We start from the raw sequence: 141,260 nt of genomic DNA on the forward strand, positions 1-141,260 counted from the left end.
AACAGGGATGAAGTGGGCAGAGAGAAGGAGGAGATGGTTCTGCATGACGTGGTCCAGAACCTCAGCTGTGGTCAGGGTTGTGGAGGGCACAGGTTGGGGACCAGGCGCAGGGCATAGAGCCAGGAGAATGGAATTATATTCCAAGACCATCCATGCTCAGTGCTGGACAAATCAGCACATGGACATAGCTGAGTTGTCTGGGACTGTGTGGAATTTTTTTAGCTGCTTTTCAGAAAGCATTCTGAGCTTTCTGGGGAAGGACTGCGGGAGGTGGCAGAGCGTGAAGGAGTAACCTGGCTATGTCTGGCTTGGTTTTATTTTATTTTTTTTTATATTTTTTTTACAGTGAGGGGCAAAGTGCATTTATTTTGAGGAGGATAGGTGCAGAAATGTTAAAAATTCAGATGTTAAAAATCAGAATCTTGAGCGCTTTAGTGGGCGTAGAGCTGATAAAATGGCGGCGCGGCGAGAGCTGAGGTGGTGGCAATGTCCAGCCTTGGGACCTCTGTTTTTCATGGTACCGATTTCTGAGCAATTTTGACGTGTCCTTCAAGGGCGGGAGTTCACACTCCAGGTTAAGAAACCCATTTGTACCTTTATTCCAGGAAAACAGTGTCTGTGTGCCTGAGCTCATGGGGAGGAGCAGAGACACCCAAAGCTTTCGCTGAGGCGGTTTCGGTGGCCTGCAAATATTTCACCCTCTTTTCCCCTGTCCAAGAGAAGGGGGAAGCACAGGCTGATTTTTCTGAACAAACTGAAATAGCCTTTCCTAAAGGAAATCTCTGTGTCCGTACAGAGGGGTGGCACAGCTCTCAGTCCTGCTGCTGTAAACGCTGCAAGTTTGCGTGCAGACAAGGCCCAGGAGAGTTATGGTGGAGCTATTAGGAGGGGGAAGCGATTTTTTCTTAGACTGATTAAAATTCTTTGGGCTTTCTGTTTGTTTGTTTTTAAACACCTATTTAGCTTTTAATTAACATTTAAGAGAAGGGAAGCTGGTTAAATATTCAATACCTCCTCCCTTTCAATTAAGGTGGAACAGTACACAACGCGTGATGAGGCCTCTGGGAAGTACGGAAAAATGGAGAAGAGCAGGCTCTTGATTATCATTTTCAGGGGGACAGGAAAGGTGAAACCCATCTGATTATTACTGCTGTTAACAATAATAATGTTGAGTTTTTTTGGTTTTTTTTTAAAACACCAGAAAGCAGTTTAGAAATGCAATTATTCTTTAAAACCGTACATCCTGTCTTTGGGCTGTAAATACCTCCATTTTTCCACTCCCGTTCTTTACTTATTTCAGGTGGAAGCATGGAGGATTTTCTAATAGGCCTTTTCGGTAGCTTAGCAGGGAGGCTGCAGATGCTGGGGAAGTTACTCTTCATGCTACGTGCCCTTGTCTTCATTTTGATGCAGTTTTTTTCTGTCCCAGCGAGTCAGCAGCCGCAAACCATACAGCCCTGGGAGCTCGACCGAGCAAGTGAGAAAGAGCTGTATCGTCAGCATACCTGTCTCTTCCCCTTCCTTCTGGATTGAAAAATCCAGCTGCCTTCTGTCTGTGAGCCTGTTATTTCTCAAAATAGCACATAAAACACACAGAAAAGGGCACATCAACGGAAGAAGTGGGCTGGGAAGATGCTAGTATTTGTAATTCAACAAATACACCCTCCCTAAACTTCAATTCCTCCCTTTTGATGTAGTGTACCCTAATTTATCTGACAAAATACTTGGTTTTGCTGGCCATCCAGTTTAAAAAAGAATTATGCTAGCTAAAAAAAAAACCAAACAACTAACCAACAAACCCATTTTATGTTGTGGCAACTCCTCAAATCACTGCCCAAAAGGTGATATATTTTTAAGCCTGCTACAGCTTCTACTGTGGTGTGACAACTTACCTGCAGTAAGTACTTATTTTTACCAAATATCCCACAATTTTATTTTATTTTTTTAGGTGCCAGGTTACATTAACAAGTTTTTTAAATGGAATTGCTGGCACCAGATACCAGTTGTGTAAATGTACATGCCTGAACGAGTGGTTGCTTTTCGGCTTCTTTTTAAGGAATGAAGAGAGAGGAGATGCTAAAATGCAGAGCTATTGGATAGGTTTCATACGCTATAACTTCAAGGTTTACTGGATATAGGATTGAATCAATTTTTAAAAACAGAAACAAATGTTTTGCAAAAAGATTTCTGACTGTGTCTATTAGAAGACTTTCCAATTCAACTTTAAAATTAGCCCATTGTGATGACACAATAATTTTTAAAGTTACTGTTGTATGTTGTCTGATGACAACAGTGGTATGGCTTTTTATTTAAAAAAAAAGCAAAACCAAACAAAACATCAAAACCTCAAGATACTTTTTCTACGGTCCTCTCTTCCCGCTACATAAACACATGAATATATTTATATATATGTCTCCTATGATTACTTATCAGTAGAGTTAATGTTGTGTGTTTACTGGCTGGACTAAAACAAGAATTAATCCACTTAGTTCAATAATTGGTTATTTACCAAATATTTTTTTAATTGTTGAGGGTCCATTTCTACTTCAGCTGTAAATAACAGAAAATCTCCCTTCAATTTCAGCTAAAGGGGTATTTTTTAAACTAAAAAAAAAAAAGTTTTCCATAGCTTTTATAGAAGCAATTCATAGAAGTCACAGGAAAAATTGGGCAGTTGCAGAGGATAATGAAAGTAATACCTTTTGTCAGAAGGTTCAGTTTTTAAGTCAAAATCAAACCGTCACTCAGGTGAACTTCACAATTTGTGATTTTTATTTTTTTTTTAAATTAAATTCAATTTGTAGACAAAGGAAAAAGGCTGAAGGAAGTAGCATGTGCCTGGATATAGCCAAATTCTGTTTCATAGGAAATTGTGTGCTATAATATCATTAAAAGTTGATGTGAGCAACCCTAAGACAGGAGCCCCTCAACTGTCTGACCCCATAGCTGTATCCTTTGGATGAAAATACCACTAATGTCAATTTTATCTCAGCTGGATATAAATTATATCCAGTTGCAACACACCCATGCCATGGAGCTCTGGAAGATGATAAAGCTGAAGGGAAAAAGGCATTTTTCCTGCAGATTTTGGAACAGGGTCCTGCCCAGGTGGAGAGCACGGGCTTCCTGTTGAGAAGAGATGAGACTGTAGAGAAAGATCTTCCCTTTTCTCTGCCTGCTCCCAGTTATTTTCTGATGAGGGTATCTTCAGGAGGGCTTCGAGGCAAAGGAGGAATCAGGTCAGCAAGAAGAGTGTCAAGGAGACATCAGCTATTGTCTGCTAGAGGCCATGCTGTAGTCAGATACTTCACTACAACTAGAGAAAATGTGAATTCACAAATATTTGTGTGATTCACCCAGAAATTTGTAGATAAAGCTCAATCTCACTCTTTTTTTTATATTTTTGCCCCTTTTTTCTCCTCTCCAGATTCTCTGAAGCAGATGCCTAGTAAGGACAGCGCTGACAAAAAGCGCTATCAGTAAATCAATAACTTTTTTTCTTTCTCTTTTTTTAAGGAGAGCACACACAAGAAACCAATTCACCTCATTCTCTGAAGAAGGATGTGGAAAATATGGGGAAAGGTAAAATAAATAACAGCCTCTTACATTATAAAACTGCTCTTTGTTTTAATAGAATATGAGGATAATAGGGGGCACTTTTGTTCTGCACCATATTTTAAGCTTGTCAAGTAACATATGAATAATATATGGACCTTTGGGTGGATATAATTGAGATTAATGCATATATATCAATCAATACATGACACTGTAATATAATACTTTAAAATAATATATTACATTGATTTATATTCATGGCTTTCTGCACAAAATCTATGGTAGGTCTATGCAACACTTTTTTTTTTTTTTTTAATAAGCGCTAAAATATTTTGTCTTAGAGTAATGAATTGCTCTGCAGCCGTTCTTTCAAGAATTATTTATACAGATTATCAAAACCACTTTTTCTCTTCGTTAGAGGAACTCCAGAAGGTTCTGTTTGAGCAGATCGACCTGCGGAGGAGGCTGGAACAGGAATTCCAGGTGTTGAAAGGGAACACGTCTTTCCCAGTCTTCAGTAAGACACAAAAATCTTGTGGTTTTGGTGTTGTGTGTGTATGTGGTTGGTTGTTGCCTGGCTGATAAAATGAGAGAGGTTCTCAGTTGTGCTGCTGGGGTCTTGGGCTTAGTTCTGCTGAGGCCAGGTTGGGTGAGGCTTGGAGCAAGCTGGGATAGTGGGAGGTGTCCCCGGGGTTGGAATGAGGAGATTTTTAAGGTCCCTTCCAACCCAGACCATTCAGTGATTCTACGCTGACCCTTCTGCTATGGCTTTGCGGCTGGCCAGGCAGGTCTTTTGTGGAGAAAATACAAAGGTGGATGTTTGTTTTGGGGTGCATTCTACTATTTTTGATAGCGTTGAAAACGGTGAGTAGACAGAAACACATCTGGGCCCTCGCGGGGTACAGTGAGGTTGGTGTCTTGGCCAAAACCTCAGGGGCTTTTGAAGAAGATAAGATACTTAATCCTCATTTTCAAGAGGTTCTTAATACTCACTTTCAGGAGGTTCCAGATGATGCTGGAGAATTGTTCTGGCCCATTAAAGAGGAGAAAGTTTGGATTTTTCCCGTTGAGAGAGGCCATTTGAGATGGCACTTTCACCACGGCTGCTGAGCCAGGGCACTGCTGCCCCAGGCGAGGGAATGTGCGGGGGCACATCTCAAATAAAACGAAACGGGCACTTAGCAGGGGTTTTTGTGAAGCTGCCAGAAGGTTGGGCTGATTGTACAGGGACGTGCAAAAGACACGTTGGCTGGGATCTCTCGAATGACGCTGGAGCAATGGCGGAAAGATGCTTCCAGGAGAAATCCCATCTAGATCAGGATGATCCCACCAGAAAAGGTGGGAACACAGCATTTTTTTCTGTTGTTCAAAGAAAATATAATTGTCCCCTTTCTGTAGTATCATATAGGTAGGTTCAGGTAAGTTCAGGAATTGTGAGGACTCTGGGAATGACTCCATCTTTAGCCCAAATATTGAGACATGTAGACAGCTCCATAAATAAAGGGGAGGCACTTGACATGATACAGGTATTAGTGAAAGGAGCATAACCTCATCCTTCAGAATAAATCCAGTCATTACTTGGGTTTGGGAGTGAGGTAATTTTCAAATAACTTGTGGAGATCAAAATGCTGCTGTGTGGTATTGGCGAAATGGCATCTTGGACTTTTGCCATTCAGGTCTCTTATTCATCCTTTTGTTCTTCTGCAGTAAAATTAATGCTCCGTCTTTGCCATGTAAATAAACCCTGCAATTAAACCACATGAAATACAATTCAAATAAAAGAAAAGAACAAGTACGGCCAACCAAGGAAGTGGTGACTGCTGTATGCTGGCTTGAAAAATATGTGGTTTCAATGTACCACAAAGTAGTGGTCAATTTTCTTCAGGATTAAAATAGAAAACGGATAATGTGCTATAAACCATACCTACAAGTGACCGTAAAGCCTATTTACAGATTTAGATTTACCAAAAAAACCCACCCCTCCTCTGCAAGTAATAAAACAAGAAAAAAGGGTCTTTGTGAAGCAAATTAGTATAAATCCATGTTAAGGGTGTTTTGTCCTCTTGGTGCAGTGTATGTTCTAGCACAAGAGAGGGGGGCTGTTCCAGGCTCTTGCTGCTGGACGGGGCTGTTGCTTCAGGTTGGGTATTAGAATGGTATTGGGCAGGCAGGAGCCAGGGAGAGAAGTGGAGATCCAGCTAAAGAAAAGTTGAGCTAAAGTTTAAATTGTATTGAAAACTCATCCCTGTTTCACCTGGGAGGCAAGATGCGAGATGTGGAAGGCAGTTCACTATTCCTCTCTGGTAAATGCTTCTGTCAGGTTACCTGGAGTTAACTCTAGTCACCTCTTTTGGGTCCTCCACTTGGAACTGAGCATATTTGGGGTGTTAGACCTTCATAGCATCTAGCCACGACTCACAACAGGCCTGTGCAGTCGATTGTGTTTGGTTTCAGAGTCATCTTCTCATTTAAATCACTATTAAATTGAGAACTGAGCTTATTTGCAAGCTCTCTTAGCAGTGCTATGCTGCAGTCTTCTCTGTGGCCTCTTGTACCTGCTTGAAACGCGGACTGTGATAATTTATAAAACAGCAAGACCTCGTCTTCTGCTGTATTTTTCCTGTTGCTGTTGGGCTTGAAAGCTGCAGGTGAAATTTCCCCTTGCCTTTAAGATCTCTCAATGCAGAGATCACTTGAATGAAGTAAACAATTAAAAAAAAAAAAAAAAGAAGACCTGATCACATGAAGAAGGTCAAAGTTTTTGCTGTCCTGATAAAAATAAAAGTACTTCTGCATGGTGAGAGTGGAGCCCTGCTCTGGTTTTTACTCTGCTTGTTGGCTGCTCCCCGTTCTGTCCGTCTGCATTTTAAACAATGTGGCAATAAAATGGCGGAGACGCAGTCTGGGTACTTAAGGTATTTAATTTTTGTGTTAAGAAAGCTATTTAAATATTCATATCTTTTCTCCTGGGTACTGCTTATGGCTGTGTCTGTGAGCGTTTGGGCTCGGATAAGTGCCGCCAGAAAAAAAATCGCTGTCCCTACCATTAACACCCCATTTCCACTGTGAGCTTGGACATTTTCTGTGCAGGGCTGAGCAAGGTCCCTGAGCTGTTTATTTGGAGAGGTGATGAGCTCATGAAGAGGCAGCTGGGAGGAAAGTGTTGAGGAAAAAAAAGAGAATTCCTCCTTAAAGCCTACTCAGCGTGAAGCTGGAGGACCTCAGTTGTAAATATCAGACTTCAGTGACCAGGACAGGAGGCAGTTACCTCTTCATACTGCAAGGTTTTTTTGGGGGAGGGGGCTAGGAAAAGAGGAACTGTAAATCTGCTTTACTTTTGTTGGCTGATTTTTTCTGATCAAGTCGGAGTAGAGGGAATAGGCTTAAAAGTTCTGTGAGAGTTGACTGGAAATCTGAAGAACTTCATTGAGATAATGCCACCATGTCCTCTTCAGCGTGGTTGTGCTGGGACTCCTGAGAGCTTCAGCTTGCCAAAATTTCTCGCTCTTTCCCTTTTGCATTGCTCTTTTCCTACCTCCTTTTCTTTTGAAAAACAACTTCAGATCATCATTCAGAGAGGACAGAGTTCATTTTTGATAGGAGGACAGAGCTCTGCCCCCTCATTCTTTCATCCAGCACAGGCTTGTTACTTGAATCAAAACGGTAGTGGCTGGGGTAGGTTTTCCTTCTTCTGCCATTTAACAGTCCATCCTTGCACCCTGACTTCCATCAGGCAGCTCTTTCGAGTTACTTGGTTCTCGTCAGTAGTCTTGTTTATATTTCTCTTTTCCCCACCCACCAACAGGAATGTTACAGAACACAGAGCATCAGGTGATCTTCTAACAGAGTTTTTTCCTGGCCTGGTTATTTAGGAGGAGAATCAGGGAAGGAGGATCTACCGAGCAGGAAGGCCGGCCTGTGCTGTAACCCAGCTGCCCAGGATCTCTCTTTCAAAGACTTTTTTTGCTTCCAGATTTCACGTCACTCTTTATGAAGCTTCATTTTGCTCAAAGCTGTCAGCACAGTGCTACAAACCACAAATCAAACCCTGCATCCTTGAGCACTTTCTCCTCTCACGTGTTGGACATTGCTGTTGATGTCAACAGATTTATGCCAAAGCAGAGAAGAGCAGTTTTTGCTCTTCTCTTCTCTGCAAAAGTTTGACTAATGACTGCAGAGCCTTGCCCATGCAGGAAAATAGCTGGGAATAAAAGCTAGCAACATAAATTTAGCATCCTATATTTTCTGATGGGGGAAGTAGTGAAATCTAATTTTTCCACATTTTTTCCGTTGTCAGTGGTGTCTCCTATTAGATAGGTATTTGTTAGGCCTATGTTTTAATTGAGTGAAGGACTTTCGTAATGCTTTGGGGTTCCTCAGTAGTGACTGGGTTGGATTTAGATTGATTTATGTCAGTTCTGCCCTGCAATCTCTGTTCTCATTATTGCACCCACTTTTTTTTCCCCCCCTGTTTTGCAGATAATTTCCAAGATCAGATGAAGCGGGAACTGGCGTACAGAGAAGAAATGGTGCAGCAGCTACAAATCGTAAGTTTTACTTTCCCTGACTAAAACATCTTGAGCTGCTGCTTTGTGTTTTTTAAGCGCACGCCTCGAATCTTTCCTTCGCGAGCCAATGCAGATGCAACATTACCAAGCTCCTATTGCCTTATATTTAGCAAGAGGTAAACACGCCGTTCTCTCAGCTGGTTTGGAGCCTAATTACCTGGAGATTTACTTCTGTGCAGTAACCAGATGTGTCTTCATGTTTCGGCTAAACAAAATGTGTTGACTCAACACGGAGAGGTGCTTCCGCAGGGAGGAGTGGGGAGGAGTGAATCAGTAAACCTTGAGCCGTTAAATGTTTCTACCTCGTGTGAGTTGCCAAGAGGTGCATTTCAGCCCGCAGTAGGGAGTCCGCTCAATCCCTGCTTCTCACCAGAAAATAAACCTTAGAATGTGTCTTTTTCTCATTTCAGACACTAGAAGAAGTGCTTAACTCAGCAGTAAAGGATCAGGTTGCCAAAAGCACAGTTCAGTGCAGGCACGCATTACTGTTGGGTCTCTTGCTTGTTATTTTAAAACCAAGAGGGATTTTGCCTGTGTGCTAGTGCAGCTCTAGATCATCACATTCAGCTGTGTTGTTTTGAAAAGTTGACGTTCTTAATCCAGTGCAAGCAAAGGAGCTGGAGCATGGGAAGTTTTTCCACGCTCATGTAGTGCTTAATGTGGTTTCAAGAGCAGGGCATGGTGAGGCTGTCAGCTGATGCCTGCTTTGCTGGTGCTTTCTCTGTGGTCAGTCTGGCATGGCTCAGCAGGGTTTTGTTTTTGAGGCAAGTTTGGTAAATATCCCCGCTTCCCTGAATCAGCCCTGTGCTCCCCCATTTACATTTTCCTTCTGCTTGTCACGGGGCCCTGGTGCGGAGAAGGCATTGCCCAGCCTCCTGGTACTGTCATTTTCTAGCTGATGGGTTAGGACATAAAAGTAAAGCTGAAGGCCAGGACTGTCAAACTCGCGCTCCGATGTTCGGAAGCATTTAGGACCGGCCTTATTTTTAGAGCTGCCGAACGTCGCGTGCCCCGTTCCTGCTGACTTCAGAGATTTCAATGAGAGATGGAGGATGTTTGAAAAGAGGTTGTTTGTGGAGGAAACTCAAGTCCAGAACACCTCTGGGTGTTCTTCTGCAGCTGATCTCCTCTCTTTTCCTTTAATGTTGCCCAGTTGTTACTGTGTCTGCCTTTGTGTCCCGATGCCAGGCAGGAAGTTTGACTCGACCTGTGAATTTCGTTGTCACAGAAAATTCTAACTAGGTTGCCATCCTGAAAAGCACTCTCCCTACTGCTTTGGACTTGAGGCAGGCGACCAGTTGGATTTCCTGCTGCAAAGCACTTCTGAGCACAAAGTTGATGGGCCCAGCCCAGTCTTTATCTCTTGTGTCAGCTGAACTTGGAGGTAACTAACTCTGCCACTCAGGGAAAGAATGGATCACCTCTGCCTTTAACCTTGTGGTCCAGTCATGGAGTTGCTTCTGGAACTGGATATCCCAGACCCCCAGCAAGCCAGCTGTGGTGGTTTCCCTGATTTTCTTGGGCAGGAAAAGAAACGTGATCAAGTAATTCACCCCCTTTTCACTTACTGGCGTGTGCTATGGACAGACAGAGAGTCATTTAAGCATTAGACAGAGCTGTCTGAAGGTACTTAGAGAGAATAGTTTCAGCATTTTATGTGCTGCGCCAACAGCTCAGGACCTCTTCACTCGCTGCAGATGCCCAAGTTTAATTATTACTAACAGAAATGTCGTGGAATCACTAGTTAGTCCTCATGCTCATGTTTGTGGGGCAGGTTGTGATCGGGGATACCAATAAAAAGATGTTTGTATGAAAAACTGAGCGACTGCTGCAAATCACAAGTGTGTTTGCTTAAGATGGGTGCAGAGATATTCAGAGATGTCTTGGCTGATAATGGAAATGGAGTCAGCACTTTTGAGGTGATAATCCCAGCAGTTGCTTTAATTCATTCCTGGGAATATATCTTGTATGTTTATATCTAGAATTAAGATTAATGAGCTGAATGTGGTAACGATAGAATTACTTTGGCCTTCCAGGGTTATTGCATGGATGAATTGGTGCAGAATACACAGAAAACGTAGCTGCTTTTGATTTTTTTGTTTAATTGATGTTGTTTCGTTTTTAACTGGGGCAGTTAGGTTTTGTTTTGTGGTGGTTTTTTTTGTACCTGAGTTGCTGCACTACTACTTTAACAGGGCTTTAACCCAATTTTCTTGTTAATGTAGAAGGACAAAGAGAAAAGCAGAAGCATTTCCTACATACTGAAATCACAGTTTTATACAGTTTTATTTAGTGGGTGTGTGCCTTTGTAGTACTAAACTCAAAAATTACTGATGTGACGAGCCACAGATCTTGGCTCAGCTGCCTTTAAAAATTATTTTACAAACACTATAGATGCCTGGAGTCAAGGGTTTTTCTGGTTCTTCTCACTGCTGAAGATACTCAGATTAGTCGTTCCTGAGCATGCCTGGGAAGATGAAAGAGCCATGTGGATGTGGCGCTTGGCGACATGGGTTAGTGTGGGCTGGGCAGCGTGGGGGAAATGGTTGGATTTGAGTATTTCGGAGGGCTTCTCCAACCTCAGTGATTCTATGATTCCCCGATCCCATGGGTACCAGAGGCAGGTTTTGCCAGAACGATCGTTTCACTCACCCTGAGCAGAGCAGTCATACTTTAAAATAAACTGACCCGGCGCGTTTGCTGTTTCGGAAATGTGTTGAACGACGAGCTGAAAGCAATCACGGGGGAAAAAACCCTAAAAAAAAAACTGGGGGGAAAAAAAAAAAAAGAAAGAAAAAAAAAAGGCTGCACCCTAGTGAAAAAAAAAACCACAAAAAAAAAAAAAAACCCACCAAAAAAACCACCACCCCCAAAAAAAACAAACCAAAAAAAAAAAAAACCCACCCCCAAAAAACCCCCCAAAAAACACCTTAAAAAAAAAAATCAACCAAATATGACTGCATTTGAAAACCTTCCCGCGCCAGCCCCCACTGCAGCCTGACGTGAAGCTCGTGCCCTGTGCGCGGGCGGTGGTGAACGCTGGCCGTGACGCTTTTTGTCCCCTTTTTTTGTTGTTGTTTTTTTTTCGTTGTTTTTTTTTTTGCGGGGGAGATTCTTCCCCGTTTTGGGAGCGATCCGTCGCAGCGCGGCCCGCGGGCGCCCTCTGCCGCCCACCGGCCGATACTGCAGCGGTAAGGCCGCGCTCAAAGCCTCGGCTAAAGCGGGGCTTTAATTTAATCAGTGGCCCCCCATTGCTGCTGCTGCTGTTCTGCCCGCCCCGGAGTTGGAAGATAATAATATTTCATGGCTTCCTGAAAGCCAAGAGTAAGGCTCGGGTCACTGGGAAAACGGCGCGGGTCCTGTTCTCTTATGTTCTCCCCGGTGGATGTCGGGTTCTTTGCAGGCGGCTCGGCTTAGTGGGTTGCTGGAGCAGAGGGATGTGGTGTGGCCGCTAGTTTTGATGAGGATCACAGAAGGAGTAAGGCTGCGAGCTGCCGCTGGAGGTCATCTAGTTCAGCTTCCCTGCTCGAGCAGAGTCCCCCAGAGCACATTGTTCAGAACAGTTTTCCAGGCAGGTTTTGAACATCTCCTGTGAGGAAGGCTCCATAACCTATCCACGCAGACTGTTCCAGTAAGGAATTTCTTCCTATTGTCCAGGTGGGACTTTCTGTGTTTCAATTTTCAGACTTTTCAGAGTGTCTGAAGCAGCTGCCAGGAAGTTTAGCAATCTGTTTGTGCCAGGCTCTTGGCTGAGAGCTAAGGAAAAAAACCAATCATCATATTTCACAAGAAAATTTATCTTAGACCCCTAAATGCATTTTTCTCTTTCTCCTCTTGCAAAGTGCTGTGTCCCAGATTGGCTGAGTACAGAACGTGTACGTGGGCATCATATATAAACAGGGATTTTGCACGGGGATCCTGTCGTGCTAGGGGAGGTTTAAACTGGATATTAGGAAAAATTTCTTCATTGTCAAGCACTGAGTTAAGCTGTTCAGGGCAGAGGTGGAGTTCCCCACCCCCGGAGGGGTTTAAAGGCTGTGAGGATGTGGCACTTGGGGACGTGGGTTAGTGGTGAGCTGAGCACTTGGTGGCATGGGTTAGTGCTGGGGGAATGGTTGGACTCAATGATCTTAGGGACGTTTTGGAACCCAGAAGATTCTGAGATTCTGAGGATCATCTGGTTTTTGTTACTGAGTTGTATGGAAAGGGCCAGTGAGGAGGAATGGCTGCCCAGCAGGATGGGGGAATTCTGACGTGACAACATGGTACAGCCTTAGAAGAGCTCACCTGCCTTTAGAGTTTTTGGTTTCTGTCAGTGAGACCGGAGCTCATCTGCTGGGACAGCCCAGAACCGTAAGCAAGTGTCAAGTCACCTCCTGCCTGAGACTCTGCATCTGTCTGATGTTTTTCTTCTGAGCAACTGTGTTAGTGGAGCAGATTTTGAAAGCATGAAGTTTTCTCCTAGCTGCCTGGTGAGAGAAGGAAATCAGAAGCAGCATTGCCAGCAGTGATGATGGTCATCCTTTAATGTTTCCACAATTCCACAAACCCCTCTCAAACATGGCCACGGGGAAGTAGAACACTGAGCAGGAAATTTAAGCCTCCTGCAAACGGAGGAGCTTTTCTTAATTTTCTCTCAGAGGTGCCTTATAAGTAGTTTGTGGGTTCTCAGGGAGTGTTGGCCAGAGTGGTGACCTGTCCATCAGGAAAAGCTCAGGTGGTGTTCGTCACCCATTGTGGCTTAGATCGTCGGGTGACGAACAATCCCACTGATTTTACATTGGGGTTAAAGGTGACAGGTTTTTGAGGTGTGTTAGAAATGTGAAACACTGAGGCATGCCTTTGTCTTTCCAGATTAGGTAAAAAATGATGATTTGGTTTGGGTTTGTTTGGGATGTTTTAATTAGGTTATGCTCCCGTGAACTGACTTCCTCCTTACCAGCCTCACTTCAGGCTTATAATAATGTTCTGAGCTCAGAACTGGATCCATCTGGAGCTCTTCTGTGTTTTATGGCTTTCTGCTCTCAGTGCTCCTTTAAATCAACTCCGTTCTTCACTGTCAGGCAATAAAATAAATCAGGAGCTATCTCTCTGCAAAACTGATTTCCATCTCTGCATCATCTTTCACTCTGATCCTTAAAGATTGACAAAAAGCATTTAAAAGAAGAAGAATTAAAAAAAAAGAAATCTACCACGTGGTTGACGTTGGTGAAATCTTCAGAGGCATGAGACCCTGTTCCTCTGGGTCACATTAATTCAGAAGAGCATGAGTAGTTTTTATTCCTAGTTTACTTTGTTTACAGAGAGCTGGTGCTTTTGTACAACTAATGTATTCATTATCCAAACAAGAAGCACCCACATTTCTGTGTGTGGAGATCTCGGTCTCCGCGTGCCTGTCTCCGTTCTCAAAAAACAGGAAATGGGAAATGGCAGTACTTCAGTGCCATTTGTGATTTCTGTGCTTGGCCTGAAGTGGTGCAGCTCAGATGATTGACCTTGGCGAGAGTACAAACAGTTTTTCAGCAGAATGGCTCTTGGATTTCTTGAGTGGCATCTTGTGCTGAAGTGCCTGCTTGCAGGCACACACATAATGACAGGTAAAAGGACATTTCTGGAACGCTATGTCCTGTGTCCTCAAAAGGCTCATCCCTGATTGTGTACAGAAAAGTGATCTGTTTGCGCCAGAATTATATTTTCTGATGTTTTTCTTTTTGTTTGTTTGTTTGTTTTGGGGTTTTTTGTTCCTTTTTTTTTTTCTCTTTTTTTCAGACCAGGTGAGCAAAACTTGTATCTTGACAACACATCTGGATATGCCTTGGGTTGATAGGATGGAGCCGTGCCTCTTTCTCCTGTAAATTAAAATGTTAAAGAAAAGAATGCCTTGTAGGAATTTAAGCATAAAGCTTCCTTTCCTTTAGAATCTGCAGAAATTCTGATCAAAAAGGGGTGTGGATGTACAGGGAGCCACAAGCCAGCCTCTGCTGCTGCACAGATGCAAAATATTTGTTCTAGACAACAGAAGGCAGGGTGATGTATCATGGTGTACCTCACCAGAGATGGGGTGCAGAGGTGAAGCCTCTGAAGGAAGACGGTGTGCTGAATCTTCTTTGATATCTGATAACAGGGATCAGACAGGAAATTCAGAAATGACTCCCCAGTTCTGTCCATTATCTGTGCTTTGGTTTGGGTTGTGGAGCAGGCTCTGGGCTTGCTGACTGGGTTCCTTCCAGGTGGAATAAACGGGGATGTGTTCCAGGAATGCACACAGGAGTGCGCTCCAGTTCCTGATGGGTACCAGGACCAGACTGGAGTCAGCCTGTAGGAAAAAGGACTCAGTGTCCATATTGCATTTTCTTGGAGTTTCAGATCTGCTCTCATTGCATTTCGTACTAATGTGGATTCAGTCATGAGAAACACATGGGGTTTTTTTGCTGCCTAAGACCAAACTGCCTTCACTTTTGTTATTTCTGTGCACCCTTTGAAAAGGGCCACCCTGTGCATCTCCGTGCCCTTTTGAATACTGATCCTGCCCTCATCACAGCAGCCCCCATGGATGCACAGACAGGGACTGTTCAGCCTTGAAGAGCCCTAAATCCTATTCCACAACTCCACCATCGGAGTTACTGAATTCTCTGACAACAGGAGAAATAGAAGATGACATTGTAGGTGATTTAACTCGTGGAGAAAGTAGTCATTTCCCTGTTGAGCACCCACCTCTCCCACTGTCATCTATTAGCAGGAGACCAGGTGAAACAACACGCATTAGAAAGACACCGCTGTGCCAAATATAGCAGAGAAGTGGATTAAGAACAGTTAATTTCTGACAGAATGTACCCCGTTGTATTATCTAGGTCAGTACAGCTTGGGAGATGTCCTATATAATTTGTGGCCATGCAAACCCAAGTTGGCCTTCGTGAGTAGGAGAGAGGCAGGAATCAGCTGGTGAGGCACCACAGGTCCCAGCTGGAATGTGCTGCTTTTTTTCCTTGCAGTTTGTTTGTGGCTCCCTTTGGCATATGAGCTGTGGCTGTAGGTGATCAGGGAAGTGGCTTTTCTGCTGCAGCTTGGGAGGGAGCTGTGCAGCCTTTGCAAGCACCCTGTCCTGAGGGCAGCTGTGTTTGGGGACGTGGTGGAGGGGACAGCTCTGTTTCTCATGGGGGATCTGGTATCCCCAGCTTCCTGATATCTGTTATCTTCTGTCAAGGGAAAGGATCATAAGAGCAGTGAGACAAAACACCTGGAATATTGATGTTTTCTGGTCGTCAGTGGTTCATGCGCGTGCATTTCCCCTTTTCCAGGGCTGCGTAGGGGTCAGGCAGCGTGCCCCTGTGAAAGGATTCTGCTTTCATTCAGCCACAGACACTGCTCCTTCCTGGTGCTGCTGCTTTCTGTCAGGTTGACCTCTTCCCCAGTAAATTGAAAGGGTTAGCTCTTGAGCTTCAAAAGCCCCTCTCTTTCCCCTCACCCTGATCCTTCCCTCCTCTTTTCCTTACTAAGGCAGGCAGGGATGGGTAAATCTCTCTGTCTTTGCAGAAATGATGCTTTACCCCAGCCCAGAGGCATGCTGGGCACAATTCACATAAACATCCTCCGTGGGCATAATTGTATTTAAAATCAAAACAGGGATTTTAGGAATTTGCATCCCTATCCACTGACCCCACACGTTCTTTGCAGGAACATGGTGGGGTCAGTGGATAAGGGTGCAAGTTCACTGTCTCTAGGTGTGTGGGGCAGCTTGCTTGAACTCTCTGCGTTTGCCCATCTGTTCCTTCTGCTGTTTGTGCAGTTTAAGGCCTTGATCCTGACTTTGGCTGACAGAACTGTCAGCTTGCAGTGACACATTTGACATTATTTGTGAGCATACTCTGTTGTGCCTGGCAGCAGAAGCAGGTCAGCTCACCGTGCAGCAGCGCCTGGGAGTGCAGGGACACAGAATTTTTTGGTCTCCCAGCCTGAATTCCTCCAGCGGTCCCTCAAAAAGTCATCATCGAAGAATTTGTAGCCGCTTGGATTCCCAGCTATGGGGAAATCTCAGAGCAATTTAGTTTTGTTGCATTCTAAAGGCCCAGCACTGAAGAAGAGCAGCCCTGTAATGTATTCCCAGTGGCCAATGGGCACATCATCCCACTTTGTTTCTAAATATAACTGTGTTCCCTAATATGCCCATGTTCTCTGTTTTTCTTTAATTATTTGTTCCACTTCAGTGGCTTCCCTTCAGATTGGTGCGAGTTGGAGATAACTATTATGAACTTCCTAATTACAGGGATATAAATACACCATGTCTCACGCTCCCAACCTGCTGTATTTTGGCTGTGCAGGGATCAGTGTGCATTGCCTGATCTGTCACAGACAGCTGATTTTTTAGGATCCCACAGGTGGCTTTACCCTTTGTCAGCCTCTGGTATAAACAAAGCATCACAATGCATCTTTTACACTGAATTTTAAGATTCTATCTGCTGTTTTAATTCTGACCGTTTTTATTTTATTTCTGCTTCAACCTCCCTGCGGTTTCATAAAGAGCTGAACCTCTGTATTTAAGATGCTGTTTCCTACAATTCCTCCCCATTTTCAGGACGGGAAACAAAACCTTTCATTTCCAGGGACTTCCCGCCTGGGTGTTTCTTTAGCCTTGGCTTGAGCAGCGTCTCTGTTTCTGTGTCATTCCAGATTCCCTATGCAGCAAGCTTGATCAGGAAAGAAAAGCTCGGTGCACACCTCAGCAAAAGCTAAAGGTGAGCTTGTGAAAAAGAGATTTCATTCCACTTGACCTGCCTGCCCGTGTTCCTTTGCAGCCACTGCAAGAGCTAAGAGGATCATTTTGTTGTTTGGTTGTGGCTGGTTCTGGTCCCAAAGCCCTCTCTGTGCAGCTGTTGTGCTACAGTCTAAAGCTGATAAACTACATGTGGCACGAATTGTGAGGCTTCACTGGGGTGGGGTTTCGTGTTGGGAGCTAACCCATGGATCCTGCAGTGGCCGGACAAAGGGCAATGGCTTCAAACTGAAAGAGAGTAGCTTTAAATCAAATATTACGAAAAAATTCTTCTCTGTGAGGGTGGTGGGGCCCTCACACAGGTTGCCCAGAGCAGCTGTGGCTGCCCCTGGATCCCTGGAAGTGTCCAAGGCCACGATGGATGGGGTTTGAGCCTCGTGGGGTAGTGGAAGGTTTCCTGCCCTTGGCAAGGGTAGGATGAGTGGGTCTTTTGGGTTCTTTTCAACCAAAACCATTCCATGACTCTTAACTGCCTGAGCATGTGCTTTTCCCTGACACTGAAAAGTGTCATCAAGGTCAACGTACCTTCAGTACAAGGAGGGAAATACCTTGGCATTCAGAGTGCAAAAAAAAAAAGTTCACACTCCATGTAGCAAGGAGTTTTTCTGCCTTTAACGGAGCTCCTTTAGCTCCAGGAAAAAGCAGTACATCAGCATCCTCTGGGAGTCTCACAGAACCCCACTGAGTGTGGTTCTGCAGCTCCGTGTCCTACAGAAGGTGATTATCCTGCTGCTCACGTGCAAGCCCATCCTAAACCAAACATCACGTTCTTCAGGCCCGTGTATTAGAAGAGTACATTTAGTAGAAATGCCACTTCCATCATCAGTGGCCTGGGATATTCCAGTTTTGGGTGCTGAAGCCTTAACATTTAAATGACATTATCTTAATTTATTTTTTTTTTCCTGGTAAAACAAGAAGATTAGAGATTGGAGACACATGCCAAAATACGGTAGCCCCGCTACTGTGTTATACCGCAAAATCTGGCTTGTGGGTTGGCTAAAAAATTCCCTGAGGAGAAGTAGGGGGATTAGAAAAATAAAAGCTACTCATACACAGACATGTAATGCACAAAATAGAGGTATTCAAGAGACTCTGGGACATCTGAGTAGGGCTTGATAGTGGGGATGATGGAGGTTCGCCTGAGCTGTAGAAGGAGCAGATTCTTAGCAATAAAAGGCGTAAGTGCACGGTAACCAGATAACCACTATCTCTGGCCCTGAGCTCTGCCCGCTGAGATAAGATTACTCTAAGCGCCGAGCTGGTCTCTTTTTCCCTCTTGTGCACACTTTTCTTACTGGCTGCCAGCCTTTTCCCGCCGATCCCAGAGCCACCTGAGCGCCGATTTAAAACAAATTTCGGCGGCGTTAACAAACCCCGAACAAAGCCAGCACGCCAGATCAAACAGCAGCGGCAGGTCGCGATGAAAGCCTGCCTGAGGATCGGAGGAGAGCAGCAGTTCGCTGCCGTCGCCGGGCTTCCATCAGCTCCCGGTCCCTGGGAAGTTCGGCGCTGGCATCGCAGCAGCCAGCATTCCACGCCCGCTCGGCGGGAGCGGGGAAGGAGGGATGCGCTCCACACGCTGCTTCTGTTTTCCAGCGGGGATTTCTCTGAGCAGCCCCGGCAGCTTTTGGAAGGTTACTTGTTGCTTCACTGCGTCGTTCAGAAGCAGTTTCGTGTCCTTGATGTGCCGAGAAGGAAAAACCTCCTCGGGAGGAGAGGTGTTTGCGCATCCCTGCCCAGGCAGTGCTCCCAGGGGCTGGAAATCCTCTGTTTCGCAGGGCAACCCCTCAGTTCCTGCCCTGCGCCCTTCAGCTGCCCTTGCTGGGCCCCGTGCTGCTTCGCACAGCAGATCTGGCCGAGTTTAATCGCGCTGCAGTCGGTGAAAGTCTGCACTTCGTCTTTATTTCGAGTATTTCCACGTGGCCCCACAGAGTCTCACTGTCAAAGTCTCGGGGTGCTGCTAGAGCAGGTGGCCTGTGTGTGTCCCTTTCTCAAGGGCTGTAAATAAATGTCGTAATTCTGTGACTCCCTCAAACTTCGGCTTAACACTGATAACACTTTCTCTCTCTCTCTTTCTCCTTTTTTTTTTTTTTTCTTTTTTTTTTTACATTCCCAGAAGCACAGGAGCTTTTGCAGCTGTTACCTTATAAGTTATAACCCAGTCAGAAGCCTGACTTGTATATAGACTGTGAAATGGAAGTGTTTGGGGATCTAAATAAAAAAAAAAAAAAAAATCAGGTTCCTCTGAACCTAAGGACAAGTGACCTCATAGTATCATGGACAACCATGTCAAATAGAATGTAGCAGCCATTTATTAGTAAACACAAAACAACAAAAAAAAATGCCTGTCCTTGATATTTCTTTTTTTTTTTTTTTGGTGGTACCAAAGTTTAAGTCTTTGTGTTTTTAGAAGGACTATGGAGCTTGGTAGAAAAAAAAAAAAAAAAAAGCTTTTGAATCGTGCAGATCAGCTGTGAAAGGAACTGCTGGTCCTTTCAATGCCACAGACACTGACAACATCTGCCAGTTCACCTTTTGCTTTGGCACAGTGATTGTTTTATGGAAGGAAATGAACGTCTCACCAGATGGGCCAGAACCACATTTGGATGGACAGGCGGACGGTTGGATGGACGGATAGAGCAGCGTTAGCCATACACAGTGCTTTTTAAAAGCAGTCTGGAGATTCTCACACCCCTCTCCCTCGGCCCTTTCCCCCTCTGGTATTTTGCCTGCTGTAAGAATTACGATTGTACTCCTCTGGAAATATTTTACAATTTAATATTGAGTGTAATTAAGAATATAATCACTGTTATCAAAAAGAGGTATTTAACTCTGTTGTAGTTTCTTTATCATTCATGTGGATAAAAAGTCTATAATAAAAAAAAAAAAAAAAGAAAAGTATGAGATAATAGTTGAGCCTCCCTGTAATTTAATGCCACGCTTAGTCCACTGAAGAAAACAACGGTAATTTACCCCTGAGAATACCTTGTTAGAAGTATTTTAGTTCACAAATAATATGCTGAAGAGTTTCATGGCAGAAATTTCTGCCTCTGGCTATTTTGAAAGCGCTCAGAAGATGTAGAATAAGTACAATTTCAGGAGGTGACTTGTGCATCCACAGAAATAAAGGCGGTCAGGTGATTTTGAAGACTGCAGCCGTGTTCCCCCAGGTCTTTTCCTTGGTGACCTGCAGCACCTTGATTGTCAGGGCGTTCCTGAGTGAATCCATCTCCTTGCTAAAGGTCTCGGTCCCAAACACAAAGGATCTCCCGCACCAGTACAGCACCACCAGCATCCACAAGTGGTTTTAGCCATGCCCGTGGCTCTCTCAATGTTCCCCTCATTCCCAGCGAATTCCTGTGAGATTAAATCATCGGGCCGTACAGTTCCTCGGTGCAGCTGGCAGAGCTGGCAGGCAGGGGAGGAAGGGCACAGCCTGTTTTCACGCCCTGCCCTGCACAGTTTTCTCTAGTGGTAGGTGAGCTGACAAGAATCACAGAACCAGCAGAATTACGGCTTTTGTGGCGTGGGGGGGAAAAAAAAGCAGCAAACTCCAGAAAAGCTGGGCCAGGTCAGACCAAAAATCTCACCTGTACCAGTAGCCTGCTCCCAGTAACAGGAGAAATCAGATACTTTGTGAAAGCACACCAGCAATTAGAGACATGTTCCCAGAATGTTGTTTTAGCTACTAACGATTTACTGCTTACGGGTTTTCTGACCTAGACACGATGTCTTGCTTTTAATAACCCTAAATGGATTTCTTCCATGAACACAACCAGCGACTTTTTAAGGCTTAGGCACGCTTTTAGCAGATTACAGCATCTTGTGGCAATAAATGCCACAGTTTAAATACAGCTTGTGGGGGAAAAAAAAACCCAGAAAACCAGCTTCTGATGATTGGAGCTGCCAAATTTAGCTTCGTTTTAGACCCTGGGCTTCTTGTCCTGGATGAGACAAATTGCCTGTTGACTACTGGCCATCCCCATCCACTTTCTCCATGATTTCATAGGCATCTGTCAAGCCCCTTTGCCTATCATTTTTCCAGATTAAGTTGTAGCCATCCCTCCAACATGAGCAGCCCCACAGCTCTGTAGTCTTCATGTAGTACCTTTTTCCAGTCAGGCATATTCTCTCTGTGAGATGCAGAACTGGCTGCACAGAATACTCAGGATACAGGATGCTCTGCAGGTTATTGCACAGCGTGACACTGCACTGCTCTCTGTGATGGATGGACCCTGCTGCAGGGTGGTGGTAAAACCTCTTACCACTATAGATCAAAAATTTTGCCCAGACATAAACTAATCCTGTTGCTCAGTAAGAAATTACCGCCCTAATGGCTTCTGAGTGCCAGAGCTCCTGGATGTGGTCAGGCGTGCAGAGCTGCCCTCGTTTGTCCCTCACCACTTGAGAACCGGCCCATTCAGGCCCAGGAGCAGACACAAGGCACCCTAAAGCAGATTTATTTGTTTTCTGCTCCCAGCTCAGCGGTGTTCAGACCGTCGTGTTCCCCAGGGACTTCCCAGAGCACAGCCGCGTGTGCTGGTGGAGTTGTGGAACCGTGCGTTAAATGCACAGCTCACACGAATGACAGATTGAATAAGCAGCAAATGTGCTTCAAATTGAACACTCAGACTCGAAATGTCCAATTTCCACTTGGTTGTTTGTGCCCACTCAGGAAATGGAAGCACCATTTGCCTGGTTCGTAGGTGATTCACAGACCACAACGGCAAAGGCTGTGATGGAACATGCATCTCAGAACTAAGCATGAATGAGGTGTTTTGAATTAAAAAATAATTCCTCATCCTGATAAAGGTCAGGAACGTGATTCTAGAAAACAAATTAGGAGAGGCCTCCACCTAAACAAATCACTTGGATAAATATCCAGGGAAGCTTCTTATCACCGGTCGCTTTTTGTTTGCTTTCCTCTTGTGCCAAAGCCTGTACACATTAAAGTGAAAAGGATCCCATTAAACACTTTTGTGTCTCACCAAATCAACCTTTCCAACAGCTGGTATCACAAATAAAAGTTAAAAAAAAAAAAAAAAAGAGACACAGGAAGATTTTCCCAGCAGCTGGCACGGTTGTGTCGGCAGCACACATACCCTGTGTCTACACAAATTGACTTGAACTCCGCTAACTCATTGCAGTGGCCTTGGCAGGGTGGTGGTTGAGCCCACTGGGGAGCACTTCAGCACGGCTGGGGAGTCACCCCAGACCTGCAGCCTCTCCTGATGGCAGTCTGGACGTGGCCACCCTCAGCTGGAAGGTGACAGTGGCGTGGTGTGCCTGCAGCTCCCCAGCGCCACGTGGGAACAGCCCCAGGCACTGTTAATTTGCTCACACAGCACTGCTGCTGCTGCTGCCCTTAGCACAGAATGGGTGACGTGTTGGTGTGGAAAATAAACACCCAGCTTTTCTAACATCTGACGTGCAGCTTGTCGACACCTTGAAGGAACCTGCGTAAGTGACCAAATACCTCCTCTGCAGCTGTTATCACGAGAGAGGCAAAGGGCAATAGCAGCCTCACAGGCCTTAGTTTTAGCCTTCTGGACACCAAAATCCCCTGAGAATGGCAAAACCCAGGGCAGAGGCTACACACTGAGGTGCGATTTGAATTTCCAGATGGACTGACAGTATTACTTTTTACCCGCACGGGGCTGTTTCCATGAACTGCCCACAACACCTCCCAGGTGGGCTGTGTCCTCGAGTTGTGGTGCTGCTTCTCCAGGACCTAGGGCTTGCATTGTTTGCTCCTGAGATACTTTAGCACAGCTGTTTGTGTTGGTGAAGAAGTGCACCAAGAAAAAGCCTGAAGATCTGTGCTTTCCTTTAATCCAGGAAATGGGAACAGGCCGCCTTTCAGGACCAGAATTTCATGTCCCCTCAAGCTTTCTCCCTCTAAGACCCTTTCTACCTTTTGCTTACCTTGGTCTAAAATGGAAGGTGCAATCCACACAGTTCTGGAATGGTTTGGGTTGCAAGGGGTCTTAAAGCTCATCCAGTTCCACCCCCTGCCAAGAGCAGGGATGTTTTCCAGTAGCTCATGTTGCTCCAAGCCACATCCAGTCTGGCCTTCTGCCTTATGAACAAGTTATTTGAAGCAGACAGCATAACTGAGAATTTACTGCTTTTGAGATTTGATCACATTGATGAATAATTCACCTTGGAATAAATGCCTTGATGGTTTTAGAAAAGGTATCTCTGCCAGAATAGGTTTCTTCAAGGTGTTACAGTAAAGATCAAGAAGTTTTGTCTGAGCTGGGTATGGCAGGCAGGGTAAGGCCCTGCTTATTAGTAGCAAGAAAAAAATCATTATGCTTTTTTTTTAAAAAAAAATACTGGTCAAGTAAGCTCCTGTGCCTTTCAAAGTTCAGATTTCCTCAGGGTTATTTTTCCTATTCCATATTTTTTATGTGGTGTAAAATACTGAGGCAGCTGTGCCAAAGGTTTGGTATAAATTTCTCAGTGTACAAAAAATAACTCCTCCTCAGAAAACCTGTGTTTTTCAGGCTGTATCAGGAATTAACAGAAACAAAGTGAAGTGTTTTCTCTGACCCTCTTTGATAAAAACTGTCACCCTGCTGGCTTTTAAAGCAGAGTCACTCTGCTAAGAAAAGCTGTTGGGAGAGCCACTATTTTCCTATGATCTCCTGTAGCTTTTCCTTCCTCCAGGAGGTTTGTCCATGGAGTTTATGCCCAGATGAGCATGGCAGGGGGTTGGAATATGGTCTTTAAGGTCCCTTCCATCCCATACGATTCCGTGATTCTAAGTGTATTTTGACAATGTTTTGCCCGACTGCTTTGGATTATTCAGTGCAATTTTGAGAGGGCTTTTTTTTCTTTTCATTATAGTGATATTATCCTTGATACCTGCCCTCATATATGAAACTTTTGATCTCCAAAGTGCTAGCCAAGTGTTCAGTAGTAAGTCCCAGAGCAGGTAAAAATCCTACGGTGGTGCTGAGAAGCTCACATCCTCGCTACCTGTGATGTGTGCCCCTGTGGCCTTATGCACGCTTGGCTGCCTGCCCTGCTCTCTCTGGGACTGCTGTTATCTGTGCTGGCAGTTTCCAGTGGTGGAACTGCACCCAAACCACGTGAGATAAGGTGTTCCTGCAGGAAAGAGCTGCCTCCTCCTCGTCCACCACAGCTCCCCACACTCTGATCTCAAGCTTCTCCACAAAACTGAGTTTGGGGCGAGGTGAGACCAGGATAAAAAAAGAAAAAATTCTCACACACACACACACACACACACACATTTATTTATTTATTTATTTATTTATTTATTTATTTATTTATTTATTTATTTTAATAAGTCTATTTGCCTTCAGGAATATTAAGAGCATCCATTGTTTTTTTGGGTTTTTTTTCCCTTACTGTCTCTGAAAGTTCAATAAAATGGAATTCCCATTCACAAGAGAAGAACACGTCCCAGTTGCTTCCAGCACACCCTCACGCTGGGTATGCACAAGACACATAGATCCACCATTTAGATGGTCAGTGCCTTTCACGGGTGAGGTCTGCTGTGTATTTAGCAGCCCTTTCTTTAGAAGCATGGTCTAGAAATCAGCAGAGATTCCCATTAACTTCGGTGACCTTTGGATCAGACTCAAAATTCACAAACGGGTTTCACAAAGCAATCTCAGCTTTGATTTGAGCTTTCCTTTTGTTTGATGAAGAAGGAAGGTGCTGGCACCTGCCTGAACGCAAAGTCCTCCCTGCTCAGGAACTCTTTCGTGGCATGTACAACACAGGAACTATCCTAACAGTGGTCTTGTTCAGGCTCAAAGCCAAACACAAGTCCAGCAATACCCTGCAGGAGGGAAAGAAGGTTCACACAGACCAAGTGTCCTCCTCTATGGATGACACAAAAATGAAGAGTGGATGCGTGGCTTTAACAGAAAAAATACCTGCATATGACTGCAGGCCTGCTCTTTGCTGCTCATCTCTCTGTAAAATCTATTTAATTTAGTTAATTTGCTATTTTCTTGAGCCACAGAGGAAAATTTCACAGTTGAGGTAATTCTCTAGACTGTCGAGGCCTGAAACCCTTCCAAACAATCTCCAGGGGACTCGGAGAGGTGCTTGGGTCCTGTTTGTTACTGTGACGTAAGAGGAGCTGGAATTGTTGGGCACCTGTTTGTCTAGGCACAGCAGGAAAAAACTGTCAATCTCTATTGTTTTGGAACACCTGCCAATCTGGATGTTACTAATGTTTTCTTAGTGCCTGCATTAACGGAGAAAGGGTCTCCACCCTGGAGCGCCACTCCTTCTCTGACCACAGAGCACAGGCGGCTGCAGCCTTTCGTGAGATAACTCTGTGCTGCTGCCAGCTCAGCCCCAGTCTGGCAGAGGGAATGGGGGCTTCTGCAGAGCAGAGCGAGGTCCAGAGCTGTGCAGGTGTGACCTCCCTAGCAAAGGCGCGGGGACGGGTGGGTGCTTTGGAGACAAAGTCATGTCGTCGTGCTGCCCGTGGTGCAGTGAAGCCAGGCTGCAAGGAACACCAAAACGCAGCACTTCTGAAGCCCTGAACTGGCCCTCTCCGTTTGACAGCTCAGCAACAGCTCCTTAAACTCCTGCCTGGCTCCTTTCAGTGCAGGGAGCCAGGTCAGGCCGTGAGACACCCAGACAGCAAGAGAAGGGCTCAGACTCGTCGCAGCTGGGGGGCTTCCCTTGCCTGGAGGGCACCCAGCCCTGCCCTCTGCACCCAGCCCTCTGGGAAGACCCAAAGGCACCCTTCCTGGGACACAGCGTGTTTCTGCAGCAAGTCCTGGGCGCCAGCTACAGAGATAGTGTTACTGGAGGAGTTCATGCTCATCAGAGGGGCTCCCGTGCCCTGTGGGAGCCCCGTCAGGCTCCTGGGTGGAGTCCGGCTGTGCCTCCTGCTCCACAAGAAAAAATAATTGCTTATCCGAAGGATGGTGAGTAAAGCCCCTGTTTGATCCACCTCCACACTTTATTGATTGTCTACACACGGAAGAGATTACCCTGCCCTATAAAAACCACGGAGAGAAGGAAGCAATCAACAGAAGCAAATGAAGTGAGCAATTAGTCTGAAGCTCTTTGGGCCAGCCTTACTTTCAGGCAAGGTTTGAGCGGTGCGATGCTGACACAAGGATCTTCAGCAGCCACGAGGTAATCTGCAAATCCGTAATCTAATTCTGCTTTATATTTTCATTTCCATGGTTTATTTTCTTGACTTCTTTTTAAGCACAAGGGTTGATGCTGAGGTTTTCCTTAGGATATCTCACAGATGGGACAAAAAGATTTGGTGTCTTGGGGAGGGGATTGGAGGACTTTCTAGTAAGCAAGTTGATTTTCCACTCTCAGTAACTCTCAGCCCAGCTCTGCTTGGGGAGAGGGAGAATTTCTCCAGGGTAAATTTCACAGGACATCCTGGAGCAGGTTCTGGGCTGACATTTCATTTTATTCGCATGCCCTCATGGACAAGTGGCAAAGCCTGGACAGTTCATGTAGCTACCACTTCTGGAGGCAGTAAAAGAAAAGGCTCTGTGTCCTGGGGGAAATTGGCCGGGATAAGTGAAAAGTATCTGCTAGGTATGTCAGGGCGTGTTGTCAGTGTTGTTGGGTTGTTAGTCCATGCCGAAATCCCAGCCCTAGAAGTGTTCTAGGTCAGGTTGGATGGGGCTTGGAGCAGCCTGGGACAGTGGAAGGTGTCCCTTCCCGTGGCAGGGGGTGGCACTGGATGGGTTTTGAGGTCCCTTCCAACCCAAACCATCCTGGGATTCTGGATTCTATAAAGATTAGATGCCATGGATAAACATAAAGTCAAACTCAAGACAGTGGAAGCTCTTTGTCTTAACAGAAGCATTCAGGTTTTTTGTGTTGGAATAACTTCTCTCTTTTGGATCTGTCCCTCGACACGTCTTGCATTAATCTCCAGTCAGAGAGAATTCACGTTAGAAATAGTGAAATACTCATTTGTCATAAAGGAATCTGACCTGAGTCTGCTGGTTTTGAATGTTAGACTCGGATCTGATTGTCTCTTTGCTTAATTTTTCAGGATGGCCCATGCTGGTGGTGAAGATTTGTACGACTCTCTGGTTTTCCAGGAAGAAGGTGTTTTACTCTTCTCTTTGTTTCCATCAGCATTTTAAGTCAGTTTTGCAGTGTTTATCTCTGAGCATGTTACCGAGTCTGTCAGGTTACAGATACGGGGTGTTGAGTGGGCTCAAAAGGAGTGGATGAACCAGGCAGAGCAGACATGCTTCTGTTGGGGGTTGGGGTATAAAGATCGCTGGAATTAAAAGGAGGGGTTGCAGCAGAGAGGAGTGGGAGCTTTGGAGGCAGGGATGTAAGCCAGTCTTCATTCCTTTGAGTTTGGAATTATATACAAGAGTAAAAAATGGATGGAAACAGATTGAAAAGTGGAAGTGGATGGGAAGTGCTGGCTAGGCAGGCAGTAAGATTCAGGACCCTGCTTTTCTATAAATGGGTGGGTAATATGTGAAAGGACTTTGTGGTCTAACAGTGCAGGGCAGACTTTCCCGCTCCGAGATCCACAGGGGGCTGCATTTCAGTCTCAGTCCTGAAAAGCAGTTTTGCCTTGTTCTTTGGTAGGTAAAGACTCACAAGTTATTTAACTGAGCCGTGAGATTTTTGAAGAAAAAACAGTTCCAGGAACACCCTTCTGACGCAGAGCTGGTCAGCCCCTTCCACTCATGGTTTGAGCAGAAGGGCTGTCAGTACTTTTCAGCCTGTAGCAACCTGTAATTTCACAAAAGGCTGTGTTTCCTGAAGCTGTTCGTTGGCAAAACTCACCTGTGATTTCTCTTGAAGGCTCACCACCCTCCACCTATGCCATTGTCATGGTGTCTCTCAGCGGAAGCCTCCTGCTGCTGGTTGCCATCTGCATGGCAATAAGTGTTCTCCGGAGGTGAGTGTCAGGGCAGAAGAGAGGAACCAGGGTTGTCATGGGAATGTGTGCAGGGATGAATTCCTGCTCGAGCCAAGAGTGATCAGGCAGCCCACTGGAACAGCCTGACAAGCCCTAGTGGGGCTTCTTGGGGTCTTCCCAGGCTTCTCCATCAGCCTGGAGCTGAATGGGATAACAGTGGCTGGAGAATCGCTAGGGTGGGTGCTGGGGTCAGAGTAATTTAGGGCAATGTGTTTGTTTTATATCTGGTCCAAATTCTTCTCCCCACCTCTAGATTTTTAAAATATCTATATCTATATCCATATCTATATCCATATCCATATCCATATCTATATCCATATCCATATCCATATCCATATCCATATCCATATCCATATCCATATCCATATCTGTATATATAGATATATACATATATAGATGTATACATATATAGATAAAATGATCTAGATATGTATTTAAATGTTGTAGAGGATAATTAAGACACCCAAGCCCCCGATTCCTCAATAATGCCAACGTTTTCATTGTTTTCAATGACCCGAAGTCACAAAAAGAGGGACTTTCCTTGTGGTGTCCATTTCTATAAAGAGAGGTAAAATTATATGTTTTGTGGAGCTGCTTCAGGATATATATATATATATATATATATATATATATATATATAGAGTTCAGTTTTAGTTTGAATGTACCTAGCCTAATGAGGGAGGGTGATGAGGTTTTTTAAAGGGCAGAAGAATAAGGGAGAAAGGAATATGTTACCTCCATAATTAATTAAATCATCTCTATCCCAGCAATCAGTTCTGTACTGATGTAAATTACATTCTGTTATTGATTGACTTGGCTTCAAGACACCAACAGCTCCTCATGCTGCTCAGACACCCAGTTATTTGTTTTTCTCCATTTCTGTTGTGCCAGGCGTTGCACATCGAATTATTCCTCCAAAGACCTCAGAACACACGTGGTGGTGGAAAAAGTTACAGTGGCAAACTGCAGCTCTGACAAGATTTCGACAGTGGATTTGGCTGGCCCGATGTGCATAAATTACATTTCTTACAAGCAGAATGTGTGCCCGGCCAGAGTTTGCCATCCCTGAAGAGACAATTCCCACGTCTGATGCTTCTCCTTTGACAACACCCCCCAGTTCAGCGCCAGAGCAATGACAGCCCGCAGCTTCTTCCATTTGCAGCTTTCTTATGGAGAGAAAAGGGGATAAAGCACTAAGGGGACGCGTGCTAGTGAGTGGATGGACTGACATGTTGTGCTTCATTTTCTCCACCAAAGTGCTGGACTGTGAACTCATACCACAAAAGTATTAAAAAATGCAGGGAAATGGAGGGTTTTTTTTTAATGGGAGCGCAGAAAAACTGTAGATACACGCACCTTTTCTCTGTGACGTGTTGTGTTAAAATTCACTGCAGAGATTTACGTCTTTTTCATGTTGCCTCTTTTCTGCGGGGTGAGTCATGGGGAAAAAAAGAAAAAACAAACCCCCAGGAGGGGGAATTCTGGTTATTTTTACAAATATTTCCCAATCCCTCTGACTCACTGAGAATCCCAGACTTTATCCTGAGACCTAACCTGCTGTGCGTGATTTCCTATTATCTGCATGACTCCAACTTGCTCATGCTAACATCATTGGTCAGGCTGCAGCCTCCAGAACCACCAGGCCTGTGGTTTGGTTTTTACCCACCCACTTTTACAGCCTGGAGAAAGAGACCATCTATTAATCTTTAAACTGAGTACTGCGACTTTCCTGGCACTGATGGCCTCTGGCGTGACACCAGCTCACCTGGCTGTCCTTCTCGTCAGAGGTGGCGGTTCCAGGGGTCAGGCTGGGCTGGGATCTGGCTCCAGGAGGGATCAGTGTGATCCCTGGATATGGCCAGCCTGATCCAGCTTCATGCCCTTTGCTAACTGCTGCTGGGAGCCCCTAGGCTGCAGCCTGTGTGTTTCCTCCTTCTCCAGGCTTAGATGGGGCCACTGTCCCCTGGGGAAGCTGCTGATGGAATCCCTGGCCCCACTGGGACACACTGGGACACCAAAACCACTCCAAATGTTTTTCACCTCCTCTGTATGGCACCTATCAAAAGAGAGACTTGGGGCAGGCATGGGAAGGTGAGGCTGCCCCACACAGATCCACATCTCATGAGGCAAAATCTGTGCTACAAAGGCAGTCGGGCTTTGGTCACCACTGCAGCTCCTCGTGTTTGTCCCCAGAAGGGCTCTTTGAGTGACTTTTTTGATAGCAGGGGTGGAAGCCAGATCTGATTCCAAAGCTGTGGGCACATATCAGCCATCCCTGGTCCTTTGATGTTAGCTGTATAATATTTCTGCTGGGAATATTTCTACTCAGAGTATTTCTACTGGCACCATTTTCCCCGGTCCAACAGAAACACATCCGCGCAAGTCCATGGTGGCAAACACCAGCTTTGTGCCTGGATGGGTTTCTGTCCCTCGGGTCTCACTCCCTCTTTCCACACCTGTGTGTAGTGAGCTGCTCCTGCCTGTCCTCTGCTGCAGCAGCAGCCTCAGACACCCTTTTCTTCGCACTCCTTTATACCCCTGCCTTTTCTTCATGCTGCTCACTGTGCAGAGACTAAATCCCCCACCTTTCAAAATTCATGGAGCTGTTTCACCCTTCCTCCAAATCCCTCCCTAAGACTCTCTGCTGCCTCCACGCCTGAAAATCCTGCCTGTCTGTCAGCAGTGAGGCAGGGCTATGCAGAGACTTGTAATTCCCTGAAAATACCCATTTGTTTCCTTGCTGCCCCGCTCCCCACGTTGGCCTGCTTTTGATATCCACTGTCTTGCGGTTGAGACGTTGTGGTGGTTTCACGTTCACTAAATTCTGGTCTTAGTACTCACTTTTTTTCTGTGGGAAAGAGACTAGGAGAAAAACAAAGCAGGCTCAACCTTAAAAATGAACAGATAGTTTTATTAACACACACTAAAAGAATAGAAAAAAAGAAAGTTGGAAAAAAAAAGGAAACAGAATGAAACTCCAAAAACACTCTTCCCTCCCCTTACAAACTGTTCACTTTTTAACAAAACAACATAAAGAAACAAAACTTGTAATTTTCAGTCAGTTTCACTATCTGACAATAGTCTTTCATCAATTCTTTAGGGGATGAGTATCTCTTGGAGTCATGGATCCCACTGACAACCTAGAACAGTTCTCTTGTGGGTTTTAAACTGTTACAAAAACAACTGCCTGGAGAAACCTGCCTTTGTGACCCTCCCAGGAGCAGGTTCCCAAGCTGCTTGTGGGTCATGGGTCTTAGACTTTTGCATACTGGGCTGTCACTTTTTAAAGATGAATAACTCCAAAGCAAAGGATTCTTCACCTCAAAGTACAGAGATATCTTCTCCCTTCTTCACTGGCGCAGGGGGCTTCTCATCTTTATCTCTGTTCAAGCACCTTATAGGATTAATATTACTTAGTCCATCACAAACACCTTTGCTCAAATCCACACACAAATTAAAACAATCATCTCCCCAAATGCATATCTTTCCCATGATTTAAAGGAATGATCTAAATAGAGAGTTCTTTTCCATGGCTCAAGTAAGAATGGAACAACCAACTCTTCAACCCTCTGTCCCAACAGTCTTTTCACTCTTGCTACTGACTTCATGCTGTTGTTCTTTATGTTCACTCTGTCCTTTCTTACTCTCTTAGAGAAAGGCCAAGCTCCGGAAGCTTCATGTTGGTAAGGAAGAGTTAAATCTGCTCGGAGTCTTTGTCTCTCCCTCTCTCTGTAGCTCGTGGTGTTAGATGTTCAGGCTGCGCTGGTGAGGGAGGAGGAACTCACAGAAACATCAGAGATCGGAGCACTCAGGCAGTCCAGAATCACAAAAAACAACAGGCAGGATCATAAACGCCTTCTCAGCCCACCCCTCTGTGTAAATCGGGGTGCCTTTGGCCCAAATGGTGTCCATAGCTCTTATCAGGGGCCCAGCAGAGATCTCTCCCTGCTCCAGGGAAGTCTGAAGAAAGCAGCTGTTACAAAACAGCAACCTCTCCTTCCCCCCCTTCACCTGGGAGCCGATGGAATCTGGCCAGGCCTCAGGCCAGCTCCCCCCAAAAAGGGGGGAGCAGCAGGCCCAGCCAGAACAGATGCCAATATTCCAACTAACCCTCTGACAGGTCCCTGTCCTTTCTAAAGCAATTCCCAGGTCCTGTTCTGGAGAATTATTCTGCATTTTTCTATAACTAAAAAAACCAAACTGTACTAAACCATGACAGATGTGGATTGGAAAATCCTTATGCCTGCCTCTGAAAAGTATCTGCATGGCACTGAGCATGACAGGATTTGGTTCTGGACTGGTGCGTCCCAGTGCAAACGCAACACAAACAGTGCCAAAAATAACAGGGCAGTGTCACATCACAGAGATGATCTTTAGGCTCCCTACCACCTCAAACCGTTCCCTGAATCTGTGACAATTCTGTATTCTAGTTGGCGGCAAGATGAGCAACAGCATTTGTGTGTCTGTGTCTGTTTCTGTGTCTGTGAGAGAGAGAACCAAGCAACAAATGACATTTAAAGGCTGTTATGGTTACGGAGTCAAGTAACTTAGGAAAACAGCACCGATAAATTTAGGTGTAAATTCAAAATTGTGTATGGTTTTTCATTTTGTTCCTCAGTCCCCAGGCAGTCCTTTTGTGTGTGAAGCCCTATTAATGTCCTCTCAAATCTCAGGAAGGCTGTCAGGCTGTGTTTTTGGAGGGATGGCTGTTCGCTTCTTAAATAAGCAAGGGCAGAGGTGACCCATGAGTCATGGACAAGGCAAGGGGTTTTCTGTACGCAGCTGCTGACAGGTAAGGGCCAGACACTCATTCTCCCAAATGTACAAAATCTCATTGCATTCCCAGCTTTGGCGGTTTAAAACAAACAAACAAACAAACAAACAAACAAAAAACAGTCTGGACATTAAACCAGTCACTCAATTTGTGCTTACCAGGGACGCGTTACATCCGTCGGATGCACCATTAACTTTACAGCTCTTCAACAGTGCTATAGGTGTGATGAGTGAGGGATGACAAAGGCTTTAGCCTAACTGTGAAATTTAGCTGTGGGATTTATTTATAGCACCTGGCTGAGACACAGAGCCCAATTCTTTTCACATACACAAAGTTTTTCACAGAATGAAGTTGCTGATGGTAGGATTCGGTAAAAGGGCTGCCACCAACAAAATGCATTTCTTCACTTCCAGCTTGGGATTGTTGGGCCCAATTTCCAGACTGTTCTGTGTCCCTAAAATTTTCTCACTGATACGTGTGTATCTGGGTATGTACAATGTCTAAAGAAAGAAGCGGTTAAAGCTAGTTCAGAAAATAAAGTCAGAAGATGGTGGTGGCAAGTGAGGTGAAGGGTATAGAGGCTGAAGTTACAACAGGTCTTCCTTTGTCCTGGTATGTTCTCCTCAGGATTAAACTCAGTTAACCCCAAAATCACCCATGCAACAAGCTTGGTTCTCTTTAAGTGTAGGGGACAGTGAGACACAGGGAGATGTGCTCTGAAAATACTGAACGAGAAACTGAGAGTGAAAAACACCGTTGCCTTCACACAATACTTCACCAGCCTGAAGTTTAATCCTTTGGCATCTGTAGGGTGGTTTAAAACTCTCCTTTATGGTGATAGACTGCACCCTACAGATGACACCACGGGAATTTACTGTACTGAAACACAACATCTTAATGAAGCAAAAAAGAAAAGAAGAAAAGGAAAAAAAAAAAAAAAGGAAAAAAAAAGAAAAAAAGAAAGCCCCTTTCCTTCTAATGCAAGCAACTTTATCTGGTTTTCCATTCAACCACATAACAGGATTCAGAGATAAGACTCCTGTGGTTGCTAAGTTGCCGTGATGGATTTCACTAAGGGGAAAATCATGTCAAGTTTATGTCAGCTCGATGGCAGCAGCTCTTTGGAAATACATCTTAATTATGGATAAAAATACTATGCCATAACTTGTATACTTATTGCAAAAACCTCGGGTTTTTTTTTTTCAGGGCCATAACTCTAAGCATTAGCTCTTCACTGAGGTTAGAATTTATTTATTTATAGGTTGGATACTGTAAGGAGATAGCCCAGGAAATACTTCTTGATAATGGTGGTTATTGGATATCTATGTTAGTGACCCCCATATTCATCTGTGTTTAATTATAGAATCACTGCCAGAACACCCTAAGTTATGTCTGAGGACTAAAGGCAGCTCTGTTTGTGAGACCATCATATGTCACCTCTCAGAACTTCTTAAAAATTAGTAGTGACTTTTGGCATGAAGTTTTTCAGGCCAATACTGACTTTCTCTGCCTGTATGGAGTTTGGTAAACTCAAGATAAACTTTTTTGGGGGGAGGGCAAAAAAAATTTCAGGGGCAGGGTGCCCTGGGCAACTAGAAATGGCTCCATTTTAAAATGTAAAATGGTGAGGTTTAGGAGGTTTTCAGTCATAGCAAATTTAAAAAACTAGACGAGAAATAAACAAGCTATGTTCGAGCTCCTGAGCCTTCAAGTACATGTTCACATGTACCACTACACTGGAGTGTTCCCACTAACTGCTGACTTACAAAGTTAATCATACACATAAGAGTTTTCAGAACCAAAGCCAGCATTTGGGAAAAAAACAATGGGTTTTCATGTAAGTAAACACTTCAGCACAGGCTCCAAAGATACTGAGCTCACTGGAACTGCAATAGATGTTTTAGTCACTAGCCTGAACTGAGACTGTATTCCTTTTTGAGGCTGAAATGACAAATGCTTTTGACCAGATGACAGAACTCTGATGAATATGCTTGATTCTCTATCTCCCTTGTATAACACAATTTTGAGAGTAATTTTGAGGGTAGATTATAAGGAGGACATGCTGTGGTTCTGCCGGCGGGTTGCTTTATCTTTATTCCAGTATTAAAATGTAATGTTATTTAATAGTAATGATTATTAAGATGCACAATATTGTGGCACTGACTGTACCGAAGTGGGTGTTTTGGAAAGGAAAGCTGAACACAGGAAGAAGCTGAGGTGTGGGTTTCTTCACAGCTGATTCATGTGGTGTCTGAGCTTCTATTGATTATATACTCCTGATATTTAATTAATTGAAGTATCAGATCACCCCTTGCTGGTGGGGGGATCTTTGCAAAGAGCATGGGAACACAATATTGATAAGCAGTGAATAATTTGTCCAGGTTGTGTCAGAAGTCTGTGGCAGGGCAGAGAATGGGATCTCTCCAGTCCACCACACTGAGCACAAAATTATCGCCTCTATTGCAGCGGACAGATCTAATAATCATCACCACACACTGATTATGCAAATCATTGTGCCCCTGATTGAGTAATAAAAGTTACCAACCATCCAAAGTTAATGGGCTTGTGTAACTGTGTGATTACTGGGAAATAAAATCGGGGGGATTATGCAAATCACTCCCTTCAGCCAATCGCACTGAAAGAGGCAAAGTGGGGAAAAAAAGTCTATTTGTGCGTCAAGAACTACACTGGGATAACAGTGTAACTACAATAGAGGGATAACTGTATAACCACAGTAGCTATAACAGGGATACAGTATCCCTGAGCCCCAGTTGTGATTCTTTTGTTATCTGAGTGCAGAACCGCCCAGAATCAATCCAGTATGAAAGGTAATTGTTTTCTTTTGGATTCTGCTTTGTGTTCTGCAGCATTACGTGTTGGAAAACGGCATCTGGGATCTGGGCTGACTTCCTGCTAGAGATCCCAGTCAGGATAGAAGGAAAACCAGTGTATTGAGAAAACACACGGGAAAACCCCGGTGTCCGTAAGACGAAATATAAGTATAAACTCATGTATTTTTGCACATGCAGTGTTTATGGGTGTTTTTTTTATTAATTCTGCTAGTATGGGGTTGCTGATGACGGATGGCCACGGGGGCTGGCCCCACGCCGGGCGATGTCTCCCTGCCAGTTCCCACCACCGGGAGACGCCACTTTACCACGTTACCGACGGAGGAGGATGAGGATGAGCCTTACTCCCGCTTCAAATCCAAAGGCCACTTGCTACACGGCGAACAGAGCTTCCCACGTCACAGCCTACGCTGTGAGCTCCATGGGGCCCCGAGAGATCCACGGACCTGGGAAATCCACGGGGCTCCGAAGGACCCACGGACCTGAGAAAACCATGGGGCTCCGAGGGATCCATGGACATGAGGGATCCATGGATCCGAGGGACCCAAGGGGCTCCTGGGAACCCATGGGGATCCGAGGGATCCATGGACCCGAGGGATCCACAGGGCTCCACGGGCTCCATGGAGGCGAGGGATCCATGGACCCAATGAACCCAAGATGCTCTGACAGATCAATGGGCCCAAGGAATCCAAAGGTCTCTGCACGACCAGCGGACCCGAGGGACCCACGGGGTTCCAAGGGATCCATGGACCGAGGGGATTCACTGATCCGATGGCCCCGAGGGGTTCTGATGGAACCATGGGGCTCCGAGGGATCCATGAACCCGAGGGCTCCATGGACCCCACAGACCCAAGGAGCTCCGAGGGACCCACGGGGTTCTGAGAGATCCACGGATTCGAGGGCTCCACGGGGCTCCAAAGGATCCATGGGCGTGAGGGATCCAGGGATCCAAAGGACCCAAGGGGCTCCATGGGACCCACGGGGTTCCGAGGGATCCACGGAGTCGAGGGATCCACAGGCATCCAAGTGATCCATTGACCAGAGGGATCCATAGATCCAACGGACCCAAGTGGCTCCAAGGAATCCCAGGGGCACCGAGGGATCCACGGAGCTCTGCGAGACCCGCCGGTGTCCACAGGGTTCCGCCGGACCCGAGGGGCTCCGAGAGATTCGGCGTCCCGAGGGATCCGCGGGCAAAGCCAAGAGTCGGACGCGGCTGCCGGGAGCCGGAGGCCACGCCCCCAGGCCTCGCTCCAGTCAGGCCACGCCCCGAAAGGCGGCACGGCGCCGCGGCGACGCCACGCCCCCAAACCCACGCCCCATAGGGCCGGACGCCCCATTTTAGCCCCGCCCCATAAAGCCCCGCCCCCTCCGTGCGCACCCAACGCGCGGCAGCAGCGGAGACGCCGCGCCCCCAGGAAGCCCCGCCCCGCCCTTTAAAAAGGAAGGAGCCGCCCCATTGGGCCACGCCCCTTCCCGGCCCCTGAGGGGGAGGCTCCGCTCCCAGCCCCGCCACGTCTCTCGCGGGCGCCGCTCCCGATCCTGCTCCCGGTGCCGCTCCCGGTCCCGCCCCGCTCCGCCCCGCCGGGCCATGGCGTTCACGCTCTACTCGCTGCTGCAGGCCTCGCTCCTCATCGTCAATGCCGTGGCCGTGCTGCACGAGGAGCGCTTCCTCCGCCACGGTGAGCTGGGAGGGCCGCCGGGCCTGGGAGGGTGGCCGCGGTGGCCGCGGTCCCCGCCGCCGCTCCGTGCCGGTGGGAGCAGCGGCGGGCGGGGGAGGGGTTTGGGCTTCGGGCTGGGTTTGGGCTTTGGGGATGAATTCCCAGCCGCTTCCGTCGTACCTTTGTCTCGCTCTCTTCCCCCCCCACCCCCCCCCACCCCCAATAATTGTCCTTTTTTTTCCTGTCCATTTTAAACGCCCCTTCGTGCCGCGCCTCGGAGTGTTTGGTGTCGTGCAAAGGTTTCCTTTTTTCTTGTCGTGCCTGGTTCTTGATGAGATGGCGCCTCTCGGTCCGTGGGATTCCCAGGGCTGGGCATCCTTGTCCTTCGAAAGAAGCCAAAGCCCTGCGAAACAGAGAAATTCCACCACCAGAAATTCCACCAGACAAAGATCTGCAAAGCCGTGGGGAAAAAAATGGCCAGTAATCCACGGTTTCCCAGTTTATTGGCGTGGAGAATCCTCCACGTCAGGCTGAGCCAGGATTGTTGGCAGCAGTGCAGAAAGGCATCCCTTTCTCCTGCTCCCCGGTTATATTTGCTTCAGGGATCTGCTCCGTTTGGGTTTGGGCTTTTCTTCTGCCCTCCTGACGAGCAGCTGGAATTAAAAAGGAGATGTGGGGACTAGTGGGACGGGTGACTTGTCAGCCTCGTGAGAGTTGGGAATATAGCTCCAGGCTCATCCCAGTGGGAAGCAGCAGCTGGCAAGGCTGGTGAGGGAGTGGACTCGCCCACCACCCTCAGCCTGGTGTCAGGGAGATGAGAAAGAGAGAGCAAAAATCATTCAAAAGTGGTCTCTGGAGAAAGAAACGCTCAGCTCGGGAAGTGGAGCTTGGGGTGTTGAGAGCTGCTCCTCCCAAAAATGGTAGGGGCTGCAGCCAGCAGCTCTTAGAAATCCCTGGACATTATGCTGTGTCTGGGCATCATGAAACTTCAGGACTTGTGTTATGGTCAGAAAAGTTCCCAATTTTTTTTTCCTTAAACTTTCTAATTTTTTTTCTTTTTTTAAACAGCAGTTGCAAAAATCATCACCCCTATTTTGGAATCTGTGCTGGCCATTTTTCTCTCATGTGGCCCCTTTCTCAGTGCTGAAGCATCATCACTTCACACCCAGCAATTATTTGCTATTTTATTTCCAGCACTGTGAACAGTTTGCAGTTGGTCCAGAGTTTATTTTGACAGCTATTTTTGGGGTTTTTTTTAAGCCCAGATAAACTCACGTGTAACTCTGGGCACGCAGGGGACAGTGGTGTATTAAAAACCTGAGGGTTTTCTTTACAGAAACACGTATTTGTCATCGCTTAATGTGAAGTTTAACAGCTTTTGGCCTACTGTATTAAAATATGTCCGTGAAATAAGGCTAATTGGGCTGTCTGTCTGTGTTGGTATAAACTGCACTCAGGATAGGTTGCTCGTTAAAGTTGCAGCATTTGTTGTGTGGTTTTGGGGTTTTTTTTCCTAACGTGTGTGTCTGTTTTTATGTGACCCAGTTGGCTGGGGAAGCGATCAAGGGATTGGAGGATTTGGAGAGGAACCAGGGATTAAAGCACAGCTGACAAACCTCATTCGATCGATACGAACCGTTATGAGAGGTATGGGCACAATATTTTCTGCTATTTTCTATTATTGTTATCATTATTACAATCTGTAATGTCTTGTTTCTGCACTAGTCTATACTTCCTCTGGGCCTGGACCCTCAGCAAGAGGGTGCAGGCCTCACCTAAGGCGCCCTAATTCTGGTGAAAGTGCAAAAACGTTCCCTGACTCTGGCTTGTGGTTCTCCTGCTGAGCTTTTGCCTTCCCTTGGAAACTGGCAGCTGGGAGGAAGCTTGGTGTCAATCACCTCGTCTAAATCCAGTTTTATGGGAAGTACCTGTGAGGGAAATGTAATCCCTGGGTTTCTGAAAGGCAAGCCAGGCTAATGTGCCTCAGAAGAAGGCGGGGAGAAGAATGTACTTAATTTGGAAGTTACTGATAGTTCTTCATTGTGAAGGACACCAAAAATTCATTTTGTAGATGATGATAGAGAGGGAGTAACAACTCTTAAACCTGTCTTGCCTGTCACTGAGTAAAACCCAAAACATTTATTCCAAAGCACATTCTAAAGTCAAGGGGAGAAGCTGAATTTTAGATGGTTCCGTTTCATTTGGAGAAAGAGTTATTTGTGTTAAAGTTAAAACAGAACTAAAGGCTCTGGGTTAGTTAAAACAGGCTGTTGAAAAATATTTCTGCAGTTGCTTTCTACTAATCCTAGTATCCTAGCATTTGAGCCTGGCTTCTTCCACTGGTCACAACTTTGCAGAGGAAAATTAAGTTAAGTGTATTTTTAAAATTTTGACTAGTTCTGCTCCTTCTCCCAAGGTTATATGAATCTCTGTCATTTTGTGATGTGGAAAGGAAAATTTTTACTATTAATTTCTTTTTCTTCTCCCCCTCTGCAGTGCCATTAATAGCCCTGAACTCCATCACAATCGTTCTCCTCCTGTTGTTCGGTTGAGGACACCCAGCAGAAATCCTTCGGACATCCAAAGAAACCAGTCGCTGACCACCACTGCTTTGAGTTCCCTGGGATCCAGCACCCGTTTAGCTGTCAATCTGACATTCAACTTAAAATAATAAAAAGACACTGTTTCTATTTATCCCATTTCCTTATGTTCCCTTGCAGTTTCATTAAGCAGGATCACGGGATCAATGCAACAACGCTGCGAACACGTTGGACTGTGACCAGTTCTGTTGCTGCCTGATCATTGTGTTGATTAATTATTAGAGTAAACGTCATAGGATGTTGCAGTGACTGGCAACGGGATGCAGCTTTTAAATGCCTCGTTACTCAGGGATGAATTTCCTTCAGTACGCTCTCCAATTTGTTTTTAAATTGAGGAAAATAACAAGGCATTTGTTTTCGTTTCAATTACTACCACGGAACTGTTTAAGAGAATATGAATTGGGCTCTGGAAACATGTTGTAAAGGATACTTGTTAGAAAGGATTGAAGTCCAGCTGTGATATGGAGGGAGATAAAACCAGCTGGGTAAAGTCCTGATTCAGTCCTGATTCAACATTGAAAGCTGAATCTTCCTGCTTTGATTGGGGATTTTTGTGTTCAAATCAGTAGTTCATACTCATGGTAAAGTCAGTTGAAAATGCAAGTGCAATTGCAGTGCAAAATTAAAAAAAAAAAATTAGAAAAAAAAGCTGTATCTAAAGCTGGGTAACTGTGTTAACTTTGGGGATATTAGTGATTAACATTTGTTACTCTTCTGTCAAGGATTGTTATTATACTTTTTAAAATATGTATTAAACTTTTGCGTGGTGATTACTGTGATCGAAGTGGGGGAACCATTTGTATTCTGAGCTTCCTGGGAGACGTGGGAGGGGAATACCCTGCGCTTTTCAAATGCATTACTCTGTGAAAAACCTGCGAATTTGCAGCCTCTTCTGTTACTGCTCCTTCCCCTGCCCTCCATCATCATCATCGTTTGTTAAATTTGAAAGTGCAGCTGTGTGTGTAACTTTGCAGTTCTGTCGCAGAGAATGCTTCCAAGTTGCTTTGGTACCAGTCTGAATTCAAGACTGCTGAGTTCGGTCTGAATTGGAAAAGGTGATTTTCATGTAGCTTTTTAGAGAAGATGGAGTTCTTTGTCTGTTTCTCTGCTGAAGTGTTTAATTTTAAAGAGGGGAGGCCAAGGAAAACTTGGCAGTTTCATTATTTTAAAGCAGCTTAGTCAATCGTCTCTTCTCCAAACATCTTGATGACTAAAGCGTACACACTGTTGTATATGAAGAAGAATCTGTAAAACATGTAAATGCACTCAATGATCTTCAATCACAGTTTTTTGCAGAGTAACGTACATCCAGGAGGAAAGTTTTATGTTGTTTCCTTTTCTTCTTAGTGATTTTTGTAAATAAATCCTGAATTTCCATGTTAAGCACTCTCTCTCTCCTAGCTCTCTCTCTGTGTACAGTGGGGATATCTCAAAACTCTGCTTCATCCTCTTCCAGATACCAGAGTTACTGCTCTTACATGAAATACCTAATTCTTCCCTCGTCCCTGTGGCACCTGGCAGTGTCACCTCTCTGCTGTGGAGCTGTATTCTGGTTTTTGTAGCAAGCCCAATGAGACGTGGCAGCGTGGCTGTCCGGAGGCAGAACGGCATCTTCAGGATCTTTAAATTTCAAAACGTGCGGATCTGTTAGAAGTAATTTCTTTATGACGATCTCTGTGTCAGTCGGAGGTGACGAGGGTACAGCCTGGCTCGGCTGTTTTCACAGATCTGTCTTTCGTGGAAACGGGGCTCTCTGTGTGTGTGTGTAACATTTTGTATTCCTGTGAAATTTTTTTTTTTTTTTTGGAAAGAAAAGCGGCGGTCGATGTTCCCGCGGCTCCGGGAGCGAGTTCCGCACGCTTTGAGTCGCGGCGTGTCTGTAACCCGCTGGCTGTCAAAACTTCATTCGTTCTTACTGAAATAAAAGCCCGTACTACAGATTGCAAGCTGCAGCTTCAAAATAAAACGGGTGAAAAGTGATTTTTCCTCCTCCTTGCTGTGCTTCCAGAGGGGCTGCAGGCACACGGGCAGAGCCGGATGGGCACGTGCAGGGAGAAGGAGCAGCGGGAATCCCGCGCTGGAGGCAAAACCGGGACGAGTTTCACCTGGCAGGTGAAAAATAGCGAGTCAAAGTGGGGCAGCAGCTGAGGATCAGGTAACGAGCAGGGAGAGGGCCAGGGAAGTGCAGGGTCAGCCGGGGAATAACCACGCTGCTGCTGTCCCCTCACGCGGCTTCCAGCACTTCTGGGACGGCTCTGCGGCTAAAACGGCAAAAAAACCAAGGAGCATGCAAAATAAAGTTATTACACACACATATATATATATTTTAATATATACACACACCCACACCTTAGTAATAGCTTATAAAACATATAAAATTAGTATGTCTATAGATTAAAATTCTTATTACAAGGATACATACACACATATAAATGTAGAATTATAAGTATAAAAATATATATATTCATATATGGATATAAGTGGATTATTCAGTATGGAACATATTATGGATGTAATTTAAAATATTTAATTGTGTATATATATAATGAGAAAAATTTCTTCCCAATATCCTATATGTATATATCTATATAAAAATATATACTAGTTATTATGGATACATTATATGTATAATATATCCATATATGGATATTACAACGTATTTTGTATGTAACGTGTATATATAATGTATAAATATATATGTGTAAAATTAATATCGTTATATGGATACATTATTATATATAATACCCATACAGCGCATAACATACCCATGATATACATATTAGTGATATAGTATTGATAAATCGTTTACGGATATCTATCGTGTATGGCTACAGATATAAACATGTCCATATAGGATATACGGGATATAATTTACACGATTTATGATCAAATCCACAAAGGATGTGATTATACATTGTATGTATAGGATAAAGAGGCTGTAGCAGGTACAGTAATAGGGATATCATGGACAGAACGGGAGTAATTTATTCACTATCTTCCCATACCCATGTCGCGATGCGCCCCGTGCCCTCAGGGCCCCGCGGGCTGCCCCCCGCGCTGCCTGTCGCGACTGCCGGACGCCGATGGGCCGCAGGCCGGCTGAGGGCCGAGGTCGCTATTTATTTATGACAATAATCGTTACATTCTCTTTTTTATTTGCCGCGCTGGCGCTGGGCGGGGCCGGGCGGGCTCGGCTCCGCCAGGACCCGCGGGCTGCGGACAGAGCGCAGCGGCAGCGGCGGCCGGAACGGCTCAGTGCCGGGGGAGCCTCGCTGGCTGCTCCCCCCTCTCCTCCGCGTGGGCGCGTCCGCCGCCTTCGGCCGCGAACGGGCGGGCGGAACCATCCGCGTCACGGAAAGGGGAGCGCTGCGCCGTCGGGCCTCCCCCGGAAGGGAATGGGCCAGCCCGCGTGCCTGTGGTCAGCTGGCGGGAAGGGGTGGTACCATCCGTGCGAGACGGGGGTTTTGCAGGACGGGGGGGCAGACGCTGTGCCTTCGGAATCCTTCCATCGAAGGACATATATAGCCATATATATATTTATAGAATATATCCCTCTTTCCCTTAGGTTGTGTCTTGTTGTGTTCCTCGTGTCCTTGTCCCAGAGACCGGGGCTGGGGGGGTCCCTTTGTCCTGACAAGGTGAGTTTTCGTTGTGATGTGATTATGAAAACCCTGGTGCTGGGGGCCTTTTAGGACTTCCTTGGCAGCTTTTTCCTTAAAATAAGGCTGTGCTGGAAACTGACTCTGCAGATAACTTCCGTACTTCCCAGGTAAATACACAGTGAACAGGAGGACCGGTGGAAATGCAGGGTAAAAATTAAATAACGGTAACAGTAGTAGATGTGGTTATAATAATAGTAATTTCCGTTGAACTTGATGAAGCTGCTTTAGGAGTTCTGTTTTCAAGCTGTGTGTCATTAACATTTAACTTTGGCTTTCGTATCAACAGATGTACAGTAAAAGAAGCATTTTTATTTATTATTGCAGAGAACCAGCAGGAATAGTGGTAGTGGAATATCAAAGTTTCCTGTTGTGTGTGTGTGTGTTGTGTGCATGGGACACCAGGCTCACATGACCATTTATAAAAGCATCTGCAAAGATAAAACTGACAGAAATTTATTAGGGCAGGTTCCTAGGTCACGGTGTTGACTACTCTGTGTGCTTTTTTTTGAAGTACAAACTTGCTGCATGTTGTCTATAACCAAAACCAGCTGAACACAAAATTGTGGTCACTTGTAGGGCTGGCAGATCCCAGAGTGGTTTGGGTACAAGGGACCTTAAAGTGCCACGGGCAGGGACACCTCCCACTGTCCCAGGCTGCTCCAAGCCCCGTCCAGCCTGGCCTTGGACACTGCCAGGGATCCAGGGGCAGCCACAACTGCTCTGGGCACCCTGTGCCAGGGCCTCAACACCCTCCCAGCCACCAATTCCTTCCCAAGATCCCAGCTGTGCCTGCCCTCTGGCACTGTGCTGTCCCTCCATCGCTTGGAAATAGTCTCTGCCTTTCCTGTCAGCTCCCTCAGGTACCTGAAGGCCAAAATCAGATGACTCCAAAGCTTCCCTTGTATAATCTCAGCTCTCTCAGCCTTTTCAGACAATTGTTGTTTAACGAACAGCAGAAAGTCTTGCTGTATTGGAGCAGTATTGGGCATTTTCTGAGAAACAGCTCCTCAGGCTTGTTCACCTAGCAGAACGCAGCGCTTGCAGCACGCATGAGGGGAAGTGTTTGATTCTGGAGACAGATCTTTAGCCAGGTGACCCAAACATCACCTCTCTGTTCCTTCCCTGGTGCCTTTACCCTTCAAGTGCTGGCTTTTACTTTGGGCTGAGTCCGTGGAACCCTAGGAAAACTGCCTGGCTGTCCCTTTTGCGAGAGCATAGAATGACCCTTCGAGGTGCTGGATATCCATGAGCCCTGACAGCTTCCAGGCTAAAAATCTGGAAGTCCTGCCGTGACCGAGCAGCCTCAGCGTGGCTGTGGCGTGGGCTGCATCACCCTAGGTCTCTCTTACAAAAGTAAAATTAACAATATGCACTTTGGCAGAGCATTTTGAGCTTTACAGCCAGAGCACTGCATCTTTATTTTCACTGTTGGTGTTGGTGGGACTTGCTGAAATATTCTTGCTGAGGCTTTGAACCAGCAATCCCAGACCCAATGGCCCTCTCCCCAGCACCCCTGAGTCGTTCAGAGAACTTTATTCTGTTTTGTTTTGATGCACTTGAGGAACAAACAGCACCTGATTTCCACAGAGCCTTTGGGGAAAAAAAAAAAACAACCCACCCAACCACCCCATCAGTTATGTTTTTTGTTTTTTTTTTTTTAAATCCAGCCTTTTATCCCCCAGTCCAGAGGGGCCCATTTCATACTGTCAGCGGTGCTGGCAGCAGTGAGGTGCTTGTGGAACCCCTGGGTGCTGTCTGTGAAAAAACGAGGTTCACTTTCTTGGTAAAACTTAAAAAGTTTAATAAAAAGACAATTAGGAGACAGAATAAAGCAAAAGCTGGGTGCTGGGCATTCAGCCAAGAGCACAGGGCTGACTCAGAAAACATTTCTTTAAATGCATCACCACGTTGCATAGTCATAGACCCTCATGCATTATTCAGACATTCCTTTGAGTTTAGATGTTCTCTTGGTTTCAACCCCCCCACTCCAGACCTGCCATCATTCCATCTTTGCATATCAGTCACTTTTTTCCCTCCTTGTGGGCTCCTGTTCTGTCCTCCCCCTCCCCTGATAACAGAGGATCAATAAATCCTTCCTTTGGGGTTCCGGGGTCCGTCACCGGTATCTTCATCCAGACAGGATAATCCAAGAATGTGGGGTATTTCCTGATCATCTGTACCACTCTCTGAGCTAGCTACATGAAAGAAAAAAAGCATTCTACATGCCATGCCATAGCCTAAGAAATATATGTATATTCATGTATGTCTCGCACTACTATTTCTTGGTTTTGTTAACTGCAGAAATGCAGAAATAAACTATATTCGTGCAGCAAAGTTTTCCGGCATATAGCATGCCTTTTAATATTTGTGAAAAAACAACAATATAATATGATATAATAAAACGTCACTGTCCCTGCTGTGTGCTCAGCAGCCCGAGGTGCCCCTCGCCTGTCCCGGGGCGCGATGTCAGCGCGGCGCGCGCTGAAGGCCGTGCTGGTGGATCTCAATGGCACCCTCCACGTCGAGGACTCGGCCGTGCCGGGAGCCCAGGAGGCCCTCAAAAGGCAAGTTTCCCCTCTTCTTCCTTTAGGTTTCCTCTGGGAGGTTGTGTCGGTGCTGTTTGCACAAAAGGGGTGGACGAGCGGAGCAGACTGGTGGCCAAATCCTTTATCCTGTGTTAATGCCAGGAGAACTCAGCAAAGGGTGGAGGTACCGGTGTCACCTGAGCCCCTGCTGCTTTCCTCAGTGTTTTCTAAGCCTTTTCTAGACATAAAACCCCCAATGTTCAAGGTGTCTCCACTCTACTCAAGTAGAGTTCAGGTGAATTGTCCCAAAATCAGTTCAGCTGAGTTGTTCCTCCAGGCTGTTTTAACTACAGGGACCTGATCTTCTGTCAGATCTTTTAGATCTGTGCTGAGATAAAGTGGGATGACAGAAAATCTTGGTCTAGGGAGCAAGGCAACCTCTGCAGAGTTCTCATTTCATTCAGACAAGGCTTTTCTCGGTTATTACTGTTTTTAAAGTTTCTCTCTGCTAGGTAGACAACCTAATTTTCTTTTTCTTTTGTAGGGATTTCAACACATTAATAAACAGGACAGTTAAGTTAACTCTTTTCTCTTATAGTGAAGGGGTGCCTAAGGACACTGAGGCACAGCAGAATGATTTATTCCAACCAAGTCAGTGGTGAAATAGGACACACAATCCCGGGAATATCTGTGGTGTTTTCCTGGAGAAGACATCTTGCAATGGACGAGGAAAAATCCCAGAGTGATTGGTGGTATTGTGGTGAATGAAGGAGGACACGTTAAGATTCTGGGGCACTAAAGATTAATCAGGGTGTAGGAGCAGAACTGGAGCTGAATGGGCTGCTAAGGGTTTTGGACTGTTGCTCAGAGGAAGAGTTCACAGAGGAATTAGGAAGCTGCTTTTCCCACAGGTGGAAATGATTATGTCCTTAGGATGTAAAATTGCAAGGAAGTGAAAACTGCTAAACGCTGGGCACTCCATCACTGCCCTTTCACTCACTGCACCCTGTTTCCTGCTGCAGGGAGAACTTGTGCCAGGTGAGAGTCAGTGCTCTTGAAAATCCATATAATATATATGTGCTGTTACAGGCATGCAGAGCAGGTGTCAGAGAACAGCTGGGTCTTTTGGCTCAGAGGTTTTTAAAAAAATTACCACCCCACCCTCTTTTCTGCCAGTCCATGTCCCTACCCTTCCCAAAGGGAAGCTGGAAGGAATGGCATGCAGCTTGCTTAGGGAGCAAATGGAGAGATGCCTATTTTAAGGTTACTGTGTTCATAGTTCCCTGTTGAGGTCCAGAGGGAAAAATCATATTAATTTTTACAGTATTGTCAACCAGGAGAGGTTTTTTTTTTTTAACACCTCATACCTGTGAAGGGTCATTGTAAAACAAGAGATAAACAGGAGAAGGAAGTGGCAGGTGCAAGCAAGTCTCCAACTTTATTCTGATGCTCTCCACACAGTCCTGGTGCCTGTGTTTGTTCCTATAGCAACAGAGAAAGTGATGGTGGGGGAGTAATTAAAGGGAGAGCTGTTGAAACTGTCACTTAAAATTATTTGATTGTTTGGTAGCATTTACTGTCAGCACAGGGCAATAACGTGGTTTTATGTGGTGCTGGTGTTCCTCAGGAAAGAGGGAAATGGATGCAGAAGCTGACATAAAACCACCACCAAGGTAGCACAGGCTCCTGGAGCATCCTGAACGAGCCACAGCTGCTGGTAAATTCACCCAGCAGTAGAGTTCAACATATTAATTCAGCAACAAGATTCTTCCGTTTGCTTATTTTGATCAAGAAGTGGGACTGGCTTATTTATTGTGTAGTTTGAATAAAAAGGCTTTTCAAATGACTTATCATAGGTTGTGCTGGCTGCTGCTGTGAAGAGGGAGCTGGAATCTCTGCTTCCCTCAGGAATTTTTGTGGTGGATGAAGGAGAGGAGGGGAGGATGACTTGTCTTGCTCTGGGAGGCGTAATTCCTGCTGCCTGTTCTGCATCACAGAACTGTTTGCATGGCACCAAGTCCTCTGCGTGGTCTTTTCGGCCTGTTTTTAGCCCCAGAGAGAAGCACAGATGTGAGAAAAGGAGGAGCCTGTGCCCAGTTTCCCCCTCTGTCCCCACCCCAGGCTGCGCGGTGCCCCGGTGACCGTCCGGTTTGTGACCAACACCACCAAGGAGAGCAAGAGGGACCTGCTGGAGAGGCTGACGGGGCTGGGGTTCGACATCGCGGAGCACGAGATCTTCACCTCCCTGACAGCAGCCAGGAACCTCCTGGAGCAGCAGCAGGTGCGGCCCCTGCTCCTGGTGGACAACAAGGCCCTGCCTGATTTCACAGGTGAGGTGCTCAGGAAACAGCTGATTAACGAAGGGCAGTTAGTGAGCAGCTAAGGAAACGTGTTCTCGGTCACCTATAGACCACCCGCCACGGTGGAGCCTGAAATGTGGAATTTTGCAGGGTGATTTCTTCATTTTTAATCAGACATCAAACAGCCTGAAGTTGTATCTTCTTGAGGAGCGGTGGAAATGGCAGCCAAGGCCTTCAAATAGTCAGGAATTCAGGTAAAACTCAATATAATTAGTTTCCAATGTAAAATATGAAGTAATAGTTATCACCAGGTCATTGGTGTTTTATTGGACCTACTGGTGCTGATTTTTTTTTTTAATAGCAAGGGTGTGTCCATTTGTGTAATACCTGACTTCCAACAGAGGTTTTACTCATGAAGAGCTGAAAAAACAGTGTGTAGGCACACACAGCAGGCTGTTTCTCTGCTAACAGATTATTATTAAATGCAAAATCTCCAGGCAGTTATTGCTTATCTTAAATTGAGCATTTAGGTTTCACCCCTTGGATGCCTTCACTGGTGACAGAAGGTTCATTGCCCTGACTCCTCAAAATTGTCATCCCTGAAGACTTGGTTAAAACCTGCTTTGCTTTCAGATGTTCCCACTTCCCTCCCTCACCAGTAAGGGGAGCAGAAAACAACGTGTTCTCGCTTGGACATCAGAAGTAGCAAAGATACCCACACTTTTAGCATACTCAGAGTCCAAAACTGTACAGTGTACACTTATTTTTTTTTTTTATTTAAAGTCAAGGCGGGAGAAGTATGGATGTCTTGCCCTAACCTTGCCTTACAAACTGAAATCTTTTGGCTGTGTAATTTAAGTAGGGTCTAATCTTGCCAGGATCTAGGAATTTCCTGTTAAGTTTTGGTGCCATAGTCTGGTCAGAGATCTTCAGAGAGGTCAGTGTTCGGGAGAAAAGCCTCTGTGAGAGCCGTGAGACCCGGTAATCTGTTCTGCCTAACATCATATCCAGAGAAATGTGCCCCCAGCAATATTCTGTGTTTGTGCTCCCAGGAAAGCTTTCCTGGGTGAGAAACAGCAGAGGCAGCAGCAGCTCTTTCACTGTCAGCATTTAAATCAGCTCAGTCTGCATGGTTTTGGGGATCTTTCCATCAGTTTTTCAGGAGCTGATGCTAATTTTGTAAAAGATGGCACAGACAGAGGTATCACGGGGGCTCGCTGGTGCATCACCTACATTGCTTGGGTCTGGAGTGGGTTGTTTGGTTTGTTTTTGCTTTGGCTCACGTTTCCTCAGTGCTGCTCTTGGAACATTTAAGTACGGTGGAGAGTGCTTTAAATTCCTGTTAGTGGCTGCTATTGAGCTGTTCTTGGCTACTCTCTCTACTAAAGTTGGTCACAGGTGGATGAAGGAATCCTTTTCCTGGTTTAAGGACTCGAATGGTGTCACGAATCCACCGTGGCACCTCTGAGTGGATGTTTGCTGGCTGAGCCACCTGAGGGACATGCAGCAGGAGGCCTTAGCCAGCAGAGCCAGCCAGGAGCTCTGGTTGTCCTGGTAAAGGTGCGGAGGGTGTGTTTGAAGGTGGAACGAGATCCTCAGTGAGTGCAGGATGCAGCTGATAACATGCCATTAGTAAAACCCTCCTGCTGCTCCTACTCTGCTTCCACTGCTGGTTCTGTCCAGGGGTGGGGCTGCAGTGGAGCTGTTCCCAAGGGCACTAATCCACGTTGGAAAAACACCTGCCAGATAAGCCCAGTCTTTATATAAGGTAACAACTTCTGGGCCGTGCTGCAGTGCCATCTTTATTGTCAGAATCACACTGATGCGTGGAACAACAGTCAGTGGAGTTTGCTGTGACTAGAGGGAATCGAAAAACTGGATGGGATTCACTTGAGTTCCTGATTTGCTGTCTTACACATAATATATATACACAATACATAAATATATGTAGAGAGGGTTTCTCAGATGGCAAGCAGTCATTCAATTAAAAGAGGGATTTTTCCTGCTGCATTTCAGTGGGAGTGGTGGCAGAATCATCTCACAGCTGCTGTTAAGACTGTCCAGCTCCTGGAGGATGGAACAGTCTGGATGGACCAGCACCTTTTCCAGAGATGCTTTCTTCATCTATAAAATATATAAAAGCAGTCTCTGTGATATGACTGTGTCAAAAAATGCTTGGTTTTGCCTTAAAGTGATTAAATGCACTTTGCTGACTGTGGGCTGCTAAATGTGAATTCAATCCTGTCTGCTCAGTCTTGTTCTGGTTTCCCAGGGATTGGCACAGATAACCCCAATGCAGTGGTGGTGGGACTGGCTCCTGAGCACTTCCACTACGAGATGATGAACAGAGCCTTTAGGTAAGGCAGCCCCTGGCGGGGCGTGGGGTGGGGGCTGACTTGTGCTGGGCTCTCTTTCTGGGAAGAAAAGGGTGGTAGGAATATCACACGTTATGCAGTGTGTGAGGGAAGCACTAATCTTGCTGGATTTGGGTTCTTCACCAGGATCTTCAGGCAGTCCAGACCTCATTTTTACAGCTTTCAGTCTAAATAAACTGCAGAAGTACAGCCACAGCTGTCCCTGAGGGAAAGAGTTAGCAACTCATCAAGGGGAAATATACAAAATCAGCAATGTGGGGAAGAATTCACAGAATTATTTGGGTTGGAAAAGACCTCCAAGCCCAAGCTGTGCCTGCCCCCCACCTTGTCACCAGCCCAGAACACTGAGTGCCATGTCCAGGCCTTCCTTGGACACCTCCAGTATTGAGATTTTGACATGTCTTCACTGAAGACTAGAAGCTGGGCGGTTGTAAAAACAAAGTTCTTTATTGCATGGCTAAATCAGTCTCATGAAGGCAAAGTTATCAGGGTCTGCAGCAGTGTGCAGAAGCCTTCTAACATAAAGTCCCAAGCAGAAGCAGCAACAGCAGCAGTGACAGCACCCATGGTCTGTGTCCTGTCTCATCAGTAGCAGTCGCATCAGCAGCAACAACAATGGCATTTGTGGTGTTTCGTGAGCATCCTAGAGTTCTCAAAGTAGTGCATTTTATTCTGTTTTTGTCCAGTCAGGTGCCTACATGAATTTCCTACAGTCTTGCTGGACCAATCCTAAGTTAAGATTGATGTGTGACAGTATTCACAGTTTCTTGCACAAGTTCTTCGCATATAGCTCTGTCAGTTCTAAGAATGTTTAGCAAGGCTGCATTGTTTTTGTTATGACTAGAATTTAACTTTGCAAAAGGCAATGCTACTTGAACTTTAAACTAGGCTTTAGGGCTTTTTCTTGCTGACCGATTCAGTCTCTTGTTTACTAAGGCACTTAAAAATCCTCTATTTATTTAAAACTAAACTTGCACTTCTACCTCATGTCTGTGTGGATTCATGTATTTTAGTTTCTCTGAAGGTTCTAATTCAATCCTCACATTTCTGGGCACTCCTGGGCCTGTGTGGATTTGGCCCAGGGGGATTAATACAACAGCACTCCAGGGATGGGGACTCCAAACCTCCCTGGGCAGCCGCTTCCAATACCTGGCCACCCTTTCCATGGAGAAATTCCTCCTCATGTCCAACCTGTACCTGCCCTGGCACAGCCTGAAGCTGCTTCCTCTTTTCCAAGAGGAGAGGCAGATTGTGTTTTCAAAGCCCAGCCTTCAGAGCCTGTGTGCTATAGAGAAGGAAATCCAGTGTTCAAGGCAGATTATTCCTTACCTACCTGATGCAGGATATCCAGCAGTGTCTTCTGTTCAGGAGTGGCCAGCACAACTTGTCAGGCCTGGTGGACTGTGGAGCTGATCTTGAGTGTTTTATTTTTAGTGCTCTTTTTGCCTCTAGGCGAAGGGGTGAGTCAGCTAGACTCTGTCTGTGACCGTCCATGAGCCAGGCTGCAACAGTGGGTGCAGAACCATGAGTCCTTCTCTCTGGTTCTGGCTTGACTCCACACTCTTGATTTTAACCTAAAAAGCTGTCTTGGTTTTGAAAGACAGTTGTCTGCCGGGGGAAATTAGAGCCTCCCTTGCAATGGAGAATGTAAACCCTGCCCTTCCCTCCAATGATTATAATTTTGCAATTAGGGGCTTTCAGGCAAAGATATGGGAATAGCAGTAACAATTCTTTATCAGGAATGTTAAAAATAAAAAGGAAAATACAAATGTAGTAGTACCAAAAAAACCCAAAAAACCCCCAAAACAACAACAACAACAAAAACCAAGCAAGGAACCAAACAAAGATCCTGGAAAAACCCCTGACAGAGTCAGGGATACGAGCTGGCACCCTGGTGGTCAGGGTGTTGGAAGCAGTCCAGATAAATCCTCCTGGAGTAACAGATGTGGTTTTGTGGAGTAAAGATGGTCCTGTAGAAAGTCCAGTGGTGATGAGATGGGTCCAGTCTTCCTCCACATATTCAGTGGAAAAAACAGGATCTCTTGTGTCCTTCAATCCCAGTTTTTATGCAGCTGGGAACAGCTGGCTCCTCCCCACTGTGGAGCATCTCACAATGGGATGATGGAATGTGTCCTGTCATTGGTGGGCCCTAATGGCCCATTATCAGAAGATGTCCCTCTGGGGGATGGAGGGGTGGTGACAGAGATAAGAAACACTGCCCCACCTGGCTCTAATGGCTGGGCCATTATAAGAAGGCATCCTCCTCCCTCCCCCTGGAGGGACAAGAGAAGGACAAAACATCTAGAAAAACCCAGCCTTCAACAGATGAAATGCCATACACATTTCTAGGTTACACAGTCCAATACAAAAGCCTTCAGCTTTCAGACACTGGATGTGAGCCTGTAGCTGAGTGTAGCCCTGGTGATGTGTATGATTGCTCACGGGATGGTGGCTTCCACACAGTTCTGCACCTTGAAATCCGGTGAAAACCCTGATATCAGACACCTTAACCTGTCTTAATAACCATAAAATTTAAAGACGGAGTATCAATTACTGCCCACCACTGTCTTAGGGAGGTTTCTTCGGCGCAGGAGGCCAATGCTGTCCTCACCTGCTGCCAGTTCTATGTTACATCAACCGATGTTGACCCAAACCGACCCTGTCTGCCTCGTTAATGAACCTTGCCAAAGATATTGATTTTGGAGTTTTACTTTGGGTCATGAGCGGACTCTTAATGTCACAACTGCATGAGCTTAACCTGTTGAGTATCCCAATGCTTACATCATTTTACTGATTCCTATTTGTGTCCTGAATATATTAGTTGTTGAATAATATCCATTGTTTGCTGGGCTGATCACCAGGGCACTTAGGAAAACCCAGGATGGGCTCTGTCTGACCTGTAACACCTCACTGATTTGTTCTGGGTGTTTCCCCCAGTCCTCTGCAGGGGATAAAAGTTTTGCTGGTATCAGTTCTGTTAGGCCTGATGGAAACACTGACCACTGGCACATTCTCTTCTTATTAAGCCTTGCCCTATTCCTTTTCCGCTACTGCTCAGATAATTAAGTCTCTTGGGATTTGCATTGAAAGTGGAATTGGATTGGGATTGCAGAACTCTGAGGTGAATCTGATTAAATGCCGGTATCTAAGCACAGGTTCCTGTGTCTGTGCTGGTGAAATGGGCTCTGGAGGGATAAGGGAGGCACTTCAGGGCATTTTTTTACCTAATAGTGCTTAAAATAGGACAGTTGAACTGTGCCCTAGGTGTGCCTTTTCCTCTGCACCAACTGTGAGGAGCCCAGGCTGACTAATTATGTGGTAGGCAACTATTCCATTGACACCCAACATTAACTTAGGTAAATCTAACCCAACATGAGTCCCAAAACGAAATACACAGAGTTTGGCCGTTCTCCAGGCACCACTTGAAATGAGTGAGACTAAATTCCTCTTCCTGTGTAAGTGGGATTTTGATGCCACATTTGAAAGAATTCTCTCAGGTGAGATCTCTCCTGCTAACTGCTGAACATAGTGGTTGTGGTGATGTTGTCAAATTAAATTTTTCTATGTCCTAGAGGCATCCTCCCATCGTGAACATGTCTGGCTGCTCACAGAAACGCAACCCGGCTCTCTTCTTGTTCAGCTTGCTTCAGAATGCATTGATTCAATAGGAGTGTTTTGTGATAATTAAGTGAAATGAAATATCATTTATGTTCTGCTCAGAGCTTCCTGGCTGCTCTGCAGACATCCTCCAAGGAGAATCCAGCTCACCTCAGCCAGCCTCTTACAAGAGGGGCAAAGCAAGACTTAGTTTTCTCAAAGGCTTTTGTTTTGTTTTGTAAATCAGGGTTCAAGGGGAAAATGAATCCTCCTTTCTGCCCTGAGAATAACAGCCAGTGTTTTACACTGTTGTGCTAAAGATTGGAATGACCTGCATTGCCTGGAGAAGGTGTAAAATCAAAGGGCAAATGTTTGGCAGTCCAGATGCTGTCTGGAGGGCTCTTGTTGCACTGGAACTTGGGAGGGGAGGACTGCAGTAACATTGCTGTGCTTGGTGGAGCAGGAGCATTCCTCTAGGACAGCACCTACACAGCTTCCCTTTGCTGCAGGACAGGGGGATGCAGTGTCTGCCGTGAGGAAAACCTGCAGGGCACATAACAGAAATGTGGGAATCAAAGAGGAGGTGCAGGTTCTGTGGATTGAGCCTGCTCAGACTCCCAGGGTTAACGGGGAAATTCAGAGGGACGTGAATGCGTCAAATGGCTCTGAGTTTTTTTTAATGTAACTTGTTACTTCAGTTCCTTCAGTGCTAAAATATAAAGTTAAGGTCAGATGATTCGTCTTGTACCTGTAAGAAATTCTTCCCTGGGAGGGTGTTGAGGCCCTGGCACAGGGTGCCCAGAGCAGCTGTGGCTGCCCCTGGATCCCTGGCAGTGTCCAAGGCCAGGTTGGACAGGGCTTGGAGCAGCCTGGGACAGTGGAAGGTGTCCCTGCCCGTGGCAGGGGTTGGGACTGAATGAACTTTAAGGTCTCTTCCAACCCAGACCATCCTGGGATTGTGTGAAAGCCGCTTCAGGCCTTCAATTGTAAATATAATTCCTTTAATACAATTTTTATACTCTCTTCTTCTTTCATTCATTCTTCAGGTTAATTTTGGATGGGGCGCCTCTCATAGCCATCCATAAAGCCAGGTACTTCAAGAAGAAGGACGGCCTGTGCCTGGGACCCGGGCCTTTTGTGACAGGGCTGGAGTACGCGACGGACACCAAGGCCACCGTGGTGGGGAAGCCAGAGAAGACCTTCTTCCTGGAGGCTCTGCGGGGCACCGGCTGTGCCCCCGAGGAGGCCGTCATGATTGGAGATGTACGTGGGCACAAAGCCCTCCCCACCTGCCCGGCACTGCAGTGCTGCCCTCCGTGCTGTGCAGGGCCTGCCAAGGGGGGTTCCGAAGGATGGGACTGGCATTTCTAGGGAGAAAATTGAGCTGGGGAAGGGGCTGGAGCCCCAGGAGAGGCTGAGGGAGCTGGAAAGGGGCTGAGCCTGGAGAAGAGGAGGCTCAGGGGCGACCTTGTGGCTCTGCACAACTCCCTGACAGGAGGGGCAGCTGGGGGGGTCGGGCTGTGCTCCCAGGGAACAGGGACAGGAGGAGAGGGAATGGCCCCAGCCTGGGACAGGGGTGGTTTAGATGGGATATTAGACAAAAAAATCTTCATGAAATAGGATTTTGAGCACTGGCACAGCTGCCCAGGGCATTGGTAAAGTCCCCATGCCTGGAGGGGTTTAAAAGCTGTGTGGGTATGGCACTTGGAGATACGGGCAGTGCTGGGGGAATGGTTGGACTCAATGATCTTAGAGGGGCTTTCCAACCTAAACAATTCCCTAAAAGTTCACAGGATTTTAGTGTATAATCCATGGGGTTTTCTCTCTTGCTTCAGCCACTATTTGATCAGGCAGAGAGCACACAGAAAACCACTCGTGTGACAGTGTGACCAGTGGGGTAGCTGAAAAATCTGACTCTGTGTCGCTGCTTTTAAGTGATGTGCAGAGCAGAAGAGGTTATGGGAGTGTCTGTGCCCGCTAACCCACTGCTCTCCTGCTGTGTCCCAGGACTGCAGGGATGATGTTGGTGGTGCCCAGCAGGCGGGCATGCGTGGGATTTTGGTAAGGACAGGTGAGTGCTCGATGGATTCAATAATTTCAGGAGACAGTGGTGCCTTCAGTGATCTCACCCTGAGCCAGCCCTGCTGCTGTGTGACAGCCCAGCTTGCACATCCCTGCGGGCGTGGTGCAGAGGCAGAAGCAGCAGGGCTAGAGCACAGCACAGGCCCCAGCTGAAGGCAAGGTGACCAAAGTCATGCATGCTCTTGTAGGACAGCTGCTCTTGAAGCTGTGAATTTTTGCTCTGACTTAGAAATCCAGAGCAGTAGTCACAGAACAGAGGGAACTGTTACTGTCACATCTTAGATTGCCAAAATCAGTCACAGCAATGTAACCTCTGATCATGCAGGAGCTCTGGTGACTTTCCTCAGTAATTACATGGGTCATTATAAATGTCATTTTGCTTTGTATGGAATTGGAACCTGGAGGGATGGACAGGTGTTGTTTGTATTGTTGATGGACCCGTGGACTGGGTAAGGTCTCTTTGAGGTTGCAGCTTCTCATGCCACACAGTGTGATACATTGAAAATTAAGGGAAGTAATCCTGCTTTTCTTCAGAAGAGTCTTCAGACAGGCACTCTTCATGAGGAACTGTAGTGATAGAACAGGGAGTATTGGCTTCAAAAATGAAAGACATGAAATTTAGGTTAGAGATTTTAGGAAGAAATTCCTCCCTGTGAGGGTGGGCAGGCCCTGGCTGTGGCTGCCCCTGGATTCCTGGCAGTGCCCAAGGCCAGGTTGGACAGGGCTTGGAGCAGCCTGGGGCAGTAGAAGGTGTCCCTGCCATGGCAGGGGGTAAAAGGAGATGAGCTTTAAGGTCTCTTGCAACCCAAACCATTCTGGGATTTTATGATTATTATTAAGAAACTACAACATGGACATTTGCCAGTACTGCAGAGTGAGCTGGTGCAATTAACACTAGTTTTGGTCCACAGCTGCCCCTGGAGGAATCTCCAGTAGGGCTCAGCATTTGTTCAGGGAAGCCTTGTGGGATGATTTTGCCTAGATGGGCATTTTCCTAGTTGGTACTGCTATGACAAGGCTGTAATTCTAAGGAGGAAAAGAAAAAATAAGGGGTACTCAGAGGAGTTTGTTAAAGGGATCTTTGGGTTTAATCTGTTACAGGTAAATACCGTCCAGCAGATGAAGACAAAATCAACCCGCCTCCCTACTTAACCTGTGAGAATTTCCCAGAGGCAGTGGAACATATCCTGAAGCAGATGCTGTGAGAAAGGGAACAGCTAGCTTGAAGAAACATCTGTTTCACACCATTTCCTTCATTCTTGCTTCAAAAATTAAGGTCCCAAGATCAGTGCATGCGTGGCATCCATCGGAAACCACCCTGGGCTGTGAGGGGCAGGGGATCCATGTGTGCCCAGCACACACAGGGAGTGTGGCAGTGTTTTCTTATTTTCACTTTTCAAAGGATTCCTGATGAAAAGCCCCGTCTGGAAGGCGTCACCTTCTGCAGAACAAGTTAAGCTGAAAACATGCACTGAAAATGCTCAAGTAAATAAAGCTCAAACACCAGCAGAGCCTCAGTGGGCCTCTGATGATTTCACTGATGTTTCTGCTCTGCTCTGACTTAAAGGTAGAGATTGTGCACATTTAGAAGTGACTCTTAAATGAAAATACCACCATTGCTTAATAATAACTACTGTGGCTGTCTTTCATTAGAGCAGATCCTGTTATTTGCTTTTCAAATTTTACATAAAATTAAAAACTGTCAGCATTTTACAGATGTTTTAATTAGATACTGTTATTAAAAAGAATGATACAGAAACAAAACTCTGGTATTAAATGCCTTAGAGACTGTGACTTTTTAAAATTAGGCTTCAGCAGGGTCCTATTAATGCTACAGTTGCAAAATTTCACTGTTGTTGGGGATTTTTTTGTTCTTTTTAATGTTATGGAAAAAATCCTTCACAAGCCATGGGGACAGATTCCAGTTTTTACAGTTGGTTAGCAGAGCTGTAAAATGAAATTTAATTCTGTAGCGTGCAATGCTTTTCTTATGCACTACATCCCCCAATATGAACCAACTTTGTAATGATGGTAAATGGCTTTTCTGGTCCATTTGCAAACTGTAATAATCAAAGTCCTTTACAGTTGTTTTACAGTGCTCCTGTGTGTTAAATTATTATATTGTAATTATGCATTACTGGAGTATTAACCTTATTGAAAATACAGTTTTGTGTTAATGAGCCATGCTCGTTCTTGTTAAACAAAACCGTGGTGATGAATGAATTCCTCACATATGACAGGGTCTCTCTGCAGCCTCCCTTGGTGGGTAGTTACTTTGTTCAGATTTAGTCTCTGCCAGGAACAGAATGGGTGGATGGAGGAGATTTTGCAGTAGAAACACAAGAATAAATCATAGAATCATTTAGGCTGGAAAAGTGTAAGGCCATTGAGTCCAACCATTCCTCAGGACAGCCAAGGCCACCACTGACCCCTGTGTCCCCAAGTGCCACATCCACACAGCTTTTAAACCCCTGCAGGGATGGGGGCAGTACCACTGCCCTGGACAGCTGTGCCAGGGCTGGACAGTCTTTCCTAGGAAGAAATAATTCCAAATATCCAACCTGAACCTCCCCTGGTGCAACTTGAGGTGGTTTCCTTTCATCGTGTCACTTTCTGCCTGGGAGAAGTGACCTCTGAGGAACAGAAGCCATTTTTAGATAGTGTCTGTAGGCCCCTGTGCTGCCAGCTTCAGTTTTGTGTAAATTCATACATCTGGGTTTTGTGCCAGCAATTCTGAATCCCTGCTTGGAAGGATGTAAGGGAGCTCTGTGGCCTGGGGTCAGTCAGGTGCAGGAACAGGGAGATGTATCAGCAAAATTCTGTGAAGACATTTTCCCTTGGAGACTCCCAATAATGTGTGACTGATGCAGGAATTAAAAGCACATCCTGGAATGCGCTGGAAAGCATGCACAACCCTGGTGCTTGGAATGCAGACACACACCAGCCCAAGGGAAACAGAGGGAGAACTGCATGGAGGGGAAGGGGCTTGCTGGGCAAGAAGGATGGTGAGAGAAGGCAGTGATAGGACCTGGAGCCTGAAAAAATGACATGTTGGAATTTCTGATGAGAAGAGCACTGGCTGCCCACCTGGCCACGTGTGTGAGCAGGACAGTCCAGCATGGGGGACATTTGGCACTGCCCTGCCCTGCTCACTGCAGCATCCACAGGGCAGGAGAGGGTGACACCTGAGGAAGGGACTGGAGCAGCTCTCTTAGGAGGACAGGCTGGGGGAGCTGGGGGTGTTCAGGGCAGTGAGAGGGGCCCTCAGCCCTGGGTTGTCATCTTTGTTCAGAGATGGCCACAGCACTCAAGAGTGCTCCTTTAAAAACTTCAGGGGGCTCCAAGTATCAGTACCTCATTATCTAAAAGTCTTTCATACTTTTTCTATGTTGCAGTCCCATGAGTAGCTCCACACACCCACACCTCTGGCTCTTTCTCTCCTTCTTCTACCTTCCTTCTGCATTTCCACCTCACTCCTTCCTGTCCCTGGCACAGCTACCTTACCCTTTCTGTCCCTTGCACAACCTCCTGTCCTTTCCTCCTCACAGCACAGCCAGCAGACTCTAACTGACTCCTCTCCCAGCTAACTCACTCTTTTATCACACCCATAGTTGTGAGGGCAAGGCTGTTCACTCTTTGATAATTAACACAGCTGCAGTGTAAGGGGGGCAAGATTGCCTTCAGAACTATCCCTAATCTGTCTTCCCACACTGGGTGTCCCTGTGTGCAGGGAGGGGCAGAGCAGAGCCAGGCTCTGCTCCAGGCACAGCAATGGCACCAGAGCCACGGGCGGGGACAGAGCCCAGCAATTCCCCTGCACAGGAGGCACAACTTCTGCCCTGGGCAGAGATGGGGAAGGGTGGAGTCTCCCTCACCAGGGATATTCCAGAGCCCTCTGGACACAATCCTGTGCCCTGTGCTCTGGGATGGCCCTGTTGGAGCAGGGAGGTGGCACCAGATGTAACCCTCTCTGGCCCCTTCCAACCTGACCCCATCCTGGGATTCTGCAATTCTGTTTTATGGCTGGCTGCAAACCAGTGGGTAGCCAGCAATATAGTTTCCAGTTAATTATCCTAAATTTGCTGATTTTCTGCAGTTTTTCCCTAATTCATTGCCCTTTTCACCTTGAAAATACCCAAAACCAACAGGAAAGTAAAACACTTCAAGGCTTTGAACTCAGCTGAAAACCGTGACAAGCTAGCCAAATTTACATGCCCTGCAAAGGTCCTGAATTTCACTGAAAACTCCTATTTTGTGTTTCCTTAAGAAGGATGCAGGTCTCTGCTGGGAAGGCTACACTGATTGTGGTGCTCTACTGAGTGTCATAAATGGAGAATTACACTAATTGTCTGTCTGCTTTTAGACTTTGCTCCAGTTCTACCCAAAATCTGTCATGAATAAAGACTGAGAATCAATCAATCTTTTAACGCTTTATATATAAAATTAAGGCTGGGGGCTTTTGTGCATAGGAGCTGCCATCACATTAATTCCAAGAACTTTTTGAATAAACAATAACCACCACCCCTTCTCCCACCCTTCCATTTTGAAAGTAAGTATTTCCCTCTGACACTTGTCACTGCATTTTTTTCCTTGAAACAACAGCACTTCCTTCTTCCATCACCATTTGATCCTTTGGAGGTCACTTTGGATGACAAATGGCTTGGAGGTTTTTGATTTTGGGCTTGGTTTGTTTTTTTGCTGTCAGACTGACTCGAATTCTCTCTGCCAAGCCAAGTACTTCTGGCTTAGATTCTTTGCTGATGGCTTGGTGTGGGTGATCACATCCAGGAAATCGGCTGTTGTGATTGTGTCCAGTTGGATCATAGCCAAGTTACTGTTACCTAAAGACAAGGGAATTGGGTAAATCCTGTTACTGTTGCCAAAAGACACTCTTCTATATCCATGCCTAGTTCAACACTTATTGTAGGAAAACAACATACTGAATGTAGTGAGATAAATTAAAAATTGTATTTATGCTGAGAGCACAGATATTGACATCTTTAAAAGAAGCCCTGATTTTTAGAGATTTAGAGGGTTTGGAACTGCAGAGTTTAAAACTTCTCCAGGCAAATATCAGAGCTCCACCTGCTGGAGTTAGAATATTCATTCCAACAATTACAGCAGGAAACCAGCGTTTCCCAGGCTGGATGCTCTGCTCAGAGCTGAGGTACCTGGCTGATGATTTTCGAGAGCATCGAAAATTTTCCTCACTGGTCTCATGGCTGCCTCCTTGCACACGAGTTTTATGTCTGAGCCAGAGTAACCATTTGTCTCCTGTGATGGGATCAGAATGATACATTACAGCTCAGAAATCAGACAGAAATAGAATTTACAGGCATATATATTGTGTATGTATTTATATAAATATTTGTGAAGTCTATTGCTGTCTGAAATACACGTTTATGTACACACAGAAGCACACACAAATCTATTATTTTTTGCACAGTCCCCTCAAAATTATGTAGCTTGCTATCCTTTGAATGCCTACATTACCTCGTAGGACCAAGGAAAATACTGGGCATTCTCTTACTAAATGCCAGTTTTCTGTATGTCACATAAACCCCACCTTTCTGAGTCCATCCTCAGCTTTCCTGGTTAATAAAGTAAATGTATTTCCTTATGAACCCAGAACTGAGCAGTATTGTCTCTGTAAACAGATGTAAGAATCTCAGCTGGGTAAACAAAAATATTTAAGAGCTGGGACCTTAAGCAACCTGGGCTAATTGAAGGTACTCCTGCTTAGGGCTGGAGGTTGAAACAAGATGATCTTTGAAGTCCCTTGCAACCCAAACCATTCTAGGATTCTGTTTCCAAAGAATCCAGGATGTGACAAAGGGCTAAATGAAGGAAGATGGGGTATTTAGTGAATTCCTTCGCTGTCAAATGTTCATTTCTGCTGAGCTGTGACAGACCTTCCCTACACAATTAACCATTCATTACCCTGATGAACCAAGCCCTCCCAGCTTGGTGAGAACAGTGGTAAAATCTGCTGTTGCTGGAAGTCTCCCTGTATTTAAGGCTGAAAAGCTGGCCCTGCAGAGAGGACCAGGACACATCATTTTGCCAGTAGAGCTGCGTGAAGCCAATTTCCACGTGTGTGTGTGTGTGTGCCGTGCTTAGCCCCATGTCCTGCAGTGTCCCCCGGGCTGGAGCCACCGGAGAGCTGAGGTGTGTGCCCAGCTCTGTGAGGCAGTGGCTGCACGCTGAGGTGCTGTCCCAGCCCTCAGTCACCGCCGTGGCCCAGGAGCAGCTGCAGCATTGCTCACCTGGCTCAGCAGGCTGTAGTCCAGATCCGTCCTCAGCTCCACCCCGCCGCTGCTGCTCAGAGGGGGCAGCCAGTGCTGGATCATCACCCGCCGTGCCCCTTGACTTGGCAGGTCCACCAGGATCCTCTTCTCCAGCCGCCGCAGCATGGCAGAGTCCAGCTCCCTGCAAGCAGAGGAGGAGGAGAGGGAGCGTCTCAGCGCGCCTCGCCGGGGAGACGTGGCTTTGACAGCAAGATCCTCGCCTCTAGATGTGCCAAAAAATCTTAAAAGGGGTTAATCACCCAGTGTATTCCTGTTCAGTGATATGCTACTTGTGACACCGATGCTAACAGTAACCGTCAGAAGGTGCAGTTTCCAACCCCCTCCCTGGTACTCATCTGCAGCATGTCTCATCAGCAACAACCTCTCCCTTTCCCCCTCTGCTCTTAAGGAGTCACTACAAATTGCCTGTCTGGGGCACTCTCAGGATTAATTAATTGCTGCTTAGTAAGGGATGCTCAGCAGATATAAAATCCAGACTGAAGGTCTTGGATGTGAGGCTGCGTATTACGGCAGAACAGGACGCCAAACTGAGACTCCTCCTGCAACACAAATTACAATTAATTTTTATATTTTTCATTATTTATATTGTGTCTGTTGTTTATTTAAACTTTTATTATTATAAATAATCAGCCACAAAGGACATTCTCTTTATAAAAAATATCATGTGCAGAGTGAACAAGCTGGATAAATGTGACAGTGAGCCAAAACCCTGATTCTGTCAATGTCAACACTGGTTATGATGTTTTGTCTAAAAAAGATAAGAAAAAGGTCCTGTACCAGTCTTTCTCTACTGGCCCCATTCATTCATCTTATTTAGACTCCTTATTCCAGTTTAAAATATTTAGCCCTCATACCTGGCAAGAAAACCTCATCCAGAGGAAACCCACTTCAAAGTTTCTTGTGCAGGCAGAAGAACAGAAGCCCTAAGAATAATTTCCACCTGTGCTGGCTGAGCATGAGGAACCAGCTGCTGGAGGGTTGTACCTGCCACCTGGGACTGCAGATACACTTAAATAAACTTGCCCCTATCTCCAGTTCCCTGGGTGAAATATTTTTCCCAACAAAGTCATCATTAAAGCAACAAATGGAGCTTCTTGTGGGAAACTCCCTTTAAGTTTACAGGGAGTTCAAGGCCAGCTCAAGATGGATTTGTAGCCCAACACCAGAGCTGATTTCTGTCACTAATTTTTTTTAAGTACCAAATGCTTTCTATGGCATAGCACATGATAAAGAAACACAAAAATGGGCTCCAAAATCTCCACACAGGTGCCTGCCAGACCTTAGCACGCCTGCCAGTCAGCTCTGCAGGAACAGAAGTGTCCCTCTCGCCAGAAATGTCTTGGTTTGGGAGACCTTGTTCCACATGTGCTGATCCAAACAAAATCAGAAAACCAGGAGCCCAGAGGACAACAGGAATTTACCCAGAATCACCTCTGTGCTTCTAATCGGCCTCAGAAGTAAATACCAGAATTTGTTAATCAACTGCTGTTGCTATATTGATATTATTATTGATATTTTTAGGCTGTTTCTGGTGCTGTCCAATGTTCAATGCAATGCCTCTCATAGAAGGTCCCACCCAGCACAGGCAAAGAACCGTGTTAGTCTCCTTTCACCTTCCAAATGTATTTTTCAGCTCAACTTTAAAAAATTGCCTTGCTTGGCTGGATATAATTACTCTGGCTGATAACACTTTGCTATTATTTACCCATATTAATACCCACATTAACATTATCTGTGTAAAGAGGGCAAAAGTCCTCAGGGTTTTAGAGGTGCCCACACAGGTACTCTAAAAAACCTTTGCAGGTTAAGGACAACCACAGCCAGCCTCTGCAAATAGCCTGTAAATCCTCCGAACAATGACATTTTCCACCACTCCTGCTGCTGCAGGCCCCTCAAGAACACAGTTTCGTGAGCCCTTCTTAGCCATGTTCCATAAATAAGTCTCCAACAGAAGTCTCTCCGCTCTGCCCAGAGAAGGTCTGACACGGCTGTTCTGTGGCTGCCCCACACCTGAAGTGTTCAAAACCAGAGCGCTTGAACAACCTGGTCTAGTGAAAGGTGTCCCTGCCCGCAGCAGGAGAGCGGAACTATATGCGCTCTAAAGACCCTGCCGACCCAAACCGATCTGTGATTCTGTGATACTGTGATTCTGTTTATCCGGAAGGTTACAGTGACCTGTTGGCTGAAGAGGTAAATAAAGAAACAATGTTTTTGTTATCTCGAGTGTTTAGGTTGTTGCTGGATTGTTTTGTCAGTGATCAAATGCAAGGTTAAGTGACATTAACCAGAGCAGAATACAAAGCACTGAGCCAACCTAAATATTCACTGAAACAACAGCCAATGGAGTACTGAGAGATGCTAATGAAAAGATAAACAAAGCTCTACAGATCCACAAGATGGATGACTTTTTGCAATTAACATTAGGAGGCATCACAGATTCACAGAATGGTCTGGTTTGGAAGGTAAGAATCTATCGGTGTGCACCACAACTCCACCCATCCTGAGGGTAAGGACGAGAAGAAAACAGCACTGCAATGAAAACTGAATTAAATGTGCCGATACATTAGGAAACATTCACTATGTGAGTAAGGATCTCTTTATTCCTTCACTAACAAGGCCTTTATTTTATTTAATTACATTCAATCATTTCAATAAGTAATTTGTCAATAGGAAGACCTTGCAGATGAGCAGCAAGAAAGCAGGGCTGGGCAGCAAGCACGGGCAGGAGAGGAAGATCAGTTGCTGCAGGGCAGCTTAGGACAGTGTAAAGAGCTTTGTTTAGGATTCTTTTCATTCTTCTAAAAGCAGCTTGACAATATTTTTTTTTCCCCTGATCAATAAATACCCATGTTAAACAAATCTCTTGAAATCCAGCTTAACAACAAATGTTTGCAAGAGCACAGGGCTGTACTGTGAAGCCACAACTTAGGTAGCAGTAGGTATTTTGAAATTTTGTTATGAAATATTCCTGTGGAGATGAAGTCTGGGTCTCTCAGTGGAGCAAAATTTCACCTAATACTCACAAAAATAATCTGTAAATATATAGCTGGGATCCTAAAAGAGGTTCAAAACCTGCTGACCTCTCTGGATGAAGGTAAACCCAAATTCCTTGAGGCTGGAGAAGCCCAGGCTTTCACCAGGCTTTCCATACCCCTCAAACACCTTTCTAAGCATTTGCCCAGCCCCTTCTTAAAGCATTTTCTCAGCGGTAGGCACATTTCCACCAGACAAGAGAGAAATTCCAAAAGGAAGTTCTAAACTCTCAGGTATAAAACTTTCAAAAATGAACACCTCAGCTGCCACTCTTGTTCCAACATACACAGACAGATTTCTTTGAGGGCAGGTTCCTCAAAACAGAAACATTATTTTGTCTCAACCTTAAAAAAAGGCTGTCATTTTGGATGTTTCAAGGAAGCAATTTTGCAGAAATTAGAAGTTCAGTATTATAAAATGACCAAAAATCAAATACATAAAATACTCAAAACTGAATTCTGTGTATTTTACACAACTTCCCAGAAAGCTTATTGATTGTGTAAGGCAGATACAGGATAATAAAACACATGCCGAAATCTCTCTGCATGGATAATTATCTCACAGGATAATTTAAGAGACCACAGAAAGGTGCAATGCACTGCTCAGATCTTCTTCTCTGAGGACAACAATGCTGCAAAAATGTAAACATTTATAGTGTATTACTAACAAAGAGACAAACGTATTAATGCTCTTTCAAACTTAACTGCCCACACAGAGAGCAGTTATTTTTTTTCAGCATTTTCTTACACAGCTGGAACACAGCTAAATTGAATTCAGCTCAGTTGCTTTTATATAGATACTGTAACAAAATGGGGTGGATTTTGCACTGATTTAAATTCATGAGTTTGTCCAAGACATAAATCCCCGAAACCAACACACAGGCTTTGCTATTATGGCTATAAAAAAAGCCCATGGTGGCTCTGCACTCACCCTTTTGTGCCAGGGTAGGGACCAGCCTAACTTGCTACAGCTAACTTCTCCACAAATTTTAGGTGTTCACACAGCCATTCTCTCACTTAAAGAGCCTGAAAACCCTGGGCACGACAAACTAGGCTTGCCTGCCACATGGGAGTGAATGAAAATATTACCTTTGAGCCTTAAGTCTCAGGCAGAAACTCCACTTCTGTTGTTTAATCCTATCTGCCTGTTCCCTGGACCTTTTCAGCCAGGCCTGACAAAAAGGGAACCAGCTGACAAAAGGAATAAAATATCACAATGGACTTTGTGGTGATATGCACAACCAAAATGTGCATTTGTATGTTCAAAATAATCTATGCTTCAGGACTTTATAATTTTTGTAAGTACTTAGAAGGAAGCAGCTGTGGTTACACACTCAGTGACTTTCAGACTCAAGATGCTCCCTGCTGATCACAACCCAGAGCTCTCCAGTCACAAAGAGAGGCTTTTCCAACATTTGTCCCCATGGTAACTTTATAAGATTCAGCCAAAAATCACTAATCTTGAAAAACAATCCATAAATGAAGCCTGTGGCTTTGTGGGTGCAGAGCCCTCTGGCTCCCAGCTGGTTTTAGGTCTCCTGCTCTGCGTCTGTCACACTGCAGAGCTGGGCAAGTGTCATCTCACTAAACAAAGCACCTTTAAGTCAAATTTCAAGTTTTGACATGTGAAATGCTACTGAACTGCGGCTCACATGAGGTCATACCAGGAATACCTCCCACTTGGCTCCAACAAATGACTCCCAGACCATGGGTTGAAGCTCCCTGGAAACAAGAGTCCGGTCTTCTCCTGTTCTCACCCCAAGGCTGTGCTCCTCTCCATGTGAGAGGGGAATAGACCCACTTAGGTCCATGTGCCTTTTAGGAACAGGGGTATCCAGAAAGATCTCAGTGGTGTGAGGATCCGCAGCTCCTCTCCTGAGCATCCACAGTTGTCACACTACAAATTTTGCCTCGCTTCCTCATCCTCTCCAGCTCGTCTTGTTCCCAATACACGTCCTGCCCAGCCTGAGAACCAGCATGATGAAATTCCACAGTTCCAATCCAAAACTGTTTTATCTTCTATACTAAATTGTGTTGAAGAAACTGAAGAATTTTGTCCTTCAACTTTCTAAAGGCTCATTTGATACGAATAAAATCCAACATTCCTATTTATGGAGTATCCTTCTAAGCACCAGATGTTTTAAGCACCTTACAGTTCCAGGCTGAAAACCCTTCTTAGCTTAAACATAGTAAATAACTTGCCTATAAAGTCAAATACTCCATTTTAAATATTAGCAGCTGGTACGGCCAGCATATGTTGACTTTATTATGGATTATTCTCATGTGACACAAATAGCAAGAATTGAAAAGCTTAAAAGTAAAAGCTCCAAATTAATCTTTAAATGCTTTAACCAAATATCAAGGCTTTTTCTGCAGAAGTCTAAATAAAATCTTTATCTGTGCTTAGAAGCTCATGAAAATGTATTCAAAATGTACTCTCTGGATATCTTACCATGGCAGATTGGAAGCTGCTAAAACAAATACGAGATCATCAGATCGGGCCAAGCCATCCATCTGCACCAGTAATTCTGTTTTCATCCGCCGACTTCCTTCATGTTCACCGCTACCAAGATTCAGAGAAATATTATTTGCTCAGTGCATTAATCATCTTTATTTATACAGTGTCATTCACAGCAACTGAGCCCCTGTCACAGTTTTGCCCCAGTTCAAAGCATGATTAAGCTCCATTAGCTAACATCTAAGCATTAAAATCAAGCTTTCTAATGATTACTTAAATGGACTCTTTTCAGAGTGCATTAGAGTGAGGAGAATTCACTATTACTGAGTCCAAAGAAAATTTTTTTTTCATGTTAATCTCCATGCAAGACCAACATTTACTGCGAAACAGCTAGGGCTCCAATCGATTGATTGACTGATTGATTGATCTGTGGCAGGGAATTCTTATAATGTGATAGTTGCTGTTCAATAACCAGTACACCAACCTCTTCAGGGTAGCATTTTTCTGTGAGTGAATGTGAAGCTGCCACAAGAAGATAAACCTACTACTGAATTCAACATTTTGCAAAATGTTCTATCAAAAGTAAACAGAAAAATAAGCCATACCGGTACAAATTTAGAAATGGGGCAGAGACCACACATAAAGGATCCTTCTAAAAAGGAGAACTTAAGCAAAGTGCTAAGAATTCTGGCCCCGATACAGGTAATCTGTTTTGCAGAAAACCAGCTGGAACTCTTGGTTCCAGATGTGAAGCTCTTGGAAACTCCTGGATCAAGCCCAGGGAAAACATCAGGACCTTAGATGGTAAGGTCTGCAGTTCAGGTTTAATGATTTATTTCTGCAAAGGCATTCAAACATCAATGCCAAGTCAGTATTTAATAAGTACATGTAAAAATAAGTACAATTAGGATAAAAGTCCTCATTAGAATATATAACCCAGTGATGTTAATGTGAGTTTTTAAAGTACATATGAAGGACAAATTTGGCTCATAATTTGCATCTATTAAATGAGAATGACTACAAGTAGCATCTTTACAATAAGGCATATTCTATTTACAAATAGTAAGCGTACAATATAGATATACAATATAATATAAAGTGATTGTGTAATTCACTGTACATAAAATCCCCTGTAATGGGTTCCTAATGGTTGTAACAATATTTTTATATTTCTCCAGATTCTTTCCCATCCCTAACCTTTTTAATGTGTTTTTAACTATAAACTCTCTACATCTTGGGTTCAAGTAACAACATGCTCCGACTCCTGCAACAGGAAGTCCTGACAATGCCACCAAATTCTGTCACTGATGAAAATGCCATTCCACTGTGTACACTCCCTATTACTCTGCTATGCCTATATTCAGTGTGTCACAAAATAAGCTGCTTCTTACTTACCTCTAGCAAGTCACCTGTTGTTTCCCTCACCACTGCCCTTTATTTCCATTTCAAATCCCTTTGAAGTACAGCACAAGTGGTTATAAAGCCCTGCACCTCCCTCCCTCTTGCTGTCCCTGTAGCCAGCCCCTTGCTAATCCTCACACAACCTGTCTTGCTTCTCTGTGGTGACTGACACAGCCACTGCACCTCTCTCTTTTAATCCCCAAAGTCTGATACAACCACTGAACCTCTCTCTTTTAATCCCCAAAGTGGTCCCACCAGTTACCCAGGAGCAGTGCCTCTTTGACTCATAACTGACTCCAGCTCATCCAAGAAAATTGTGGAAGGAGCGTGGTACCGGGCAAGCTCAAACAACACCTGTCAGAGAGAAGAGTAAATGTGAAAGAGAAACTAACACAAGAAGGCATTAAAGTGAACTGGCATGGAAGATAAATTAACAGCACTCACATCCCAAGGGATATCTGCTGGGAAAAAGCTCTGGGTAGGCTGAGGGTCCCTGAATCCTCTCAAAATCTGAGAGGTTTGTAAAGGAGATATAAAGAACACAGCCTTGTAATCCTGTCTTTATGTGTAAATCTTTCTGTCTAAATCCTATCAGAGTACCCTGAGAATAATGGGATAGAAGAAAATGATCCTTCAGAGGATTCTGGGAACTCCTAAATTGTTATTGAGATTAAACATGTGCCTTTTGTTGTTGCTCCATTTGTACTTATTTTAAAATAAGGATTTGAGGGAAAAAATTGCAGGTCAGCTGAAGCATAATGAAAGAAAATGCACTGATTCTTTTGATAAGAATCAAGCACTCATTTTTTTCCTGATCAAAACAAACATAAATTGCTTGAACAATCACGAATAAAAAAATGGACTATCAAGCTGAAACAAAAAATGTGGATCTGTTCCTTGGAGAATGAAGTTTCATCTAATTTTCCGTAAACATGGAGAGGCCTGTGTTAGGAGTAAGAAAAAACTGTCAGTTCTTCTTGAGCAAAACTAGTTTTTGAGTTTTTAGATACGTATCACTAAAAATATATCTTAGTCCATCACTTTTAAATCTGAACACTTAAAAAAATTAAATTTTAAAAGATAGATATTATTTTCATCACTTTGAGCGTGAAACACAGGGTTTAAGTTATTTGCCCAAAGTACCAAGTAGACCACGACCAATATACAATTTTACTAGAAATATAATATATTTTATATATAAAATATAAAAAATATATATTTTATATAAAATATATAAAATATATAAAATATATGTTATATATAACATATATAACATATATAACATATATAACATATATAACATATATAAAATATATAAAATCACAGAAATGTGGTGTAGAACTGAGCAAAACAGGATGAGAGGATTTGGCTCCAAATGACCACAAACCACATATATACTTCCCCTTCACCAGCCTCATGTGATTTTAGGATATAAATTCACATAATTTATATTCTTATCACTTTTCTTAGAGCTCTCCCAATCCACAATGTTACTTCATTTTTTGATTCTGCCTTAAGTTTAACTAAGGGTAAAATGCCACAAATTCAATATCAATGCATGTCCTGCAGCACGTTCACAAAAGCCAGACTGTCCCCACACACACTCCTGCCAGAAAAGAAAATTCAGGAAGCTACTGAGATAGACGTCAAGAGGATCAGTAATAGAGAAAGGGAATGTCAGAAGAAAAATGTGCCATTTTAAAGGACAAAGGAGGTAGGACAAGTAAGTGTGCTGCAGCCATTGGCTACATTTCAAGGGAGAGTAAAAAATGCCATTTGCAGAGAACAGTTTGCTGTGGTTATTTGTTTCCAAGAGCTCTGTATTTACCTAAAGTGCAGGCCAAGAAATGAGGGTAAGGCAGGTTAAGGGTGTGTGGCTTTCCACTGAGCTGGTGTATGTTACGGAGAGATTCAGATAGGCAAGGATGCTACACCTGAAACCCTGAATTTTTTTGTACCACAGCTGAGCCATGCACACTCCCTGCTGGTTTACACACAAAAATGCATTTGCCCATTTGCCAACAAACTACCTTCCTTGAAACAACATTAAATATACATTTTGACTAGAAGATCTTTGTGACAAGGGAGTTCTTTGCACATTTCGTGCCATGAAGAATGGTTGGGAATTTGGGAATCTAAATTACATTTTCCAGGATGCCTAGGAGCCAACCCCTGCAAAATGGATGTGAAGTGCTCTGAAGAGGTCACTAAGCAGACGCTAGTTTGGAACTCTGATTGTCCGACCCCTAATCAGGCAAAGATCTTTGCTGCCTTCAGAACATCTGCTACATCTTACATTATAGAACTGAAGGCCCACAGCAAGAATCCATTATGAGATTTCTGCAGAAGTGATGTTATTCCTGCTTTCAGAACTAGGTATAATCAAAGTCATGTTTTGTCTAAATCAGAGAAGATTATGAGTATCCAGAGTTTCCAGTTCTGTGCTGAGCCCCAGTTCTTCAAGCGGGAATGTGATGTTTGTTAAACTATAATGAATGAGAGAGTAATTCTTACCCGGACAAGTTTTTCTGAATCCCCCCTCCATTTGCTGACAATGGTGGATGCTGATATGTTGAAAAATGTTGTATTGCATTCTGTGGCAACAGCCTTAGCAAGCAAAGTTTTTCCAGTACCTACAAACAACAGTGTTTGAGAAATTCACTCTCCAAATGAATAAAATGCAAATGTCTGAATAAATTCCCCTCATCCAACTACCAGTCAGGTAAAACCAGTAAAAAACTCATCAAATGGTTTGGGTTGAAAGGGACCGTTAAATGCCATTGAGTCCAAAACCCTAAAATGACCAGAGACACCTTCCACTGTCCCAGGCTGCTCCAAGCCCTGTCCAGCCTGGCCTTGGACACTGCCAGGGATCCAGGGGCAGCCACAGCTGCTCTGGGAAACCTGTGCCAGGGCCTCAACACCCTCCCAGCGACCAATTCCTTCCCAGGATCCCAGCTGTGCCTGCCCTCTGGCACTGGGAGCCATTCCCTGGGTGCTGTCCCTGGGTGCCTTGTCCCCAGTCCCTCTGCAGCTCTCCTGGAGCCCCTTCAGGCCCTGGCAGGGGCTCGGAGCTCTCCCTGGAGCCTTCTCTTGTGCAGCTGAGCAGCCCCAGCTGTGCCGGGCTGGCTCCAGAGCAGAGGGGCTCCAGCCCTCAGAATATTTTGTGGCTTTATCATGATTGTTTGGAGAAACTCAGTTAATACAAAACTGCGAATGCATTCTCCAAATCTCCTGCTGAAATGGTCAGATGCCTTCTGTGGGAGGAACATCTAAACATTCACAGGAACACATGAAGTTCATTGCAGAGACAGGCTCTGCAAACTGACTCAGGTGGTTCTTGTGCCCTCTGCCCCTTTCCAGCCACATCCTTGTGTCAAAGTGGAACAGAGGGAACAGGGAAGCTGCACGGACAAGGAAATCACCCAGCTGAAAGAAGGCAGAGCTTGCACCCCATTTCCAAAACAACCCCTAAAAGCAGAAGATAGGAAAGGCATTTTTCACTACAGAGATAAGTCCATGGCAGATTTATTGACGTATCATAGGATCATGCCAAACTTGATTAAAATGGTCCAAACTGAGTAAAAACAGAGATCTGAGTTTTCATTCCCCTGAAATGTTAGTGTAAGTGTTGTCTCTGGAAGATTTTGGTATAAAAATAGCCAAAGCTCATAATAAAGGCCAGGTTTGAGTGTCAGAGATGGACACAACTATCCAACATTCCTTTTAATTGATGTATAGAACATGTTCTTTTTTAACAGTCTGATCTAATTGACATCCATGATTTATCCACGGGAAAAAACACGAAGCAGTGACAATCACAAAGATGTGGTAAAAAGCTCTCCATACCTGGTGGTCCATACAGCAATAATCCTTTCCAAGGAGACAGAATGCCAGTAAACAGCTCTGGATACTGTAGAAGAAGAAAGTAGTTCAGGAATTAAAAATGTACCATCTAAATCAAACTGCAACCCACCTTCACTGCTCCTAGCACATTCAAGAAACACAAGCAGTTTGAAGAGAGGCATAAAGCCACACCAAAACAATGTGACATGTATGATCCGAGCACTGAGAAAAATGCTGTATTTATTATTTGAAATTTGTTTCCAGTGGGTTTCTTTTATCAAGTACAATTGATGTGACATTCTCTTCTGTAAGTCATTTTCCATGGAATTAATACAGGCCAAATCCAGCACTTCCTACAATGCCAAAGGTGCCAAAGAGTTTTACACTTTTAATACTGAAAGGTAATTTTTTTATAGAAGAATACGTGTGAACAGGAATAGTTCTGGCATGAAACAGGAACACCAACAGTTCTAACGGGAATGGCCTACAAAAGCACAGAAACATTGAGAACTCTAAAACACCACTTTAATTGCAAGGAAACAAGCTAACGAGCCCAACACTGGTTTCCTCACAACTATTTAGCACCTTACCTTTATGGGATAAACAACTGCTTCCTTGACCAGCCTTTTAGCTGCATCTAGTCCTATAATATCATCCCACTTCACATTCGGCTTATGGAGATAAATGTCCTGCAACACACATCACATCTTGTTAGCAAAACTCCTGCTGCAGTCAGATAATGACCTCTGGCAAAGTAAAAGGATCGACTCAGTGATAAAATAATAGTGCTGTTAAGTGTTACAGGCTGTATTATTTAACCCTAGGGACCAGGGACCTCCCAGGAGGGAAGCATACACAGCAATCACTTCCCCTGCAGGCCACAGTTTCCCTAATGTATTGCTACCAAATGTAGATGCTGAGCAGATCTTCGTCAGATCTCTTTTCTGTTAGCTCAATTTAGGGACCAGCCCACATATCAAGAGCTATTGTGAGACGAAGGTACACCAACCCTAATATTTTGTCTCTTGCTGCAGGGATTGGATATGTGAAAAAAGAAGTAAGAGCAATCATACGGACACATTGGCTCAGGTTGACACCTATCAATGGACTTCAGTAATTCAAATTACATCTGAATTTTTGAGCTGAAACACATTTTCACACTAATTCTCCAGTGATTTTTTTCTTCCCTCTTTTTAAAACATGCTTATTTTGTAGTCACAAGTTCTACAGTTCACTCATGTGCAAAGTGAAAATACTCTGGATTTTTTAAAACTTGATGCTCAGTAACTTTATGGCTGCACCTATTACTTACATTATTACCTATTAAAATGCTAATTCCTGTTACTTATGTTGTAAGTAACAGTGAAAATTTTCTATTTACTCCGTGCTCTGCAAGACTTTATATGCTGCAAGAAAAGCTGTGAGAAACTCTGCAACAGGAAGAAATTTTTCCCCTAAGCATCTATCAAAAGATAGACGGTAATTAGTCTATGCCCTGAAGCACTCACTAAATTAATTTCATTTAATTCATCAAACTTTCCAAATCTTCTATGAATCTTTCCATTTGCCTTCATAATATTTTGTGGCTTTGTGTTCCAGGGGCTAATTGTTCTGCAAAAAAAAAATCATATCCTCAGTACAAATACTCAGGATAAATTCTGCTATCCAACAAAATAGTCCACACAGACTGAAGAAAATTTATGTGGTTGTATCCAAGGGGAAAAGTTGATTTAATACAATTAGAAAAAATTATTTATATAGAGTAGATTACACTTTCCCTGTCTATTAACAGTGAATTAAGATGAATCAGATTTCTGCTATTAAGTAGACTTCCATAACTGTTTCCAAATTAAATTAGATTGTGTTATGAAATAGATATAACATGCTATTTATTTTTATTGATTTATACAGTGTTGATTACCATAGCAACGAGGAACACATAGTTTTGAATTGTGCATAATGGAGCACAATTCAAAAAAACACACCATAACAAAGGGAAAGCAATTTTTATTGCTTTTTTGTTAATGTCGCAGCAAAAACAGCATTATTTTAAAGGTCTACCATAAATAAAACACCAGACAGGAATTGAAACAAATGAAAATTTTCCTACTTTAAGGCTGGAAATTTTCTAAGACATTTCTGAAGTTCTACTAAATGTCAAATACAGAACTCGTGGACCAAGAATTTGGCCATACACAGGTATAAAAATCAGTCAGCAAAAGTCTTCCAGGCTTTTTAGAAAGATGATTATAAGCAGGTTTACCCAGGCTGATACCACTCGTGATGTTTACATCCAGAAAGTTACAAAATTACCAAACACTGTGGTGCTATGAATCCTTTTTATGATGAGTGATTCATCCAAAAGTGGTGGATGCTAAGCATTTGTGTGTGCTGTAGCCATGGATCCCCAGCAGACCAGGGCCTGTTTGTTAGACTACACCTCAACCCGGGAGAGAAATTAAATGCTGCTGACAATGCTGTGGTTCCCTCCAGGGGTCAAGCCGCCAATCCTGGAAAAATCCCCAAGTCTGCCCTGGGATATGGTGTATTATTGATGCTGCTCCTGCAGTGCTGGGATGAGAGCGCTACTTGCAGAGCCTACAGTTACAGCATCTCTCAACTGCACCACGTGAGAACACACAGGGGGTGCAGATTGTACAGGCTGCACAAAGCAAGGCACAGGACAAGTACTAGGCCAGTGGTCCCTGGGCTGTCCCAGCCATGGTGTGACACAGCCCCAGGGCAGGGCCTGTCCCCTGTGCCGGCACTGCTGAGGCACCTCCAGTGCTGGGGACAAGAGAGACACCGAGGGGCTGGAGCGTGTCCAGGGCAGGGAAGGGAGCTGGGGAAGGAGCTGGAGCCCCAGGAGAGGCTGAAGGAGCTGGGAAAGGGGCTGGAGCCCCAGGAGAGGCTGAGGGAGCTGGGGAAGGGGCTGGAGCCCCAGGTGAGGCTGAGGGAGCTGGGGAAGGGGCTGGAGCCCCAGGAGAGGCTGAGGGAGATGGGAAAGGGCTGAGCCTGGAGAAAAGGAGGCTCAGGGGGAACCTTGTGGCTCTGCACAACTCCCTGATAGGAGGGGACAGCTGAGCTCTGCTTGGGACAGGAGGAGAGGAAACAGCCTCAAGCTGTGCCAAGGGAGGTTCAGGGTGTACGTCAGGAACAATTTCTTCATGGAAAGGTTTATCAAGCCTTGGCACAGCTGCCTAGGGCAGTGGTGGAATCCTCACCCCTGGAGGGATTTAAAAGCCATGTTAATGTGGCATTTGGGCACATGGATTAGTGGTGGCCTTGGCAGTGCTGGGGGAATGGTTTGACCTGATGACCTTAGACAGCTTTTCCAACCTAAAAGATTCTCTGATTCTAAATCATGCAGAGTTTAATAATAATTTTGATTGATGATATCTAGTAGATACATTCAGAATTCAGATACTGCTGTGATATTGGCACCAATCCACACTGACTACAGCCCTGTGCCTGGAATGGAAATTTCACCCAAAGAGTGGAACCAAGATTTTTCCCACCATCTGATCACAGCTAGATAAAACATTAGATAATAGTTGATTTTAGCTAATATATTTAAATCTCTCTTTCCAGTGAAGTATTGCAATTTTTTTTTGTAGCAAAGAGGAAAGCCATGACAGTCTGCATAGCATGATTAAATTACCTGTTCCCCATTAGAAAGGAATAGTCTTAATTATTTCCTCCCATTGTGTGTCAGAAAGAAACATCATTACATGTAAAGAAATGGCTTGTTGGGGAGCTACATGGAGAGAAAAATAACTTGCACATTCAAGAATAAGCACTACCAGTGACAGTAAAAAAAACCAAACAGCATTCCCAGATGACAAAGATAACCAGCATCTCTCTACAACTGACATGGAGATTTGCTCTTACTTTGCTTACAACCATTGCAAGTTCCCTCATCTCACCAGTCATCCCAATAAAAGCACTAAGAGGTTTCAATAATCGTTCCTAAAAGAGAAAAGCAGAAATTCTTGTCAGACTGCAAGTATTTTTAGACAAACTATTAAGCACTTTTTAAAAGACTGATACATCATAGTAACATAAACTTAAAGCTGCAGATTTGTGTAATGATAAAAATTTTCAAGTAAACCATATTTGCAGTAAGTCATCTTTTCCCCTGACAGAATCTAACCTGAATCAACATTAAAACAAGCAGCTTTCTTATTGCACTTATAGTCGTAAATATGCCCTACATAGATTAAGAGGAGTGAAAAATGTAACTGTAGGTCACTGTTTTGTCACATTCTCTTTTTGGATAGTTTCTTCCAGTGAAGCAAGTTGCCAGGCAGACAAGCACCACGGAAGCTGGATGCAGTATCTGAGAAGTTCTGTCTTATGTCTGGAGTGTTTACAGAAAATTTATCTCAGCCATCAAACTTCTGATGTTGTCTCAGCTGAAGCAAAAGCTAGAGACATAGTGAGCTAAAAGGAACCAGGATTTCACCCCCAGAAGTTCTGTAGGTGTCTGCAATTTTTTTTTTTTCCATCATAAGTCTCATTTTTATTTGTTGCCTGGTTTCATGTTCAGAATAAACAACTGTCATCAAATTAGACCATTATCAAGTATGACTGTCCCTTCAAAGAGGAAATACACCTCTCAGAAATCCAAGGCCTTTTTTAGAACTTGGGAACAAAACCAACATTGTTGCAGTATTTTATTTTGTCCCTGGTTGTGCAAAACTCAAGTTCGTACTGATTGGATGGAAATACCAATAGAAACACTTACTGATGGATCTGGATCACAATTAAGGCTGTTCAAGGGAATTCCATCTGGTGACACTCTGACAGCATCATGAATCATCCTGTGGAAGTCAATTATTTGGCCCTAAAGAGAAAAAAAAATGTTGCTGTAGGTTTTACCACAGCAGTAACACTATTCTTAAAAATACACTGGACCAAATTTTGTTGGCAATTACAGCAGTGTATTTCCTTACTGCATATACAGTTCCAGTTATGGCAAAAAATGGCCCCAAAAACTGTGGTAGCAATGGGGAGAGAACATGCAACTCAGTTAATTCAATAATTTAACTGCAGAGCCTTTTATTACCTCACTTAAGAATTAAAAATTTATCTTCAATCATAGTTATTTACCACTGAGTTTAAAAAAAAATACTCCTCTCTGTTTGAAATAGTATTTAATGAAAAAAGTGCTTATGCAAAAAATTAAAAAACTTTTTATGCAAAATTATAAAACTGACTCTTCAGCTGACTATATAAAAACACTTTATATAAAAATGGACAAAACCCGTACCATCTGATATTTTTGAAAACCCCTGTGATTGTTTTGATTCTTTTTCCCACATACCAGGTTTCCACCAACCTTTCTTGGGTGAGAGCTGTCTCCTCCAGTTTTGCTGATTCCTGAGATGCTTAAGCCAAAATCAGATTGATCCAGAGTATCTGCACCATCACTATTCTAAAGAAAAATGCCTTTTAAAACAGATGTGTTGCCAAGTAAAGGGATTGAAGATATTACATTGTAAGTATCATTCCATCTCTTCACACAGGCCCAGAAGGTCCAAGAGAAATACTGATCAATTAAACACCACTGCACATTTAATTAGATTTCACCTGATTTGTGACAACAGTTAAAGCCACGGCTCTGGAGCTCAGCAGTGAAGTTATTCTATGTACCAAGCAGAAAACTGCATTTTACACAAGAAGCAACTCTTAAGAACAGTGGAAATGACAGGCCAAGTAAAAGGCACAGCATGTCATTTAAGAAATTAGGAGCTATTTTAGGATTATGTATTCACTTATTTTAGGATTATGTATTTACTTCACAGCAGTTATTGCTGTAAAATCCAAAATGCAATGTTTTGGGGTATTTTTAGGGGTAGCAATAGGTCAGAGAAGAGTTCCTCTTGATGCAGAAATATAGCCAGGCCCTTAAAAAGGAGCTGTAATAGACACAGTGCTTGCCCACCAACCTGCTGTGCCTGCTCCACCCTCTGTAAAGGGATCATAATAAAGTAGATTTCACAGCAGTCTCACCAACATGAGACTCTCAAATCTGAACATTACAGAGCCAAGTTACTCCCCCAGTCTCAAATGACTTATGCACTGTGAAGATGCTTACAATTGACACCAGACTTTCTTCTTTATTTATTTTGCTTTCTGGCACTAGATGAATATACTGGTGTTAATGGAAAAACTCTGATTGCTTTTAGCATGGGTTGGATTATATGCCTCGCTTGTGACTGCCCCCAAACTTACAGCCAGAAATCCTCTTGAAGTCTTGCACCTATAATCCTTAAGTGATATAATCAGTAAAACCCATTAGCTGCACAATTATTAATCCTGTAACTCCCATCCTCTTGCTGCCTACAGACTCCCCAAACAAAATCACATTAATTTCAACTGCACTGCTGCCAAGATAAAACATATTTAAACCTGTCTGGGGCTCCCCTTGGTTGAGGATTTAGGTTCTGCTCTTCTCCCAGATGAAGTTTTTGACACTAGTCGTTGCACTGTCTGTTGTTTGACCCTTGGTACATTCTGAGAAGAAGCTGCTGTCCTAGAATTAAGAAAAATAATGCAAGATTTGCATGACTTTTTTATTTTCCTCCAATATACTGAAAAATTGAAACCCAAAGCTTTCAATAAAACTGTTTTAGGCTAACTTTGCTCCCACTGAAGTTATGGTGTTAATTTCAATCACAGCAGAGTTCAGTGCTTACTTTTTTCAAACACCCCACCCACTTTATCCACACTGCAGAAATTCTGTAAATTGTCTGCCGCTATTTGGGAAATAAGTCTCTAGTTTTCTCTAACACATACAGAAAAAATGCACCACACAGTCAGGAGCATGGCTCTAGGCTTTGGTACTCCTCTGGTATTACAACATTATCTTAATCACTGTGCATATTTGCTTTTACTAGGAAAATTTTCTACCCAGAAAATCACCCCACACATATCTCTCACCTTCTTGCTCTTCCTCCACCTCTCAGCTGTTGTTTATGTTCTGCTGTGGCAAAATTAATATTAAAATAATTAAGGATATAAAAGAGGGCAATTTGAACATTTTTTTCCCTTTAAAAATATTTTTAAGCACACAACAATGACCTTGGAAATAGTAATGCATAAACAGAAACAGCGTGAGTATAGGCACTGCAAGCTTGCAAAAACTTACTAAAAACAAACCGGTGTTGGTGAGTGGTTTTGCTTCAAGCTTTTTACATTTTATCTCATTCAGTCTTTGGTTTCTCTGCTTACATTTTAAAACCAGTATCATGTTCACAGTAAAATGGACACTACCAGAAATTAGATTAAGAACAATAATTTAATATATCACAGGAAATGCTTATTTAATCCTAATAATTTTTTCGTTGCTGAAATGGGAAATATGAATTTGCCTTACTCCTCTGAAGAGGAATCAAGTTCAACATAACAAGACAGAATAAATGTCACATTACAATAGTGGTTATCAAACTATGTTATCTTTTGCATTTATATAATTTGACCATTTCTATCAAAGGAGAGCTTTTTTTTTTTTTTACAAAATGTCAAACTCACAAATCCCAGATGTGAACTCATAAAGCCAAGGGTTTGTATGCTATCAGCATGCCCCTGGTTGTTCCAAAACACTTCTCCTTTCAGTGTTCTCTGTACAATGCTCTTCCACTCATGATTTTCACACAGTTCCCAATGAGCTCTTTCCCTGAAGGAGCTTGGGAACACGGTGTGTTTAGGGGTAGCAGAGCCTATGGAGCAACCTGTAATCTTGTGGGTATACCTACAACACTTCCAACTGGAATTCAGCAAGGAAATGACCAACTTGCTAACTGTAGGACTTGCAGAGAGTGCTGCAAAAGAATTCAGCAGAAAGGAGCACCACACCAAGGATTTTGTTTAGATATCCAAATCTGGCCACAGACACAATTTAGGGCATGGTGCAAACTACATGCAGGAGAAGAGGCTGCTTATGCTTTAGGGAAAAAGGATGATCTCTTCCTGCCAGCATGGTCACGAATCTGAGCTTAGGTAATAGCAGACTACTCCATGCCCGAGAAGTTTCACTGACCAAAAAATGCATAATCAGAGCTTTTAAGTGTCCAAGAGTGGTGTTTTGGGAATTCTTTTTTTGCTCAGATCACGGATTCAGTCTTGACTACTGCTCAGTTTGACTATGATGTGAAAAAATGATTTTTAATATTTTCATTCTCAACTCACAACAATTTTCATTTTCTTCCTCTTCGTATTAACACCAACCCATAGGTTCTAGATGTACATGCCTCTTTCATGCCAATAATCACTAAACCCTTTAAGCTAGAAAACATCTCTAAAACCATTCAGTCCAATCACTCCTCCACCCCTGCAGTGGGTGGCACTGACCCACATCTCCACCTGCCACATCCATGTGTTTTGAACACTTGCAGGGATGTTTCTCCACCACCTCCTCGAGCAGCCTTGGCCAGGGTTTGACAACTTTTTCCATTAAGAAATTTTTTCTACTGTCTAATCCAAATCTATATCCTTCAAGCTCTTCACCACTTATTCTCACAGTTTTTCTTATGGCTTCTCCAAGTTACTTTTTGTGTTCAAGTGCAAAACCATTCTGCCTCTCAGGGCCATAACAGAGTGCTCATATTCTGATTTGCCTTATTCTGTATAATTTATTTACTATTCTCTCCCCATGAGAATAAAGTGGATAAACGTATCTTTGCCACAATGCTTTGTGCTTAGCTGACATTTTCCAATACCAAAGCAGCGTTCAAAAGACAGAAGAATGCCACCTTCTAGTTCCTCTATATAAAGAAAGAAGGAAAAGCAGAAGGGTTCAAAGCCACATCTCTAAATTCTGGTGCCTTGGGTGCTAGAACTACATATCTGTAATGATAAGGGTTGGAACATTAAATGCTGACACACATGACAAGGGCTGTGAGCATAGCAGGGAAATAAAGATTTCAAACTTTGAAAACAAAAGTTTTCTTTCTGGAACAGAGCCACATACCAGTGTCCAGGACCTTTTTGGTAATTTTAGGATACTTTTGAAATTTTACAAAATAGTAGCTTTCATATTCCATCAAAATTGTCTCAAGATCAATGTTGTCACAAACTTCAAAGCCACGTAAACCTAATTTTGTCTCTTGTTCCAAAGCATTTGCAGCATCCACATATCTGGCAATTTAAAAACAAAACAAACAAAGATCAAAAAACTGAGAGTCATTATCTGATTTCTGAGAGAAGAGGCAAACAATGGCACTAGTAAGTATACAGTATCTTTTACCTACTTACAACCCTATTTTTATAGAAGTATAAACTCTATTTTAATAAGCTTTGTTGGTTGTTCTAAAGTATTTTTAAATTATACAGGGAATTTTTGTTTCAGAAACTGAAACAATTTAGAAAAGCAAACTGTGAGGATGCCTCATAGTAGTTTACCACTTCCCCACATCAACCCAAAGGCCCACACTGTCCTTTCAGCCAAGAGAGGACAGAAAGATGCAGTACAGCAGGTCACGTACACACAATTCCACAAGGGTAGAGCACTATTATTTAAAAAACATACCCTTCCTTGATTAAATAATGCAAAATTAGAATGAGGAGATTTTTCCGACGAGCTTCTGTTCGCATCTCCTCCTGTGAATTAAGACAGAACTCTAGATCAAATGTAATATTCTCTTTATTGCTGTAAACAGCATCTAAATGTAGCCTCTGGAAACAAACAAATTAACACAACAGCATGTAAGAACTGTAAAACAACTTACTGTTAATAAACACAAGGAAAGTGGTTTTCAATCTAATTTTTCTTACACATTATCAGGGCTACTGGATGGATAGAAACCTTTTCCTAGACAAGAGAAAATTACTTCAGGGTTGAACAAATAACTTACTTCCCTTACTATGATTATGGCTCCCAACACGTTCAGACTGCTGTGAATTTCAGGGCAGGACTCTTGCAGACCTCAGTGCTTCAGGGACTATGAAAGGGAACCTTGTGCTCCATCCTGGCTGAATCCCTCCCTTGCAACCAGAAACCTGTTCTCTGAGTGTCTGGAGAAGAGGGGCTGGTGAACAGGTCTGGGATCCGCATGACTCTACTACAAAGACCAGCTGTAACACTTGCTGACACCTCCCATTTCATAGGCCTTCATGTATAAACACAACAAATGAAACACAGACACTAAAACAATTAGTGGATAGGGATACCATGGAACTTGCACAATTTTACCACAGGACTGATGGAAATCAGGACTCAACATGATGAATTTTCAATATGGAGTCAGTCCCATGGATGTCTTGGCACAGACTGGAGAACCCAAAGTCATTCACAAATGTTTCAACAATAAAAACAAGGTAGCATGAAACATCCTTGTCTTCATTCAGTGAAGCTTCATCTGAGAGGGTATCAGATACAATATCAAGGAGAGGAAAAGGGGCAATGGAAATAGAACCATGCAAGATGATGGAAAAAAGCCTTACTCTGCTATGAAACATGTTATTTATGCTCAGTGTCTGCAGAAAACTTCTGAGATTTTTGGGGCATAGAAGAAGTTGCTTCAATGAAAGTTCAAGAAATCAGCACATTGCCTTTGGTCTGCCTCACTGGGACTTGAAACTGTGACCACAGGGAAAGCAGGTATGGCCAAACACACACCAAGGCAAATTAATGACTTCTCTTTCAGGTTGGGAGATTGGACTCAATGATCCTCACGGGTCCCCTCTAACTTGAGGAATTCTGTCTTTCCTATGATTCTGTGATTACTTGTGAGGACCCAGTGTGAACATGAAGGACTGGCACTTAATGGATTGGGAAAGAGCAGCAATTTCTGTTGCTTGCACAGCACACATAAATCCCTGATGACACTGCACAGTAAAGCAACACAAGACTCCTGCTTCCCACACGCAGTTTCCCTTCCTTCTATCCCAACTGACCAATGCCTGCTTCCACCCCCAAGAAAAAGCCCAGCCCAAGCGTGCTGTCTGCAGGTGACAAATACAGATTGCTCTCCTCTTCATACTGCAGAGCCCCACCATCTGTATCAAGGAGTTGGGCTGCTCTCTGCATGTGCTTGGCATACAAAGATGCCAAGGAACTACTACTGACCAAAGCTGATGTTCTTAAACCCCACAAGATGTGCAAAAGAAATATACATACATAAAGACCATTACTGTATTCTTTCTGGTCTCTTGGAAGAGAGAGCAATCATCGCAAACTGCTAGTAGTAGAGAATAATTTATTCCAAAAATCAAACGTGTTTTTTGGGTGGTGCAAAACCAATTTACCTCTTTATGCACTGTTCCTTTGCTAGGTTAGACCTCCTTTCCTCTGTTCCTGGTATCCCATGGCATTCCACTGCTAATTTCAACACCTGAGATAACACCATCAGCTACTGTTTTATCTTAAGATTTTATTTTAAGATAAAACAGCCTGTAAAAAGTACTGGGTAGAACGGGGAAAAAGTATCTCAGTCCAGCAAGTATTTCCTGGGACGTTTGCTTCATTTGTGGGGCCATCTAGTGTCACAACTAAGGAAGAGCCGGGGTTTGTTCTTAACGTTCCCTGCAGAGTCAAAGTGTATTGGCATTCCACATATTGCAAAAAAGATTCTGGTTTTCTAGAATGAAGGCTTAGACCAGCTGGGGACAGGAGAAAAAAATCATAACCCCTTTCTACCTTTACTACCTTGATATCCTCTTGAGAAAGTGTTTCCAAAAGGAAGTTACAATACCACTTCAGTGGCGGTACAAAGATAATTTTTATGTACCATTTTGGGGAGAAAGGAGTGCTTTGTAAATGTTTTGTAGATTGGTAACTCTTGAATGATGCAGACTGGTTCCTGGGAGGTGCTGTGACAAGAAACGAACCAATTCTGAGAATTTCCATGGGCAAAGAGAGAACACACAGACTCTGAGATGAAAGAGTGTTTTCCTTTTTAATCTTTTGATGTTCCTGTGCTTGGAAAACAGATTTTGAATTGCTGCGCTTTTACCATTTCTCCTGGATGATCTGAATCTTCCAAAACACATCTGGAGGTGCAAGAAGGAAACTGAAGTCATCACTTGCTGAGAATCCCACCTGTGCATCCTTTGGAATGCAACTGCTCCTGAAGGTTTATGCTGAGAAAGATTAACTGTTGTGTTTGCTAACATATCAAAGGGCAAGGTTATAGCTACCCCCAAATGTTTAAAACACAGTATGCAAACAGAGTGGCTGCCACAGAAGACAAACACATCAAGTGTTTCATGTAATAAACATGGATGTTCTGACAAGAGAGGAATTGCCTCTCCCTGATGGACTGACAGGGTTCATGATCCATGCTTGGAACTTTCCTTGAAAAGAATTTGTGTTCTGGCATGTCATCTGCTGGTGTTTGTCCCCTTTTGTTACTTCTGCTGTCCCTAAAGCATTTTAAGTTCTAGTATAAATAGTGATACAGTGATAGACGGCATTTAAAATAATTTAAGTACAGACTTGCTTTGGGGGTAGGATAACGTTCTGTCTACGTGTCAGCCACCCACTTCAGCCTTGACATAGCAATGTTATTCTGGTTGGGCTGACCAAAGAGAAGGAAAAATGAACCTTTACATCCCAAAAGAGAGCCCATCTAAAAATGAGAAGAGAGTTTAGACCGAGAAGTTAATTCTATCTTTAACCTTTGTAAAGAAGAATGCAAACAGCAATGGCTGATTTTGAGAAGTCAGACATGCATCCAAAGAAAATTAAATAAGCTGGTAATCAACTCACAAAGACTTGTATAAAACCGAGATATCTCTGGTAGCCCAGTTTTATGAGTGTTCTATAAAAGAAAAATCAAGGATCTTTTTCAACATGCGCCTGTTACCGGTTACGAATTTGATGAACCAGCGGCACACGGATCATTGCCTGCCCAGTCCCACCAATCCCTTTCCTGCATTTCACCATTATTTTAGCCATTATTTTAGCACATTATTATTTCACCATTATTTTAGCACACACCACTCTTTCCATGAGGCAGATGAACCCCTTTCTGTGCCAGTGCCAGCAGCAGCTTTACCTGTCCCCTTGAAAGAGCTCCCTACCTGCCCTAGTCTGCCATCCTGAGTTCCAAGTTTTCCTCTAGGGACTGACCCACTGCACCTATGTCCACAAAAAATCCCCCTGCCTGCCACAGTCCAGGCAGATACTAACACTGCCCGAAGCTTCTGCTGTGCTTAAGAGAGGAGCCGGCAGATCTTATACAGCATGAAAAAAACCAGGAGTACTTACTAATGTGACCTTATTTAAAATTCAGTTTAGCTTTATAGTGATCTAGCCTTCCTGTTTAATTAGTATTTAGAATTGCATGTTGTTTATAGCCACTGGTATTTCAATAGATGTTTAAATGTTTAAAGTTTAATAAGCTTCCATTCTTAAAAGAACAGAAAAAACATATGTAATTAAATTTTCAATTACTATAGGGGATTTTAGGGTCTATGAAATTAATAAAACCTTAAGGCACTTAAATGTGATCTTGTTTTAAAAACTGAACAGTTGAGCACTTAACTAATTAGCTTCAACACTTATAGTGTTATTTATTTCTAGCTTAACAAAAGTGGCACATATTCCTATTTTTTAGTAATTTTAAATTACTCTAATAGAGCTGTGTATCTTTAGGTGCAACTGTTTGTTTAGTCATTTCCACACCCTTTACTAAAATGCATTTACATTCTAAATCAACCAAGTCTCCTGTGTAATTTCCTGAAATTAATGGACCTACTAAAAGATTAATTTAACTCAGTAACATTTCATTATCATTTGACCCTATATATTCTGCATTAATATGTTTGTTGGGATGAAAAATAAAGAGCTACAAGAGTAAGTCATCATCTGGGGAGCATGGGAATAAGAACTATTCTGCTTTAGTGTATGCTCTCTGAGGACATCCAGCTAGGGCAGTCAGGATGTGCTCAGAAAGATCCCTCATTAGGAATTCAGACAAGAGGCAGCAGGGCAGCTGTGCAATCACACAGGGAAAGTACTAATTGTAATACACCTGCAGAGCCCTTTCCCTCTCTGTCTTGGGATCCCAGGATGCTGGCAAGTATGAAGTTCCTCAAAATCAAGCCGGCACCATGTGCCAGGACAGAGAGGCTTGATGGGCTCACCTAGTTTTCCTCCTCCCTCCACCACCCTGTATTCCCACAGCTTTCCATTCCCCACAGCCCTTTGGATATTTGCATCCTTGACAGGCTTTTCAGAAGGCTGAATGTTCAGTTCTTGTCTGGCTTGCTGACCGTACTTTTTGAGAAACACAAGCAGAGAATGAACTGGTGAGTTTTAAACAATGTATAACTTGGCTGCCAGTGAATAGAATTTCCCAGGACAAAATAAAAAGGGCACTCTGCCCTCTTCTCTCTTCCAAATTATACAAAGCTGCTGCAAACAATAGAGTTGCCAAAGTTTTTCAAGGATTACAATGAGCTTTCATAATTAAAGACATACAGCAAGCTCACCATTGAACTTATGACTGGAAACAAGAAGCAAAAAATCCTCTTGGCAGCTTCAGGTAGTTCTTCAAGTCACTAATTAAAACAAGAGGCTCCGAACTTCTCCTCCTCTGCAAAACACAAACTACTCCCTTGTCTCTATACCCCAAATATAGACTCTTATCTTCAAATCCATCCTGCCAAAAGGCTATGGAGAAACCAGTTTACCAAAGCACATAAAAAAATTCCTGTGGTACAGCTGACAGGGAAGAGCTCTTGAGCTCCACTCCCCAGTCCCACAAACATTTCTGCATTTATATCCAGCACCACGACTGGGACAAAGGCCATGCAAATGGTCTTTGCAAATGGTAACTGGTGAGGTTAAAAACCAGGTCCCTTTTCTCCTCCCCTTCTGCATGTTGATGCTGTTCCAACACCACACCTTCGGGCTCCATTCTCAGTGGCTGAGATCTGAATTCACTTCAGGGCTCAGAAGGAAAGACGCTGGAGGATTCCATTCCTAGATAAATGTATCTATCCTATTAACACCTCCTGAGGAGACAAAACTGAGGGACAGGCCATCAATCTCTTCCCTCTGGTGACCAGTGACAGGAGCCGAGGGAATTTCATGGAACTGGGTCAGGGGAGTTTAAGGCTGGATATCAGGAAGGTTCTTCCCCCAGAGGGTGGTCGGCCATTCAACAGGCTCCCCAAGGAGGGGTCAAAGGCTACCAGAGCTTCAGGAGTGTTTTGACAATGCTCTCAAGAACATGGCGTGAATTCTGAGGCTGTGCTGTACAAGACCAGGAGTAAGAACATGACGACCCTTATGGGTACTTTCCAGCCCAGAATATTCTGTGATTCTATAAGAGGTTGATATAAACCATAAAGCTCAGTCTCAGGATTTCTCCCAAATCACCTTTTTTGTGAAGAATCCTGTAGTTTTCATTCTCACGTGGGAAGAGGGATTGGTGTACGCAGGCACAGCACCTAACAGCCTTATGGGAAAGGCTTTTAGCATCCCTGCAGCTTCTCTCCCTCTAGTGTAATTTAACCAGCAGATGGAAGCAAAAGAACAGGTTACGAAATTCAGTAAAATCTTGCTGTTTCTGGGCCGGAACCACAGAGTCATTGAATCACAGGATGGTTTGGATTTGAAGTGACCGTAAGACCATCCAGTTCCAAGCCCTGCCATGGGCAGGGGCACCTTCCACTATCCCAGGATACTCCAAGCCCCGTCCAACCCGACCTGGCACACTACCAGGGATGCGACAGTACAGCCGTGACTTTGAAACAAGAGCGAGTGGAGGAAGGAATATGGATTGTCTCCTTTTGCTCCAGAATCATTTGAAGAGGAGCTGTGGGCGACTCACGCCTGCCCCTGCCCATCACGCCCAGTCCCGTTGCCGCCGCCATGACACAACCCAGGCGCATGCGCAGAGCCCCAAGGGCCCTCCCCGCCCGTTGACATGGCAACCGGGACGCGCAACCCCGATGCGCAGCCGCACCCCCCCGTCGGTTCTCACCGCTTCCCTCGCCTGGTGGGTGGTTCTCAGCGCCTGGCAAGAGAGCTCCATGGCGGCGAGGGATGTCGCCGGGAATATTGCCGGGAACGCTGCCGGGAACAACGCACCGAGCGCCCCGAGCCGCAACGCGCCGACCCCCGCGGGGGACACGCGTGGCCCGCCTCCCCGGCGTAGCCAATCGGAACGTCGGAAAGTGAAAGATTGACTGAAGAGTTGCCCAATCCGAGTAGAGCAGCGTGGGCGGACGGCGGTGCTGGCCAATGGGCGCCGAGCTCGCCTGTGGGGCTCGGGGTGGGGGCGGTTGGGCGAGGAGCTCTGTCTGAGGGGATGGAGCGGTCTGAACAATCTGGAACTACCCAAACCGACCCAAAATAAGCCAAACCTACCTAAACCAAGGCAAACCAACCCCAAGTATGCCAATCCAAGCCAAAACGACGCCAAACAAGCCAAACCAACCCAAACCATGCCAATCCAACCAAACCACACCTCAAGCAAGCCAAATCAAGCCAAAAAACCCCAAATGAGCGCAGCCCAGCTTACTTCCCTGTAAAACATGCTCAGTTCACCCACACAGCTGAGGTGTGCCTGAGAAACAGGAGAGTACAGTTTGCCTTTCGCATCAAGGATGTGCCAGTGGACATTAAAATGGAGACCAGCACTGTGAGGGAACACAGGGCTGTGAGAAGCACTCTCCGGCTGCCTGGTTGCTGCAGCCTCCTGAGGTTCAGGGTGTGAATTATCAGAGATCTGAATTGTGCCTGTTGGACTGGCCTGTTGGTCCAGCTTCAGTCCAGCTGGAGGGAGAACCTATGACCAGGCAAGACAAAACCTAAAGCTCAGTCTCAGGACCTCTACCAAATCTCCTCTTTCATGAGGAATCCTGTGCTTTTCTCGCACAGTGGGAAGATGAATTGATGGACACTTGCACAGCATCTGACAGCTTTGTGGGAAGGGTTTTTATTATCCCTGTTCTTAAATCCAACAGCTGCTCAGTTCTTGGATGGGGTAACGATCAGGTTCTCACATCGTGGAACACAACCTGATCTAATGGAAGGTGCCCCTGACCATGGCAGGGGATGGAAATGGATGAGTTTTAAGGTCCCTTCCTACCCAAAACATTCTGGGAGTCTATACCACACTTGTTTAGCATCTCATCCTCAAAAATATTTTTTTTTCCAGACATCCAGATCTTCCAAAAATACTCCTCAGTATAACCGTTGATACCCCTTTACGGCTTTGTCCTTTTGGTGTCACTCTGTTCCCACTCTGGAATGTTTCCCCAGCCATTTTCTAAAACTTTCCCAATATCCTACATGCCAACACAAGCTTCAGTTTTGTGTTCACAGCTCAGGTAATTGTGCTGCAAATGTAATATACATTAATCCTGTCAAGGATGCAAATTAATACACATATTTTTTCCTTGCATTTGTCCCATAAAACATGGAGTTTTTTCAAAGTGAATCAGATTAATGTTTCTCTAAGTAACTTAGGTCCCCTCCTACTAAAACATGCTTAATTTTCTTGCCTTAGTGTGGTAGTTGAGCAGGTAACACATTTGTTTTTTGCATTATCTTGGGCTTCTTTTTTATGGCTCTGAAAGAGAAATTCATGTCATTGAAATTACAATTCAAGCCATCCCAAGTTCATCACTGTTGGGAGAACAGCTTGATTCAGGGCTGTGCTTGACTGGAGAGTTTTCCACCATTACTGTTAAAGGGGTAATACTATCTTAATATGTGGCTTCCTGTAGTTTTGATGGATAAAGAGATTCTTCAAATCCTTTGAACAAAATTTGAGGGTAATTTTCACAAAAACTGTGCGTATAGACAAATGCTCACCCACAGTCAGGGAGGCTATGTTCAAGACTCTGAAATCTAGGCCTATGTCAATAGACATAATTTAATAAAAATAATAATAATCAAGTCAGCAACTTCATAGCAAAATTTAAATATTTTGGTGTTTGTCTAATTACCAAAATATAGGTGTATTACTGTGGTTTGTTAGGATGGGCAGGCAAAATCAATATTTCATTATCAAAACTGAATAGAATATATATATATATGAATACATTAGATTTCCAATTTGGATTTTTCTAAACTTTAATATATCCAATGTCAACATAGTTATACATAACTATATTCATCATGTGCCTTTGTTGCCTTTTTCTCAACCTGGAAATGAAACTCAAGATAATTTTATTAAGGAGGTAATACAAAAGAAGATCATTAATGAAGGCCTTCAGGAATAGTTATGGAACGATGTCCACAAAAGCCCACTCCCCCCTGGCCCCCGGTGTGAGCACTTTTTTGTAAGTTTTAGGAAATTAGCATTATTGCTAAAAGGCACCAGTTAGGAGGACAAGTGGTGATGCAATTCCCCCCACATCAAGCTCCTGCTCTGGAGCCCTGCCTTCAGCACTACTTTGTCTATGAAATGTGTCTCAAAGAGTTCCTCTCAGCCTTGGTTCCCAAGAAGAACCAAAATAGGATAGGGGCCTTGTACTTCCTGGGGCTTGGAGCTCTGTAATCTCTTTTGTCTTTCTGCTTAGGAAAAGACCATGGAAAAGTACATGGAAAACTAGCGACTAATACAACAGGTGACAGTCACAAATATGTGTGAAGAATACATAGAACATATAAAAGAAAAAAAGGCAAAACCCAAACAGCATCACGTTGACAGAAGATTATGTCCCATCCAAACCCTGTTTTGTCAAATAGCTTCATAGAAATTGCAGATACATTGTAGGAACATAAATTATTTCTCTCCAATAACCAGAATCAGAGAACCAAAGGATAGTTTGGGTCGGAAGGGACATAAAGACCATCCAGTTCCAATGCTCTGCCTCAGACAGGGACACCTTCCACTAGACCAGGTTACTCAAAGCCCTGTCCACAGCATGATTAAGGGTGTCTTTCACCCTCTATGCTTTGACAGCTCTAGACACAAGAGGGTTGTAGGCACTGATCGCCACTTAAATATTTTTGCCATTCACTTAAAATGTTACCTTAAGAAGTTCATGACTATGGGATATGAGAGATGATAGAGAACCTTAAGACTGACCTCATAAAATTCCTTCCTTTTATCACAGCACACACAAAACAAATCTACTTTCCACCCAGTGACCCCAGCCTCATCCTGCCTGCAGTTCACACTCTGTAGTCTATTAGCAGCTGGTTAAGAAGCACGGGAGGGGTTTGATGAGATACAATGCTGATAAGAGCAATTGTTGCAATCTTTCGAGCAGCTGTAGAGTGGTTTTGTTTGTTGTTTGGGGCTTTTTTTTGTTTGGTTGTGTGGGGGTTTTTTGTTTTGTTTTGTTTTTGTTTTTGTTTTTTTGTTGTTGTTGTTTTTTTTTTTTTTAACTGAAACGTTTGTGGAAGGCTGGGAGGGTTTATTTGGATGTTCAGATGTCTTCCCGAAGTTAACACAGCTGTGGGAACAGGCAGTGCTTGTGTGGACATACTGTGCATAGCACTAGAAAGATTACTAGAAAAGGTTGAAACCAGATGGTTTTGGGGTTTTTTTCCCCTAAAAAGCCTCAATTCAGGGGGCATGTTGCTTAGCACCTATAAGCTCGTTCCTTCCCCTAATTAGAGCCTGCTGGGGAAGACAAAAAACCCTAGCAACTAATTCTGTGATTTTTCTGGGAGATAGGAGTATGCACTGGCTGCCTTGGGGAAGGTCTCCTCCAATGGCTGGTGCCCGGCTGATTTTTAACACCAAGACTGCAAATTTGGAAAATACTCAAGGGAAGAGCCTGGGACGTGGTTCAGGAGATGCAGCAGCAGGTTTAGGGAGAAGAAAGAGGAGAGGAAGAAAGGGGTATCGGAGATGGAAGCCAAAGAAGAAGCAGAAGTTTCAGATCCCAGAAGAATTTCTCACGTTTGAGGTATGTTTCTTAAAAGTTTGGTGGAAAGAGAAATGTTGAAATTTAGCAGAGATGACTTTGTAGGTGTGGAGTGTAAGCCTGGAGCTGATGTGTGTGAGAAGCTGTGATAAAACAGCAGGATTTTGAAGTACCTAGACCAAAAGGGCAGATTAATTCTAGTTACTGGAAAAACAGGAAAAGGAGATACGAAAGAAATTTTTGTGTGTCGATAATGGAATGGGAGAGAAAATGGCCTGTGCCCTAAGAAAAAATTGAGGAGGACAAAAAGTCTTCCTTTTTTGTTGTTTTTGAGGATAGGGCCCCAGAGATATGTAGTGTAAAGGCTGTGAGGGAAAGGTGGAGGAAAGCAGCATATGATGAAGGAACACTTCAGTAGAATATTAGGGAAACCTACTAGGTAAACTTGTTATCTTATGTATGTGAGGTGTATAAAAATAGTGTTTGCTCTTATCCCTGCAGATACTGGGGATAAGATAAATGGAAAGGTTGAAAGATTTGGCTATGAAGTGAGAGGTGAGTGTACACTAGAAAATAACCGCTTGGCTCTGATGTGAGCTTGAACGCTGATGTCCTTCCCGGTGTGTTTGAAGGAAGGAGCACTTGAGGGTTTGTTAAAAGAACAAAAGAAGGCTTTGGTCTGGTCATGCTTTAATGATCTGAGAGAGTCTAACCTGCAGCTTGCCCCTTTAGTCTGGTATTGAACTGGAGAGAAAAATAAGCATTTGATGGACTTAGGAGTTGAACTCACACAGTGGTGTGGCAGATGGCATGTTTTATTAGCTTGTCAATTCCTGGTTTTGACTAACAGAAGCGGTTTGAAATTAATGAAGTCCTTATGTTTAAATTTTCAGGGAAAGTGGTGTCATAAGACCAAGCACAAAAGCTGTTAGTGCAGAGAACTAGGTATCTGTGTCTATAGTGGAAAACTTTGGCACATTTACGGCTTTATGTTGGAGTAAATAGTAAATAAAAAGGAAAGCCTCTCAGAAATCAGTTGCAAAATTGCAACTAATGATGTTAATTACTGAGTTCCTTGGCGTCCAGGTATTGTAGTAGTATTAAGTGCTCATAGCTAGTGTGTATGGCAGGGAACAGTATTCTCTAGAAAAGCTCAGCTATTTGTTCCCAAAATTGGCTGGCAGCATCCCTCCTTGCAGAGCCTGTTGCTGACGTGGCCTGTCCCTTGGCCCATAAGCTACTGTTGTAGTTGCTGCTCTGGATGTGTCGATCGTGCAAAACTAGCTGCCTTTTGCTTAATATGAGCAAATATGTTTTGCATTTCAGGCCTCTTTTCTTTTCCAGTGTCTCTTCATCTTCTTGTTTGGGTTGTGTTGGCTGCTCGCCTGTTTGTTGGCTGAGTCTTTGCAATTTTTTATTGCAATAAATCGGTTGTTTGGTTTTACAGCCAAGTTGCCGATGAAACTGAATATTGTGAGTAGGTAATTATTGTGACTAGGTAATGATCTCTGGCTGCTTTTGAAAACAATATTCTCGGCTGTACCTCGATGTTTATTTTCTGTAAATGTCTCAACATTTCCCTTGCAGCAGGAAACTCATTATCCATATTTTGAAGCTTTCTGCTGGTGACATTTTCCCTTCATTTTTTATTAATAAAACGTGCTGCATCATCATTATAACACAAATTCTGAGTGCTCTCGATTGGGTAGATAAACTGGGCTGTAAAATCGCAAGCTTTCTATTTAATCCACTTCAACTGCAAAATGTTTTATTTAGTTTATTCTATGATTTGCTGGTGGTTTTTTTTTTTTTTTTTTTTTTTGTTTTGTTTTGTTTTGTTTTGTTTTGTGTTGGTTGGTTGGTTTTTAATAGTACAATTCTGTTAAAGAGCAGAGTGTTAATCCTGGAGGAGAGGAAGCATGGCAGGTGTGTCCAGTTCTGCTCTCCTCAGTACAGGAGAGATAAGGAGCTAATGCAGAACGTCTAGTGGAGGGCACAAGGATGATGAGGGGTCTGGAGCATCTCTTGTTAGCAGGTAAACATCTCAAAGGCAGGTGTCCAGAGAATGGCACTGGACTATTGTCAGTGGTGTCCAGTGACCAAATGAGGAGCAACGGCCACAACTAAAATGCAAAAAGTTTCATTTCAGCATGAGGAAGAACTTTTTTATGTTGAAGGTGGCACAGCTCTGGTAGAGGGGGTCCAGGGAGGTCGAGGAGTCTCCCCCTGTGAGACATTTCAAACCCACCTGGACTTCCTGTGTGACCTGCCTTGTATGACCCTGCCTTGTCAGGGATTTGGTCTGGGTGATCTTCAGAGATCATCTTTATTTTGTGATTGTGTGAACCCCCCGTGATCATTTCCAGGCCCACCTAACTTCTTCACACCCCAGAGCTGCTGCATGAGCACTGTGTAAGTGGGGCTGGTACCTATGTGTGTACGCAGCTGGACTGGTTTTCCTTCACTGTCCCCAGTCTGTATCACCTGAAGGGCCCAGTTTCCCCTCGGGATTCCCCGTGTGTCTTTGCCACCACCCCTGGTCAGTTTCCCCTCAGGATTCCCGGTGTGTCTGTACCACTCTAGCCCAGTTTCCCCTCAGGATTCCCGGTGTGTCTTTGCCACCCCTGGCCAGCTTCCCCTCAGGATTCCCGGTGTGTCTGTGCCACTCGAGCCCAGGTTCCCCTCAGGATTCCCGGTGTGTCTGTACCACTCTAGCCCAGTTTCCCCTCAGGATTCCCGGTGTGTCTTTGCCACCCCTGGCCAGCTTCCCCTCAGGATTCCCGGTGTGTCTGTCACCCCTGGCCAGCTTCCCCTCAGGATTCCCGGTGTGTCTGTGCCCCTCGAGCCCAGGTTCCCCTCAGGATTCCCGGTGTGTCTGTACCACTCTAGCCCAGTTTCCCCTCAGGATTCCCGGTGTGTCTTTGCCACCCCTGGCCAGTTTCCCCTCAGGATTCCCGGTGTGTCTTTGCCACCCCTGGCCAGTTTCCCCTCAGGATTCCCGGTGTGTCTGTACCACTCTAGCCCAGTTTCCCCTCAGGATTCCCGGTGTGTCTGTGCCACTCGAGCCCAGGTTCCCCTCAGGATTCCCGGTGTGTCTGTGCCACTCGAGCCCAGGTTCCCCTCAGGATTCCCGGTGTGTCTGTGCCACTCGAGCCCAGTTTCCCCTCAGGATTCCCGGTGTGTCTTTGCCACCCCTGGCCAGCTTCCCCTCAGGATTCCCGGTGTGTCTGTACCACTCTAGCCCAGTTTCCCCTCAGGATTCCCGGTGTGTCTGTACCACCCGAGCCCAGTTTCCCCTCAGGATTCCCGGTGTGCCTGTGCCACTCGAGCCCAGTTCCCCCTCAGCTCTCCCCGCCCCTCCCCGCCGCCCTCCCCGCCGGACCGCCCTCCCCGTCACGTGCCGGCAGCGCGCTCCGGGTGTACGATGATGGTGGCGGCGGCGCCCGGCGGCGGCGGGTAGAAAATGGCGGATTTCGAGGAGCTGCGGGTGAGGAGGAAGGAGGGAGAGAGGTGGCGGCGGGGGCAAGATGTCGGTGCTGGGGTGCCTGTGCCATCCCCGGGGTGAGAGGAAGGGAGGGAGGGAAGGAAGGAGCGGGCCCTCCCCGACTTCCCGGGGGTCGGCGGGGTCTCTCTGGGGGTACCCTCCCTGTCAGAGCCCGGTTCCCCGTCTCTGCCGCGCGGGTTGTGCTGTTGCTGCCGCCGGGGAAGTTCTTCCCGCTCCTCCCGACATTTTAAAAGCCATCTCGGCGCTGCCGAGCGGCCGCCGGGCTCGAACGCCTCTGCTGGGCCCCGCGCTCCGTGCAGCTGGAGGGAGGGCGGTGAATAACCACCGGGCTGTTAAAAATGCTGATAGTTGTGGAATCTCTGGAAATCCGTGGACCTCTTTCCAGCCGGGAAAGCTGTGTCTGCCCGGCGTGAAAACCACTGCTGCTTTTCAGACCTGTTTTATCTTCGGTTCGTTATCATTCATGTTGTGGTGGTGGACTCTCAGTAGCAGACTTGTCGGAGTGGGTGTGTGCGTGTCCTTTCATTTTGTTAAGGTGCGTACACAAAGAGCTGGCTGCATAGTTGGTGCTTTTCCTCCTATTTCCTGAACAATCCGCCGGTATCTTTGTGTGGAAGGAGGAGGTTGTCCTTCAGCGGCATCCACACCTGCAGAAGTGGAATTCTTGGTGGGAATTCCGCGTGCAGGCCGCTCCCGCCCAGCTGGACCTTGTTACAGGAGAGATAAAAGCCAGTTAAATAGGAACCGCTGTGAGTCGGGCTTTTAGTGGAGAGGAGGAGCTGGTGTTGGTGGGAGATGGGCTGCAGTCGCCAGAGAAGCTGAGGCTTCTTCCAGCACTAACACTGGTAGTGCTGCTGAGGAGCTCACTTATAAAAATATAGTGGAAAGAACTGAGTTTCTTTGTCTGAGGACAACACTGGTCTGTCTCAGTTTTAGGTTTAGGAGCTGTTGCTTCTCCCGCCCCCCCCCCCCCCCCCCCCCCCCCCAAGTGAACCTTGTGTTGTTGGGGATTTTTTTTTTTTTTCCCCTTTAAATGTGTTTATGCTTATATGTTTTCTTGATTGGTGTCCTCACCTATTCTCAGCCCTCATTCCAAGGTGCCTCTAAGGGTTTGGTTGAAGCCCCAGTGTAAACTTTGTGCCAGTGGTGGTTCTTCTTTTATCTCTTCCGGTCCAGTCTTGAGGTGCAGTTGTGATCTATTTCTCCTGAAGCACTGTAATCACTTATCTAGATATCCATAAATGTTGATAATCTCCCTCGGGGCATTAGGTTCCTGAATACCTTTAAAACTGACAAGAAACTGAGGTGCATAGATAGATAGGTGTAATGCAGGAAGTATGGAGGGAAAGGAAGCTGTGTTTCAGGCCGACTGCAGGGCTGCCCTTTCATCACTCAAGAGGTGCCCCTAGTTTAAAAAAAAAAAGTCTGAAGACATATCTTTTGATATTCCTGTTCTTATTTGTAAACTGGAGTGCCTGTGAGATGAATCTCTTAGCCTGGAGCTTCTCTGAATGTTTGGTGTCCGTCTGATAATAATTCACGGCCTGTTGTGGAAAAGCTCTAGGTAATTTTTGGAAAAGAATGTAATTGTCTGCCTTGTGTCTGCAAGGCTGTGGCTGAAATTTTCCTTTTTTGCATTTGAGGATGCATTTGAATGTGCCTGCTTGAATACTAAGCACTTGGTTTTGGGGCTTAAATTTTTTTTCAGACAACCAAATCTTCCTGCTTTTGACCAAAGACAAGAGCGATTCCCCCACCTCCAGCAGATTTTATGAATTGACCTTTATGTGTGATCGGAAATGGCTGCTTTATAGATTATCCTACTGATTTTTTTTTTTTTTTTTTCTTTTTATGGCAGTATTGTTTGCTGCTCTCTTCTTGATTGTAGTTTCCTGCAGTATGTCATCTCTACGTGTTCTGTTAAAGGCTACATGGGTAATTTTGAGAGTGGAATTTATTTTAGTAATTTGTTAAGGACTGACTAAAGGCAGGAGATCACAGTTCTCTCTTACACCCTGTTTCTTAAGGGAAGCAAGCAGAAGTGTTTTTTTTTTTTTTTTTTTTTTTTTTTTTCTTCTTTTTTTTTTCAGGACAAAAGAGCATTTTAATATTTCTTAGAATTATCCCTGGCATCCTCTGGATCTTCACAGTGAAAGTTCTGTGCAGCTGGGACCCAAGAGTTATAATTGAGAGGCTGTAATGAAAGAAACCTGACTTTAGGAAACCTGCTGTTACATCAGGCCTTTTGGAAAATATTCAGTATTGTTAAAAGATTTGGATGTAGCTGTAACCACATTTGCTACTTTTCTAGATATTGATGACAATATCTGGTCTAAGGCTTACCCCTCCAGACCATGTGATTAAGCTTTTAATTAGTAGTGTTCATTGATTTCTGTAGATAATTTTTTTTCCTGAAGTATTAGGGAGTGATTGAGACGATATGGAGAGCACAGCTCTGTGTATACTTCTGAGTTACAGTTAGTTTTGAGGTGCCATTTCCAGAGCTGCTGTTCACAGATGTGTTTTTAAACCTGGCTCATACCTTTATCCATAATCCCATCTCTAGAGCAGCCCAGTAAATGTTGAAGGAATTTCTCAGGCACAGGCGGATGTGGAACAGAATCATCAGTCTGGTGTGGAAGGCCAGAGATGACGAGTAAACACATTTTTGAGCAGAATTGGCCCAGAAGTGGGGAACTACAGCTCCTTCTGAGAGCCATCTGTGAGAAAACAATTCCAGCTCCCAATGGATTCTGAACTCTGCAAGATTTGGCTTGAAGCACGTTGAATCTCAACAAAATACTGCAGATAAGAGGATCAGTTAATATTGTTATTTAGTGTTCTTGACTCCCTTGTGTTTCTGCTGGCGTCCTGACTCTAAAGTTGAAGCAAGTAATGTGGAGTGCATGCAGTTTTTGGAACAGATCTCTAGTTTGGGTGACAGCATCAGTCTCATAGTTCGTGTTTAATCATGTTTTGAAGTAATTTGTTAGTGTCATCTTTATGGGGGAAAGAAGGCTCTTTACAGGCAAATGGCTCTGCCTGTGCCAAATCTGTGACACTTGTGTTCAGTTTCATAGCCATTGAGAAAAGAACTCATTTGGTTGAGAGGAGATGGAAGTGTGCTAAGATATACTTTCTGGCAGGAGAGATTGCACAAAATTTACTAGAAAATCATGTTTATAAATGTTGAAAGTAGGCTCCACTTTTACTTTTTTGCTCTTGCGCACCCAGTACTGAAACCACACGATTCAAATGGGGAAAGAAATGTTGTTTGGATTCCATATTAAAATACAGAAGTTGAAGTCTCATTCTTTTATGTATTGGATCTCTTGTTCATACCAGACTTGGTGCCTTTCCACTTCTCTTGCTTTATTTTTCCAGTCTTGAAGGACAGTGTGACCGCCTCACATTTACCAGGTGAAGCAGTGCTTAGTGCTAAATTACTGACAAGGAAATGCTGAGAGCTGTTTTCATGTGTCCTCCTCGAGCTTATTGCCAAGCTCTGTTTTATTTTATCTGTGTTAATATAATTTTATTGTATATGCCAACCAGTTTGTTTTTAATATAGAAATCGAATTCCATGTGATGATCTGGATTAAATTTAAGATAGTGAACTTTAAGAGTAGGTATTGAGAAGTTGCTGTTGGTGCTTTAGGCTGCACTTGAGTGTATTAAATAACATAAATGCTGATAAAATAGTCTTAATAACCTATTATAATGTGCTGTTACTTTGTATCTGCATGAAATTCCTGTGTTCTCCATAGGTTCATAATCACTATTCTAGATCATTGAGGTTTATTGAGACACCTTAAAAGTTTGTTACATGTAAAACAAAACAGCATTTGCATCATTAACAATTAACTGATTGTGCTGAGATACAGTGATTGGGAGAGGAAGGAGATAATGTGGTTAAGATAATCTAAAAAAGAGGCTGCAACGAAATGTCTAAGCTTTGTTTTGAATGTCTTAAATATTTTTGTTTGTTTAACTTAGGATTTTTGCTGTTATTAAGTACATGTGTTAATTTTGGAGCTAATTCCTAAATTAGGAGCCAGGCTAGAGTCTGTGCAGATGAAAATTTCCATAATACTGAGGATCTGGTGGTTACGATTTGCATTGCCTGTGGTTTTCTTTAGAGCTTCTTTTGCTGTCCTGTGCTACTGACACAGATTTCAGTAATGGCATCTTCATTTTTCCCTGTGACTTGCATTTCTTTGTGGTTACGTCATGTGTAACAAAACATTTTCACTTAGCAGAGAGGTCCTCAACCATCCCAGGACACAGGTTGTTTTCCTTACCACCATTACCCATTTCTGGCCTGCTGTAAGTCAGCATAGACGCAGATCTTCTGGAAAAGATGTCACAAATGTACTGCTTTGCTGAACGTCCGTGAAAGGGCTTAGAGTCAGGAGTGGGGATTTGTGGAACCTGTCCTTGGTGTGTCCCTGCTGTACAGAGCATTCAGACACTTCAGGGATTGTCTGGAACCCAGTGGGGCTGAAGCAGAGCTCTTGGGGACAAGCTGACCAGCACTTCTGAGTAGGCTGGGTTGCTTCTGCAGCACAAGTGTCCAGTTGGCTGTTCCAGCAGTCCTTGCCCTGAAAGCCACAGTTGTTGCTGCTTATTGTAGACATACATCAAGAATTAAACAGGCATTTTCAGTTACCATGCATTGATATAGATTGTATATATAAAGAGAGAGAGGTGTAGAGTGACTGTTAATATTGCAGGGGAGTGTGGAGAATCACACAGCTCTTGCTTGGAGAGATGTTTGATCCCATACTTTGCTTTGAAACACGCCTGCCCCTTAATTTCAGTGGTATGTCAGCATTTCCTGGGCTCTTTACCTGGGCTCTTTAACATCATCCTCCCTGGGAGATTAATGCCATTCCAGATACACCTACGGCTTAATCCTTTAGAGCAGTGTTCCTGCTGATGAGTCATGGTTGCTAAAGTTTAACGGTAAGAAACAAAAAAACCTATGAAACTTCTTATAACCTTCAAGTATGAATTTCAGGGGAAAAATATTTCTGTAATATAAAAGTGCTTGATTTATCCAGTCTAATTTCTTTCCTTAGAGTTCGGTCAAACTACTTTGTGTTCATGGAGTAATGTTAGAACTAAAATGGCTCTGGTTTTGTGTTAAAAAAGCTTTTTTTATTGGGCTGTGCAGCTGTAAAGAACTTCTCTTAAGAGAAAATGGCCCCTACGTGACACAACTTGAATGTCTAATCTTAATTGAGTGATGTGAAAAGCATATTAATATTGAGGCTGCAGTCTTCTGCAATACGCTGGAAAACCCAAAGAAAATAACTTGATAAGGGTTTGTTGGAAGCAGTGTCTGCCTTGCACCATGATTATAAATGTTCTCAGACATACATCATCATAAAAGTTTGTTGGTGATAATGACTGTTCGCTCTATATCTGTAAATGGAGTAGAAAGATAAGTACAGAATCATAGGTTTGGTTTGGATGGGACCTTAAAGCTTCACCCACACAGGCAGGGACACCTTCCACTGTCCCAGGTTGCTCCAAGCTCCTCCAGCCTGGCCTTGGGCACTGCCAGGGATCCAGGGGCAGCCACAGCTGCTCTGGGCACCCTGTGCCAGGGCCTCAACACCCTCACAGGGAACAATGCCTTCCCAGTATTGCAGCTTACCGTGCCCTCTGGAACTGGGAAGCGATTCCCAGCTCTGCTGGAGCCCTTTAGGCATTGGCAGGTGCGTTTTCATAGATATGGTTGTTGTTGCCTTAAAGGGAAAGTAGAGGTTGTCTATTGTTTAAGTACTCCTGTAAACCTCCCTTCTTGCAAATCTTCTTTCTAAAGCCTGTGTAAGATTTTCACATTGATGGATGAAACTATGTATATTTCCCATACTCACAAGCATTTTTAATGTGGGTATTAATTTAAAAATTTGATGACTGTAGTATTGAAGCCAGGCTATGCCTTCTGGTAGAATGAAATCCATCTTGTAACAAAGTGCTGGTTTGTGAAATTTTTTTGTATGAAATGTTAGCTGTGTTGAGGCGTGACTGACTGCACATTTCACCTTGATTAACTTGCAGGAATGCACAGAAGGCAGCCGGCAGGGTAATAGACAGTATTTTGCAATACATGCTGTTTCCATAATCCCAGTGTAAAGGATTATTTTACTCATTTGCATTGTGGTATGGAATCCAGCATTGTGCTTACTGCCTGCCGCTGAAATAAAGGAGCTCGCGTTGCTATCAAGCTTATGCAGCTATCTACAGAAGCATGCAATGCAAAGTCTTCTGTAAATTCATGAATACTGGTATTATCTTCTAACACAGTTTCTCTTTTATGTCGTAACTATAAAGCTGTTACAGTACTTCAAGCCATTTTATGGATGTTGGAACACTTTATTTTTGTCACTCTGTTTGAGACCGAGGAAAAGTAGAAGGGGAATGCCAGGTGGAAACTAACATTCTCCATCCTGTATTGTTTTGTTGTGGAGGGATGAAATTAAGGTGACATCTGCTGTTGGCCTCTTCAGAAGTTTCGGTGAGCTACTCAGTGACTTTTTGCTAGCTGCTGTGTCCGTGGTGCATTTATAGACTGGGTGTTGGGGGAAATACCTGTGTGAAGGCTGCTGTGTTAGCTCTGATCAGAACAGCTTCTTGACATAAGAGTCACTGGATCCAAAGGGTCTGGAAATGTTGGAAATCCGGCTGAAATGCGATAACCTTGTCTTATCAATGATGAGGAAAGGGTGTGCCAGATGAGGTTTCTACCATAGTGTTTTAGATGGTCATTTTAATGTGTATGAATAATGTGACCCTTTAGAAGGTAGGTCCTGGCTGCTTAGTCCTGCTATGCTTTCACGGCGCAAGAAATGTCCATTGACTTGGACTTGGGACAGCATGTGCCCAGACCTGGGTCAGCGTGCACCCAAGTGGACAAGGTGCCCATGGTGTGACACAGCCCCAGGGCAGGGCCGGTCCCCCGAGCCAGCACTGCTGAGGCACCTCCAGTGCTGGGGACAGCTCTGGGCTTCTCAGGACAAGAGAGACACCCAGGGGCTGGAGCGTGTCCAGGGCAGGGAAGGAGCTGGGGAAGGGGCTGGAGCCCCAGGAGAGGCTGAGGGAGCTCTGGGGTTGGGCTCTGCACTCAGGTAACAAGGGATGTCACAAGATGAAATGGCCTCAAGTTGTTCCAGGAGAGGTCTAGATTTGATACTGGGAAAGGTTTCTTGACCAAGGGTGTTGGAATGCAGGCCTGCACAAGTTGCTCAGAGCTGTGGTGGAGTCCCCATCGTTGGAGCTATTTAGAAGCCGTGTGGATTGGCATTTGGGGACATGGCTTAATGGTGACGTTGGCAGTGCTGGAGCAGTAGTTGGACTTCATTATCTTGGAAGTCTTTTCCAACCTAAGTTGGAAAGTTTAATCTGATTTTAAGTTTTATCTGACACAATTTGCTGCTCTTAACTGCTGAAATAATTTTCACAGTATTAAAGAGAGAATAGGAAGCAAGCCAGGGGCACAGGGAGAGTTTTGACTTTTAGTGACTGACTTGATGCTTGGGCAAAGGTGTTAAAACTTCAGCTGAGATCCGATGTGTGTCAGAACACAAGTGTTAACTCTGTGTAGTAAGGACTTGGAAGGTAAAGTCAAAGCATTGTATTTTGAACTGTGTCCCTTCTGAAACCAATGCCTAAAGCTTTAATAAAAGTCCAGATGCACTTCCGAACTGTTTTTAAAAATACCTATGATCCCAGATGTCTGCTATTTCGTGCCTTCTGTTAGCATCGTGCCTTCATCTCCAGTCCTTGAGACTGGAGTTGCCATGGTGCACCAGCACAGATGGAGGGCAGGTTCTTTCACCTTTAAAAACTTTAACTCCTCACTGTGGTGAGGGACCCCCAGAAATAGGAGGCAAGTTGGTTAGAAACTTTGTACTTCTAAAATGGAGGTATAAATTGCTCACAAAAATGTGAGATGGTGCATCTGTGTGAAGTTAATTGTTAGTAGTATCAGGGCACAAGATTGTTTCCTTTTGCATAGTTTTTTGATTTATTTACATTTTCACAAACAGAAGAATTCTAAGTTTTTTAATTTTGCAGTTCAGTCCTCAGTCCCTGATAACCAAGTAAGTAGTAGTATTATTTGTTTTGAAGATGCTTGATAACAGTGTGATCTGAAAAGGAGAGGTAGTTCTTTGTGACATTTGGAGAATCAGTTGTTTGTATATCATATTGCATACCACAGTATACAATAGATAATGTAGCTTTTTGAGAACTGTCTGCCTTGTTGTGCATATCTTTCACCAATTAAACCTGGTATGCCTATCTCTGTTCATGCATGCCTTTAACAATGTCCAGAATAAAGTGACTTTCTCAATAAACTATTCAGAAATTAAGAAATAAAATAAGGAAGTGCCTAAAATGTGTTGGAAGACAGGTGATAAAACTGATTCACTTGTGGGGTGTTTTTTTTTTTTGGGGGGGGGGCGTGTGTGTGTTTGGTATTTTGTTCCACAAGGCGAGACAAGATTTTTTTGTGGTACGGCTTGTGCTGGTGCTGTGAATTTAAGATTTTGTTAGTATTGTTTGAGTGTGGCAACAAATCTTTCATTAACATGGGCAAACTCAACCTGCATCCTGGACGCTTTGTTTCTTCATATTAAACTAACTGTACTCTTGTGTTCTGTGAGGGTGTGGGCAGTACCCATAACCAAGTAACAAGTTGTCAGATTAGGTGATGAAAGATGCCGCACCTTGAAAAGGCCTCCTTGGGGTGCTGTTGGCTCACCTGTGCTTTTCTCTCTTTCCTTTCTAGAATATGGTATCAAGTTTTCGTGTTTCTGAGCTGCAAGTGCTGCTGGGCTTTGCTGGACGTAATAAAAGTGGGCGTAAGCATGACCTCCTGATGAGGGCACTGCACTTACTGAAGAGCGGCTGCAGCCCAGCGGTTCAGATAAAAATCCGAGACCTCTATAGGCATCGGTACCCAAGGACGATTGAGGGACTGTCGGATTTATCGGCTATAAAACCTGCGTCGTTCAACTTGGACAGCAGTTCCTCGCCAGTCGAGCCTGACCTGGCTGTCGCAGGCATTCACCCACTCCCTTCGACTTCAGTCACGCCTCAGTCTCCATCCTCGCCTGTCAGCTCCGTGCTCCTCCAGGACACTAAGCCCCACTTTGAGATGCAGCAGCCATCCCCTCCGATTCCACCCGTTCATCCTGATGTTCAGCTGAAAAGCTTGCCTTTCTACGATGTGCTCGATGTGCTCATTAAACCCACGAGTCTAGGTAAGCGTTTAATACCTCTGCAGCTTGCTTAATTCATTAAATAAGCCTTGCTTTTGACAGTACTGAGCCTGGACTTCGGTGGCCTTTTGCAGCTGGGACAGGTGGAAACTCCTTTCCTTTTACATCTCTATCTTTTCTTTACCATATTCCCCCACAGTGCAAAACCACACTACAGAAAATTGAGTTTTCTGTTTCAAAAGTAATATGATTAAAGACTTCTGTTATTTGAATATTAAAAAGGAGAGCAGGGTAATTCAGTTTGAAGGTACCTACAAAGATCATCCAACTGCCTGATCAAAAGTTGGAGAATAATAGTTAAGGCCATTGTCCAAATTCCTCTTAAATACTGACAGCTTACAGGATTGACTGCTTTCCCTATAGCCCTGTGCCGGTGTTTTACCACTCTCTTGGTAACAAAATGTTTCCTAATATCTAATGTGAACATCCACTTTTTGGCTGAAAGATTTGGACCTGAAGTTTCTGCCTAGTGAAAATGAGAAACAGTTTTGTCAGAAGTAGCACATAAAGGATTTCAGGGTCAGTAATTTTCAAATGGCAACAAGGTAAAGAGAGCAAGGTCATTGGTTTTCTACTTTACCCTTATCTCGCTCCCAGCAGTTCTGCAGGCTCTGAGATCTGAAATAGATACTTTGTGAGGCTATGTACAGGGTTGTGCTCAGAGTAGTGAAGTTTCTCAGCCTGCAAGTTGTTGCTGTATTGTATGTTATAATATGGAGTGGACATTGTCTTCCAAATAACCTTAAATCGGGTTTATCTTCCCCAAGTGCCTCAGTCTTGAACATTTTTAATCATTTGGAACTACATCTTCTGTCTTGAAATTCAGTCTGGCTTACCTTACAAGACAAGAAAGTGTTCCCTAACTATTTAGTAATACGCTTATAAAGTAGTTTGTAGTCTCTTAAACAATTCAGTTTCTTAACTGATCATGAAGTCTTTTAGACTGTGACATACCTCAGTGAAGGATGTACTGATCATCTGTCATCCTCCCGGACCTAAAGCAGAAAACTTTGTACCAACAAACAGTAATTACAGTGCCTGTTGTCACTTCTCTTTGTGCATAGTGGCACTCACATTTTTTGTGCCTTTGAGAGTTAAGTATTTAAATAACGATAAGTCAGAGAGCTAAGAGTATAGTCCACCTCACTGCTTCCTGATTGAGAAGGCACAAGTGTGGTGTTCCTTTGCATAATATGAGGGCACAAGTGTAAGTGTGGGGTTTGGTTTTAACCCACACTGAATTAAATAACAAAATACTTCCACTGTCTTTTTTACACGTACTCAGGTATTATTCTTAAATATCAAATGTGCTCTGTGGTGTGCGTGTGTGCATACATGCACACTGTAGCAATTTGGAAGTGCTTGAGGAAAGTGGTGTGTGTTTGCTCTATCTGGGTTCCATTTCATGTTTGCCTCTTTTTTAAATTTCCTGGGTATAGAAGCAATCTCCCCTGAAGGTCACAGTGCACCAGGCAGTCCAACTTTTCAAAATTTGCCAGTTTAGTTGTGCTAATTTTGCATTTGTCCTCCCTGCTGCTTATTTTAAATTGGGCATGTTTAATCTGCCTTTATTTCAGGTCAAAATTTTTAACTTCTCTTCAATTTTAAAGAAAGTCAGAATGTGACATGTGCCTACTGTGCACTTTAAATACTAAAATATTGCCAATTCCAATCACTGACAGACAAGTTAGACTCTGAAATAGCTATTTCTTTATCAGATGTCACTAAAGGTTAACTCCAGAAGTCTGGCTGGCTTCTCTGGTTTGAGCGGGGGGTTCTCCATCCCTTCCTCCCTAAAGATATAATTGCCTGTAGCTGTTTGTGAATTTTCCAGCTGTCCACTAATAACTTCTGGTGCACATGTTCTTCTGTAGTACCTTACAGTAGTGGTTGGCATCTCTGTGGTATTCCTTTTGTCAAGTATCCCCTGAAATATTTTTTTGGTGTATTTGTTTGAACCTCCCTCCTTTGGGAGAAGGGGATTATAACACAATTTGCCAAGCTGCTTTAGTACTGAAGTGTAATGGGATATTAAACAGTCTGAATGTAGTTTAATGAAAGATTTGTTCCATTGCTTTTTTTGTAAACAGTTACATGCAGTTCAACCACCATTTGAGTGTATTCAGTGACTTATGTCTTATTCCAGGAAAAGCTCAACTGCAGATCCTGTTTTAATCAACGGGTTTAATCACCATGGTTCAACCTCTTGTGTCTTTTTTTCTTCTTCTAGTACAAAGCAGTATTCAGAGGTTCCAGGAGAAGTTTTTTATCTTTGCTTTAACACCTCAGCAGGTCAGAGAAATCTGTATTTCCAGGTAAGAAGTAAGAGTGTGCTACAGTGTAGGTAAAATTCTACAAAATTTCAGGAGAAAGTGTGAAGTTTTGGTTTACCATATCCATCACTTACTCTGCAGATGCAGAGTGATAATCCTCACTGAAGTTACTCTTGAGTTTATATCTGGTCTGTTTCCTTCAGAAACAACTGTGCACAGAATTTCTGTGCATTTCATGAAAATCATACCCTGTTAAAGAATTAACAATTACCCAGTTCCAAATAGTTGTCACTTTGTAGAGAGGTGGGAAGCTTCCCTGCATTTCTCCTGGCTGCAGGGATGGAAGCCTGCTTTTCTGTCTTTTCCCAGGGTTGATGTTGTAAATTATGAGAATTCACAGGTTCTTTTTCATCCCTGGCAGCATCCTAATTTATTGTTACTATGAACTTCTGGTGGAGATGCTGATCCTGAAGTCCTGTGTAACTTGGCAGTAGTTAAACAGAAATGTCAGTTGTAAGGTGTTCAGTAAAACAAAAATAAGAGCAAAGTTTCATGATGTGTCAGAGCTGGGGCAGATGTGTCAGTTGTTTCTCTGTATGGTTGCAATATGAGTCCTGCTAAGTGGGTACTTCTCTTTTTCTTTCTCTTTGTCACAGGGACTTCTTGCCTGGAGGCAGGAGAGATTACACAGTCCAAGTTCAGCTAAGGTACATTTTGTGTAGTGTTCTCTGAAAACTTAATTGGCTGATGGATCTTTGTGGGGACACTTGAAAATGATGCTTTCTCTTTCTGTGGATACAGGCTATGCCTAGCAGAGACAAGCTGCCCTCAAGAGGATAATTATCCTAATAGTTTGTGCATTAAAGTAAATGGGAAGCTGTTCCCATTGCCGGTAAGTATGTATGTATTTGTGGCTTCTTGGTGACTTGTGGAGTGTGTACGTGTTTTTCGGTAGTGTTAGCAGTTAGTCAAGCTGTTTGCTATCACTCAGATTTCTCTAATGTTAGGCATGGAGTCTGTACATTTGCTGTGTGAGATAGCCATTACTGCTGTTAATCATATTACAGCCACTGCATGGACTAAATGTGATTAAGCCTCATATAGCAAACCTTGTCTTTTGCTGTTAACATAACTAAATAATTCAAAAACAATCTGGTGTCTGCATGGAGAATCCTCCTCACAGGTGCTCCAACTAAGTTTATTTGAGAGTGGTAGCCCTTGCTGTGTGGGCTGCCTGTATTTGTGATAGGCTCGAGCTCCTTCTTGTTCTGAGGGAATGGCATCAGCCTCTGGTGTGCCACTTGCACGCTGCTCTGCATCTGTCTGGTTAGAGCAGAATTTGTTTTGTGGATGAAGAACAGACTCGTGTTAATGCTCCTAGCATGTGCTGATGCTGTAACAGAACACTGCTGGCAGTCACACTACAGGAGTGTCTGATGTTGCAAAAATTTGTACATAGTCACAGGGTCATCTGGGGGCTTGGGTGTAGTCACAAAGGGAAAAGATCTCTCATTCTCAAAATATCTCTGGAATGGGTTTCTCTCTTTTTTTTTCTTCCAACAGAACAGAGAGAAGCTCTTGCATAACCCATTCAGAAATACTTCTTGAGGCTATAAAGGGTGGAAAAAGTTATAGAACTGAGGGTTTTTTCAGTAGTGGGTTTGGAAGGATGCTGTGTGGAGAGAGAAGGTGTGAGACCTCTTTTTCAGAATGTTTTTAACCAGCTTGGTGTGTCAGATGTATTGTCCTGTACCCTCCCTCCTCCCATATGCAGCTGTGACTGCTTTTTTATTTTTGCCTCTACTCAGCTTAAACGAGACTCCTAGATTCTTTTCCTCCGACTTCACTCTTCAGTTTATAAAAGGGCTTCTTTCTCATGTTTTCTGATCAGGGTTTTCTGCAAATGCTGGTTACATTCTGTGTGATAACTTTGAGATTTTCTCTTCTGCAGATTGTCTTTCAGCAACCAACAAAAAATAATTTGGTCTGATGTTATCTTATGGACATCGGTGTCAGCTGATTCTCAGTCTTGTTAATACAGGTTACACCCTGCCGTGCTCTCCATTTTGTGTGTAACGTGTCACATTTGTAGCAGAAACTACTACTAATCTTGAATTATTACTTTGCTTTAGACCTAAATCCTCTAGCTTCTTCCTGCACATGATTTTTTAATCTGTTCGGCTGAACTTTAGGTGGGAAAGTGAATAAATCACTACTGTCTGAGCAACTTCCCTTCCCCTCCTCATTCACTATTAGCTGAATGACAAATAGAGTAACAGTCTGAGTGCTTCTGCAGACTTTTGTTGATTTGGTCTCTGCATCATCTGGCACGTCCTTTCTGTTGCAGGAAGCGTAAGGTAACTTCTTTGCCTCAGAGACCGCTGTTGTCCATTGCAGTAGTGTTAGGTAATTAACCAGTGATGCCAGCTTCTATTGCCCACTTGCACAGTTCATGAGTGAACTTGAGTGAACTTCTGTCTTTGCCTAGTAGGGCAGTTCATGCCTCTGTGGAGGTGAATTATTCTTGGTCATCTCCTTGCCTGCAATCCTTACCAGAAGCTTCAGAGAAATGCTGTCTCTGTGCCAGTACTGCACCGGTTTGTGCTTGTGTTTTAACACCATGTTTCCTTGTATCCTATGTCTGTGTCATTGGGAAAAGCCAGATAAATGAGTAGTTATGCTTTCTCTTAGTGAATTTCCTTTCTGTAGCAATGATAACCTGCCTTGAGGAGTGTGTTGTTTTGAAGAACCATGGAAGACTTCAAGGCCCAAATAATATTGGCAATTTTTTGCCGCTAGAGTTGGCAGCCTGTCTAATCAGTGCCAGGCCATGCTGGTTGGGAGGCAAGCGGAATGCTCCTAGAAGGACAGGAAAGGAGGGTTCCAAATTCTTGTAAGAGTATGAGAGTGAATCTGTTCTCAAGAATAAGGTCTGTGGAAGAAAACACTAAAAGCTTCACTGAAATAAACACGTGCACTGTAGAGTGTGTCTAAAAAAATAAAAAACTGGGAAGTGTGAGAGAACTTGCATTCACTCTCTTCAGAAATTATTCTGTCTTTTAAATGTGAAATTGTCACCACTTCCATGTGTTTGCTGCCTCTGTATTCTGGGATAAAGCCCTCATGGCATACTGGGCTGTTGAGTGGAAGAGGCTGGTTTGTTTTTGGTGGGTTTTATTAATTGCTATATTTTTTATTTCCAGGCTTAGCATCTTTCAAACTTACTCCTTTCCCAAGCACTGGGTTGTGAATGTGTGTGTATTTCTCTGGGTAAAGAAGTATTTTTTTTCCAGCATATCCTTTCTGGGTGAGCTTTTTGTTTAAAACAATGCTGTCTGGAAATACATCAATAAGGTCTGTGCAAGAGGCTGAGCTGTGTCTTGCTGGCATCCTTCAGGTGCAGGATGAGTTTGAGATGAGTGACTGTGGGCTGGCTGAGAGCTCAGAGCAGGGATTCTCAGGGTAGCCATGGCAGACTGGCTTGTTTTCATTGTGACAGATGCAGGGTGAGAGGAATAAGCTGCAGGCTTCTTGCGTGACGAGGGCATTGGAACTGGATGAACTTTAAGGTCAGTTCAAACCCGAGCCATTCTGATTCTGTGATCTCTTAAATACGGCTGGTACTCTGTGTGCAGTTCTTCTTCGGGGGCCTTGGCAGAGGACAGGTGACACCTGTCTGATGGGGCCAGATGTAGTTAATGGGAGACAAAATAGTCACTGAGGAGATGTGGAGCTCTTGGAACAAGGTGTAATTGTTTCTTAATCAGTGAAGTGTTTTCAACGTGTGAAACATTCAGTTAAATCTTCACTACTTGCTCTGTTTTTCAGTTTGGCTATGATCTTGTGATATTTCACTCTGTTCCAGTAGGGCACAGGGGAGGAGGACGAAACATCCACATGACCTTTTACTCCTCCCGTGAACTTACTTGGACCCAAACTGTGTTCTCTTTCACCTTTTCAGCACTTCTGTAAAACCCTTTTAAAACAACAAATGCCATATAACTGTGTTTGACTTACGGTGATCTATTGTGAGAGTCTGATATTTCTCAGAATAAATGCTGGCTTTGCTCTCCAGCCTAGAGAGCCTCTAAGTTTGCCTCCTTCTCTTAGAACTGTTTAACAAGTATGTGTCAGCAGTTTCAGAGTACAGTGGGGAGACTGGGTGACACATCTGTTGTCCTTTTTTCCACAGGGATATGCTCCACCGCCAAAAAATGGAATTGAACAGAAACGACCTGGGCGTCCCTTGAATATCACATCTCTAGTTAGGCTGTCATCAGCAGTGCCAAACCAGATTTCCATTTCTTGGGCTTCTGAAATTGGAAAGGTAACCTCCATGTTCTGTAGGATGTGGGAAGCCATCTAAGTAACCTGTTTGAGCATTCCTGCTGCCTGATGTGGCTGGCAAGTGTTTTGTGTTAGATGTCTGAACGTATTATCAGTGCCAGGAAACAAAGTTTGCTCCAGAATTGTGGTAGTTTTCAGTAACACATGTGAGATTCACATACAGATGGAAATATTTTCGTACAGGATTTAGAAGGTCTGCTTTTAGAATTTGCCTGAAATGCGTGTCAAAAATAACAAACTCTTTTTGTGGTGTAAATAGTAAATCCCCCTGTAGATTTCTTAAGGGGAAAAAAAAGGAGAGTGCAACGAATTTTTGACTTTATCCTAGGTTTAAATAACTGTTGCAGCACCTTTTCAGCTGTTGTCAAGCCAAGAATTATTTATTCCTTAGCTGTGACTGGTTGTGTAAATTCTGGATGCAGTTATCAAAGTAGTTTTCTCTACAAGGTTTTATTCAAAATCGAATTCTCTGGACTGAAAATACCACATATTTCAAAGAGACTTTTAAAATAAGCTTTTATATTAAAATTTTAGAAAGAAACTGGACTGAAAGCTAATATTCAAAAAATAGATGAAGGGCGGTGCTGACATCAAAGGATGATTTTCTAGAACAGGGATGGAGACAAAGATCTGAGCCACTACTTCCCAGTCAAGGCACAAAATCTTAAAATGGCTCCAGTCCTGTGTGTGGTCTTGGCCTCTCATGCTGATGCCTGCTAGCTTTCCTCTCTGTATTGCCAAAATACACTCTGGTGGAAGCAGATGACTCGGAATGCTTGAACATCCTCCCCTTTTCCTGAGAGGTGAAGCGAGTTCTGTGGTTTAGTGCCGGTGCCAGAATTCCCTGTTTCTCATCCTCAAAGTGAGACCCTGGGTTACAACATGGGGTGTCACATTAGGGCTTGCTGGCATGGACTGGGGTGATACTTGGGGGGCTGCTGAGCCGAGGGGGCATAAACCCCTCAGTGCTGGGCAGCCTGTAGAATCCTCTCTGTAAGGCAACAGGTTTTTTAAGATTCTTTAAGGAAAAAAACAAAAATCTGGGTTTTGTAGCAGTTTCATGTACAACTAGAATGCTTTATCTGCTGTTCTGTGTAAAAGCTGGTTTTCCTATAGGTAGTAAAGGAGGAGCAGGGCTGTAGGAGTTGTTTGAAGTTCCTGTGCATTACCCAGGCTGTGCAGGAGCCATAGGAAGGTTGCTGGCAGGAAATTAGGGATCGCAGGTTGTTCTTGTTACACAGATGAAACCATTATTACCCTGCAGCACCTGGGCTTGTAGAGTTTTCATTAGTGACCTAGAAGAGGGAGTGAGCACTGAACAAAAGAAGCTGACAAGTGGTGTGAGTTAGGGAGGAGTAGAAAATGCTGGGGAACGAGGCCAGGCTCAGCAGAACGGACATGGTGTAACAAGGCTGAGCTTAGAAGTACAGAACAAGCTAAAGAAAAGGTACAGAGAAACTGGGGCAGCTCTGTACTATCTGAAGCTGTTGTTTATACCATAAAGACCGTTTTTCTTTTGTCAGGTGATTCTTTGAGCTCCCCGCTGACACTGGAAAAAAGGGGAAGACTAGTGAGACAAAATATGAGAAATTCTCAAAAGAACTACATGTATGAAATATGTCACATTTGATCTTTCCAGAAGAGCTCAGACTGTTGCTTGGTTGTGGAATTACCTTTTAGTACAGTCATAACTAGAGTAGGAAAATTACACCCAATTGGCCAGAGAATTCTGGTCCTCCACAGAATTGAAGTTGTCTGTCAATGCTCTTAATAATGATTAAGCAAAAAAGTCACTTTTTTTCTTACTGTATGCTACAACTAGTGTAAATAGTTAACTATTGTCATAGTGGGAGTACTGTATGAAATCAACATTTAATCTTTAATCCTTCTTTTTGTAGAATTACTCCATGTCTGTGTACCTGGTTCGCCAGCTCACCTCAGCTATGCTTTTACAGAGGTTAAAAATGAAAGGTATCAGAAACCCTGACCATTCCAGGGCACTAAGTAAGTAATTAACTTGCCTCTCTGTCCTTTTGGGGGGTGGTTAGTGGCTCTTTAAAACTAGAATTGGTAATACAGAAGAGATTTGCTGTATTTTGAGAACGAAGTCCATGCCCAGGGATTCACAAGTTGGCGGTTGGTGAGGCATCACACTCTTTTGCAATGAGGGTTTTTAGGGAGCATAACCAGAGACCCATCTGGAATGTAGTTATGGGAGTGCCACAAGCACCCCTTACTGTGCTGGGCTGTCCTGAGTTCTCTTCACTTGTACCTCACTCACTGATAAGGGTTTATTTATCTCTTGATATGTTGGGTTGAGTTTGCTCTGTGTGGCTGTTACTGCATCTCCACTCAACATCAGATAATGTGATGCAGTTTGCCAGCTGCTTATAAGTCGTGAAACTGTTGTTGTTTATGCACAAGTTTCCTAAATTAATTTTTTAGAAAGCTGAGAGAAAAGTGCACGTACTGCTGAATCGAGGTTACCTCTTGAAATAATGACCTCTATGTATAACTTCTTTATTTATTTTAATAGTTAAAGAAAAACTAACTGCAGATCCTGATAGTGAGATTGCCACAACCAGTCTGCGAGTCTCTCTGATGTGTCCTGTAAGTATGGCTGGAAATTTCCAGATAGCAGATTCATATTTTCATCTGAAGTGCAGAACTGGCACTGGTTTTATATTGTTTTAAAAAGGCAAGATAAAATAGTGGGGAGAAGGGTGCATCTACAAGCACCTGATGGTAGCAGCAGTAGCCCAGCTGTGGTTTAGGGCTGTGAATGCGTCAGCTGTGATGCACTGAGTCGAGCTGCTGCTTGTGTACCATGAGGCCTGTAGAGGGATTAATTTCCTATATAGAGGTGCTGAGGCTAATCAGGCAGGCTGACAGAATAATTAAAGGATGCAGTGATAATTAAAACCTCTTATGTCCTCATCTTGATGGCTTTGCCTGTACTGCAGATACAGTAGCAAACAACAACAAAAACAAGGTGATCACTTTATAACAAGGTAATGTTGCCTTGGGGGTTCTCTTCCCCGGTAGAAATTGGTCATTCTGAGTGTAACAAGTAGCCAGAGCTCAGGAAAACACCTGAAATACCAGATTAAAAGAAAATTACAGAAGTGGGTACTTCAGTAGATTGTTTAATAAAAATGAAATCCTGTAAATAACCTTGTTGCCGGTCCATTAGAAGTGTTTCTGATTGTTCTCAGTGTGGTGGAGCCTTGGAGCAGGGCTTAAATTTTCCTTTAGGAGGGAGCGCTGTGTGGATGCTGTGATGGGGTGGATTTACTTTTGGCACCCTCAGCCCCAGGCCCTTCTGTAGTGAGCAGAAAGAGTTGTTTCACCAAACGCCTCTGGATTCATTATTAACCATTCAGGTCTGTTTCTCTGTCTTCTGTTCTGGCACCCTTTAAATGCACCTGCAGCTGGGAAAAATGAGACTGACAATCCCATGCCGGGCTGTGACTTGCACACACCTTCAATGTTTTGATGCTGCTCTTTACCTTCAAATGAATGAAAAGAAGCCTACCTGGATCTGCCCTGTCTGTGACAAAAAGGCAGCTTACGAGAGCCTAATACTTGATGGGTAAGAGACTGGCTTTGCAGATTACTTAAATTTTGCAATTACTTAAAATTTTTCATTATGTACTCAGTAGCTACTTTTGTGAGTTGAGGTTTAGCCATTTCATACTATTTTTTTTTGCCAAATTCTTCAGACTGGAGGAACCATTAGACTCTGTTAGTTTCTCTTCCCATAATGAGCTGTGTAAGTTTATCTCCTAACTGCACCATCAGACTCTTCACTCTCAGTGTATTTCCTCTGGACAAATACAAATGCAGCATCTAAGGATAGGTCTTCTTTTTAGATGTCTCTATCCCTGAAAGGTGTTCACTTCAAAATGGAACTTCTAACTCGTAACAGTTGTCTAGCTTGGTTGAAGGGATGCTGGTTTCTGCTTCAGTATGGAAGTTTGTGCATTGCAGTAGTGTTGGAGTGAACTGTGGCTTCAATGAGATACTTATTTTCTGATATCTGCAAAAGGCTTTAATTACAAGCTTTCAGGTAAAGAGGAACTAGGGGGACAGGAGACACAGTAGGTGGAAGGTGATCATAACTATATTTTTCTCCTTTTCACTTGTGTCTGCTTTTCACTTAGAATAAAAATGTCACTTAGAATCAAAAGTGAAAACTTTTATTTTTTCAGCCTCTTTATGGAAATTCTTAATGAGTGTTCTGATGTGGATGAGATCAAATTCCAAGAAGATGGCTCCTGGTGCCCCATGAGGCCAAAGAAGGAAGCTGTGAAAGTGTCAAGTCCCCAGTGCACCAAAATAGAAAGTATGTACATCTGGGTACTGGTTGCAGACCTGAATAAATTCCTGGAGACTTAGTTGTAGCTTGGATAAGGCATGTGGATGTTGGTGTTTGTTTTGTGGAGGGCTTACTACTTCTAACCTTCTTGTAATTTAAGCTAGAAAAGAAGGGGTTATGTCTCTAAGGGTGCATTTTTGGTCTTGTCTCTGCTCTTTATAATAGCGGTTAAGAAAATGAAAGGTTGCTTTTGTTTTACATTCTTAAAATGATAAGCGAAAACAAAAGTTTGTTCTTTAATCGTCTCAATGTGACAGAGAAGAGTCATAAAGCAGGTACTGGGGCATAACATTCTTTATAACGGCCAAGGAAGGTGATCTGTTATACAGGATTTGAGCTCCTGATTCTCTTGCAAATAGAAACTGCTGACATCACCAGCTGTTGGAGAACAATGATGTTTTATTTTCTTCTTCAGGTTCCAGTGTTGTTAGCAAACCATGTTCCGTGACAGTGGCCAGTGAGGTAAACAAGAAGAAGGTTGATGTTATCGACTTGACAACAGAAAGCTCTTCTGATGAAGAAGAAGATCCTCCAGCCAAAAGGAAGTGCATATTTATGTCTGAAATTCACGGGAGCCCAACCAAAGGGTTTGTCAATTTTAACGTCAGTTATATTCTGTAACGTCTCATCTAGACTGATCTGTAGAGAAATGTACTTGGAATCCAGCTCTGCACTTGCAGAGGATAATGTCTAGGTCTCTCCTGTAGAAGGTTGTATTGATACACTAACTTCGTATAGGCAAAACACTATTAAATAGATTTACACCTTGTAAAAGACTTGTGCTGACTGTTGCTGTGTTGCTGACACTTCTCTGTAGGAAAGGAAGCTGACTTAACTAGTAGGCAGTGTTCTCCTGAGAAAGTAGATTGTACCAAGTGGGGGAACTTTATACATTCTTGCTGAGTTAGTGTCATCTTAAAGGCTTTTTCTCTTGCTGTCTGCTATATCCTCTATCTAATCTGCTCTGGTGCCCAGGGAATGAGGCTGTGTTGTGTGTTCCATTCATCCTGTCAGTCTTGGAAGGGAGCCACTTGGCTGTTTTGAGTCAAGATGAGCTTTTCCTCCATCTCTATTAAATTCTGGAATGTCTTGGATGCTGTTGTCGGCTGTGGCCATCAGTCAGTCCTGCACCTTGATTAGCACAACCAATGACTTCCCAAGTCCTCTGGCAACTCTTCATCTTTGTAGGTAGTCAGGCCTGACTTCAGCAGCAGGCTTGACCAGCTTCTCTGCTGCTGTGCCACCTTCTGTCTGTCCCGATTTGTGCACCTCAGCTCGGGTGCTGCCTGTGGCTCCCATGATGTTCCTGCTCTTGGCCCGTGGGGCACCCCAGACCTGCGGAGGATGAGGGCCGCTGGTCAGGCTCACCAGCACTCACTGCTCCAGGCTCAGCTTTTACTAATGGCTCATCAGTTAGTGTTGCTGCCTGCGTGAGGGGGGTGTGTGTGTGTCTCTGTAGTGGTTATGAATTGTACTAAAATAATAATAATTATAATAAACCAAATCCCCTTCTGCTTTGAAGGTTCCCCTTCTGTTTCAGAAGTAATGAGAAGGTGTGGTGAGTCTCTAGTCCACAAGAATGTTTGTGTAGTCCTTGGTCAGCAGTAGTTGGTCACCTTCAGCCACTTTTGACAGTGATACTGCAATGCTGTTGCTTTTTTGTGAGGATTGTGAAGGAGTCCTTCCGCAAGAGACTCCTCCTCACTTTAACAAGAAAGTGTAGCTACAAATACAGCTCTTAATGAAGTTTCAGAGGGCACCAAGACTTCCTTCCATGGTTCTATGTTTGAGGTGGCTGCCTGCAACTGTAATTGTAGGAGGACTGACTTCTTTTCTCTCTGTGACCTATGTATTTTCCTTGGTTTTTGGGTATGGATATGGCATATTTTCATTCTTCAAATGCAGATCAAAACCAGGCTTTTGGGGTATAGCTTATCTCCTTTAAACAGTGTTGTCTGAATGCTAGTTTTGGGAAAACTGGGGTGTCTTCTTAGAGGCAGCCACAATGTAGGCTGAAGTATGAGAGATGCCTGAAAAGGGAGGGTCTGAAATACAAGCTTCTGACATCAGAAGTAGATTAACAGGCAGGAGGAGTGTGGGAAGGAAGATGAGTGGATAAGACTGATGGCTGGAGGGAGCAATGCCGAGCATCTGGGAGCAGAATTCTGTGTTTCCACCTGGTTTGGAGCTCTTTAAGTCTTTTATGCAGGTGGCTGGTGCCTGGCACCTGTGGTGGTAATGTAATAATGCTGCCAAGAGGTCGGGCAGCATGGGGGAGAAGCAGAAAGATTGTGGCGTGCTCCTTGAGAGCTGAACCGGAGGCTGTGAGTAAAGACAGGCTTATATTTAATTCCCGGCTGCGTAATCTGTGTCATCCTGTGGGGCAGGATGATGGCCAGTTGTGCCCCTGGTGTAACGGGTGGGTGCTGAGCAGCAGTTCTGTGGAGAAATCAAACGGAGCGCTCTCCTCCCGGCTCCAGTCACCTGCACATCCCTCTGCGGGTGCTCACAGACACCAGTTGCTGTCTTTGACTGTTGCCAATGACTCCAGCACTGTACTTTGTTTTAATGCCAACTTGCTCTTATGTCACAGCTGCTGTTGAGAGCCGAGAAACGGTCATGTTTTTATGAAGACTGTTATGAAAAAGGAAATTAGAGTGGAGTACTGTGTAGTGAGTAGCCACGCTATAGTTGTGTCGTCGCATGGTGACCTGTGAATGAGAGTGCACAGCAGTGCATGGTTTCCCTTGTGCAACTAACGGCCAGGTTGTTTGTAATTTCCCATGCTGTTTGAAACAGGGTTCTCATGTATCAGCCATCTACTGCCAGAGTGCCCAGCGTGACGACGGTCGATGCTGCTGCTCTTCCTCCTTCATTAACAGACTACCCAGTACCATTCCATCACCCACCAATATCCAGTATTTCATCAGACTTGCCAGGTAGGTGCTGGGTGTTTTTTGTGTGTGTTCTGACAGCAGTATTAATTTACGGGGTGGGTAGAAATTGGAAGAATTGATTAACTCTTTGTTTTTTTGTTTTTTTCTGTTTGTTTGCTTTTTCTTTTTAATGGAACAAGTCTATATACAGTATGGCACTGATGTGATGTCTAGACAAGCCTAGTACAGGCTGTCTGCCCATTTTCAGATTGCATTTCACAACAGTGATGTGACAAGCACTGCTTTTGGGGTACAAACTGGCACTTGAGCACTGCGGCCAGAAACTGCTCTTGCCATGCTCAGCCAGACTTTGTGTAAACACCTGGTAGTTATGTGTTGTAGAATGCGAGGGAGAATAGTTGCTTGTTTTAGTTACTAGAGGTGTGAGGGTGCTGACTCATCCCAGCCCTCAGTGTAGTTACTCTGCTAGCTGATTGTAGTGGTGCTCTGTCTAGACTGTATGAAAAAGGTTAAGGTGAGCTACAATCTGTGAGCTGACCTCTATTGACTTTCTTTACCTAGACATACCCTAAATGCCTATGATGTATTCTTCAACACTGCTGCTAAATATCAGACAAAAGGTGGGGATACTGATTGTTTTCTATCCTGGCTCCTTGAAAAGAACACTGTGTTTAGGGTCTCTGGGGGTTCTCTTGGCCGGCTGTAACAAACCCAGAGCCCAGGAAGTGGTGACTTGTGGTGACAGGTGTCACTTTGGCCTCCTGTACTTCCCCTTTCCCTGCTCCATTGCCTGTCTCCATTCCTCCCCTGCAACATCTCTGGGTTTTTTCCTCTTCTTTCAGCACCAGTTTGGCAATGAGGTGGATATCATTCCCCTTGTTTCTCTATCCATTTTGGCTCCCTTACTGCTCCCTCCCTCCACTTCTCCCTTGTTAAGAAATCAGTTGTCTTCCCAAATTGGATAGGAGAATAAGCTGAGAGAACAGATGTCTAGAACTGTTGTCCAGCTCTTACCAATTGAAGTTTTAGAACTTGTACAGACAAAAGAAGCCGTCAGTTCCGTAAATGCGGCTGACCTTTAAAATCTCCTTCAAAATTTTTCTCTGCTGAAGAAGAGAAGGAGAGATGTCATGGGCCAGAAGAGATTTGGAGGTGAGGGGAGAGGGAGGGAGTATATCATTTCTTTCTGTTGACATAGCAAACACAAGGCCAATATTTAGAAAAAAAAGAAAAACCAACTAAAAATGTGGTAATTTCTCATTGGTTTCATAATTCTAAACATCTTGCCCTAAATGCTTACACGCTAATGGTGTTTAAGATGGACACTCGTTGTCACTGCTCTTGGAGGATATACATTGAACTACTTGTAGTTTCCTCTTCTTCGTTCCTTTTATTTGTCTAGACACAAAACGGGGATGATATTAGAAATGTTTCCTTATTGGCTGCCCGTGGGTGGAGGAAGAGACCTGCTGCTTGTTTTTGGACTTGTGCATGTTGTGACTTTACTTCATTCCAGCATCTTTAATGTGATGACACTCTTCATGTCCCAGTTTGGCCAAGTCAGGTACAATATGCAGTGAAACTTGCATTAATGAACCAACAGCTCCAAATGGCAACCTCCATCTAAGCAACCACATTGAACCACCCAGCAATATCCAGTGAATAATACATCATTATGTCATCCTCATTCTTAAAAAGAGCCACTTGTACTAGATAACTCGTTTTGCTGCTGCCTGAAGTAGTCGTTGAGAGTGGTGTCACAGTGGTATATTCCATTTAGAAATTCTGTATGAATTGCAAAATCTGTTCTACAACCACAGAAAAAAAAAATCCTTAAGTTTGTTGTGTGTGAATAAAAGAGAGACTTGCCTGTTTATCATCCTTCTCTTCTTCCTAGGTCTGGATTTTCTTTCGCTAATCCCAGTTGACTCACAGGTACGTTTCTGATCTGTTGTGGGGCTAATTTCCAAGTCTGATTTTTGGGATGTTGTGCTCCAGTAATTATCAGGATGCCATCATCCAAACTCTGTTTGCAGTTCACTTGCTTAGACCTAACTAGGAAAACCTAGCAAGAGCTGGTAATGAAGATGCATTCAAGAGGATTCAGTTTGGCCTTTCTATGATGAATCCAGGCCTGGAAACCCATTCTTTGCTGATAGTTTGCTTTACTTAAAGTAAATACTTGATCAGCACTAACTTGAATATACCCAGAGTGTATTTAAGGCTTTGGCACAGGCTGCGCAGAGCAGCTGCAGCTGCCCCATCCCTGGAATTGTCCCAGTTGGACAGAGCTTGGAGCAGCCTGGGATGGACAAGGGTATCCCTGCCATGGCAGGGGATGGGATGAGATGAGCTTTAAGGTCCCTTCAAACCCAAACCATTCCGGGGAACAAAAAGGGGAGGGCGAGGGGAGGAGGCTCGTGGCTGCCATCCCCGCTTGGTCACCAGTTTGCGGAACTCTTCTCCTCGATGCGCACCCTCGCCGAGGTCCCGCTAGGAACGCGTCTGGTGCTCGTTGTGTGGGGAAGACGTGTCTTCAGAGCATACATTTCCCTCACGCAGTTAGTCTCTTCACTCTTCGTTGTTTGTTTCAAGCAGTACTGTCCTCCTATGTTTTTGGATAGTCTCACCTCAACCTTAACAAGCAGCACGCCTGGCAGCATCATCACCTCCACCAGCCACCACGAGAGCAGCACGCACGTTAGCTCCTCGGGCCGGGCCGAGGCCGGCGTCATCACCAGCAGCGGCGGCGGCAGCGCGCCCGACATCATCTCCCTGGACTGACCCTCGGGGCAGCATGGGACCCCGCAGGCATTGCACACAGCTGCTGCTGCTCCTCCTTCCCCCCACCATGGAATTCCAGCACCTCGGAGCTCACTCTGATATTTATTGAAAGGGTTTGCCTCCTGGGAGAGTGCGGTGAATTTGTTGATGCTAGGATGAGAATGGTTTTTGGTTGGGGTTTTTTTTTTTTTTCCCTCTGTCTTCTGCTCGTTGAATAGCTGGTGTAGAAAAGGCCCTTTTGAGAATACATGTTCAAGCTTCTGGTTTGTTCTGGGGATATAGACTTACTGTTGTGTGGATTCCATAAGTGGTTTCTAATTTTGTTGTAAGACACAGCAATAATGTAAAAACAAATGAGGTTTTTTTTTTTTAATAAAGAAAAGCACTTACTCTAGGACAGCAACTAGGACAAAGCTGGAGAAGTGTAAGAATTAGTGAATTTTTAATGTTTTCACTGGGGCCTGTAATAAACTTCATTAAGAGAATGGAGCTTTGAAATAGCCATGACGTGTTTTAGGTCTTGTTCCCCGCCGCCCCTTTACCCGGGGATGTACAGGAAGCCTCTATAAATGGAGTTGTTGGGGTTTTTTTTCCCTAGTCTCATGTTTTTTGCAAATGCAACAAGAGCCTAAGCTGTGACCTCTTCCTCTTTATGTTCTTTGAGCTAGGAAGGGGACAGATTATCTATGCAAACCCTGCATCACACAGTCTCTGTGCTGCCATGTTATAATTGGGACACCTTGCCACCACCAGAAACTCCCAGTATACAGTTGAGTGTACAGCTGCTTTCTGTGGCAGCGGTAAGGAGATAAAATAGGAGCAACTTTCTCCAGTGCAGGAGTATTTTCTGGATTTCCTGATAATGGTTTCTGTCTCTTCAGCAGCTGCTGTATTCCACGTGGACTGTGAGGGAGGCTTGGCTTTTTAGGAGATAGAAGCCATAGCTGCACAGTATCCCTAACCTAATTTTAAATTGTGTGCTTAGGGCTTTTAATGATGCTTTGCCCCGCATTTCCTGGCCTCCTGATTGTTGCTTTTCTACTTCAAAGGGAACAACTCCCCCCTGTTTTACTCCTCTGATGACCGTGCTGCTTTGTTTGTGTGTATGTGGTGTCTGCCCACACACACCTGGGGATAACCTCAGCAGTACTGTATGTGGAAGAGGTTACAGACTAGGAGAACCAAGTCATTTCCATGGAGCTGGAATAATGGTATTGTCTGTGTATGCTGAAATAACAGCTTTTCCAAGTGTTGCGTTTCTGTTAAGTAACTGTATTTGAGATTATTCCTTCCCTAATGACCAGATAGTAGGTTTTTTGCTAACTTCATGTTCCTTTTTTCTTACCTCTTTAGTTGGATGTCTGGTGCTTTTTGCCTTCCAGTACAGTTACAGTATTTGAACCAAGTACATGGATGAGAAATATTGAACCAGGATGTTTTGTAACTTTTGTCTGCCCTGTACCCCTACCTTTAATGCTGCATTACTGTTCCTTATTGCCTTTTTTGTATGATTTTTCACGGCAGTCTTGAGTTCACCTGTTGGTCTTAATAGTGCACCCAATCTCCCTTTTTTTCTTATCTGTTTAATATTTTGTACCTGTTAAGGATCAGTTGTTAGCATGATTTATTTCCAATAAAACCATGCTTTTCATGAAGTTTTTCCTGATGGCCTGCAGCAGATCAGTGCTTTCTGCATCACCGTTGCACGTCGACTTGACTTATAAGTAGAGTGTGGAAAGAGGTTCCAAGAGTTACTCTGAATAAAGGTTTTAAAACTGGTCTCTGCTGAAGATGCTGTTTGTGCTCTTAATGTCGGACTCAAGCGTGGCTGCACTGGCTGAGGGGATGAGAACATCTCACGTGTACATCAGAAAAGTGAAGTAAGGACAAGTGTCCTTAGGATGTGCTCCAACCCAACATGCGTGTAATGAAATACAGCTGCAGTTTTGTAAATTACTGTGCCCCGTGTAGAAGGCAGTAATTGGGGCTGAGGTAGGATTGTGTTCTTCAGCTGCTGTGGGCTGCAGGCTGCATTTGTCTTCTAAACCTTCCAGAGCCATGACAGCAACAGTGTGAGCTGAAGATATTTCAGCCTGGATTGTCACAGGCCCTGGTGCAAGTGCTGTTCCTGCAGTGCCAGTAAGTTCAAGGCGTGTGTAACTCCTGAATCCTTTCAACTCTGCTGAGGATGAGAGTGTACCAAGGGGTCAGAGCAGTGCACTGCCCCCTTCCATCCTCCTGCTTCCGCAAGAGAGCAGGGAATTTGTTGGGATGGGTGGAGAGGGGGATGAGCTGCAGCGGAGGTGGGGCCTGCACCACTCCCATCCTACTCCGCCACTCTGGCCAGTGTAGCTAGATGTGGCTTTGGTTCATTTTCCTTTCAACAACTAAAACACATCAGGATGTCTATCCAAGAACTTCTAACAGGAAAAAGCTTGGAGAAAAGGCTGGATAACTTCTTGACTCTTTGTGCTGTTGAGGGGACTGTATCAAATACAGCTTTGAGCCGGCTGCAGAAGGGCAGTAAAGCTGATGAGGTTAACACAGATAACAGTATGCTGTGAAAGCCTTGCTACACAAACTGGCCTTTTTCCCCTCACCCCTGCATTAGCTATGATTTTTTTTTTTTTTTCTGCTGTTTATGGAAGTGAGCTAGCTGCTAAAATCCTAGTGACAGAAAGACTCTGCCTTCTTCAAGGCTCCCACCCTGAGCTGGCTTCTGATTTTCGTACTTACCATCAGATAAAGCTGTTGGAGAGCCGTGGAGGCAGGACTTTCCTGCTCAACACCACCACACCTGCTCCCGGAGCTTGTGCACCTGTCCAGCAGCAGGAACAGGCATTTCCTGAATCAGAAAATAGTGTGACACAATCCCCGTCCCCTGTGCCGGCAGATCTGAGTCACCTCCAGTGCTGGGGACAGCTCTGGGCTCCTCAGGACAAGAGAGACACCGAGGGGCTGGAGCGTGTCCAGGGCAGGGAAGGGAGCTGGGGATGGGGCTGGAGCCCCAGGAGAGGCTGAGGGAGCTGGGGAAGGGGACGGAGCCCCAGGAGAGGCTGAGGGAGCTGGGGAAGGGGCTGGAGCCCCAGGAGAGGCTGAGGGAGCTGGGGAAGGGGCTGGAGCCCCAGGAGAGGCTGAGGGAGCTGGGGAAGGGGACGGAGCCCCAGGAGAGGCTGAGGGAGCTGGGGAAGGGGCTGGAGCCCCAGGAGAGGCTGAGGGAGCTGGGGAAGGGGCTGAGCCTGGAGAAAAGGAGGCTCAGGGGGAACCTTGTGGCTCTGCACAACTCCTGACAGGAGGGGACAGCCGGGGGGGTCGTGCTGTGCTCCCAGGGAACAGGGACAGGGTGTTCTGGTTCCAGCCAGGATGAAATTCCTTTCCGCAGTAGGTGCGAGGGGCATGGCCAGGACCTGGGGGTTTTTCTGTACCACCTCACATTGCCAGTGGTGGGAGATGGGGAGCTTCTCAATGGATTGGAGCTGTTTGCAGTAGGTTGTGCTCCATGGCGACCACTTTGCATGTGAATCTCTGTTTTATACACTTTTATCCGTGCTGTTTCTTTCACTGTTTATTTTCTTATCTCATTGGTGTTTCTAGTAAATTGTTCTTATCTCAACCCCTGATCTTTACCTTTGGTGCCTTCCCCTCTCAAGCCACCTCAGTGGTCGAATGGTGTGGGGAGAAGAGAGTGATTAGTGAATACCATTCCTAAACTACTAACTGTGCAAGAGCAAATGGCCTCAAGTTGTGCCAGAGGAAGTTTAGACTGGACGTGATGGAAAAATTCTTCACAGAAAGGCTGTTGGACACTGGAAGGGGCTGCCCAGGGAGGTGGTGGAGTCCCTGTTGCTGGAGGTGTCCAAGGAGGGACTGGATGTGGCACTTCAGTGCTCTGGGCTGGTGAGGAGGTGGGGATTGGTCACCAGCTGGACTTGATGATTTTTGATGTGGAGGTCTTTTTCAATCTAAATAATTCAGAGAGTCTGTGATTTCAGTGTTAGCAGGGATTTTCTTTATCTCATTTAAATCTAGGTGGTGGGTGCTGAAAATCTTACCTGGAACTTGCAGGTCTAAGTAAAGTTTCTTGTAGGAGACTTTAACTTGTAGGAGACTTGTAGGTAAAGCCTCTTGTAGGAGACAAGGAACTCAGAGAAAAAAAGAGGGTGTATCACCTTTGGAAAGAGGAGCAGGCAACTCAGTAAGTGTTCAGGGATGTTGCTGGATCATGCAGAAAGAAAAATGGAGAGGTGAAAGCCCAGTTAGAACTTAATCTGGCCACTTCTGTGAAGGTTAATAAAAAATGTTTTTATAAATACATTAATGGCAGAAAGGGGGGGTAAGGGCAACCTCCATTCTTTACTGGATGGCAGGGGGAATACAGTAACTAAAGATGAGGAGAAGGCTGAGGTACTGAACACCTTCTTTGCCTCAGTTTTCAACAAGACATTGTCCTCAGGGTAAGCGGCCTCCTGGGCTGGTAGATGGGCCCAGGGAGCAGAACAGCTCTGCTGTGATCCTGGAGGAAGCACCTGGTGACCTGCTGAGCCACTCAGATGCCCACGGGTGTCTCCGGGACCAGATGGGATCCATCCTAGGGGGATAAGGGAGCTCAGCAAGGAGCTTATCCAGCCATTCCCCGTCCTTTATCATCAATCCTGGCTCACTGGGGAGCTCCCAGAGGACAGGGGATGCCAATGTGAGCCCATCCCCAAGAAGGGCTGGAAGGAGGATCTGGGGAACTCCAGGCCTGTGTGCCTGACCTCGGTGCCTGGCAAGGTCATGGAACAGATCACCTTGAGTGAGATCAGATCACCTGATCAGCTACAGCATGGCCGAGGGATCAGACCCAGCCAGCGTGGGTTTAGGAGGGGCAGGTCCTGCCTGACCAACCTGAGCTCCTTTTATACCCAGGTAGCCTCCCTGATGGATGTGGGAAAGGCTGTGGATGTGTCTACCTGGACTGCAGCAAAGCCTTTGGCACCGTGTGCCACAGCATTCCCTGGAAAAGCTGCAGCCCACAGCTTGGGCAGGTTCCCTCTTCACTGGGAGAATGAAGAACTGTCTGGAGGCTGGGCCCAGAGAGTGCTGGGGATGCTGCTGCATCCAGTGGGTGTCCAGGCACTGGTGGTGTCCCCCAGGGATGTGTGTTGGGCCCAGTCCTGTTTAATATCTTCATGGACAAATGGCAGATGACACCAAGCTGGGGGTGCGTGTGGATCTGCTGGAGGGTAGGAGGGCTCTGCAGAGGGCCCTGGACAGGCTGAATCCAGGGCTCAAATGCAACAATGTGAGGTTTAACAAGACCAAGAGCCAGGTCCTGCACTTTGGTCACAGCAATCCCTTGCAGAGCTACAGGCTGGCAGAAAGAGACCTGGGGGCATTGATGGACAGCTGGCTGGACATGAGCCAGCAGTGCCCAGGTGGCCAAGAAGGTCAATGGCACCTGGCCTGGATCAGGAATGGTGTAAGCAGCAGGAGCAGGGCAGGAATTATCCCCCTGTGCTCAGCGCTGGTGAGTGTGTCTGGTTCTGGTTCCCCCTAATTTAGGAAGGACATTGAGGTAGGTGCTGAAGCATTTCCAGAGAAGGGCAACATGGCTGGTGAGGGTCTGGACTACAAGTCCTGTGAAGAGCAGCTGAGGGAACTGGGGAACTGAGGGAAAGGGGCTGAGCCTGGAGAAAAGGAGGCTCAGGGGGAACCTTGTGGCTCTGCACAACTCCCTGACAGGAGGGGACAGCCGGGGGGGTCGTGCTGTGCTCCCAGGGAACAGGGACAGGAGGAGGACACAGTCCTAAGTTGTGTCAGGTGAGGTTTAGGTCGGGCATCAGGAAGCAACTCTTCAGAGGGGGATTGGGCATTGGGATGGGCTGCCCAAAGAGGTGGTGTTGTCACCAACCCTGGAGGTGTTTAAGAAAAGATCGGATGTGACACTCAGTGCCAAGATGTCCTGGGGGTGACTGTGTATCCCCCAATCGTCTGTTGGGTGCATGTGGGAGGGAAGCACCATTTGTTTTTCCCCAGGAAAACTCTGCTCATCGGAGTGACCTTGAAGCGGGGGAGTTGGAACACTGCAAGATGAAAGAAGCTCTGTTGTTTTTTTCCCCGGCAGTTAGTTAGTTTAGTGCTAGCGTAGTTAGACGCTGTAGAATAGCTGAAGCTTTTTGCCTTTTTTTTTTTTTTTTTTTCTTTTTTTTCCCTTTCTTTCTTTTTCTTTTTTTTCCCTTCTGTTTTTTTCTTTTTTGCCCTCTCCTTGGAACTGTTCCAACCTCTCCGGACTAAGGACCTGGGGGAAGCACGGGGGGCCTCCACAGGGGACCCACCCCACCAAGACCAGCCCTGCACATCTCCTTTTCTCCCAGCGCCAGCGGAGATGGAGCGGCGGAGCACAGTGACTATCTGCAAGAGGAGACTTTCTTTAAGTTTGTTATCCCTCTGTAAGCAGCACAAAGCTCTTGTCATCGGGTATTGTGCTGGGAGTGCTTTGCCTGTTTAATAAACAGGTTTTTCCCACTTCTCTCTGAGGAAGTCTCTTCGCGAACCGGTTGCGGGAGGGGAGGGGGATCCCATGGCGGGGTTTCTCCCAAAATCTGCCTGAAACCACCACACATGGTCTGGGTGACAAGGTGGTGTTGGGGTCACAGGTTGATGGACTTGATGACTTCAGAGGTCTTTTCCAATTGTTTCTGTGATTCTGAGTGGAACAGCCTTTTGCCATCCAGAGCACAGAGGATTCCTGTTAGGAAATCGAAGAACATATCTTCTGTCTAAGAGAACAAAACCTGACCGTTCAGCAAGAATTCTTGCCAGAGCAACAGTGAAGAGAGGCACTTTCTAGGTTAAAAACAATTGTGGTCCAGGCAAACTAAAGAACATCATTAGTTCTAGGTAGATTTTTTTAAAGTGCATTTTTGACACAGGCAGGAGACATCACAAACAACATTCAAGTAACAACAACCACATAAGTCAAATCAGGATGTGTTTTTTTTTTTTTTTGGTTTTTTTTTTTTTTTTTAGTTAGGTGATCATGTCATCACCACACTTTGTTAATACTCTGTGTGTATTCAGTGTGATGCTCTAGAAACTTTCCATTTCCTTCCTAGTTTTAAGAAGAAACTGTCAGGACAAAACCGGGCAGCGCATCACACACCATGAAACAGAAGTGAGTACAACTCACCTAGGAAGTTATTCAGAGGTGGAACAAACTCCTTGAAGCATTTTCCTTTGCTGTTTCAGGCACAACTTACCAAGGATCCCCAGGCAGAATCTGCCAGTGCTCAAAGATGCACTGGAAAATCCTGGCTGCCAGTGTTGGATGTCAAATTGGCAGTAAAACCTAGTGAAGGGAAAAAAAAAAAAAAAAAAAAAAAAAAAAAAAAAAAAAAAAAAAAAAAGATGTGCCAGCTACAGGAAAAAATAGAACTGGCTTATTGTGAGTTTCTGCATAGACAAAACCCTAGAACACCCTAATGGTAGCTAGGAAACTGCTGCTTTCCAATTAATTCTTTAAAGCAGGTAAAAGTGAGGCCAACTCCCACTTGCAGAAAGATTTCACGTGACCAAGTTAATTGGCACTAAAAAGGCAAAATTCAATTCAGATAGACAGAGCGGGATACGGAGGAAAAGGTGTTTCACATGTCGCAGGAACTGACCTGGTCAGCTTGAGCTCCTTGGGCTATTATAAGCACCCAAAAGTGTTAATTCAGTGCTCAGAAGCAGCCAAGGTGAGAAATGGAGTGCTTGCACCTGTGAGGAAAGGAGCAGGACATGAAACAATATGCTCAGTGACAGCCTGTCCTTCATCATGAACCTGTGCAGTGCGGCTCTATTATTATCAAAAGCAATTACTGCAGAGAAGGTTCCAGAAGGGGAACACAAACAAAGCCCTGAGCACACTCAGCCAGCTCGGGCCCTCCAGCGTGGGAAAGGCAGCAGACCAGTAGGACAGATACAGCGGGCTAAAAATTAAAAATGGAAAAAGACCTCCTAAATACTCAAACCCAGACACACAAGTATGTAAATCATTATTTTAAGAAGGTGGATTGCCAGTTTAGGCTTTAAAAGTTGACCATCTCTTACTTCATCACTGATTACTTAAGCAGGTACCACAGTGATGCTTTGAAAGGAGCCACCTCCAAAATAAAACATGGCATTTCCTGCAGTCTTTCCCATGTGAGGAGTTCCAAAGTGAAGCTTCTCGATATCACAGGATACTCCTAAAGTGCATTTTTAAAAAAAAGGCAGGAGTGAAACGGGACACGCAAACAAACCACAGTATCAGAGGAAGGTCTCTGTTCCACACTGTGAAGTTTCAGGGGCAGCATAAGAAAAATCACATTATTTTGAAGGCAGCCTTAGGATTGGCAAGGGGATGTCCTGTCATGGAAGCTCCTTGGGCTGGCACAGTGTTTTCCTTTTAAAGCTTAAAATTTGTACTAAATTTCCTACCCTGCTGCTGCTGGTGACCAATTCTTTCTCCCAGGCATCCTGCAAAGGAAAATCTTTACTTACAATGATGGAAACCCAACCTGAAAAGGAAAAATCTGACCGTGCAGGAGCTGCCACGTCTTTCTGGCACCCTCTGCTGGCACCAAAGCCTGGAGGAGCTGCTTGCCAGGAAAAAAAGGAGTAAATTATCCGAACTGGAGATGTTCTGACCCGAACATGTACAGGACAACAGGCTGGCAACCAGTCTGATAAATTCTATACCTAAAACCCCCCATCAATTTGGCTTAGAAACATCACTACAGCTGCAAAACTCCCCTGCTTTGCCTGGATAGGTCTCACATGTCACAGAGGTGGAAAAAAATTCTCCATTTTGCTCTTTCATCCTTGCACTCACATCCTTCAGCCCTGATGGCCAATACATTTTTTTAGGCAGCTGGGCTGGTATATTTCCTGCCCACCACCCAGCACTGCGGTCTGGAATTAATTTTTAAAACAGGTCTTAAATCTTCTGATTGTTTTTAAGATAGTTTAAGATAAATTGGTATGTGAAAAGCTGGGCTTAGAGATAAACAAATGCTTTCAGGATGGAATGTATTTTCCAGGCTTTTCATGGAAAAAATTTAATCTACTAAGAAAACCCAGTTACTCAAAGGCCAGAAGTTAATGGTTAAACAGTTCAAAAAGAGTTTATAAAAATCCACCCAATTCTTTCTGCTCTTTCTAGTTATTTAGAATACCCATTTCCTGGTATCCCAAAGGTTTATTGACAGAAAGAAAGAAGTTACCTCCAAATAGTAACTTTGCCAGAGGAAAGGTAATTCATAAAGAACAATTTACCTAGCTGCCTGCTTTTGCCATTTCCACTTAACCTTTTCATAACTTTAGTATAAAAAGCCTCCTAGAATCACAGAATGAGAATGGCTTGGGTTGGAAAGGAACTTCAAGTCCCACCCTCTGCCATGGGCAGGTGTTACAAATGTGCCAGGAGACCAGCTCCATATTAAAGGCCTTTATTAAGGACAGCTCTGGGTGCGGAACTCGAGGGGTCATGCACAATGCCGCTGCTCCCAATGGACGACGTGGAGGAGGTGGTTCATTTTTGCCATCCGGCAGAACTGGGGCTTCCATCCTCACGAGAGTCCCTTAGGAAGACAATGATAGCTCCAAGTCTAGGGGGGCGTCCTTTTTGTCAAGAACTACCAGGGTCATGCTGATGACACAGGGCTGGCTCCTATCAATGATCTGAGGTTCCGTACCGTTTTGCCGGGCTAGAGTTGTTACTTTCAATCCTCAGTTATCTGGTGGCTCTTCATCTCTGGGGGTCTTTTGTGCCAAGTGTAGCTTAATTTGTATATGTATATGTCCTTGGGCGCAGAGTCTCCTGGGAGCAGAGGCGGTGACGCTCGATGGAAAGGGAGTACAGCGTAGAGTAGGGAATAGGGGTACAAACAAACAAGTTTTTGCTTATGAAATATTAAACGTAGAAGAATAACTTTTAACAGTAACTAAGAGCTCATATTTTAGGAATTTATTTCTTAGAGGCGAGTCACAGGCTGGTAGAGGCAGCGCCTCTGGAGAGCCAGGCCTAGGCCTCATCCCTCCATCCTGTCCCATCCTGTCCCATCCTGTCCCATCCTGTCCCTGCCAAGGACAGCAAGGGACAGCATGGGACAGCATGGGACAGCATGGGACAGGATGGGACAGCATGGGACAGCATGGGACAGCATGGGACAGGATGGGACAGCATGGGACAGGGGAATGAGCCTCCCTCTGGCCAGGGCCAGCTGCTACATGCACCACTGCAGCCCCATCACTCCAGGGCTCTGCCACCTCAGTGTAAAGAAGTTCTTCCTCAAGCTGAGGAAGAACTCCTCCAGAAATGCCCCTCTCTCCTTTCTCACCTGCCAGCAGAAAACCTTTCTCAACCTTGGGCAGGTGTTGCCAAGAGGCCTGGAGGAGCTGGAGGCCTTTTCCAGCACGCAGAAGGTGCTGTGGTGGCTCAAAAGCCATGTTCCCAGTGATGCAGGGAGCTTGGCCAAGGAGGACGAGGACTGGGGAAACAAGGTTGACAAGGGGCAGAGCCATGAGATATTGGAAGAGGACATCACACGTGCAGTGTCCTCAGAGAGACAGGAAGACAGAAGGCAAAAGCAGGAGTCCCAAGCCATGTCAAAAGAGGAGAGTGGCCAAGAGGTGTTTCAAGGGCAAGAGGATGAGAAGCCAGCAGCAAGAGGAGAGGGAATCAGCACAGTGCAGAGCACATCTCCTGCCCTGGCCGCTTCCATGGACACCAAGGATGAGGCAGCCATGTCCCCAAGTGGAGCAGGAGCTTGCCTGCTGCCCTCACAGGCCCCTGCAGACAGATCTCCTTCCCTGGCAGCCGCTCCCGGCCCGCAGCAGCCGCAGCCACAGTCCCTGTTCAGGAGGGCACTCAGGGCTGTGCGCAGGGCCTTCCTGGGCACCTGCCACCCACGGCGGCGGCTGCAGCAGTGCCCTGCTGCCAGTGCCAGGCAGGGGCCAGGAGATGGCTGCTCTGAGCCTCAGCAGTGTCCCTGAGAGAGTGACCCAGGGATACCCAGCAGGGATGGATGCAGGGACAGTGCCTCAGGCATCTGCCTGTCCCCTGGCCATCCTGCTGCCACTCTGCTCGTGGCTGTGTCTGCGTAACACCAACCAATGATTCTACTTTAGACAGTTAGATTAGAAATATTTTTTTAATTTCACACATCGTTTTCACTTAGACTGTATTTTATATTTCTTTGTATAGAATAGGTTATGGTTTTTCTTCAGTGAAGTGGTCATTATATCCCAATTAACTGACTTGTGTGCATTAAAACAAAATAAATATTCAAGACCAAAAATGATATTTTTCTCTGGTTTCTTGTCTCTTCCATGGAACAGCTGCGCTGGGAATGGAATCAGGGTCAGGTGCCAGGGCTTTGTGTTGAACTCTGTGACATCACAGGGCCCCCGCTGTGACCATGGCAGGAGTGAAGGAGCGCAGAGCCCTGGGGTGCCCACTCTCGGGAGAGCACTTCCCACAGGAGGCTGCATCTCCCCTGGAGCTCCTGGCAGCTCTGCAGCACAGGGTGTCACGAGGTGACATGGAGAAGCATTGGAAGCAGGGCAGCTCCCTGATGCACAAGGAGCTGCCGAGCATGGACTGGATGCAGCGGATGATGGCGGCGGCAGGAGGGACAGGCTGGTGGTGGGATGAGGCCGCATGGAGCTACGTGGGGAGTGGGGCTGGGCTTGCTGGCACCGTGAGGGACGCGGTGCCATGGCAGCTGCCTCCATGCCACTGCTCTCCCTCCTGCTGGTCTTGCTTGCCAAGGGGGATTTACAAATATGCAGGAGACCAGCTCCATATTAAAGGTCTTTAGTAAGGACAGCTCTGGGTGGGGAACTCGAGAAGTCACGCACACTGCCTCTGCTCCTGATGGACGACGTGGAGGAGGTGGTTCATTTTTGCCATCCGGCAGAACTGGGGCTCCCATCCTCACAAGAGTCCCTGGGAAGACAATGATGGCTCCAAGTCTGGTGCGGCGCCTTTTTGTCAAGAACTACCAGGGTCATGCTGATGACACAGGGCTGGCTCCAATCAATGATCCGAGGTTCTGTACCGTTTTGCCGGGCTATAGTTGTTATTTCCAATCCTCAGTTATCTGGTGGCTCTTCATCTCTGGGGGTCTTTTTGCCAAGTGTATCTTAATTTGTATATGTATATGTCCTTGGGCGCAGAGTGTCCTGGGAGCAGAGGCGGTGACGCTCAACGGAATGGGAGTACAGCATAGAGTAGGGAGTAGGGAATAGGGGTACAAACAAACAAGTTTTTGCTTATGAACTATTAAACTTAGTAACTTTTAACAGTAACTAAGAGCTCATATCTTTGGCATTTATTTCTTACACAGGGACACTTTCCCCTGTCCCAGCCTGCTCCAAGCCCTGTCCAGCCTGGCCTTGGACACTGCCAGGGATCCAGGGGCCGCCACAGCTGCTCTGGGCACCCTGTGCCAGGGCCTCAACACCCTCCCAGACACCAATTCCTTCCCAAGATCCCAGCTGTGCCTGCCCTCTGGCACTGGGAGCCATTCCCTGGTTGCTGTCCCTCGGTGCCTTGGCCCCAGTCCCTCTGCAGCTCTCCTGGAGCCCCTTCAGGCCCTGGCAGGGGCTCGGAGCTCTCCGTGGAGCCTTCTCTTGTGCAGCTGAGCAGCCCCAGGTGTGCCTTAGAAGAAGCTTGGCTGTCCTAAGAGTTAACCTGCTAAACTAAAAAAAGTCTACGCTTACCCTCTTACAGTCAAATCAAGACAAAATATTGCTTTACCTTGAAGTCAGGATCCAGAACTAGCTGGCAGAATGTCTTAAACAACTTCTTTTCATCTGGGCTAGTGGCAGTATTGCTGAGTTTTCCAACTGCTGGATCAAAATATTGGAAGAAAATGTTTATTTTTATTCATCCAGTTTGAACTCGTTGAGTATCCACTTCTCCTGCAAATTTCCACTTAGTTATTTTCAAAAGCAAGCTTTGCAAAGTTTCACGTTTAAGCAGAGATTGAAATAACAGAAGGTGGCTAATTTCAATATAGACTAACTACTAGAAGGCTGTGGAGGCAAAGGATGGCTTTTTGCTCATTTAGGCCTTTGAGATATATATATATATATATATATATATATATATATATATATATATATTACTATAAGCACTGACTTTAACATGCATTTTTTTCCAGGTTGGACAGGGTTTGGAGCAACCTGGTCTAGTGGAAGCTGTCCCTGACCCTGGCAAGGGGTTGGAACAGATGAGCTTTAGGATCCCTTCCATCCCAAACCATTCTGGTATTCTATTATTTTTAGGCTTTTACAGGGGAATGAGCACTTTAGGCAACTTTGCCATCAGGAATCTACTGCTCCACCCTGCTATCTCTAACTGCATTTTGAAGCCTTGCTGAAATCATTTAAATAAGATAAATCCTGGAGGAGCCTATGAGCTATGTGAGTCAGGGTAGGTAAATTTATTATAAGGCACCAGAAGACAAGCAAATACATTGAACTTTCACACCTGTATAAATCATTCCGTTAACAGCAAGCTGTGTACAAAGCTAATAGCAAATCGAGCCTGTTGATTTCAACAATTTCAGGTTCGTTAAATTCACAGAATTACTTACTGGAATCATAAGACTGTATTTGGTTTATCATCTTGTGTTTGTGCATTAATTTTACCCATGCAGACCAATGAAATAATTTAGTTTCCGAAGCTGTGAGAATGAATCTTTTCTCTCTGCTCTTACAGAGAAGAGAAGGCACACACAGATACTACACGACAAGAAATTTCCTTTCTCAGTGCTGTGGTTTAACACTCAGATACTTAAATATTTTTGTTGCCAGAGTTCTAAGCTCCCCCCTGGGGCTGCCTGTGGGAGCTCAGCTCAGCAGAAGCACTTGTATGCACCGCTGACATCCTCAGAGTGTCACTGTGGTATCTCAGCATGGATCTGCAGCGTTCCCTCTACTTCCTCTCCACGCCAGAGGCTTCTCGCCGGCTCTCCCGCTTCATTTCAAGCTTAACCGCAGAAGCAAGAGTTTCATTCCATACAGTGGGAATACTTATAACGAAGGTTAAATTGGAACTTGAGAAATATATTTTTAAAACTTCGAGCAGGATCTGGAGGATGATCACTTTGTGATGAGCATTAACTGAATTGTTAGTGAACTTTTTCTGGCATTTAAAATTGAGGTGGCTCTTTCTGCCACACAGATGGGATTGGCCTGACTTAAGGGTGGCTGAGATTCATGGAATATAAGAATCAGAGTCAAATCCTGGCTGAGAGACCTTTGTTTCAGTAACTAGGTAAGGTGCAGTCAATTTTAGCTGTAAAACAAACCAGTACAGGAGAATTCTATCTGAACAAAGGGAAATGGAACTGGGCTGGTTCAGATACTACTTTTTTCAGCAAAGAGGTACAAGATCAACTTTCTCACCAGTTTTTAGTCTTGACAATTCCTCCCCTTAACAGCTGGACCACCAGAGAAAACTCCCAGTTGACTTTGCTTTTTCCATTTCACAGTTCTCAGCTGCAACATGGGAAATACTATTTGTCTTTCTCTCCAACTATGCTTCCAGAGATATCCAGCACAATATCATATAATTTCTGATAGAAAAACAGAGACTTACATCTCCAGATCAGAACAGATCAAATGAAATATCTTCTCAGTCAGGAATAGCAGAAAGGCCAAAGGTTTCTTGTTGTCTAAGTGTCAGAAGCAGCAAAGTGAGGCACAGAAAGCAAATCATATGAGTTTAGAGACCCACAGCTCCCCTTCAGCAGTTTGCTCCAGGCAGATGTCCGACATTTGGAATTTGAATGACGCTGAGAAACTGCCTTGAGGTTACACATCTTGTCACTAGAGGATGGTCTGCTTTGTGAATGCTCCCCTCTCTCCCAGTTGCTTTCATTCCCCAGTTGTTTAGTCTGAAATAACATCCCCAAAAGAAAGAAGTGGGACAGTGAGGGGGGAAGGGGACTGAAGAATAACTCTGAACTACTATGAATGAATGCAATTAATTTGCTTCAAGGCTGGTACTCTCCAAAACTGGATTTCAACCACAGCAAAGTTTTTATACCTTCTTTATGATTGATACCTTATGATTGATATAATATCAATCATTGGTTCAATTTCACCTTCTCCATACATGGGAATGATGACAGTGACATTTTCCACAACACTCTGGCAAAGTTCCTCCAGCTGCAATTGCAGTAAAGAATGGGCCATTTTGTTCATCATCAGTATGGGTTTGATATGTTCTGCAATAGCCTGTCACAGAACTGTCTGCAGACAAACCGCTTAATAAAATATACGCACAATTAAAACTTGTATTATATATGGACAAGCTCTCTAATCTACTTGATAGAATGCTGAGTGGGAAAGTCAAACTGGTACCAAAACCATCATTCTCAGTCTCCTGTACTTTTCTAATGGAAGGAGAAGAGAGACAGGCTCCACTCTCCAGCATTTTACTGAAAGATCAACTTTATTTCCTGCATTCCTACACACGTGTATTTACATTCAGCCGAGATGTTGGATATGTGTTGCAGTAGCTCTCTTCTTGGAGGGTAGAAATGAGCCGAGACACAGACTTCTTGTTTATCACAGCCTGAAAAGGGTCCTGGTTTATTCCTCTTTACAGCTCAGCTATCCTGACTTCGACCATTCACTGACTGGCTGCAGCAAGCTCCTGCTGTGGGTTTCCCTTGCAGTCTCTTACCTAGCTAGACTGTGGCTGCAGGGATTAGCTTGCAGTCTCTGACTGCAGGCTTTTACCTAGACAGACTGTGGCTGCAGGTGCCAACAACTGGCTCTAACTGCAAAACCATACAGACCCCACAGCAGTGATTTTCTCCCCACCATCCTTCTTCCTGATTCCCTCTCACCAACTAACCCACTCCCTTTTATCACAGTTAATCTTTATTGGATATAGCTGTGACTCATCAGGGGCAGGCTGTACTGATTAATAACAGAGCTGTTACTTATCAGGGGAAAGGTCACCTGTATTCCCTTCTCCTATAAATATGAAGTGCTACAATCTCCTAAGGTAGAGGAAAGGCCATGGGCTAAAAATGTGTATCAGAAATCATATAATTAGAAGTTAAACTGTTTGAGAAACAAGCTTCTCCCATCACTTATGTTTTTTTTTTTTCCCCTTAAGAAGGAGAAAGTAAAATACACTGAGTTCTTTCCAGCTGAAGAGCATGTTTACCTGAAACAGTCAGTCACAACAGGGGCGCCATCAGCAACAGGAGGGTTGCTGTGACTTCAGAGAAGAAATCAACATTTCCAGGGAAGTCAATTAAGTTAATAAGAAAACCCAGACCATCCCTGAACTGTCTGATGAAGGCCAAGGTGATGTCTGTGAATTTACAATTCACAGAAATTACATTGTAAGAGAAGAAGATAAAAATAATAGATTAATAATGTTTCATTTTTCTGCTGATTTTATAAATTGCATTGGTTGGACAATTACTGTGCCAAAACTGTTATGGTTCCAATACTTCTTAATATACTTCAATATTTCAATTTCTCAAGTTATTAGGATCTAAAATTCTGCTTTTGGTGTAATGAATTTTTACACTTATTCAAAACCAACACCCTAACATATTAGTTACAGCATGACATCACTGTGAGACACTTGTGGATCGATACTCCAATTCACTTTAAAATTTATTCACTTCAAAATTTTGCAGTTGCAGACATCAGACACAGAGGAAAAACAAGGCAAAGCCCTCCATAATAAGAAATCCACTAAAAATGAAGAATACCAATAAGAAACTCTCCAAAACCTTCTTCTTCCATACTGAGGAGCAGGTGAGAATGGTCAGCGGGTACCATATAAAAGCTCTCCTCCAAAGTTGCCCAGATTGCACTCTGAGGACTGTGCACTTGTGTTATGTAGTGCAGAGACTGAGGCACATGTCAGCTTAAAAAAGATCTGGCAAGAGGCAAGGCTTTCAGCAGAGCCCTCTTCTGTCTTCAGATTTTAAAGAAAAAGACAAGAAGAAAAGATACAAACAGAATTTACGTAGATTCAGTTATGATACATCTTTCTTGCTCTTCTTCTGTGTGCCTGTGAATCAGGTTCCTCCAGGTCTGGCTGAAGAAATCATGCTCTACGCACTGAGAAGTCTAATTTGAAGAAGGTTGATTTGTTGTGTTCTACTGTGAAATTCACCCTGAAGAGGGAGGAAAAAATAACGAAAATTCAGCTATGGCTTTCTTTCAAAGTATACAGATGTTGATAGGAAGTTTTAGAGTTTTACTCTCATCAAATTCAGAATCTAAATAGGAGATGAGGTTGTTCATGTTTTTAAGCTTAGCATTACAAATATCCATCCATGTTTTTGGTGTGTTTGTGTGAATAGAAAAAGCAGAGGCATAACTTAAAATCCAGCCCTGGTTTTGTACCACAAAATGTCAACCACCACAGAAAATGAAGAACCCACTTGCAGAGACACAACAGAACATCCCTTCTGATGGCATCTTGTGTGGGGTCAGGTGTGATAAACCCCGTGCAGGTCCGTCACCTCTGAGGGGCCAGCCCTCACAGAGAAATGGCTTAAAATAATTTTGCAAGACGGCTCTTTAAGTGTGTTTTGTAAAGCAAATGGTTTAATAAAAGATAAAATAACAAACAAGACAGAAACAAAACAAAAATCTGAGCACAGGTGTCAGAGAAGCCTCTGACAACTTGCTAAGACACCTTAAAAAGGCCCAAGCATCTCTGAGCTCATTCTTAAGTATAAGATGATCAACGAGGGATCTTTTGGTAAACAACCAATGGAAACCAGCTACATATCTGAAGAACAGGTGAACAGACCAACAGGTGCCTTCGTCTTGGCACTGAGCCAAGTAAGAAGGGCACGGAAGATTCTAGTTTTCCTTCCTTATATGTTCAGAGGTAAAATGAAACTCTTTTCCTTATACAGGAAACATCTACCTGGTTGTGGGAAATGCACTGCTACACCCTTCAAAATGTTCCAGGAGGGTTTGGTGCACACGGCCAAGAGCTGGAGCTCTCACCATAGCTTAGCTCCATCTTTCTCCTCTCCTCCCACCTCTGCTCCTCACTGTGCCAAGCTCTGCTCCTACTCCAGCTCCCCATCTCCCAGGATCTGAGCCCTCCCAGGTGAGCCTCTCTTCCCAGCCTCCAGCACACCCTAGGTCTCCTCCTTTTGGAGACAAAACACCAGATCTAGAAACTAGTTGTCCAGCTCAGCCAAAAACCTCTTAAAAAACGTTAATGAGCCAAGTCACAAATTTCACAATTTATATTGCTGAAAGAAATAGTTCTTATTTCCATAACTCTTCTATCTCTTGCTAAGAGTATTTCCCCCTTTTTGGCTTGTAAAAAAGAAAGGAAAAAAGAAATCTTGACCTCCAGAAGTGCTGGTACTTATCTGTTAAGTACATGAGACATCTTAGCAAAGCCAGGTGAGATGTTACTAATCTTGGCCTGTCTCAGTCTGTCACAAGCACCTTTAATGTGGTTATTCCTGCAAATCCCCTTAATGCAGGAAGTGCTTCACAGGGACAGGGAAGGAAATAAGTAGGAGGAAAAATTATAGGGAATAACAAACAAGTAAACAGAGAAATCCCAAGTTATAGCGGTAGTTTGTACTTGTTGATGAGGTGAAGAAAAGTACCCCACAAGAAACACCTAAATGAAACTTGTCTGAGCTGGAGTCACAAATGACTGAAAAATCAAATTAAGTACATGTTTCT

General features: G+C 44.4%; 5 protein-coding genes across 16 annotated transcripts in view; 4 read left to right on the forward strand and 1 right to left on the reverse strand.

Annotated features, from left to right (window-relative positions):
- SKOR2 (SKI family transcriptional corepressor 2) overlaps positions 1-19,101 on the forward strand; it is a 26,436-nt gene extending 7,335 nt beyond the window's left edge. The window contains 5 exon segments of the mRNA XM_058424055.1: positions 3,517-3,582; positions 3,974-4,072; positions 8,035-8,102; positions 16,791-16,855; positions 19,010-19,101. Coding sequence (XP_058280038.1) covers positions 3,517-3,582; positions 3,974-4,072; positions 8,035-8,102; positions 16,791-16,853 — 296 coding nt within the window. The 3' untranslated portion in view covers positions 16,854-16,855; positions 19,010-19,101.
- A 17,825-nt stretch (positions 19,102-36,926) lies between these two features.
- Positions 36,927-41,078, forward strand: IER3IP1 (immediate early response 3 interacting protein 1). The gene is made up of 3 exons (XM_040090030.2): positions 36,927-37,116; positions 38,641-38,742; positions 39,592-41,078. The coding sequence occupies exons 1-3, from the start codon at positions 37,026-37,028 to the stop codon at positions 39,645-39,647; spliced, it is 249 nt and encodes an 82-aa protein (XP_039945964.1). The 5' UTR covers positions 36,927-37,025; the 3' UTR covers positions 39,648-41,078.
- A 2,014-nt stretch (positions 41,079-43,092) lies between these two features.
- Positions 43,093-58,418, forward strand: HDHD2 (haloacid dehalogenase like hydrolase domain containing 2). 2 transcript variants are annotated; one of them, XM_040090028.1, is made up of 7 exons: positions 43,093-43,333; positions 45,786-45,921; positions 48,004-48,212; positions 50,455-50,539; positions 55,201-55,417; positions 56,162-56,225; positions 57,338-58,418. In XM_040090028.1, the coding sequence occupies exons 2-7, from the start codon at positions 45,821-45,823 to the stop codon at positions 57,439-57,441; spliced, it is 780 nt and encodes a 259-aa protein (XP_039945962.1). In that variant the 5' UTR covers positions 43,093-43,333; positions 45,786-45,820; the 3' UTR covers positions 57,442-58,418. The 2 variants fall into 2 exon arrangements, with proteins under 2 accessions (XP_039945962.1, XP_039945963.1); XM_040090029.2 differs by having other exon boundaries at positions 43,152-43,333; positions 45,789-45,921.
- A 2,050-nt stretch (positions 58,419-60,468) lies between these two features.
- KATNAL2 (katanin catalytic subunit A1 like 2) lies at positions 60,469-89,381 on the reverse strand. Of its 5 annotated transcripts, XM_040090035.1 has the most exons (16): positions 89,220-89,270; positions 82,814-82,884; positions 82,256-82,422; positions 80,227-80,269; positions 79,696-79,819; positions 78,623-78,718; positions 78,029-78,127; positions 77,173-77,250; positions 73,872-73,970; positions 73,285-73,348; positions 71,950-72,068; positions 69,698-69,789; positions 68,029-68,139; positions 62,503-62,665; positions 61,408-61,510; positions 60,469-61,077 (listed from the first exon to the last, which is right to left on the reverse strand). In XM_040090035.1, the coding sequence occupies exons 1-16, from the start codon at positions 89,268-89,270 to the stop codon at positions 60,938-60,940; spliced, it is 1,620 nt and encodes a 539-aa protein (XP_039945969.1). In that variant the 3' UTR covers positions 60,469-60,937. The 5 variants fall into 5 exon arrangements, with proteins under 5 accessions (XP_039945969.1, XP_058280015.1, XP_039945967.1 ...); XM_058424032.1 differs by lacking the exon at positions 82,814-82,884 and having other exon boundaries at positions 80,227-80,266; positions 89,220-89,381; XM_040090033.1 differs by lacking the exon at positions 82,814-82,884 and having other exon boundaries at positions 89,220-89,307.
- Positions 89,382-92,863: 3,482 nt separating this feature from the next.
- PIAS2 (protein inhibitor of activated STAT 2) lies at positions 92,864-124,333 on the forward strand. 7 transcript variants are annotated; one of them, XR_005704380.2, is made up of 15 exons: positions 92,866-93,108; positions 105,372-105,846; positions 108,095-108,179; positions 108,794-108,844; positions 108,939-109,029; positions 112,330-112,464; positions 114,383-114,488; positions 115,021-115,094; positions 115,916-116,076; positions 116,696-116,829; positions 117,278-117,449; positions 119,662-119,801; positions 120,321-120,379; positions 121,657-121,694; positions 122,384-122,484. XR_005704380.2 is itself a non-coding variant. In XM_040089430.2 (14 exons), the coding sequence occupies exons 1-14, from the start codon at positions 92,878-92,880 to the stop codon at positions 122,541-122,543; spliced, it is 2,079 nt and encodes a 692-aa protein (XP_039945364.1). In that variant the 5' UTR covers positions 92,864-92,877; the 3' UTR covers positions 122,544-124,333. The 7 variants fall into 7 exon arrangements, 5 of the variants coding, with proteins under 5 accessions (XP_039945364.1, XP_039945365.1, XP_039945366.1 ...); XR_005704379.2 differs by having other exon boundaries at positions 122,358-122,457; XM_040089430.2 differs by lacking the exon at positions 120,321-120,379 and having other exon boundaries at positions 92,864-93,108; positions 122,358-124,333.
- Positions 124,334-141,260: the final 16,927 nt, after the last annotated feature.

The sequence above is a fragment of the Hirundo rustica genome, chromosome Z (assembly GCF_015227805.2).
Source record: "Hirundo rustica isolate bHirRus1 chromosome Z, bHirRus1.pri.v3, whole genome shotgun sequence".
NCBI classification, from domain to species: domain Eukaryota; kingdom Metazoa; phylum Chordata; class Aves; order Passeriformes; family Hirundinidae; genus Hirundo; species Hirundo rustica.

Excerpts from the sequence above, each read along its gene's own strand:
- PIAS2 (XM_040089430.2), top strand. The coding sequence starts at position 92,878 with ATGCACTGGCTGCCTTGGGGAAGGTCTCCTCCAATGGCTGGTGCCCGG. Across the intron at positions 108,845-108,938 it reads ACAGTCCAAGTTCAGCTAAG|GCTATGCCTAGCAGAGACAA; the intron begins GTACATTTTGTG and ends CTGTGGATACAG. Across the intron at positions 116,830-117,277 it reads CCAGTGCACCAAAATAGAAA|GTTCCAGTGTTGTTAGCAAA; the intron begins GTATGTACATCT and ends TTTCTTCTTCAG.
- IER3IP1 (XM_040090030.2), top strand. The coding sequence starts at position 37,026 with ATGGCGTTCACGCTCTACTCGCTGCTGCAGGCCTCGCTCCTCATCGTC. Across the intron at positions 37,117-38,640 it reads GGAGCGCTTCCTCCGCCACG|TTGGCTGGGGAAGCGATCAA; the intron begins GTGAGCTGGGAG and ends TATGTGACCCAG. Across the intron at positions 38,743-39,591 it reads GATACGAACCGTTATGAGAG|TGCCATTAATAGCCCTGAAC; the intron begins GTATGGGCACAA and ends CCCCCTCTGCAG.
- KATNAL2 (XM_040090035.1), bottom strand. The coding sequence starts at position 89,270 with ATGGAGCTCTCTTGCCAGGCGCTGAGAACCACCCACCAGGCGAGGGAA. Across the intron at positions 82,423-82,813 it reads CATTATTTAATCAAGGAAGG|ATATGTGGATGCTGCAAATG; the intron begins GTATGTTTTTTA and ends TTAAATTGCCAG. Across the intron at positions 61,078-61,407 it reads TCTCGAAAATCATCAGCCAG|GTAACAGTAACTTGGCTATG; the intron begins GTACCTCAGCTC and ends CCTTGTCTTTAG.
- HDHD2 (XM_040090028.1), top strand. The coding sequence starts at position 45,821 with ATGTCAGCGCGGCGCGCGCTGAAGGCCGTGCTGGTGGATCTCAATGGC. Across the intron at positions 48,213-50,454 it reads GGCCCTGCCTGATTTCACAG|GGATTGGCACAGATAACCCC; the intron begins GTGAGGTGCTCA and ends CTGGTTTCCCAG. Across the intron at positions 56,226-57,337 it reads TGGGATTTTGGTAAGGACAG|GTAAATACCGTCCAGCAGAT; the intron begins GTGAGTGCTCGA and ends AATCTGTTACAG.